This window comes from Cupressus sempervirens, chromosome 9, assembly GCF_028749045.1.
Source record: "Cupressus sempervirens isolate cs-2001-9-10 chromosome 9, ASM2874904v1, whole genome shotgun sequence".
Taxonomy (NCBI): Eukaryota; Viridiplantae; Streptophyta; class Pinopsida; order Cupressales; family Cupressaceae; genus Cupressus; species Cupressus sempervirens.
In genome coordinates this window covers 703,872,382-704,016,560 of record NC_143126.1, presented here as the reverse complement: position 1 = coordinate 704,016,560, position 144,179 = coordinate 703,872,382, and the positions used below count along the sequence as shown (strand labels likewise).

At 36.2% G+C, this 144,179-nt stretch overlaps 2 pseudogenes; both read left to right on the top strand.

The window, feature by feature from the left end:
• Positions 1 to 32,769: 32,769 nt before the first annotated feature.
• LOC149540668 (peroxidase 51-like) lies at positions 32,770 to 35,326 on the top strand (annotated as a pseudogene).
• Positions 35,327 to 42,595: 7,269 nt separating this feature from the next.
• On the top strand, positions 42,596 to 138,552 carry LOC149540667 (calmodulin-binding protein 60 D-like; annotated as a pseudogene).
• The last annotated feature ends 5,627 nt before the right edge of the window (positions 138,553 to 144,179 follow it).

Genomic DNA, 144,179 nt, shown 5'->3' with positions numbered 1-144,179 from the left:
AGGAATTTATTTTCAGCAGGGCAACTCAGTGATAAGGGTTGTGTAATTACTTTTAATGATAAAAATTAGAAGGTTTGAAAAGGTTCCCTTGTAGTAGCAAAATGTGTGAAAGTAGACACCTTATATCTTTGTACATGTCTTATTGTTCCTTCTACTTTGATTGTTTCAAAGAAAAATGAATGTTCAGTAACAGTTGCTACAGCTGAGTAGGGAGAACAAATAGTTGTCGTAGATTTTGATATACCACTACAACATAATAGACTTGGGCACATGAGTGAGAAATGTATGAAAGTAATTCATTCAAAGCAAGTTTTACCAAGTCTAGAATGTGTCAATATGAATTTCTATGAAAGTTGTGTGTATGGAATACAAAACAGAGTGAGTTTTGTGAAGATTGCGAAGGAAAATAAAAGTGAGAAATTAGAATTTGTGCATATAGATGTATGGGGACCAGCTTAGGTGTCTTCCCTTGGTGGCTCTCATTATTATGTTACATTTATTGATGATGCAACTAGAAAACTATGGGTTTATTTCCTTAGACATAAATTTGGTGTATTTCAAAATTTTAAGAAATGGAAATGCTTGGTTGAAAATAATATCGGTAGGAAATTAAAATGTCTAAAATCTAATAATGGTGGTGAGTATTGTAGTCATGAATTTGAAGATTATTGGTCCACTAATGGTATTTTTAAATAGAAAACTATTCCAAGAACTTCACAGGAAAATGGAGTGGTTGAACGCATGAACATGACTATAATGGAGAGTGCAAGGAGCATGAAGTTGCATGCAGGGTTTCCCTTACACATGTGGGTGGAGGCTATCAATACTATTGTATATTTTATTAATAGAGGTCCCTCTACTCCTTTGGATTGTGGTATTCTAGAGGAAGCATGGACTGGTAAGAAGGCAAGTTATTCTTTTCTCAAAGCCTTCGATTGTGAAGCATTTGCTCATATGGATTCTGAAAATAGAACCAAGTTGAAAGTTAAGTCAAAGAAATGTGTGTTTTTTGGATATGGCATTGATGAATTTGGTTATAGGCTTTTGGATTTTGAAAATCATAAAATTTTAAGAAATAAGGATGTCATATTCAATGAGAAAGTGTTGTACAAAGATCTATTGCAAAAACATGAGAAGAAAGAACATGATTATGTAGTGCTAGATGATACTCCAAAAGATGATGTTCCAGCAATTCCTCATGATGTGCAACAACTGTAACAAAAAATACCATATACACCAGTGAATGCTAGATAATCAACAAGGCTAAGTAGACCTTTTGAAATATTTTCTCCTTCTTTGTACTCTATTTTACTAATAGATGTTGGTGAACCTGAATGTTATGATAAATTTGTGTAGGTGGATACTAAGATTCAGTGGGAGTCTTCAATGAAAGACAAAATGGACTCTTTGCTAAAAAATAAGACTTGGGGTTTATGCAAGTTGCCTGTAGGTAAAAGGGATTTATAGAATAAATGAGTTTATAGGTTGAAAGAAGAGGATGGAGGTAAGAAAATATTTAAAGCCAGGTTAGTGGTAAAAGGATTTGCATCTAAAAAGACATTGATTTTTATGCGATATTCTCTCCTTTTGTTAAAATGACTTCTATTCGCACTATTTTAAGTATTGTGGCTACCAAAGATTGGCATTTGGAGCAGCTTGATGTTAAAACAAGCTTCCTTCATGGTGATTTGGATGAAGAGATATATATATGGCACAACCACAGGGATTTGAGGTCAAAGGTAATGAGAACTTAGTGTGCAGATTGAAGAAAAGTTCATATGGATTGAAGCAAGCACCTTGGCAATGGTATCTAAAATTTGACAGTTTTATACATGAGCATGGATATAGTAGGTGTCATTCAGATCATTGTGTTTACTTTAAGAGGTTGGATGATGACAACTACATTATTTTATGTTTATACATTGATGATATGCTTGCAGCTTGGTCTAACATGGATCACATTAAGGGGCTGAAATGCCGGTTAGCACATGCATTTGCTATGAAAGATTTGGGGGCAAAAAAAAAAATCCTTGGTATGAAGATTTGCAAAGATAGAAAGAGCAAGAAATTAACATTATCTCAAGCTGATTATATTGTGAAGGTGTTCAAACATTTCTCTATGGAGAATGCTATAGTTGTTAGCACACCTTTACTTGGTCATTTGAAGTTGACTAAGGAGATGTGTCCCAAGACACAAGAAGAGTAGGATAAGATGTCCAAGGTACCTTATGCTTCAGTTTTAGGAAGCTTGATGTATGCTATGGTATGTATTAGGCTAGATATTGCACATGCAGTGGGATTCGTTAGCAGGTATATGAGTCATCCAAGAATTGAGTATTGGAATGTAGTAAAATAGACTCTCAGATATCTAAGAGGAACATCTAGTAAGTGTTTGCACTTTGGGGCTCTACTACTTATTTATAGGGATATGTTGACTAAGATTTGGCCGAGAATATTGATACCAAGTAGAGTACTACAGGTTATGTATTTACTATTGGTCGGGTAGTTGTGAGCTAGGTTTCTAGGTTACAAAAAGTTAATGCTTTATCCACTACAGAGGCTGAGTATGTTGCTACTACAGAGGCAACTAAGGAGATGATATGTCTTTAGTTATTCTTGGAAGAATTGGGACACCCTTACAAGTATAATTATTTGTTTATAGATAGTTAGAGTGCCATTCATGTTGCAAAGAATTTAGTTCTACATTTAAAGACAAAACACATTCAGTTACGGTACCATTTCTTTCGGTCAATTTTGGATGATGGACAGTTAAAGCTAGACAAGATACATATAGATGACAATCTAACATATATGTTTACAAAGATAGTGACAAGGGAGAAGTTGAATTCCTTTTCAACTTCAGTTGGTCTTCTAGACTAGAACAGGAATAAAAGAACAACAAAGTCCATGGTGGTTTGATCCAGTGGGAGACCCATGTGGTAGCGGTATTGCTATAGGATTAGTCTCTAAGTGGGAGATTGTTGTCTAGTGTGGAGTCTTGTCAGTCCCCAAGTGGGAGATTGTTAGTTTGTGGTGACTAATCAAGGAAGTACTGACATACTTCATAAATTCCTTGGCTATTATTTATTTTCCAATTTATGGTTGACATGTTGTAACTAATTTTTAACTCTAAAATGGAAAAAAATACTTGTATAAAAGGGCTTAGGGTTAGGGATTTTTCATAATGTGTGATACAAAAATTTGTTCTTGTGGCTATATTGAGCTGTAAGGGATTACAAATTGTAATCAGGTTGTAATCACTAGATCATAATAATATTGGACTTGGGTAAGTGCACCAAGTTGAAGTGCCAAAAAGATGACACCCATTTTTTTCTAACTTTGAATAGCACATACGCACTTTTTAAAACCCCAAAATATCAAAAATGGGTTGCAAACCCACAACCCATTCATTTTTTCATGATTTTGCAACTTCCTCTCCTCACAGCGCATATGCGAATTCAGCAAATTGAAGATTTTTGCGACCCGCCTCGTCAATATGCCTCCTCATTGTCGAAGTTCAAGATCATGATCACATCATATGTTGTCTAGCCTTCTTTTTGCATTGTTTTATATGTTTTTGTATTGTTTTGTAGGTTTTTCTAAAATTTTCTTTTAATTTGTTTATTTATTTAGATTGCAATTGGTTTCTTATCAGGAAATGTGAATGATGAACTGAAAAATCCCCAACAAGATCAAAACCAAAACCCTCAACAAGATCCAAACCAAAACCCTCCACAACAAGAACAAGAAATTCTGCAACCTACACTGATTGGAAGACCTCCTCCTGGCACACAAAACAACATAATAAATGAAATAGAAAGAGACAAAAATGAATTAGAAGCACTGATTGGTAGGTTGAAAGCTTTTTGACAAACCAATCCAATGAGAACTCAATTGACATCCTCCCTTGAGTCCATTATGACCCACGTAGCTTCTGTTAGTGGTCAATTGGATATTTGGGAGGTTAAGAGGGATGAACAAAAAAGATATTATGCAAACAAATTATCATATCATGATGTAAAAAAAAAGATATACCAAAAGGTAGCATTTGTGCATTGTTTAGAAAGCTTGGTGAACAAAATACTATTAGAGAGACAACTAAATGGTTCGCCATCCATTGGTGCATACATGATGGTATTAGAAATAATTTTTGGGATAGATGGTGGATAGTTTCTGATGCCCCTCCCTGCAATAATCATGAGGTCCCAATGTATTTCTTAAGGAAATTGTATTGTGAGTTTGCCCTTGGGGAGATCCTCAATTATTTTGATATATTAAAATCTTAGGGTAGAGGTGGGGGGTCATCATTTGAGAGGTTGGGGGCACGTCGTGACCCTAATGTAGTTAGGGCACCTGTGGTCAAGCCACAAGGTGAGCATGAGACTATTCCTTCAGTTGTGAAGGAACATGTAGAGGCCAGCACTCTAGGGACTATTAATGCTTTGACGCAAACCCTAATTCATTGCACGAGTCCATTAGTTGAGGAGGAGCCTTCTTTGAGTCATGGTCACATGTGCACATCATGCAGATCCTTATGCACATTTGCCAGTCATGCTGGAGATGGTGCAGATGATGGGCTAGTCACTGATCAGTTCCTGAATGAGACATTTGGCATTGACACACAGGTAAATTAAAATTATATTAAACTAATTTGATCACATTTCATATGTATAGTTAATGACTAATTAATTAGCATGTATTGGCATTATTCAAAATTCAGGGTCAAAGTGTTGGCGACCCTAGTAGCCATCCCCTAACCCCATTTTTCATCCCGTCGACAAGTCCAGAGGTAGGTATCGATTTAATCATTTAAATTAACACATATATTTATTAAGTAATCATATGAAGGATTGACAAAAAAATTATGCATGTGCATCAGTTCTCTATAGGACCGTTGACATTCACTACAGACTCTAAGCCTATACATGATACGAGATTCATAAAGGTACATTTGTTTCATATTAATTTAATTAATTTGATTATATTTGTTTCATGTTTCATGTTACATGTAATGTGTATTGTATGACATGCAACTCTTGACATCTGAGACTCCTCCTAATCTTCGGCAATCCATCGATCATTGAGTGGCTACAACTATGGCTAGTTTAGAGCCATTGACTGAGGTATGAAAGAATTTTCTTGGTTTTAGTTGTTTTTTATAATAGTTAGTATCAAAATTTCTAATGCTATTTATAAGTGATTATATTGATTGAATTTTTGTAGGGTCTTGTTACACCTGATCGTCCACAAGCCTTTGAGGTGGACTTGCAGAGCGACTATTTGATGGCTGTAAGAAAATTATTAATTTTTTGTGTACATATATTTGATTTCAATGTATAATAACTATTGATTCATATCTAATTTTTTTGTATTAGCTCGAGTTAGAGAAGAGCCTCAACAAGAGGATGAGCGAGCATCTGAGGAAGACCCCATCATCCCCATCATCTCCCTGCACATGATGACTGAAGACCTGTAGAGATTTGTTTCCTTCTCCTCGTGGGAAGGAGAAGATATAGTTGATAGACACACATGTATAGGCATCATCGGACATATATGTTGGATTTTATGTCAATGGACATATTCAATATACATTTGATGTATGACATTTATTTGATGCATGACATTATTAGACTTATGACATTATTGGTTAATATATGATATGTTTGTTCATGTATGACATTATTGGTTATCATAATATATTATGTGTTTGTTAATGTATGACATTATTGGTTATCATTTTATATTATATGTTTGTTTATGTATGACATTATTGGTTATCATTATATATTATATGTTCCTTCATGTATGACATTATTGGTTAACATAATATATTATATGTTCGTTCATGTATGACATTATTGGTTATGTAATATATTATATGTTTGTTCATGTATGACATTATTGGTTATCATAATATATTATGAGGTTGCATGGGTACTTGTACCCACACCCTGGTACTCATACCCACGTACCCAAGTACCAGGTACACATATCCCAAGTACTAGTTACTCAGTGGAGAGCATCATAACTAAGGACCTTGATTGAGATTTCAATTTTTTTTTTCTTCAATTTTTTGTTTGTGTATCAGCTCATTGTATATCAAGCTTAATTCAATATCTAATCATTTCGAAACTTTGATAGAATATTGATTAACAATAAACTTTATCACTGTTCAAGCATAAATTTATCATATCGTCATATGATTTATGATCTTGTTCATGTTTAAAGTTTTCCTTCTTTGTTATTTGTTTATCAAGCTTAATTCAATACCTAATCAGTTTGAAACTTCGATATAATACTGATCAACAATAAAATTTATCAATGTTAAAGCCAAAAATTTATCATTTTCAATATGTCATTGTCATATGATTTATGATCTTCTTGTTCATGTTTAAAGCCTACCTTCTATGTTATGCATCTAAACATTTATCATAAATTATTATTACAAACATATAACAAATCTGAAACTGAAAATAATACATTACATTTGCAAACTTTAATACTATTCTTGATTTGAAAAATCATTTTCATGACTCATAAATTTAGGTTTTCTATAAATATAAAAGTATAATTAAAAATAAAATTTGACATACCCAAGCACCCCCGTCCCCTATTATAAAAAATAGTTGTACCTGTACCTATACCCATACCCATACCCATACCCATACCCATACCCTAAGTACCCTTGTCCCTATGCAACCTTGTATATTATATGTGGATCTTGGTGTTTTCTCTGCACCTATGTGGTCTATAGGATCTATTGCTACTTAGAACATCCCCTGACCTTGTCCAACCTCCTCACCAGGTTAACTGATCCAAACTTGCAGCATCACTCCCTTACTCTTCTAGGAATAGTATCCCTCCAAAGGTTTTATAGGTCTACTAGGGTGCCATAGCAATCCCCAGTCCAACCACGGTTTCCATGATGTCCCAAGGTATTATTGAAACACTTTTACTATGCTTGAATGGATAACAACAATGGGTTTGTACCTAATTTCAAGATTTCTTCACAAAAGGGCTACAAGGAGAGCCCCTAATTAGGCCTCCACCCAAATTTCTAGTGCCAATAGCTCCTTTGCCTTAGAGTTTTAACACCTCTGGACTTAATAAAAATTGATACATAGGACCCATGCTTAAGGATTTTTAGGGTCTCAGGGTACATATAGGACGTACAACAAAAATAGAAAAATTGAGGGTTTGGTAGTGTTTTCTTGGTTTCCTACTATCCCCACTTTTAAGACACCTTCCACACTTCATCAAGACTCCTCCTCCATAATTTATAACCTCCTCATACCCCTCTTCAATCCCTTAGAAGGGCAAGCCTTCATTCTTCAAGCTTTACTCTCGAGAGCTCTTTCTTTGCTGACAATCCCTAGTCGGGCATTGCCTAGCTCGCCTAGGGCTTGGTCAAAGAATTATTTGCACTCACTTTCAGGGCCCTTGATTGCATAATATAATACATTAGGGTATGTATCTTGAAATCTAGAAGACCATGGAATTTCCATGGCGAAGACAAGACTTATAGCCCTTTCATGATATACAACTCCAAAACTGGTAGCAGATAGGTATCTTTGAAGAAATTTACAAAACCTTTCAAAACTTGGTCACAAACTATAACTAATGCATGAAAAATGGAAAAAAAACAATAAGACAACTACAACATGCAAAAAAATTATAATAGGCATGTGATTTGCCTCCAAACAAGATTAAAAACCAATAAAATATGTGCTAAAACAGTCACAATCTGTTACATACTTTCCAACAATATGGATTCGTACAAGAAATGAGTTGCCAACCCTTGATTAGGGTTCCTCCAAGCATAAATAGGTTGCTCCTCAGGTTAGAGATAGGTTTTATGGCTTTTTCAAAGCTTCTTTACAAAGTACATGAAAATATTAAACCTATGTTGGAACTCAATATTGGTTTTCACGACAAGAAAGAAGATATTCTTAGTCAGTTAAATATTCTTGCTTGGCAGTCTAGGAGAACTCGAGAAGATTAGCATAGAGCTAGTAGAGTTCTTAGGGAGGAAGAAGATATAGATGATGTTCTTAGACAACTACAACAACAAAGATAAAGACAAAACCAAATAACCTCTAGAAACCAAGAATCCCAAATATCTTAGTTTGTGAACCATTGTTAGAAAAATTAGAGTTTGTATTCTCTAGACAATACAGTAGATCTCAAAAAAGGGAAGGTATCCTTGCTTCTCTATTTCAATAATTACAAGACCTTAACTTCTCACCAAACCTTTCAAGGTCTAGGAGAAAAGCAAAAAGTATACCTTCATCTCCTCTGAAGGAAACCCAGTCAACTCCCACCCTACTATTTGGAAAACTTAAACTTTATATGGAAAAAATCTTCCCCCTAAAGTCACTATGTCAACTCTAATTGGTGCAATGGATCAACCATGGGGAGCTTCCACCTCTTAAGTGCTAATCTAAACAACCTACCCAAAGGAGCTAAGGAAATCTTGCCCAAGTTCAATGGTAATTCCTATCGAGAGATGGTTGAAAATGTAGGAAATCCTTAAATGTTTGTTGACTCTGTAAGTTGTCATCTTGAATATAAATTTGATGTAAAAAAATAGGGCAATATCCTAGTAATGTTAGAATATCATTCATGCATTATTCCAACAAGAAGCCAACAGATCCTTAAGACTCAGGGCAATACATTGTGCCCAAAGTAGCTGAACGAAGGTAAACATCATTTTTGTCAAACTTTTGGTTCAAAGTTTCAAAGTTCAATGACTCCAAAATCTCATTTCCTAAAAAAATTCATACTTTTGTAAGTCATCCAAAAGTTAAAAAATCTCCCCTATGAGTGCCTTAGATCGAACTCTAACAAATTGGATAAATTGATTGAATATGTCATAGGTCATCAATTTCTGCCTAAAGTTGTTGATAAATAATTAACTAATGTTTTATCTTTAGAAATCGGTTAAAATTATGCAGTTCATTCCTCCATTGTTAAATTTGAGGCTAAATTTGGTTCATATGAAAAATATGTCTCATTAAATATGAAGCTCAAACCATATATTTCTATGTTCATACACAACTATAAGATCAATAATTGTATAGTTGACTATAGGGCCTCTGACAACACAATGCCTTGTATGTTTTGAAATCCTTAGATCCACCCCCTCCCCCCTAACTAAAATCTTTGGTAAATGGTCTTTTATGGATTATAAGAAGGCCCCCCTAGTACAACAAATAAAAAATGCTCAATTTGCATTAGCCACTCATCTAGGCAACACACTAAAGATAACTATTTTGGTTCCTAATAGCCTAGTTAGTAATGACATGTTGAGAAAGATTTTTTGTAGGGACCTAGGAGGAAAAGTTAAATTGGATTGGTCCCAAGATACTATACTAGTGGGTAACGAAATTGTGACACTCCAACCAAATGGAAAGTCTATGTACATTCCTTTCATTAGAAGATCCTCGAGCCCAAATTCTATGCACTAGGTGTTAAATTTCTAACTACATTATTTTAGGAGGGGAAGAGGTTGTTGAATCTAAACTTAATAATAAGGATTCCCTATAGGATATTGATTTTAATGGTATTTTTTCATCCAATAGTATAGGAGTTGGTGTAGTGTTGATATCACCACAAGGTGATAAATTCCCTTATTCTTTTAAACTAGAATAAAACAACACAAATACAACAATGGAGTACGAAGCCTTGTTGGTAGGAATTGTCGAGCCTTGTTGTTAGGGGAATATCAAATGTGAAAAACCCAAAGTTGAAGAAGTATCAAAATAGGGCATGGGATGAAGTAGAAATATTTGAGGATTACTTTATTACCATAAAAAAAACATGTTCAAAATGATGTGTATGCTCACCCCTTTACCTTCTATCACGAGTCTCCATCATTGGATGAGATGACATATCCAGTTTCCACAGTCAAAGATCACTGCCTTATGGCATTTAGTGACCCTTAGGGACATTTTAGTTCAGCATGCTTGAGAATATTTGAGCTCTCAACAGGATAGGACAAACTTAGGACTAGTGATTACCTAGCCACCTAGAGCTAACGAAATAGACAGTTCAATCCCACGAAAAACGGTGAGGGAGATTTGGTAGTTGGCAACTTTGTACTAGCCAACACTACAAGTTTCAACATCACCTAAGATGGCGTCACAAAATCAAAATGGAGTAATATCTCCAAAAAGTGAGAGATGTTATTGTAGGTCACCACAACACAGTCCTATAGGACCTAGAATTGCATCCATATCTCACATGAGCTCTGAGATATGCCATGTCAAAGATCGATGCCCTATGGCATTTAGTGACCCTTAGGGACGTTTCAATTTGGCATGTCCAAGAATGTTCGAGCACTCAATGGGAAGGGATGAGCTTGGGATTAGGGTTCACTCGGCCACCCAGAGCTAATAGAACAGACAGTTTGATCCCATGATGAACAATGAGGGAGATTCAGTAGTTGGCAAATTTGTACTGGTCAACACTACGAGTTTCAACATCACTCGAGATGGGGTCAAAAAATAAAAATAGAGTAAGATCTCCAAAAAGAAAGAGAGGTTATTGTAGGTCTTTGCAGCATGGTCCTATAGAACCTAGAATTGCATCCATGCGTCACACGAGCTCTGAGATATGCCCCATCAAAGATTGTTGCCCTATGGCATTTAGTGACCGTTAGGGATGTTTCAATTTTGCATGCCTGAGAATGTTTGAATTCTCAATGGGATAGGATGAGCTTGGGTCTAAGGTTTACTTGGCCACTTGGAGCTAATAGAATAGACAGTTTGATCCCATGACGAACAGTGAGGGAGATTTGGTAGTTGGCAACTTTGTACTAGTCAAAACTATGAGTTTCAACATCACTCGAGATGGCATTGCAAAATCAAAATAGAATAAGATATCCAAAAAGAGAGAGAGGTTATTATATTTCTCCACAACATGGTCCTATAGGACTTGGAATCGCATCCATATCTCACACGAGCTTCAAGATATGCCCCGTCAAAGATCGCTGCCCTATGGCATTTAGTGACCCTTAGGGATGTTTTGATTTGGTGCACCCGAGAATGTTTGAGCACTCAAAAAGATGGGATGAGATTGTGGCTAGGGTTTACCAAGACACCCAGAGCTAATGGAATATACAATTCAATCCCATGATGAACGGTGAGGGAGATTTGGCAGTTGGCAACTTTGTACTAGCCAAAACTACAAGTTTCAACATCACCCAAGATGGCATTGCAAAATAAAAATGGAGTAAGATCTCTAAAAAGTGAGAGATATTATTGTAGGTCTCTGCAACACGGTTCTATAGGACCTATAATCACATCCATATCTCACATGAGCTCCAAGATATGCCCCATCAAAGATCGTTGCCCTATGGCATTTAGTGACCCTTAGGGACGTTTCGGTTTGGCATGCCCAAGAATGTTTGAGCGCTCAATAGAATGGGATGAGCTTGGGGCTAGGCTTTACCTAGCCACCCAAAGCTAATAAAATAGACATTTCAATCCCATGATGAATGGTGATGGAGATTTGGTGGTTGACAACTTTGTACTGGCCAACACTATGAGTTTTAGCATCACCTGAGATGGCATCGCAAAATCAAAATGGAGCAAGATCTTCAAAAAGAGAGATTTTATTGTAGGTCTCCGCAACATAATCCTATAGGACCTAGAATTGCATCCATATCTCACATGAGCTCCGAGATATGCCCCATCAATGATTGTTACCCTATGGCATTTAGTGACCCTTAAGGACATTTTGATTCGGCGTGCCCAAGAATGTTTGAGTTCTCAATGGGACAAGACAAGCTTGGGGCTAGGATTTACCTAGCCACTTGGAGCTAACAAAATAGACAGTTCGATCCCACAATGAATGGTGAGGGAGATTTGGAAGTTGGCAACTTTGTACTGGCCAAAACTACGAGTTTCAGCATCACCCAAGATGGCGTTGCAAAATCAAAATAGAGTAAGATCTCTAAAAAGAAAGAGAGGTTATTATAGATCTCCACAACATGGTACTATAGGACCTATAATTACATCCATATATTTCATGAGCTCTGAGATATGCATCATCAAAGATTGCTACCCTATGGCATTTAGTGACCCTTAGGGATGTTTCGGTTTGGCATGCCCGAGAATGTTCGAGTGCTCAACAAGATAGGTTGAGCTTGGGGCTAGGGTTTACCTATCCACCCAGAGCTAATGGAATAAACAATTTGATCCCATGTTGAACAGTGAGGGAGATTTGGTAGTTGACAACTTTGTACTAGTCAACACTACAAGTTTTAACATCACCCAAGATGGCATCGCAAAATCAAAATGTAGTAAGATCTCCAAAAAGTGAGAGAGGTTATTGTAGGTCTCTGCAACACAGTTCTATAGGACCTAGAATTGCATCTATATCTTGTACAAGCTCTGAGATATGCTCCGTCAAAGATTGCTGCCCTATGGCATTTAATGACCCTTAGGGATATTTCGGTTTGGTGTGCTTGAGAATGTTCGAGCACTCAATGAGATGGGATGAGCTTGGGGCTAGGGTTTACCCGGCCACCTAGAGCTAATAGAATAGATAGTTCAATCTCATGATGAATGGTGAAGGAGATTTGGTAGTTGGCAACTTTGTACTAGCCAACATTACGAGTTTTAGCATCACTTGAGATGGCATCACAAAATCAAAACAGAGTAAGATCTCCAAAAAGAAAGATAATTTATTTTAGGTCTCCACAAAATGGTCCTATAGGACCTAGAATTGCATTCATAGCTCACATGAGCTTAGATATATGCTCCGTTAAAGATCATTGCCCTATGGCATTTAGTGACCCTTAGGGATGTTTTGATTTGGTGTGCCCAAGAACATTCGAGTGTTCAATGGGATAAAATGAGCTTGGGGCTAGGGTTTACCCAACCACCTAGAGCTAATAGAATAGACAATTCGATCCCATGACCCTTTTCCCACTAAGTTGCAAATTTGAGCAACTTTTACAACTTTCAACAATGCAACTTTGCACAAAAAGTGCAATTTTTACAATTTTCACTTGATTACACTTCTACAACTTGGAAAAGGTTCAAAAAAACTAAAATAAATTATTTCCAAATGCTCAACCCTTCACCAATTCCCAAACTCTTGCCATTCACAAATCAACACACTACAAGAGGTCAAATCCTTCATGGTACTTGACCTAGGGCTTGATTGGAAAAATCACAAAACACATCCTCTAGTCTTGAAATCCTAGAATCTTAAAAAGGACCCTATTAGCTACCATTTTCCAAGTGGGCATGAAATTTCAACCAAGGAAATTGCAGTTAAAGGCCCAATTTTGCTATGTGCACCAAAATGTTGTCCTAAAAATCTAGTTTCACTAAAAATGCAATAACTTGAGTTAGAGAACATGTAGAACAATGAGACTAGAAGAAAAAGAAATTTGATTCAAAGTTCTATCTCAAAAATCCATCACATTTGGTCTAAAAGTTCATACATTTTGTGCAACATGAAAACAACAGTAAAAATGACTCTAAAATTGAATTGAATTTCTTTGCAATTTCTTCCAATCCGTATATTAATGCCCTCCAGACCTCACAAATGAGGTTTATATATCTCCTATGTATATTTTAATGGTTAGAACCAATATTTTAATAGTTATAACCCTTTTCCCACTAAGTTGCAAATTTGAGCAACTTTCAACAATGCAACTTTGCACAAAAAGTGCAATTTTTACATTTTTCACTTGATTCAACTTCTACGACTTGGAAAAGGTTCCAACATACCTAAAAACAACTAAAAAAAACTAACTCCTATGATTTCTTGACCAAAAACATTAAAAATCCCAAAAAAATTTAATGAGCAACTTTTGCTTATAAATTACATAAAGTGCCTTAAGCATACAAAATGGTGTCTTTCTTTGACAACCATGGACTTCTCATCCAAGGGTTGTTTATTCGAGCCTAAGTAGGTGTAAAAACATGAAAACCAAAACATAAACCAAGTTGCAAGCACCTATCGGCTTATCAGTTTCAAATTTGGTATAACACCTAAATTGGAGGTTGATGCTTTTTCCTATTAGTATGATGACAAATCTACCATGGTTGTCTATCGTTCCATTAAATTATAGGAAATCTCATGATGTATTTGAAGAGGCCCTTTGATACCTTTGTATGTCTCTATGAACTTTGTAAAAACCACTAGATTGGGATAGTATCTAAGATCATGGAGGAAACATTGTGTCTACTAATCCTATTTATCATTATGATGGTGTATATTAGCATGTATATCTTCATAATATTGTGTATTTAGACTTGATGATCCATTTGCCTTGGTGCCCTGCACCAGTTTCCTTCAAGAAAAATGATGTAATCATCCCCTTTCTATTCTAATTGTAACTTGGGGATGGGTTACTAACATGTATCATATGTAATTATTCATACTAATGCAGGGAATAGTCAGAGGATGCATATGATTGGTGCAAAGTCTATAGCCTTAATCCACCAAAACCTTCTTAAGTGCCTAGTAGCACCCAAACCAATGCAAGATGCCAAAAAAGGTTTCTAGCCTTTACCCAATACTAACCTCTGTCTCTTCAAGTGGACTCCACTTATCCAAGGTCTTACCCTCTCCCTAGGGTTCTTAGCAAACTTGGGCCAAAATAAGGCTTTAGGGACACTAGCCCTCAACTAGGCCAAATAGGGTAAATTAGGAAAAATGCTTTCAGTGGTTCGAAAAAAGACTTTTTTTTGTCATACTTAGTCCTACCCCACTGGAATTAATCCACTTTTAGGGTTCCCACACCACCAATAGACCTATTTCCCAAATCTAGGCCTAGAAATCCTAGTAGGTCTATTTTTAGTTTTCCAAGGTTAACTCCCAAACTACCCAAAAAAATATGTCAAAAAAAACACCTTTTTGGATACCCGTTTCCAAAATCTTGAAGATTCCAAAGAATCATGGGCTGATCCTACTCTAGCATACCCAAACACCAACTAGGCTCATAGCCCTAATAGGCCTAATTAGGTTGGCTTTCCAAGGCAAGGGTCAAGAGATGGGGTCATAGAATCAGAAAAACCACTTGGGACTCTTCCTCACCATGCCAAAAATCCATTTCACCCTTCACCTAGGTCATTATAGCAAATTTGAGAGTTTTACACCAATTTCTCTTCAAAATCGGGCTGAACACATGATGATGTTCAGCCTAGGGTTGCAAGCAAAAATGGTAAACTGACTTTTTTGCCCTTGAAAATATGCCATATATAAGAATACACCCCTAGATTTCTTCCCACCAAATTGCATCAAGATCTCACTGTTGGATTGCAAGTTAGAGGGCCATAAGTGCAATCTAGTCATTTTATAGGCTTACCCAGGTAGCTCTCAGTAAAATAGTAATATCTTACACAAATGAATAGATTAGAACCTCAAACCAAATGAAAATGAAAGATAATTCAAATACCTATCCAACCATATCAAATTTTAACATGTTTCAATCTGTACACATTTGTACAATAGCAAAACACAAGAAAAATGGCAAAAAATCAGATTTTTATTGCTTCAAAAGACATCAAATCTGTACAACCATCACCCACTAAAGCCTGTATAGTCATATCATACATATATGCTTCCATTACAATGGTTATAACCACATATCAAATGGTGGTTTTAACGTACACTTGTTTTTTCAACAAAATTGCAAAGTTGTCGGCATTTTTGCAATTTTGCTTTGACAACTTTTACAATTTTTTGCAATTTTTGACATCTTAACTCCTAGACACCTAAAACTTAACCCAATGACCCTAAGGACCTTTATAACCTTCTAAGAAACATAAAAATCCTTTTTTACTTGAAAAATCACCTATATTACTCATTTTTTACCCCTTGGTTCAATTTGGCACTCTAGCTTACAATGGCACCTAGAGTCCAATTGACCTTACATCTTGGGTCTTATTACATAATTTTTCAACCTTATTCCTAATTAAAAACTATGATGACACATATCTATTTTCCTTGGTTCCCTACACCAATGATCAGCCAATTGGACAAGTTTGGAGTGCTTGGGTGCATGAAAATGCATTAAATTTGATGCCATAGGTATAACAGCAGGAGATCTGCCTAAAGGAGGCCATAGTTTTATGTAAAATAGTAAAATTAATCATCATAAACATGGTTTATTATCAACTAATAGGTCTTGAAAGTGATTTCTTGGTCATATTTGAAAAGGCCTTAGTTTTTGGCCTTGTTTGGTGAGGGTTTCATAAAAAGGACATATAGAGAGTTGATGGGTTCAATCCAATTGAAGAATCATTACTTTAGGACCATATTAAGATACTTTACCAAGTTTTATGGTTTGGAGATAATTATTCCATATAGTTCCTTTGTAAATGGAGGGGTTTTTATGCCTAAAAAGTGGCCCATAGTGTAACAGCAAAGACTTGGTCCAAAAAAACTATACCTCATATTTTGATATGTTATAGATAATCAAAATGGATATCCTAATCTTCAATTTATTTTCTTTATGTTATGGAAAAATGTGGCAAAACATGCAAGAGGACAACATTTGAGGGCTAATTGGGGCTTGTAGGCCTAGTAGGCTGCGATGATTGGTTTACCTTAGAGATAGGCTCTTGGTATTTGGTAACTAGTTATTTGGGGTGTATTAGGGTATTCAAAACAATTATATTACTAAGAAGTCTTTGGATAAGTCATTTACCTTATTTGGGAAACTTAAGCCTTAAGGTTGCATTCAGAAATAGATACCTTTAGGTAGATATTTCTTGATGTGTCTTCAAATTGTGCTAGACCTGTGAAAATATATTAAATATAAACATGATGGTAGTATAGGTATTACACCTTTGAGACTTCACATATATTTGTATCTTCCAAGGTTTCTTTGTCCCTCGTGAGATTGTTTGAAGACTACTTCTCACGTCACAATTTTTCCTGAATAAGTGTTTTTTGAAAAAGTTCTTTTTGTTATTGAACTCAAACATTTTCATATTTTCAAACATTACTTAATTAATCAAAATAGCAAGCTACAACTTTTAGGTCAAACTCTAGGGCATCTTGCACTTTCAATTTCTTTTTTCGAATGCAGTTCTGAGTTTGATTGCATAATTCATCATTATATAACCTGCCAATCTTCCAAACTATCACTTGTCTTCTATTGATTTATCACCATAGTTCACCATTAATATGCTTTCTAAGAATTCTAGTGCCTATCTTCTAGTGATTTATCATGTTGTTGTCATTTTTCACCTAGTTCACAGATAATCATTGAATGATAGTTGTTCCAAGCCTCTAAAACTTCAAACTTGTTCTTGGTTGGTTAGGTCAACCTATACTTGATGTTTCTAATTTTTGGTATATACTATTAATTTAGTGGGGTGTTCACTTTTCCATCTTTCTTAGCATAACTTTTATTGCTTTTTTAATCTTATTTTTGCTTGCTTCACAAGTTTTGTACATAGGGCATTTACCCATGACTTAAACACCTTTGGACAAGTTATCTTTTCTCTTTTTACATCATCACTTTGAAAAAGTGGAAATATTACTAACGTAGTTTCAAAATCAAGTATATTCTAGTTATCCTATTGAAATATTGTATCTTCTTTCATGCTGGTTACAACTAGATATAAGATTCGCCAAGGAAAGTGACCTAACGCTATATTTGACATATCAACTAAAAGAGAGTTAGAATTGTTGGGTTTTAATCCATTTTCTACTACCTTTAGTGAGTATACAATCTCTTTACCTAGATTTGAAAATAGTTTCTCATTGACATTATCTAGGGAGGAGCATGAAAAGAGGATCAAGAAACTCCTATCTAGGATGGTAGACAAATGGCTATAGCGTATAGAATGAGGAAAACAAGCCTATATGGAAGAAGCATGACAATTTTCTCAAGAATTTACCAATTAAATTTTTAGACATTGTTCACTTTCACCCCAATGGTCAAAACATACTAGACATGGTTCACAAGATAATGATCCAGATCTAGAAATCACTAAGGAAGAGATCTTACAATATCAAAAAGATAAATATTAACAAAGGCTCATGAAATTGAACTTGGATCAAGAAAAAGATAAATGCTTCATGCATTTATTCTCTCAAGGAGTAAAATTTTCACACAACCTCAATGTTGACAACTTGATTCAAAAGGAGGAACCTTCAACTTTAGAAGTTTTTTATGAAACAAATGGAAGAAATGAGGAAGGATATGTTACATATGAAAAATGAGCAAGAGAAATCTAAGCCATCTTTTTCACTTGAGTCTATATGTCTATTTCCTTTTGACAAATACTTATAAATGTATCCTTTTACTTGTAAGGTTGAATTTGTTAAGTATGAAAAATATGATGGTAGTGGAGATCCTCATGATCACATTAGGGATTTTTGTGCACTGAGTATGAAATTCTTACATGAACTCACTTATCTCACAAGCCTTTTTTTCTAGAAGTCTTAGCGGGCAAGGTATGGAATGGTTCACAAAATTCTCTCCTCCACTTATGTCATTTGATAAAATGGAAAAAGGTATTTCCAACATTATTCCTACAGTATTCAACATGCAATCACTATGCTAGACTTATGCAACATTAAACAACACCAAGGAAAATATTCTATTTCCTTTCTTCAATAATGGAGGAAACTTTATTCATGATATCCAAGGCAAATCCCTGAACCTGAAAAGATTGATATATTTATCAACAACCTTGTGTCTTAATTGTAGCATGAACTTAGGAAACAACTATTTTTCAATTCCTTACAAATTGAGGATGTTTTAGTTAAAAAGGGTGAACTCAATTGATAAAGGACAAAACCAACAACAACAATCAAAAGAACAATTATATAAAGGGTAAATTGTACTCATGGAACAAGAAAAAGAATGTGGTAAATTATGGTATAGTGGACACACCAAAACCTAAGGAGCCTAATGTGATCAAATTGACCAATGACATTCAAACTACAAAATAATATGCTTCTCCAAGAATATTGACTCAAACAAATCTAATGATTCTAGTAGAGGTAAACCATCATGGGTTTCCAAATCTAAGCACACCTGTACACCTCTAGGGGGCTCACTTGAATTGGTGTTGAATACTTTGATATTGAATAAGATCATTACACTACCATATAACTATAAACCTTATGAACCCAAGATTAAGTCTAAATTTTGGAATGACAATCACTATTGCATCTATGATAGGAATAAGGGTCATAAGACTAAAAATTATATGAAACTTAAATACCTCATTCAAGATCTCATTGATGATAAGAAAGTTTGGGTGGATGGACTCATGACTAATACTAATTATAAGGTTTTTAATGAACCCCTACCCAAGAATGAACAAGTAGAAAGTTCTAGGAAGAAAAATAGGATGCAAATATCAACTACATATGATTAAGCCAACTTGTGAGAACATAAACATGATTAGGTCTAAAGGGAAAAAGGAATGCTACAAATCAAACATGGATGAAGCACCTATGATTATCCTTAAGGGTGTGGATTCTTCCACACAATCACAACCTTACAATCTTGAGACTAAGAGTAAACAAACATAACAACATATGGTCATCCTTAAAGTATTTGACCCCCGAACCCATACATATGCTAAAAACTTGAATCTTGTGACTAGGAGTGAACCAAAGATCATACACTTTGGTCTTAATGCTTCCAAATAGACAACATCTAAAAAAATTATAAGATGGGTTTTATAAGTTTATGATTCAAAAATAAATTTGTTTTGGAGTTTATCTGAAATAATTACAGATGACAAAACAAATAAAAGATAAAAGCATGTTAGTCATAATATCATTATTGGTAACAATGTTCCAAATGCAAAGAATTATTTGTTTGAGCTTCTAGCAATGATCAAGTGGCTTATTGAATGGCTTGATGAGTCTTGGAAACTTCTCCCATTATATCCTTACTTTCGCCAGTTTAAAGTTTTTGGTTACATGCACACAATCATGACTTTACATCACAAAGCATTCACATTCTAACAATTTTCATGTTCTTTCATTACATTTTGATCTAAAAAAAAAATTCTAAACTTTCACTTATTCAAATGACTAATCTAAAAATGGATCCTATTACAGAATCTAATATAAATTCAAATAATGTATCTAGATTCTAAACAAATCAAAACATAAAATTTGTAATTTAAACTTATCTCATCACTTACACATAATAACAATACACACCTTGTCATGTGGACAGTCTTGGGGGAGAGGTTGCAACATTGTATTTGGATCCAATTGATCACTCTTTCTCTCTCTCCCTCTCTCCCTATTCAATCTAATGAACCAACTGGATCTGCTCTACATTTTAATGTCTCAAGTATTTCCTCATGGTCTGACTCGCAAAATTTCCAAAGAATCTTATTATGTGGTTTTCCACCATATTTTTTGAATTGGACATTTGATGTGACAACAAGGTTCAAATAATGAAGAATCTTTATCTCTATTTGTCAATCCTTGAATAACTGCAAGTTAGGGTTCTTCATTGAATATCGTCTAAGCCATGTGTTAGTTACAACCACTGCATCGATATGGTACTCTAAACCTTCACCATCTATAACCGAGTGATTCAATTTTTGTTTGTCTTGGACACAACACAAATAATAATCGGTCCCTTCTTCATTATCTTCAAGTGCAATAACAACAAAAACATGGCCTGCAGTGACAAATGTACAAAATGCGATCATTAATTCAGAAAATACTTAGGTAAAAGTTATAAAGTTACATATTGAAATTACAAAGATATATATATATATTACTAGGTTGCCCTAGATTAGACAAGCAGTCAAAGTCAATAGACGAGTCCATCTCTACCATTTCCAGTGCTTGTGGGGGATGATAGGTGTCAATTGGCACCAAAACTCGTATATCCCATTTGTCCACCCATTCAGTTAACTCACAGTCATCTCAATTTTCCTCTGCACATGATGGACAATAGCATGTCATTTTTTGTGTGTGGATACTCCATGAACTTGCATAACAGCTTCTAAAAGAGTGCAACTCACTAGATCCTTTTAGTGTGCAACAATCCTCATATGGTGCAATGTTAGTTTTATCTATCCACCAAAAAAATCTATGAACCATAGACTCACCTTCCTTACCTAGACCCATTGTAGTGTTACACCATTGGACGATGGATTTTGCATCTGTCAATATTGCTTCATCTTTGTACTTTAGTTCTTCACAAGCTAAGGCTCTTTTGATGCATGCGCCTACACCATCGTGCTCTCCCTTTCCATGAATAGCCTCTATGAAATTTCACATATATAAAATTCTACACAACCTATGCATCCTGCTCAACCAATAGAACATTCGTGCATTCTTGAATTAAGATGTGCAATTGTCTGACCAAATAATGTGTTGATGATATGTTATGCTCCTGTTAGCCAAATCTCCATAAAATAGTTAAAAACAACCATGTACAAACTCCATAGAATGTGATTGATCATCACTGATGTAAAAATGGTACTCCCTCAAAATCTTCCTGTCATCCTCTATACTTTTAGGTGAATGCATGAATGTTATGTGAACAAATATGGAAACCTATTGAGAAGTATAATACTTTGCTTGCACCTCATTTTGTGGTTGTAGTGTGTAGTTCTCTATGAAGTCTACAATTGAAACAATGGTATCCAATGGAAATATATCCTTGCACAACTCAAATTGAAAATCTAGCCATTGAGCTCTATGTGTATGCCTTGCATACTCGTAAATAGTCTTTTCACAAAAAATCTTCATGAATTCATACACTGGAATATTTTCAATGACTAAAAATCACATCTTTTACCCTATTTTTCAGCTTTTAGAGAATATGTCACTGTCTTCAATTTTCCATAATCTACTATTTCATTTCCAATTGCATGTGTACTATCCATATGTTCACAAGTTGATAAAAGTTGCAAAGAACCACAAAATAAGCATGTACCATCTAAGCATGATGTCTTGTAAAATTGTTGGTCGTCCCCTATTTCACATAAAATGTTGGATATGAATTCCCTTGAAGATCTTGGTGGCTCATTCATATCACACTCCTGCAAAACAAACTTAGAATACAAAAACACACATTTATGCCTTAAAACATCAAAATGGTTTAAAAATTCAATATGTATCCTACAACAAGAAGTTGTGCATGTGTGATTTATCTTCACATAAAAAGGTTTACTCATCTCAAAAAATCTTTGACTTATTTGAATTTGAGGATACATACCAATAAATTTTGTAAAAAATTGTGTTTGAGTTGAGTCCAAAAAATGTTTCGCATGTGGGTCACAATTTTGACTACCAATCCTCCTTCTTCCAACATCTTTTTGATTTGGGGAAACATGTGTGTTATTTTTCCAAAAATCTTTGATCAATGATTTCATAGCTTCACTAATTTCTTTATCCTTTTGTGGTATTCTACAATTAAATGTCCATAACTCATTTTTTATTGGATCTTCCAATCTCTCACACCTTAGCATGGCTCTTCTTACAGTGCCTCTACCAATTTTCAATATTTTGCTTGTCTTTCTCATGAGTCGAGCTTTTTCATTTGGGTACTTACTATTGTCGATGTAAGTACTCATCTTGTGATATTACTATCTTTGGTGTGTGATTTAGAACTCACTTTGTGATAAGCACTCATTAGATTCTTTATAATGATTTTTTCATTTGAATCATCCATCATTCTTAGCCCAAGAATCTTCATGATAGGCCTAAATTTCAAATTCCTTATTATTTCAACAAATAATTGGCATTGACCTATAATATTTAATTCTTCAAAGAATAATCTCCACATACGATTAACTTTTCTTTAACAAGTACGCTTGCTAATCTTGTCAGGCATTGATTTCAAAATGTTAGTATCAATATCAATCAAATATTTTGGTCTTCTAAAATGAATTCTAGAAGGTGTTATAATCTCTTCCATTCCCTCAACATTTTGAACATCAACATAAGGTTGAGTGTTTTGCGTACCTTGAACCAAAGATGATGTGCCTTAGCAATAAGATGCAAAAGATGGAATATCACCTACTTGATATGTTGATGTTGTGCCTTCAACATGACATGATGGAGTGTGTACATTGTCAGATCTACAAATTAGTGTCTCTTCAACATGAGAGGATGATATGACTCCAACATTAGAAGATGGTGTAGCTTCACAATTCAATTGTCTTCTTGAGCGTAACAATCTCATTCATCCTCTTTGTCTTTCCAATTCTTCCTCTTTTTTTCTTTGTATCAGTGGTTCTTGTTCCTCTTTGAAAGTCAATTGTTCATTATTGTTTTTCTATTTTCTTTGTTCACGTAGTAGTTTCATTTTATCTCTTTTAATTGTCAAATCTCTCTCCCTCTCTTCATTTGTTTGAGTTTTTGGTTTCTTCCTTGGCATGATGATGATTTCTGCATGTCAAATTATTCAAACATCTGAATTACTTACAATTTGTAAATTACAAATCATTCAAATACATATAAACATTACAATTATTTCAATGAATACACAATATATATCAAACAACTTGCCAAATTTCTAACCATTTACAAATAACAATTCATTCAAAAATACAAATTTCAATGAATTCACTATATATTAAACAAAATTTCAAATTATAATCAAATTTGTCTCTATATATCAACAAACAATATTTAAAAAGGACTGCACTAACCTTTTCTATAGAAAGAATATTCAAAAAGCCTTCAAATAGTGTATCCAATGATTGAATTTGGTGTTTTCTAGCTTCGAAAAGTCTTCAAATAGTGTTTGCTAACTTCCAACATCTTGAAACCTGTGTTTTATGTCGAAACAATAGAATGCACAATAGAAAAAAAGTAGAATATGGATCAAAAGGGACCCAAACTTTCTTTGTGACCCTTTTTTGGTAATTTCACATAGTGCATATGCACTATAGCACGTATGTACTATAAAGTGCGTACACACTATGTGAAAATACATCTCTCCCTATCCCACCATCCCCCATCCCCTACTCTCTCTCTCTCCCTACTCTCTCTCCTCTCCCATCCCCTACTCTCTCTCTCTCTCTCCCTCTCCTACTCCCTCTCCCATTCTCTCTCTCCCATCCCCTACTCTCTCACTCTCTATCCTCTCCCATCCCCTACTCTCTCTCACTCTCTCTCTCCTCTCCCATCCCCTACTCTTTCTTGCTCTCTCTCTCCTCTCCCATCCCCTACTCTCTCTCTCACTCTCTTTCATCTTCCATCCCCTACTCTCTCTCACTCTCCCTCTCCCACCACCTACTTTCTCTCATCCTCTCTCCTCTCCCATCCCCCACTCCCTCTGTCTCATACACTCCCACCCCCCCTCTCTCTCTCAAGCTACTCTCTCTCTCTCTCCCCTCTCCCATCCCCTACTCTCTCTCTCCTTACTCTTTCCCCTCTCCCATCCCCTACTCTCTCTCTCTCCCTACTCTCTCCGCTCTCCCATCCCCCACTCTCTCTCACCCTCTCTCCTCTCCCATCCCCTACTCTCTCTCTCTCTCTCTCACTCTCATCCCCCCTCTCTCTCCCTCTCCCACCACCTACTCTCTCTCTCTCATCCCCTACTCTCTCTCACTCTCCCTCTGCTACTCCCTCTCCCACTGCCTACTCTCTGTCTCTCTCTCACTCTCTCTTGCATCCCCTACTCTCTCTCTCTCTTAGGTCTCCCATCCCCTACTCTCTCTCACTCTCACTCTCCTCTCCCATCTCCTACTCTCCAGATCTCTCACACACACTCTCATTCCCCCTCTCTCTCCCTCTGCCACCACCTCTCACTCACTCTCACTCTCCTCTCCCATCTCCTACTCTCCAGATCTCTCACACACACTCCCACCCCCCCCTCTCTCTCTCAAGCTACTCTCTCTCCCCTCTCTCATCCCCTACTCTCTCTCTCCTTACTCTCTCCCCTCTCTCATCCCCTACTCTCTCTCTCTCCCTACTCTCTCTCCGCTCTCCCATCCCCTACTCTCTCTCACCCTCTCTCCTCTCCCATCCCCTACTCTCTCTCTCTCTCACTCTCATCCCCCCTCTCTCTCTCCCTCTCCCACCACCTACTCTCTCTCTCCCATCCCCTACTCTCTCTCGCTCTCCCTCTCCTACTCCCTCTCCCACTGCCTACTCTCTCTCTCTCACTCTCTCTTGCATCCCCTACTCTCTCTCTCTCTCTTAGGTCTCCCATCCCCTACTCTCTCTCACTCTCACTCTCCTCTCCCATCTCCTACTCTCCAGATCTCTCACACACACTCTCATTCCCCCTCTCTCTCCCTCTCCCACCACCTACTATCTCTCTCTCACTCACTCTCTCCCTCTCTACTCTCTCTCTCCCATCTCCTACTCTCACTCTCTCTCTCTCCCATTCCCTACTCTCTCTCACATTCTCCCATCCCCTACTCTCACACTCTCTCTCCCCCATCCCATACTCTCTCTCTGCCACCCCCCTACTCTCTCTCACTCTCACACTCTCTCCCATCCCCTACTCTCTCTATCTTACACACATTCCAATTCCCCCTCCCTCTCTCTCTCCCACTCCCTCTCCCACCACCTACTCTCTCTCCCGCATCCCCTACTCTCTCTCTCCCCTCTCCCATCCCCTACTCTCTCTCTTTCACAGACACACACTCCCATCCCCCCTCTCTCTCTCCCTCTCCCACTCCCACTCCCTCTCCCACCACCTACTCTCTCTCCCCTATCCCCTTCTCTCTCTCTCTCTCTCTCTCTCTCTCTCTCTCTCTCCCATCCCCTACTCTCTCTTCACACACCCACACACTCTCATCACCCCTCTCTCTCTCTTCTTCCATCCCCTACTCTCTAGATCTCTCACACACACTCCCATCCCCCCCTCTTTCTCCCTCTCCCACTCCCTCTCCCACCGCCTACTATCTCTCTCTCACTCTCTCCCTCTCTACTCTCTCTCTCCCATCCCCTACTCTCTCTCTACCACTCCTACTCTCTCACACACTCTCACACTCTCTCCCATCCCCTACTCTCTCTCTTACACACACTCACATCCCCCTCTCTCTCCCTCTCCCACTCCCTCTCCCATGGCCTACTCTCTCTCCCATCCCCCTCTCTCTCTCTCCTCTCCCATCTCCTACTTTGTCTCTCACTCGCTCTCCCTCTCCCACTCCCTCTCCACTTCCTTCTCTCTCTCTCTCTCTCTCTCTCTCTCTCTCTCTCTCTCTCTCTCTCTCTCTCTCTCTCTCCCTCTCTACTCTCTCTCTGCTACCCCTACTTTCTCTCACATTTTCACACTCTCTCCCATCCCCTACTCTTTCTCTCTTACACACATTTCCATCCCCCCTCTCTCTCCCTCTCCCACTCCCTCTCCACTACCTACTCTCTCTCCCATCCCCTACTCTCTCTCGGGCTACTCTCTCTCCCCCCTCTCCCATCCCCTACTCTCTCTCTTTCACACACATGCACTTGCATCCTCCTCTCTCTCACTTTCCCACTCTATCTCTCACTGCCTACTCTCTCTCTCTCTCCCCCCATCCCCTACTCTCAATCTCTCTCTCCCATCCCGCACTCTCTCTGTGCCACCCCTACTCTCTCTCTTATGCACATTCCCATTCCCCCCTCTCTCTCCCACTCCCTCTCCCATTGCCTACTCTCTCAAATCCCCTACTCTCTCTCTCCCCTCTCCCATCCCCTACTCTCTAAATCTCTCACACACACTCCCATCCCCCTCTCTCTCTTCCTCTCCTACTCCCTCTCCCACCACCTATTGTCTCTCTCTCACTCTCTCCCTCTTTACTCTCTCTCCCATCCCCTACTCTCTCTCTCTCTCTACCACCCCTACTCTCTCTCACACTCTGTCCTATCCCCTACTCTCTCTCTCTCTCTCTCTTACACACACTCCCATCCCCCTCTCTCTCCCTCTCCCACTCCCTATCCCACCACCTACTCTCTCTCTCTCTCTCTCTCTCTCTCTCTCTCTCTCTCCCTCTCTACTCTCTCTACCACCCCCTACTCTCTCTCACATTTTCACACTCTCTCCCATCCCCTACTCTCTCTCTCTCTCTCTCTCACACACACACACACACACACACACACACACACATTTCCATCCCCCCTCTCTCTCCCTCTCCCACTCCCTCTCCCATCACCTACACTCTCTCTCCCATCCCCTACTCTTTCTCTTTCACACACGCACTCACATCCTCCTCTCTCTCACTCTCCCTCTCCCACTCTATCTCCCACCACCTATTCTCTCTCTCTCTCTCTCTCTCTCTCTCTCTCTCTCTCTCTCTCTCTCTCTCTCTCTCTCTCTCATCTCTCCCATCCCCTACTCTCAATCTCTCTCTCCCATCCTGCACTCTCTCAGTGCTACCCCTACTCTCTCACACACTTCCTCTCTCCCATCCCCTACTCTCTCTCTTACACACACTCCCATCCCCCTCTCTCTCCCTCTCCCACTCCCTCTCCCACCGCCTACTCTCTCTCCCTTCCCCTAATCTCTCTCTATCTCTCTCTCCCATCTCCTATTCTCTCTCTTTCACACACACACACCCAACCCCCCTCTCTCCTCCCATCCCCTACTCTATCTCTCACTCACTCTCCCTCTCCCACCACCTACTCTCTCTCTCTCACTCTCTCTCTCACTCTCACTCTATCCCTCTCTACTCTCTCTCTGCCACCCCCTACCCTCTCTCACATTTTCACACTCATTTCCAATCCCCTACTCTCTCTCTCTCTCTCTCTCTCTCTCTCTCTCTCTCTCTCTCTCTCTCTCTTACACACATTTCCATCCTCACTTTCTCTCCCTCTCCCACTCCCTCTCCCACCACCTACTCTCTCTCTCCCATCCCCTACTCTCAATCTCTCTCCCATCCTGTACTCTCTCTTTGCCACCCCTACCCTCTGTCACACTTCCTCTCTCTCCCATCTTGTACTCTCTCTGTCACCCCTATTCTCTCACTTGCTCTCTCTCTCTCTCATCCCGTACTCTCTCTCTCCCCTCTCCCATCCCCTTCTCTCTCTCTCTCTCTCTCTCTCTCTCTCTCTCTCTCTCTCTCTCTCTCTCTCTCTCTCTCTCACACACACACACACACACACACACCCATCCCCCCCTCTCTCTCTCTCACTCTTGTTCTGCCTCTCTTCTTCCCTCTCTATGCACTATTTAGGTCTCAATAGTGCATGTGCACTAAAGTGCACACGTGCTATTTAGACCCAAATTTAAAAAGCTTTAAATTGTGTGTGTGCACTATAGCGCACACGTGCTATAGGATGTACGTGTTACTCAAACCTTTGCATTCTACCAAGCCTAAGGCTTGGTTTTTCCTTGGGGATCCAACCCAAAGGTTTGGAGTCTATAAACTGGTTTGAAAGATGTTTTGCAACAAACATACAAAAAATAATTGATTTTTCTTGTGTGCTCTCCTTCAAGATTCCCCGTGGTTGAGCATTGATAAGATCCGGTTACATGACATTGTAGGTCTCTTTGTTAGCTTTATAATCATATAATTTATTTTTAATTTGAACTACTTCAATCCTTTCATCTATAATTTCTTTTGAATGTATGTCCATTTTTTGTCAAAGACCAACATGTACTAATTGGGTTGTAGATTTTAGCTTGTTCATCAAATTTTGCAACTTAGTTTTTTAGAAACTAGACTCCATTCTACACACTTTCAAAAAAGAAGTTTTGATTTTAGATTAGTTTTCAATCATTTCTAGGGGGAGCACATAGATATTTCACATTTTTGGGATGTGTCTAGTTCAAAAATTCATTAAAAAAAATACACATTATAAAATTACTCAAAAAATCTAGGATAAACTACATAGTGTTAAGTAACTTTTGACCAGAGCAATTAAAGACTTTCAAAAAAAAAAGTTAAAATTTTTGGGGGGCCACACTTTGTACTGTGTTATGTTTTTTTGGAATAAACAGTACCACTTGTTGTGTCGCCCTTTTTTGAGGACCTAAAACTACACCATTTTGAAAAAAAATTAGTAGTTTAGAAACTAGATTCAAATGACTACTACTTTTGTTTTTGTCATATCTTAAAATTTTGAGCGTAACTATCTTCAATTTCTTGTTGAAGTTCAAAAATTGTTGATTTCAGAAAAACTGTGTCCACTTATACCCCCCTTTTGGCACCACAACTTGGTGCACTTACCCACTTGTTGTTTGGTGGACATAGCCCAATGATTGGGTGAACCATGTTAAATCTTGGTGTCTTGTGTTCTCTTTTGTGTGATCTATTATTTTCTGATATTGTTTATATTTGCATGTAATTATTATTTCTATCTGAGGTTTAATCCTAACAAGGGTTTGGCCCTCATTTTATTTAGTTGATTCAATCTAATCTTTATAGATGCCTTATCGTGTTATAATTAATGGTCACCAGTAGGATGCCTTTGGCCTATTTTAGTCCATTCGCTAGGGGTTTTCTTTAGCTCTACCACTTTATGTTATTGCAGTGGAAGGCTTTGGCTATTTGTTGGCTTCTTTCATTTTTTCAAGCCAAGTGAGGGGAATTACCCTACCCGAGTCACCTTGTCAACTTGTTAATGGGAATTTTTTCAATGACTCATTCCTCGTGTTGATTGAAAATCAAGAAAATGTACATAACACTCTTCAATGCCTTAACATGTATTTTTGGCTTCTAGGCTCAATCAAAGAAAAGCCCAATATTATAGGCAATCATTCCTTTGATGTCCTCCCTAGATTCTTTTGTGGTTGAAAATGGATTTAGCATGGTGAAGTATTCCACTTTTTGGGGATCCCTTTTTTATTTCAGGATTTGGTTATCAACCTCTAGAATGTCATGTTAGCTAAGAATGCAAAAAATATTGCATACTCAATTACCAAGCCCCTCTCTTTGGTTAGTAAATTCTAGATTTTCTCCAAGGTTCTCAATGCTACTCATGTGTATTACTCCTCATGTTGGATTTCTTCTAAAGCCTCTTATAAAAATTTAAAAGTTATGATATATACTTTGGGATACCGCTATAGAACATGATGGGTGTCATAGAGTGCTTAGGAATTATATTGCCTTCCTAGAGAGTCTAGAGGTCTTTGACTTATTTCAGCCTAGAAATAAGGATTGGCCTTGTGTGTCAAATGGGTGATAAGGGCCAACTCTAGCAATAAATCCTAGAATATTGTCCTCTGACATTACTTTATTAGGATATCTTGTTAATAGACCAACATGGAAGGGAATTGATTTCCAAACCCTCCTAATCATGAAATATGTTGTTCAAATGGAGGGAACTTTTTTTCCAAAAGCATTTGGCATGCCTAGGAATTTGTTGAGGTGTGACTCCTTTGGGACAAAGTAGGCTTTTGTGATGGCTTCAATTAACCAAATTAATATTTGGTGGTTGCATCTCATTCAAGTTCAAGGGCTTCCTCTATCTAAGATTCCCAGACTTCACGCTCTTCACTTTTACAAGCATGACATTTGTACTCCTAGTTACCTTTTCTCTTGGACAATCATTGTTAGGATTATTCAATAGAAATATAAAAAGTACATGCAAATATAACCAATAATGCAAAGGAACGAAGCACATATAAATATAATAAAAGACAAAAAGATTTAGCATGGTTAAGCACCCAATCTTGGGCTACATCCACCAATGAGAGAGTCCATTATTATTATCTAGTAATTCATCCTAATTACAATCTGCAAACCCTTGTAACTCAATATTGTTGCAAGAAGCTACTGAATCATCATATGAAAATCCCTAGCCCTAAGCCATATTATGCAAGACTTATGTCAATCACAAAATTAGGGTTAGAATGTGTTACCCAACATAAAAATAACTCCCAAAGCCTTTTACAATAATAAAGCCATTTTTGGCCTCGTGAGGCACTGCCGCTTGACCCCACCCTGTACCTAGGGTCGTCCCGTAGTACCCTGCAAGGGATGTCACCCCTTAAGCCCATCATGGGGGTGATGCCCCCAAACCCCCATAGAAAAAATGGGGGAAACCACGTTAATGGAAGTGGAAAAAAAAAAACCTATGATTCCGATTAGGCTCCGCATAACAACCACCACAAGCCTTCATGCCTAGGAAGATTTGTAGACCTAGTTTTGTCTTAAACTCTTGGACCAAGATACTTTCAATTAGGTATTGACTATGCCAATACATTTGATGTGTAAAATTGGTATCTATTTTTAGAAACCATGGTGGAAAGATCAGTGATGATTTCTGCATATACTCTTTTCCAATTAAAAACCTAGTCTAGGTTACTAATGGCTTTTTCCTCACCTACCTATATGACTCCTATCTTATATAGGTGACAACATTTGTAGTCTTCTTAGTCTAAATGGAAATAAAAGTTTTTTACTATTTGATTTGCTAATGTAGAACCTAAAATTGGTCATTTTGTCTGATGTGCTATTTTTCATTGTTCTTACACACCATTTTCCTAGGCCCCTCATCAACAATTTGATTGGGGAAGAGATATACCACATTACTACTCAATTTTGCCACATCGTGATGGTTCTACTTTTGGGTTGCCCTTTATTGGTGCAATTACATCTGCTCCTAGCAACTCAGGTAGGCTAGGCTCTAGTGAAGATATTAGGTAGCCAACCTCTTCCAAGTGACTCACTTGGCTTTCCCTGGCAATTTTTTCGACCAGGAAGGATAATGAAGAAAAAGAAAATGTTGAAGATAGGTGTTGTTGACCTTGTTGATGTATGAAGGAAGAAGGATGATCAAGTTCTGTCACCTTCTACTAGCAATGCTCTAGCAACCTAGTGGTTTTTTTTATTTTGAATTTTGTTTAAGGATTATATCCAAGTATCGATACTTTAGCTTTCTAAGCTTTGTCCATATGACCTCCTATAAAGTGACTTCATATCCTACTTTTTAATGTGAATTATGTATTTAAACTTTTGATATATATATATATATATATATATATATATATATATATATATATAATTTTAAAAAATCTAACTATATATAAAGTTATATCTTTTGTCATATAACACTCTTGAAATGACTTTTACAATAAATAGACAAATTTCCTCTAACAAGTTAATAATAACAACCACTTGATAAAAGAATAAACAAATATTAAACATCATATTAAAAATATTTTCTCAAAGTTGACAATTGATCAGATAGTAATAAATGCTAGAAATGTGAACATACAAATGGGCATTTCATTTATTTTGCCATAGAGCTGACAATTACTACCTTCATGGACATAAAAAAAATTGTTTAGTGTGCAGATGTAAATAAATGAACATGATTCAACACGTCTAACTTGTAGTACAAGCTGCCAACTAATATTTGTTATCAAACAACATCTTTGTTTAGCCAATGTGAAGTATTATAACATGGGACCTTGTTAATTACAATTGAATAGTAATGTTTTAGCAAGAAGCCGTTTGATCAATCAACGTGCATGCATGATATAAAACTTGTACTCAACATCACTCAACCTTCTTAATATCCATTGTTTTTATAAACTTGACTAGTCTCTTTGGATTACAACAGCAAAAGCATTGACTCCTACAAATCCATGCATGATATGGAACGTGGACACCTCATCTCTGCTCGTAAACAATTTTAGTACCATTTGGGTAAGCTTGTTATAATCAATAATTTTACCAAGTCAAGTCGTCCCTTCAAATCTCAGTTGTGGAAGCATCGATCCCTGCAACAAATTTCCATTAGTATATATATCATGCCAGGGATTTAAATGGGTAGAACCATTTTGTCTTGGGTCTAATAAAGCTTAACAGAGTGTATCACTGAGGCCTATGAGTTATAATTTGCCTTGGTGAGTCTAGAAAGAAGCCCTTTCTGGCCAGTTGTGAGCATTAACATAGCTTTTATGTAATGTTAACTATGGGTGGAAAGTTGAGCCTGATCTTGTTGGTATTGTTGGGAGTGTGCATTTGTGCATTTGTTCACTTAGTACTGATTTCTATGCCAATTCATGTCTCAATGTAGAGGCCATTGTAAAAGAAGCTGTTACTAGGAAATTCAATCAGACATTTGTGACTGTTCCTGCCACCCTGAGGCTTTTCTTCCATGACTGCTTCGTAGAGGTGCTAAGAAGTGATTTACATTTCTTCAAGTTTCAGTCAATTATAACGTGTTAAAATAACTTAGATTTTCAGTTTTTATATGATATGAATAGAATTCTTGCAGCTTGTAGGGAAAGAATTGAATAGTAGGGATTCAGAAGTTGAGCCTGTTTTAAATAGTCGTTAGAGCATTTCTTAATTTAGTGCCTAGTATTATTAATGTTAAAGCACTCATATGTGTAGCTTTAATTTGTTAGTGCTGATCATGAGTACTGATAATTGAATGAGATGTATTCCTTAGATCTAAAAAGTAACAACTCATGTGATGTCACACCACTACACTATTAAAACATGGCTGAATGGATAGCTATCAGTCTAACTTTCCTTAAGGTTATTTTGGAATCCACAACAAAAAGCATGCTGATGTGGCATCATATTTGATGACATGGACTTGAAACCTTAGTTATAAGTAGGGGACTTGCAAGGTAGACTGCTGAAAACAATACAAGTGATTTGAAATTTTGCCAAATAAGAATTTGAGAAACGTGAAATTAAAATGCTTAACTACTGAGTCCTCTCCCTTTAACAGCCCCCACTTTAAATCAGTGAAATAAAAGACATTTCTTATATTTTATTAATATTTTGTGCTATGGTACATGAAAGCCACCAATATAATAATGTGAAATGATTTATATTTTCTTTTTTCCGGTATGTAACAGGGATGTGATGCATCTGTGATTATCCAATCTACTGCAAACAATCAAGCAGAAAAGGACTTTGAAGACAACTTATCACTGGCTGGGGACGGTTTTGACACTGTGATAAAAGCAAAGGAAGCTGTAGAGGAGAAATGTCCCAATACTGTGTCTTGTGCTGACATCCTAGCCATTGCTACCAGAGATGTCATAAAGCTGGTAAGTAGTCCTCCTATATATGTACAAATTCAAAGGCTGGACTCTATATATAGTATACAGTTCTCCTCCCTGCCTCGTCATTCTCTCGCCACCATCCTCTAGCCGTCCCTCTACCATCCTGAAATTAAGGCCCATTGTCTCCCCATTCCGAAAACTTGTCCCTGCATCCTGCCGTCTTAATGCACCCCAGCACTGGTGTTAAACTGTATAATACAGAATTCAATTGAGCTTACTTAAAAAAGACTACCCAGAAGTGCCACTATACCATATAAAATCCAATTGAGCTTACTCAGAAAAGATTAAACTTAAAGCACCATTTCTTTGAAATAACCCTTTCTGAACTTTAGGTTTGTGTTGTGTTCAGGCTGGAGGACCAAAGTATAGTGTGGAGTTGGGAAGAAGAGATGGAACCATATCTCAAGCATCCAGAGTTGATGGAAACCTGCCCAAGCCTTCATTCAATCTGGACCAATTGGTTTCTCTCTTTTCCAGCAAGGGCTTATCTCTGACAGACATGATTGCTCTATCTGGTAACAAATCTTACCAACTTCTAAATAGTCTATTTTAGTTATTATTACAATACTGGATTCCCAAGTCATGTTTGAAGGGAAATGATAGTGAATTCTTTCTTGTGGGTATGACTGTGTAATAGTTTTCTATCATCAACATTTTGGATCACACTAAATGCTCTCTTGCATCCTGATGATGAGTCATATAGTATGATCTGAAACATCAATGATAAAAAACCATTACAGAATCATATTTAGAAGAAAGAATGCATTAATATAGATTGTGAAAATCTGATATTGCTAAAGAGAAATGGTAGCACTGGTGAAGTTCTGACTGGATGTTCCATGTAGGAAATGAAGAGACAATTCATACTCAATCCAACACATCAATTTTCATATGAGTCAGTTTTCTCACACTCAATAGAACACACCCATTCTTAGACATTATAAGTGAGATTACATTTTAGAAATAAGATTCATATATGGTAATAGAACCCTATAGATAGGCCTTGTTTTGAGCATGATTTACTAACCTTGGGTTTTCTTCTTGTTTTCAGGGGCTCACACAGTAGGGTTTTCTCACTGCAGCAAATTTTCAGAGAGAATATACAGCAACCCAATTGACCCTACACTGAATAGCACTTATGCCGAGCAACTGAAGGGCATGTGTCCCACCAATGTGGATCCCACCATTGCTATTAATATGGACCCTATAACACCTCTTAAATTTGACAATGTCTACTATGAAAATCTCAAGAATAAAAAGGGCCTTTTCACTTCTGATCAGGTGTTGTTCACTGACAAACGCTCACAAAGCACTGTGAAAATATATGCAAGGTACCCGTCTAGATTTAATGGAGGATTCATACAAGCTATGACAAAGCTAGGTCGAGTTGGTGTTAAGGTGGGGAATGAAGGAGAAATCAGAAAAGATTGTAGCCGCTTCAATTAGTGATCTTCATGTTTGGATTGCTCAAGTAATTTAGCAATAGAAATTGTGGTCTCTTAAATTTAAGGCTTCGGCAAATCAACGTTAGAGAGAGATTTTGGAAGGGAATGGTAGACTATGCATGGTCAAAGGAGAAATAAATGCATGGAGGGTAGTAGGAGAATGAGCTGCTTCTCCAGTCAGTTGTGTTCATTTTCAGCCAAAATAGAAGCAATAAAGATGGATGTATGTCTTTGTGTTCAATTATACAACTGTATGGGTTTCTTTTCACTTTTTTTATTTTCCATTTTTCTATATGGGAGTTTCCATCTTCAAATTAGATATTGTTATTAATGGGTTTCTTATAGTATTGAAGTCTTGCACTCAATTAGATTTGGTCTTTTGTGAGCACTTTAAGAACCATTCAACCTTGTCAATAAACAAAAGACATAATAGTAAAAAAAAGTCTAAATCTTTGATTTGATGTTGATGAATCCTTGATGATATTTATTAATTAACTGAAAATCTATATATGATACTAAATTATAATAAATTAATAGATATAATCAAAAGTGCACAAATGGTTGCTAACTCTCTAGAATAAAATCATTTGATACCACAAAATTATCTTTCTCAAACTTGTTATTATTTTTAGAATGTGGACTTCATTATTCACTTCATGAAGAGTGTTTGCTTTTATTTATTATATATGGGTAAAGTTTCAAGTGGAATTATGTGAAATTATTTTTATGTTTCTTTATTGATTTATTTTGAAAAATAAATAATATATATATGAAAACGGAAAACAATCTCTTTACATTTATGAATTTAAATAATTAGATATTTTACAATTTTTATAACTTGTCAAAGTTAAATGCAAATGATGAACAATTTAAGCTTTATAATTGAAGAATGTGTATTTAAATGATGAAATTGTGAAATATGTGTATTTTGGAATTTAAAAGTGTCTTGACAATTGAATATATAAGTAAAAACTTTGAAAAAAAAAACCTCTTATGATCTAAACCAAGTTTAGGGATCATTGATTTTGTCACTTATACAATATAAAAAGTTAACTATCTAATGCCTCATGGTAAAAATAGTGTATTTTCTAGTTTGCGGACCAATGAGATTTATCTATTTCCCAATTTGTCAAACCATGTAAGGACACCAACCAATGACTTTGATTGATGATTGGAGATAATAAACAAACACCTATAAATTGTTATTTTTATCCCTTTTATATGTTAATTTTGCATGTGGCATTAATCTCTCTTCTAAATGATCTAAATTGATCTAGATATCTCTTCATTCTGAGTTTGATGAAATGAATACAAAATTAGTTATTTTTACATAAGCACGTGACAATATGTAGATTGTTGATTATACATTTAAAGGATAAAGATGGTTGGTTAATTTTCCCTTTTTTTAATGAGGTAGCTTAATTTGACATTTATGAGGATGACCCTATGAACAATGAATTCATCAAATAGATCAATAAAATGGATCATTATGCATAGAAAATATATGAGAAGTACTCTATGGATTAGCACAAACAATTGACAAATAAGCCAAATGTATAAAGTGTTCTTATGTAGAGAAATAAGAAATGTTAATAAGCATGGGATCTTGTGTGGATGCTAAGATTAAGTAACAACTAGGTAAATAGGCTCACTTTACACAAGATTGTCTCATTCATCACCATGTATGAATGTTAAGATGTTACTTTAAAATAGATATAAAACTAAATGGGAAGAGGTGTCAACATACAATTTACATCATTACATTATATCCCAACTTTAAGGTGCATTTTAATCTTTAAAAAATCATACATTTCCAATTATGTAGTGATTGCAAGAACACATACATTTACTAAATTTATAGAAACAAAGTAATATGATATTGGGCTCTTATAAAGTAATGGAATTTACAAGATATTCATGTGTAGATTTGTCCCTTGTCAACTACTCTACATGAGGACTTGCAAAAGAGATGTAAAAAGTTTCATGAATAGCTTTTGTAACACAAGTAAGAATAAATATAGTTCAAATATTAGTGTCAACAATCAAAAGAATTTGTTCTAGTGTTGATAAATCTATGATTACATTGACCTTCTATTTGGTGCATGATTTTTGAATGTTAAGTAGTGATTTGCGTGAATCATGCGTTAAGTCCAATTGCGATAACTTTGTTTAGAATTTGATTATTTTTTTCCATTGTAATTAATGGTTTCAACGATGGTTATCATCTTGATAAGTTCATGCATTGATTTGTTATATAAGTCATGATGTATTGTAATAATCAATGTGAGAGCACAATGTAATCAAAAGATTTTTTATTCTTAGTAGCTCTGTTTCTTCTATTTATTTATTTTTGTAAGTTCTGCTCATATTTTTTCAACTAGATCTAATTATTCTATAGCTTACAACTATAGAAATTTTTACATGGTATTAGAGTTCAATTGCTAGGAAAGAGAGCATTTTTTTTGAGGAATTGATGATTTAAGCTTTCAAGAATGGAATTTTAAGCCTTTTTCTTTATCATGTCATTCAGTTATCTCAAACAAAAGCTGCCAATTCTTCTTAGACCCACAAGAAGAGGCTTACATTGAAATGTTACGACATCAAAGGTTGGACCCAATTCTACATCAAAAATAGGTCAAGGTCATGCTCTCTTCACATGGAACTTGCCTTTCTTTTCTCTCTAGTGATGCACTTTTTGTGGGTCTAGCATGCCTCTTAGTTGAAAATTTTCCTTTGCTTCCATAGTTGATCAGATTGATAGAGGATTTTCACATGTATTTTCAATCATCATCTTATTCTTGTACAGTTGAGTAGTATCGTTAGGGTCACTTGCACAAAATCATGTGTCAGTTACACATCCTTGAACGATAGATATTTTGCCTCTATTTTCTATCTGTACTTTGTTTGAGGGAGCTATTCTGATTATTATCTAATGTATGGGTATGTGCAGGATCATGGTGTCCCAAAAAGTGGCGATGTGAAAAAAATGGAGTTTGAAAATGTCTAAAAACGTTTCAAAATATGCTCTAACTTTTTTCCACCCATCCTGATACCAAAGCTAAAAAGTTAGGATCAAGCCTTTCGAGTATCCGATCAGTAATTAGGTATCCAATATAAAATCGAATGCCCAAAACCTATAACATAGATTTTTAAAAAAAATTGAGGGCTCTTTTTACATTACATTTTTTTTGGCTTGAGTGTTGACCTCCATTCAGGTATCAGATTTCGGAATGGGTATATGATAAGGGTAAGTTTTTTAAATTTATTTTTTATGTTTTGAATGAATATTATTATAAATTAGTTGTTTTTAATTTAATTTGTTAGAAATAAGGTTTTTTATAATAATTTTTTTTGAAATTTAGGTTGTTTTTAATAGAAATTATGTTTTGCAAATTAATAGGTATGACTGACCCAAATCATGATACTGAGGCATGAAACAATGTTCCTTGTATCCCTCCACCAAACGATCCAGTACCCCCTCAAAATTGTCCACCAAACAATCCCCTACCCCCTCAAAACCCTCCTTGAATTGAAGATTTGATATTTGAAAATCTCACTGAATTGAAGGTTTTACGAACCACATATAACACTATACCTGCATTGACTCCCATGTTATCCATGTTAAACACCATAGTGGATAATATTCAAACACTTACCAATGAACAAAATGTTGCTCTTTGCTAGCGTGACCAAATGCATGCCATGTTTGATGATGGGTTGGACTATGATGAGGTTGCGGCCCTAAATATAACTAAAGATGATATGGTTAGCCTTTTTGCAAACCCAAAAATTAGTAAACAAGTAGAATACACAAAGTCCAAACTATCAATTAAGTGGTGCACAAATGAGGCTATGTGTGTGAACTTTTGGGATCATTGGTGGATGGTTTTTGACATCCCTCCACACAAAAATTTAGAGGTGCCATTTTATTTCATTAGAAAGTCGTATGCCGAATTTGTGTTGGGCCTCAAGGTGAACTATTGGAGCATGAGGCCCAACATGGGTGTAGGAGGAGGAGCTTCTTAGGATAGACCCTTTGCCTAGTAGAAGAAAGTTGGCACTTTTGTACCCCAAACTGATGTCTTCCCCCCTCCTCCAATGCAGCATCCTGATATCATTGCAAAGGCTAGCTCTTAGACTATTAGAGCAATCCATAGATTGAGTAGCCTATTGATATCCTAGGCTAGGTCAGGGTTGCCTCCCCGTGTTGATGATGCTGGCACGAGTTCATCATCGACGAGCTCATCACATGTTTGTGTGCCCCATACTTGTGTAACATGCAAGAATATTTGTTTGGGTCCCATAGGTGATCTTTTTGAGTATCACTTTGTATTTGAGGAGGATAAACCAAATGCACATATGGAGGCTACACACCTAACATGAGAGAGGAGGGGCATGCATGGAATCCTTCTATGTCGATACGTGTATACATTTTTTTTGTTACGACATATGTGATTTAAAGTTAATCTTTATAATAGAGTAATTTTAATTTTTAAACCATACTGACTTATACATATATGTGATTTTTATTCATGTTTAGTTGATGACTGAGGAGGAGCTCAAACAGGTTGATAATGTCACGCTCTTGGCTATTTCATTTGGCCTTAAGAAATCTATGGTATATTATGTTGTGTTCTCATTATTTTTTCTATTTGATATTGGAGCATATATGGTTTCTAATCTTTCTTTTCTCTTGCAGGTATCACCTGTCAGTGGGGAGCAGAGTGTGGGGGATGAGGCACAACCCATTGACAAGGGAAAGGTAAATAGGTGATTAAATATTGATGCATTCTTGTAAAATGTTTGTGGTAATGAAATTTAATTACATTCTTTATTGTATAGGGCATGGCTACGGGTGATGATTCTAGGCAGATTCCACATTGCAGACCCTCTAGCATTTCCATTTGCAATGAGAGCCCCATCATATATATAAGTATCATTTATTTTTTATTTTCATAAATAAATTCAAAACTGATTTTTGTGATATTAACAAGAATTATTTTGTATCTCATAGGAAACACCTAGTGCTCAGGAGGTTGGGTGCTAGAGTTTTGTATCTTTGGCGATGCAGCCATTATATCCAAAGGAGGAGTCAACACAGGTGAGTTGTAGTTTGAATCCCTGATTATATGTTATAAATTTAGAATGCTATGAATTATAGTGTTATAGTTTAAGTTTTAGATTCATTTAACAAACATACTTGAACATACATAGGCCACAATCAACGAGGGTCAAGCATTTTCAAGGACACATGAGAGGACTCCTGACTAGCGCAGGAGGTCGATGAGAGAGGTATTTATGATGAAATCTTAATACTATAAATCTTCATTAAAAAAAAGATCATTATGCATTTGAGTAATTCAATGTTAGATACATAGAATCATATAAATTTAGTAGTCTAACTTTGGGTTTTCCTTTTTTGTTTATGTAGGAGGCATCTAATCCACCTAGTGCAGCGAAGAGGTTGCATTTTGATCATCCACCAGTAGCATAGGATAGTATAGTTGTCTAAGATGGAATATGCCACATTATATACAAAAACATTGATATTATACACATTCTGATAGCATGATCAGCCACATTTTGTATATGGATCTATGTATTTTGATATATATTTGTGTAATTTGTCTATGGATACATGAAATTTGATATATATTTGTGTAATTTGTCTATGGATACATGTATTTTGATATATATTATTGTCATTTATGTGCATAATGATATACATATTAATTTAGTATTGTATTGTTCAATTTATCATGGATCATGTGTATTATTCATGTTTATGGAATATCATTCATTTTGATCATGTTTGTTATATTCAATTCAAATGCAATAATTTGTGAATAACATTTCAACAACTTTTATTATCATATTTTGATGCAATATTTAATTTAAAATTCTATCATATATGTTTAATTTAAAATAATCTCTACAATCCTTTATGATGTCACTATGGTTTACTCACCCAAACGCACTTAGAGCACCTTGGAAATGAGATAGGTTATTGTAGGCCTCAACATGACCGTCTTGAAGCATTTGACATTTCATCGATAGCCCCCATGAGCTCTGAGTTATGGCCCTTGGAAGATCAACCTAAAAACACATTTAGAGCACCTTGGAGACTCTTTAGTACAAGGTGGTCGCAAACAATGGAGGCTCTCCATAGCCAAAAAAAGGGTATCACTAGGGTTCATCTGCCCATTCAGAGCTAATGGTGCTAACAATTCAATGTCAAGATTAGTGGTTTCAAAGTTACATTGTGATGCACTATGAACTGAGGCACACTACAAGTTTTGGCATCGAGCGAGATTGTCGTGCCGAAACCAAATAGAATGTGATCTCTCAAAAATGAGATGGGTTATTCTAGGCCTTGGCATGATCATCCTGTAGCATTTGACATTTCATTGATATTCCCCATGAGCTTCGAGTTATGATCCTCAAAAGATTGACCTCAAAATACACTTAGAGCACCTTGGAGACTCTTTGGTATGGGATGGTGGCGAACAATGGAGGCTCTCTGCGGTCGGAACAAGGGTGTCACTAGGGTTCACTCGCCCATTCGGAGTTAATGGTATTGATGATTTGATGCCAAGATCAACAGTTTCAAAGCTACACCGTGATGTGTAATACCCACCAATAGTTTACTTTTCCATTATATTTACCAAACTATTTTTATACCTATTTCATGCATGTCTTAGTTTCAAGGATATTATTTCATAACTTCGACTAGAGATATATCAATGATGATTACTTAGTTGACTATATTTCACATGTTGATTGATGATTATGATTACTACTGCATTAATGATTCTTGAATGGTTCTTAGTTAGTGTTGCTCATTTTTGCGCCCTGCCAATATTCAAATTTTAAATGCTTGCCCGCCCAACAACTAGTTCCCAGAAATATCAAAAAAATGTTGAAAAATCAAACCTTATGATTTGTTTCTACAAGCCCACAAGTTCACGATCGTTGGATCAATCTGAATCAACAGTTGGCGCTATGTCGCTTTTGAAAGTTGCACGATGTTTTGCATTAGCGACATAGCACCCTTCTGCCATGTATTAGGTGGGTCCCCCCTTTCCCTTGATTGGTTCTCTGGTGCTGAGTTTTGACAAATTGATGGTGGGCATTATGGCACTATCAAAAAATCCATGCTTCTCGTCGATAGGGACATAGCACCCAGTCAAAAAATGACCCTGTGGCGAAGTTCAGTTATCAGGTGGGTCCCAAGTATGCTCCGTTGGATACCAAGGATGAATTGTCAAACATGTCGAAAGTGATCAAACTTCTCAATGGCCAAGGTATGACTATGCAGAATGTGGGTCCTGTTTCCCTTGGCGGTCGCAAACGAGGACTTGTCAGACAGGTTGGTACATGGCCAGTTTCTATCAATTGGTACACTGAGAAGTCAGATCCATCTTGCTTGCTGTTAGATCTCAGAAAATCTATGGCTGGTGCTATCTCGCTATGGGGAGTTGCACATTGGATATCCATAGCAACATAATGCCTTGGCAACGTGTGGCACAGTTGACATCATGGGCCCACTTTCTCTCTCAGAGGGTATCAATCGATAGCTTGTCTTCCGTGGCAATTGTTAGATGAGTCAGAGTACAATGAAGGCATCTCATTGGCCCATCTAGCTTACCAGATATGCAGTTCTACAGATCTATGAGCACTATCGGATCTCCCTAGATCAAGGGCTGGAGCTTCCCCGCATTATGGAAGTGCAAGGAAATTTAAAAATGTGGGGAATCGATTTGGCGACACGTGTCCCAGGTGATGTCACGATAGATATTCTCAAAGGTTCAAAAAGTACAAGTTATGATCACGTCCGATGCAGGCAGATCAAAGGCTAGCACTTTCTCGCATTATCAAGATACAAGGAAGTTAAAAAATGCAGGAAAGTGGGTAGCCGCCATATGTTTCTGTGAGACCAATTTCTCTATGGGACGCCATGTATTGCCAAGCATGGTACGGATTATTGAGGTGGCACCAAGTGTGATGGGTCTAGGGCAAGAACAAGTGAAATACACGAAAGAGTTTCTCGATTGTTGATCTCGTGGAGATCAACAATCAGTGATTTTTGGCATTATGGAAGTGCAAGGAAATTAAAAAATGAAGGGAAGCGGGTGGAGGGCACGTGTCCCAGATGACATCATTTGCTCATCCTCTTCGTAGGAAGGTACTTAATGAGCCCTCACCATCTGATGTGATCTGATCAATAGTAGGCATTATCGTGCTATGAGAAGCTGTGAGGATGATACGTATAGCACCATAGCACCCTTGTGCCACGTGGATCAGTGGGGCCAAGATGCCAAGTTGTGCCAGGTGGTTTCCAAGTGGATTCATGGACCACAAACCTTATGGAGGCAAGCAAAGTAATATGGTGAGTCTTCACGATCGTCAGATCAAGAGAAATCCATGGCAGGCGCTATCTCGCTATGGGAAATTACTCGAAGGATACCCATAGTGACATAGCGCCTAGGTGACACATGTCCTTGCGGGCCCGACCAAGATTGATAGTTAAGGGTGTGGCAGTTATGTTGTAGCCATTGCAATCAGGATTTAGGAAGATGGTGCAGTTAGTTAGAGAAAGACATGGTCAACCATGGGGAGACTCTATTAGGTGGCAAAATGAAATAAAATAGTTGGTCCACATGGCTCATCCCGGTGCCAGGGTTATGTTGACCTGTTGATCATGCTGATTTACGAACCAAGAACTAGGAAAGTCGAGGGTTTCTTGTGCAATCTGATCTTCATGATCATTTCCAACCACAAGAAGTGAATGTGAAACCAAGAAGAACACTCTACCACCCCGATCTATCTATCTACCTAGTCAGAATAGCTTAATGGCACCATTTCTATCTTCTCAAGGCCCTGTTCCAACCAAGATCAAAAATCATTATGTCTAGATCTGCATCTAGATCAGGTTTTCCTATTATTGTTCCCTGCAAGACTTGATGGCAGTGGTTGCAGGATAGTTTTGCAGGGAAAATCTCAGTTATGCCTGCACTATAAAGGCAAATTTTGTAGATTTTTTTCAGGTCGGATCATTCTCTATTGTTCTTTATTGTTGCTCTACAATTCCAGTGTAAAATCCCCTGTGCCTCTGAACTGTATGATTTTTTCCTTATCTCCTTCAGCCATTGGTATGAAAGTGCAAGAATTCTTTGCCTCTTATTGGTGTTTTGTAGAGATCTATAATCTGCATGACTGTATCTCCTTGGCCTATGAATGATAATATAAGTGAATCTCTCTTCCTTGTGTCATTCATCTTGGTTTTCTTATCTGCATGTGATTATTTGATTAAAGAAAGTTTGAATGTGTATATCCTTAGTTTCATTCTAGTTCAATAGTGCATATTTGGGCAGAGATTGGTCTGAACACTCTATTTTGATGCATCACCTCTTTAGATTAGATTAGGTAGATTTTATTTTCATGCATTCTTTCTCCCTTTTCCTCTCCAAGAGTAGTTAGGTGCATCCTGATAGTAAGAGGAAGTCGGCTTTCTCCGGAGACTCAACCTCACAGTTCAAGTCCCATAGCTTGGAGGTTGTTTCCATGTTTCTCTAGGTTGTCCTCATGCATAGGCTTCTGAAAAGGGTGCAAACCTAAGTGACAAAATTCTTTGGCACGTCTGGTGGGACTAATATGAGGAGATTTCAAGATTAATACTGAAGAGATAGTATTGGCTTCAGTGTTCAAGCCTTCAAGAGGCTCATTCTTCAAAGTACTTGGCGACTCTAAGCTTCAAATTTATATCTGGTTCCAGACCAAAGTTATAGTGATTCATGCCCAGAGCTAAAACAAGGGCATCTTCTAGAGGTAAGTTTCAGTATCAAGTGCTTTCACTTTCAAACCCTAGAAGAAGGAGGACTAGAGTATCTTTATCACTAGTTAGGAGTGTAGTAGGAACAAATACCCCTGCAAGATCTAGCTCTACTCCTCTTGTTGTTAGATCTTAGCCTAGACTGCCATCAATACATATTAATAGATCACTTGTCTATATTGCATTTCCTAGAGCTCATAATTTTTCCACCTTTAATGGTGGAATCCCTCTTTTATTAGCCCAGTGACATGACATACCAGTAGCTGCCCTCAAAAGTATACCTGAGTTTACTGGTGAAACTTCTATCTCTCCCTCCGAACACATTCAAGAGGTTGCAAATGTCTGGAATATTCATGGTATTATAGAGGATGATGTTGTAGTTAGGCTCCTAGCCTCATCCTTGAAAGAAAAAGAACTACAATGGTATAGAGGTTTAGCTCATGGTTCTATAATAGATTGGGATGGATTAGGAGCAGGATTGTGCAAAAATTTTGAGGATAAAAGTGACTATTTTTCACTTTTAGAATAGTTGACCACTATAAAAAGAGCCCCCCATGAATGTATGAGTGATTTTAATTATAGATTTCAAAAGACATGGGATAGAATACCTACTTCAGTGAAGCCTACCCTTGGTAATGCCTTTTTGCATTACCTCAGAGCTTTTAACAGTGATATTGCCACTACAATCCAAACTATGGGAGGAGATACCTTGCCTAATGCTTATAACATAGCAATAAGGGAAAAATATATATTGATACAAGGAGGTAAGTTAGCTCCAAGGCCTCCTATGCCCTTCTTTCCTGATGTTCCAAATGATCAACCAACAATGGCTCCCCTTCCCACAACTTCTATATCTCAATCCCTTCTCCTAATCCCTCAAGCTTCCACATCTTCAAATGGGATAGATTAAATCAAATAGATGATGAAATCTCTGATGTAAAACATGGATAAAAGAGAAAAGAACCTACAGAAAAGTTTGCAAGATCAAGGGAAGAAGTTCCAAGATCAAGGGAAGAAGTTAGAAGATCAAGGAAAGAGGCTAGAGGATAATTTCTCTATGATTCAGAAAGTGAGCAACAAGGTGGTGACTTTAGAAAGATAGCAAGCTCAAGGTAGTAAGCCTCATCAATTGCAATATCAAGCTCCCAATAGTGGTAGGCCTCCAAATCCTAATCATTGGAACAATTCTTTTGATCAGAGTAGGTAGGGTGGCCATGCTTCAACCTCAAATGTAAACCAAAGTAGGGCCATAGTCCCTCAAAACAATATGGCTCAAGATCAGGATTTTTGTCCATCCTGCAACTACTCCTATGCCTATTTTATGTGTTAGAAGGCTAAATATTTTATGGCTTTGATAGTCCAAGAACCTGCAGCAAAACAATCATAAAAGGAGGACCAATTCAAAGATACCTCAGATATGCAAAGACAGGGTGATTGCTCTTTTATGAATCATCAGATGGAGGAGCATTGTAATGTAAACCAGGATTCCATTGCTCATAACACAATGAGAAAGAGAAGAGTTGTGGAAGATGCTATCCCTCCTCCTCCCAATTAGGCCTCAACTTCAAATGCAATATCTCATGAGCAAGCAACAAATAATCAATCAAGTACCTTTCAGCAGAAAATCATGGCAAAAAAGATACAGGTGATCCTCAGGTTGTTCCATCTCAACCTCATACAATTGCAGCTCCCAAGGCTTCTACCAAAACACCTACTATGACATTCAGTGTGGTAGAGAAAATGAAGAAGAAAAATGTGAATATCTCAATGTGGGATGTTGTTGCTACTATACCCATGCAAAAGAGGTTGTTGCAGCAAGAATTGGAAAGAATTGAACCAAAGGATCAGGCACCTAGTATGGAAAGTGCCACAAGCCTAGTACAACCCTCAAGGGATGTAGAAACAAGAAAAAATGTTAGACCTCCTCCATTTTATGTTTCTTTAATTATAGGGGGCAAACTAGTCCATAATTGCATGATTGATTCAGGGGCTAGCACTTCAGTGATGCCTAGTTGTGTTGTTGATGCTTTGGGAATGAAATATGAGCCCATTGTTAGGGATGTATTACAGTTGGATGGTAGTACTGTCAAGACTATAGGAATCCTTAAAAATGTTGAGATGGCCTTGCATGCATGCCCTAGTTGTATTGTAACCCAAAATATCTCTGTTGCTGAGGTCAAGCCATATTTTGCAATCTATCTGTCAAGAGACTTTACTGCCCAAATAGGTGGTTTTATCTTCTAATTGGTCATATATGTCCTTCAAGATGAGATATGGAGCCAATGCTTCAATTAGAGTAGAGCCTCAAGCCCTCCATCATACTGAATCTTACACCCCCAAACCCATTAACATGAATTTCCCTATCCTAGAGATGGATGAGAATGATATAGTGAATGAGCCCACCACTTCCCTAGCAGAGATACCTAATTTTTTCTTAGATGAATGGGCTAATGCATATCAATTTGACCCTATGTCCAAAACCCTTAAGATAGGTCTTAGTACATATTGTATATTGGAGAAAGATGCTCTAGTTCCCAATCTTGTGGGTACTAAAGAAGATGTAAGTGGGATATGGAGTATGTACTTTGATGGCTCAAGGAATAAGAATGGATCAAGGGCTAGTGTGATGTTGATTTCTCCTACACAATTAAGATATTATTTCTCCTTTAGGCTCCAATTTAGTTTCACTAACAATGTAGCCAAGTATGAATCCTTGATTCAATGTCTCCTACTTGCTCAAAAAAGAGAAATCCAAGCTTTAAGGGTGTATGGGGACAGTGAGTTGGTGGTTAATCAAGTGAGAAATTAGAGTACCACTAAGAATGGTTTGCTCAAGTCTTATAGACATAGAGTATGGGATTTTCTTGAAGGTTTTAATGCATTTAATATTCAAAGCATCCCTAGAAAGGATAACAGACATGTTGATAGAGTTGCAGCAATAGGTGCATCTTATGATGTGCCAGGGAATTTTGAGGAGGAGAAGAAGCAACAAATCAAAGTGGTAGTAAGGCCTACCATCCCTGATAACAATATCCATTAGCAAGTGTTTGATTTTGATGAGCAAATTGTCAGCTTCTTGCTGAATGAGGTAGAATTTTCAAAGAGAAATCAGTCAAGATTGTAGGATCAGTATGGTGACCAAATCATTCATCTTAGTTCCAACAAGCTGCTTAAGGGTCTCATTACTCTAGAGAGTGTTTTTAATCCTGATGACCAAGCAAGAGGCAGAGGTATGAACCTAGATACTGATGAAGATGATCAGATTCTAGTCATGGTTGTTGATGGAAAATCCTTGAACATGGGGAAGGTATGTTCTGAAATTGAATAAGAAAATTTTGTTCATCTATGTCAAGAATTTAATGATGTTTTTGCTTGGACATATGATGACTTAAAGGGCTTTGACCCAAGGTTATTTCAGCATACCATAGATTTAGTTGATGATGTAAAACTAGTAAGAAAAAAACAAAGGCCAGTGAATCCCAAGATTGAACCCCTAATGAGAAAGGAGCTATCCAAATTGATTGAGGCCAATATAGTTTTTCCCATCAAACACTCATCATGGGTAGCAAACCTTGTCCCTGTTAGGAAGAAGAATGGAGAAATTAGATTGTGTGTGGACTTTAGGGACCTTCACCAACCATCCTCTCCCTTCTATGGAGAAAATTTTGTCCAAGGATAGTGGTTCAAAGAGATTTTCATTTCTTGATGGATTCTCTAGTTACAATCAAGTACTGGTTAAAGATTCTGATAGGTACAAGACTACATTTACCACTAAATGGGGTACCTATGCTTATTGTAAGATGCCGTTTGGACTAACTAATGCAGGTGCTACCTTTCAAAAGGCAATGGAGATGGCTTTCAAGAATATGATTGAAAGGTTTGTATTAGTCTACCTTGATGATATCACTGTGTATTCAAAGGATGTAGATGATCATTTTGATCATCTCAGACAAGTATTCTTAAGGTGTAGAGAGTTTTGGGTTTCCCTTAACCCAATCAATTGTTTCTTTGCTAGTAATCAAGGAAAATTATTAGGACACATTGTATCTAAGGATGGTTTAACCATTGATCCAGAGAGAACAAGAGCAATACTTGCCCTCCCCCTTCCTAAACATAAGAAAGGGCTACAAAGTTTCCTTAGTAGGATAAATTTTGTGAGAATATTTATCCCTAACCTTGCTACATGGTGAAACCTCTTACAACTATGCTTAAGAAGGGTATGGTCTTTGCATGGACCAAGGAAGGGAAGGAAATTTTTGAAGAAATCAAGGCAGCCATGGCCTCAGCCCCTACTCTCATGAATCCAAATTTTTAGAAAGATTTCATTCTTTATACCTTAGGTGGTGAGTCAAGTATCTCTACTGTCTTGACTCAAACAAATGGCAAGAATGAAGAGCAGCCCATAGCTTTCTTTAGTGAAGGTCTTAAAGAGTATGAAGATAAGTATAGTTATGTTGAGAAGCAAGCCCTTGCAATCATTAGAGCTTTAAAGAAATTTAGACACCTCCTATCTCATAATAAGATTCATTTGTTAGTACCCCATGCCAGTGTGAAGGAGTACCTTTTAAGCAAGGATATTAGTGAGAAAAGATCTAGTTGGATTACAAGAGTGATGGAATATGATGTTGACATCCAGGTCACTAAGCTGGTAAGAGGGAGGGGGTTGTGTAAACAGATGTTATCATCTCAGGAACCTAATGAGGAGGTTGCTATGATACTGACAGAGAAACAAGAGGTGAGAAATGGTGACCCAAGGAATTGGATGGATGACATGAAGAGTTTCTTTTTAGGGAATGGATACCCTCAAGGATTAGATAGAACTAAAAGGAGACAGTATAGATTATAGTCAATACCTTATGTCATAATTGACAGTGTCCTTTTTAGAAAAGATTTTTATGGAGCCCTATTTAGATGCCTTGATATAGACCAAGCTGAAAGAATGATCAAAGAACTTCATGATGCTCCTGATGGCGGTCACTTCTTAGCTAGAATAACTACAATGAAGATCATGAGGGCTGGTTATTACTGGCCATCTCTGTTTCATGACTGTCATAAGTATCTGAGGAAGTGTGAAAAATGTGCCTTCTTCTCTAGCAAACAAAGACTTGGAGCTCTTCCCCTTCATCCTATCCAGGTGGATCAACCTTTTTCTCAATTGGGATTGGATTTCATAGGCCCTATCAATCCTTCTTCTAGTTCAGGTCACAAATGGATTTTAGGTTCTACAGATTACTTCACTAGATGGACAGAGGCAGTTGCATTGAAGGATGCCACTAAATTTTCAGTTGTTGAGTTCCTCGATGGAATTGTGACCAGGTTTGGTGCCCCTTCAACTATTATTTCAAATAATGCAAAGTCTTTTGTTGAAGCTCATATTTGTGCATGGGCAGTGGATCATAATATCTATTTGAGCACATCCTCAAATTACTATCCTCAGGGTAATGGTTTGGCTAAGTCCTCCAACAAGAACCTAATCAGGATCGTGAAAAGGACAATAGAAGATAACTAGAGGTGTTGGCATAAAAAGCTGAGGACAACACTATGGGCTGACAGGATAACACCTAAAAGATCAATAGGAAATTCACTATTTGTGCTGGTATATGGTAGAGAAGCAAGGCTTCAAATTTTATTGGAGTTTCCAACCTTGGAGTTATCTCATTAGTTGGAACTAATTGAAGATGATTCCATGACAGTGAGAGTGGCAAAACTGATGGAACTAGAAGAGAAAAGGAATCAGGCCATGTAGACCCTAGAGACACACAAGCAGTAGGTCAAAAAGAGTTTTGACAAAAGGGCTAGGGTCAGGATCTTCAGGGAGGGAGATTTGGTTTTGAAATGGGATGCAGATAGGGAAAAACTAGGAAGACATTCAAAATTTGACACACTATGGAGTGGTCCCTACCTAATTGAAAGTTGTAAACAAGCCAATGCTTTCTAGTTGAGCAGGCCTGATGGTGAAATTGTGTCTATCCCAGTCAATGGGATCTATCTTAAGCCATGTTTCTGACAGGGTTTGAGATTCCATGTACATAGTTAGCTTAGTTTTTGTTCTAGTTGTTTCTAGTTTTCCAAGAAGTGCACGAGCATAGGATTGTCTTTGTGAGACAGCAAGTTTTGAAATTTTGAAGGTTGCAGGAGGGGCTTCGTCTCTGGTTCCAGTTGCAGAGACAAAGTTTTTTAGTGTTTTATTATCTCAAAGGTAGGGTTAGGGTTTCATAGTACATTGATTCATATTTTTCATGACTCTATAGCCCAATAGATACTTTAGGCCACTGGTCTTATGCATAGCAGGCTAGCATCCCATGTGAGTCGCCAGAAATGTTGCTCATTTTTGTGCCTTGCCAATATTCAAATTTTAAATGTTTGCCTGCCCAATGACTAGTTCCCAAAGTTAATATTATTTTAAACACCCCAAAAATATCAAAAAATTGTTGAAAAATAAAACCTTATGATTTATTACTGCGAGCTTGCAAGTTCATGATTGTTGGATCAATCTGAATCAATGGTTGGCGCTATGTCACTTTTGAAAGTTGCATGATATTTTGCGTTAGCGACATAGTGCCCTTCTATCGCATGTTAGGTGGGTCCCCCCTTTCCCTTGATTGTTTCTTTAGCGTCGAGTTTTGACAGATCGACGGTGGGCGCTATGGCGCTATTGAAAAATCCATGCTTCTCGTCGATAGCAACATAGCACCCAGTCAGAAAATGACCCTGTAAAAAAGTTCAGTTGTCAAGTGCGTCCCAAGTATGCTCTATTGGATACTAGGGATGAATTTTCAGACACATCAGTAGTGATCAAACTTCTCATTGGCCAAGGTATGACTATGCAGAATGTGGGTCCTGTTTCCCTTAGCGGCCACAAATGAGGACTTGTCAGACAGGTTGGTACATGGCCAATTTCTATCGGTTGGTACACTAAGGAGTCAAATCCATCTTTCTCGCTATTAAATCTCAAAAAATCTATGGCTAGCACTATCTCACTATGGGGAGTTGCACGTTGGATATCCATAGCAACATAACGCCTCAGTGATGCATGGCACAGTTGATGTCATGGGCCCACTTTCTCAAAGGGTATCAATCGATAGCTTGTCTTCCATGGTAGTTGTCAGATGAGTCAGAGTACAATGAAGGCATCTCATTGGCCCATCTAGCTTACCAAATATGTAGTTCTACAAATCTCTGAGCACCATTGAATCTCCCCAGATCAAGGGTTGGTGCTTCTTCACATTATGGAAGTGCAAAGAAATTTAAAAATGTAGGGAAGTGGTTTGGAAACATGTGTCCCAGGTGATGTCATGGAAGATATTCTCAAAGGTTCAGAAAGTACAAGTTATGATCACTGTCTGATGCAGGTAGATCAAAGGCTGGTGCTTTCTTGCATTATCAAGATACGAGGAAGTTAAAAAAATGTGAGAAAGCAGGTAGCCACCACATGTTTCTGTGGGACTAGTTTCTCTATGGGACACCATGTGTTGCCAGGCATGGTATGGATTGCTGAGATGGCACCAGGTGTGATGGGTCTGGTGCAAGAACAAGCGCAGTACATGAAAGAGTTTCTCGATTGTTGATCTTGTGGAGATCAACGATCAGCACTTTCCTGCATTATGGAAGTGCAAGGAATTAAAAAATACAGGGAAGAAGGTGGAGGGCACGTGTCCCAGATGACATCATTTTCTCACCCTCTTCGTAGGAAGGTACTTGATGAGCCCTCACTGTCCGATGCAATCTAATCGACGGTAGGCACTATCGTGCTATGAGAATTTGGGAGGATGATACGTATAGTGCCATAGCGCCCTTGTGCCACGTTGATCAGTGGGGCTAGGACACCAGGTTATGCCAAGTGGATTTGTGGACCAAAAACCTTATGGAGGCAAGCACACTAATACGGCGAGTCTTCACAATCGTCGAATCAAGGGAAATCCACGGCAAGTGCTATCTCCCTATGGGAAATTGCTCAAAGGATACCCATAGCGACATAGCACTTAGGTGACACATGTCCTTACAGGCCCAACCAAGATTGATAGTTAAGGGGGTGGCAGTTATGTTGTAGCCATCGCGGTCAGGATTTAAGAAGATGGTGCAGTTAGTTAGAGAAAGACATGGTTAACCATGGGGAGACTCTGCTAGGTGGCAAAATGAAATAAACTAGTTGGTCCACGTGGCTCATCCCGGTGCTAGGGTTATCTTGACCTACTGATCATGCTGATTTATGAACCAGGAACTAGGGAATTCAAGGGTTTCTTGTGCGATCTGATCTTCATGATCATTTCCAACCACCAGAAGTGAATGTGAAACCAAGAAGAACACTCTACCACCCTGATCTATCTATCTACCTAGTCAGAATAGCTTAATGGCACTATTTCTATCTTCTCAAGGCCTTGTTCCAACCAAGATCAAAAATCATTGCATTTGGATCCACATCCAGATTAGGTTTTCCCATGATTGTTCCCTGCAGGACTTGACGGCGATTGTTGCAGGATAGTTCTGGAGGGAAAATCTTAGTTATGCCTACACTATAAAGGCAAATTTTGTAGATTTTGTTTAGGTTGGATTATTCTCTATTGTTCTCTGTTGTTGTTCTACAATTCCAGTGTAAAATCCCTTGTACCTCTAAACTGTATGATTTTTTCCTTATTTCCTTTAGCCATTGGTGTCAAAGTGCAAGAATTCTTTGCTTCTTAATGGTGTTTTGTAGAGATCTATAATCTGCATGATTGTATCTCCTTGGCCTATGAATGGTAATATAAGTGAATCTCTCTTCCTTGTGTCATTCATCTTGGTTTTCTAATCTACATGTGATTATTTGATTAAAGCAAGTCTAAATGTGTATATCCTTAGTTTCATTCTAGTTCAATAGTGCATATATGGGCAGAGATTGGTCTGAACACTCTATTTTGGTGCATCACCTTTTTAGATTAGATTAGTTAGATTTGTTTTTCATGCATTCTTTCTCTCTTTTCCTCTTCAAGAGTAGTTAGGTGCATCTTGATAGTAAGAGGAAGTCAGCCTTCTCTAGAGACTTAACCTCACAGTTCAAGTCCCATAGCTTGGAAGTTGTTTCCATGTTTCACTAGGTTGTCCTCATGCATAGGCTTTGGACAAGGGTGCAAACCTAAGTGACAACAGTTAGTAATTATGATTATTTTCTAGATGATATCAAATTATGTGTATTATATATTCACAATGATTAATTTTCCATATTTGAATATGTGATGATTTGTAGTCAAGACTTGTAATTATTATAGTACTTACCCCATACTTGCATGTGGATAGTGTTCGTGTTTGTTTTACTTTTCTATTAGGTGTGTCTAATGTGGTTAAGGGAGGGAGTCGTAGTCACTTGCTAGTTGGGATCTGCATGATGTACCACTCTCAGTCATTGCTTGTTTAGTTTAGACATATTTATATACATGTACATGCTCTCCTTTTATGCAGAATGTAGGTACTAGGCATCGACTTCCCTGAATTGCCAGGATGAGCGTGCCCTATCACAATAACTCAATAGCAAGAATGGAGAGATAATATTCAGGTCCAATCCTAGTCATAGCCTAAATACTTCTCTTGCAAGGAGGATTCGTAACTGACTTTCCACCTTTTTTAAAACCCATGAGTTTATCTTTGTCTGTGTTGTTTGATTTTGAGTTTCGATCTATTTTGGTAATGTTGCTTTTATGTGAATTTGGCTATCTGATTTATTTAGTAAATGATTTAATTATTATATTTGGGTTAATCATATAATTAAATCTTATTTGATTAAAAAGAAAATACTAAAGCATGAGAATATTTAATTAATTAAAAATGTACTTAAGTTTAAAAGATTTAATTTAAAAGTCTAATTTGAGAAGTTGGACAAAAAGAGAATTAAAATATTAAAGATTTAATATTGCTTTATTATAATTATTTATTTAATAATAATTAAATTAGAGTTGCATTTAAACAATGAGTTTTGATTATTATTATTAATTTAAATAATAATCTATGCTTTAATTAATACTTGCACTGTTTAATAAACTGAAAGAAAATAAAATATAAAAGAATGAAATTTAAAGATAAAGTTATAGTTCTAATTGTGGTGTAGTTATATTTATTTAATTTAATTATAATTACTTAGGAGTTTTATTTTAATAATAAACTCTAAATAATGTTATTAATTAAATTAATAAATATATCATTAAAAACGCTTTGAAAATTAATTAAAGAGAGGAAGCTAATTATTTAAATTAAGACATTTTGTAATTAAATATCTAAAAGAGTTGTGCATGAAAAGGAAAAAGGTAATAAAGTAATAAACTGTAATTGATCAGTGAGTTCTCTCTCATGATTGCACAATCAGAGCCCCAATTTAGGGGAGAATTATTTATCAGAGATCTAGAGCTCATTTTGCAATTACACACAGGTTTTGGGAGCGAAAATTCAGAATTGGATCAAAAGAATTGTTGGAAGATTCTGAGGGTTTGGATTTGCATGCATTCAGATATTGTCTCATATTTTAGTTGTAGTTTTGAGGTAGGGTTTGAAAACCTATTGTAGAATTTTATTGAAAGATATGTCTACTTCGTGTCTTCCTAGGTGTTTGCATGTTGCTTATTAATTTACTATATTGACTGTTGAATAAAGAATTATGTTGTAGATTTTGAAAAAAAAAAACTTATTAATCAAAAAAACTTGACTGAGGAAAACTATAGAAAAATATTGTGACTTTATTCTTTTATACCCCTTTTTAATATAGAGAAAATTCTATTACAGAAAATTGGAAGAAAATAACAAATTGAACAGTTAGGTTTCAGCTTTAATTTTGTCATTAGAATTGTATGATTATCATGAATTTTCTAAATATAAATAAATATTATTCTTATATCTAAAAGAATTTAATTGCAAAATTTATTAGTAAAATGAAAAAGATTAATTGAGAGGAAAACATATTGTAATTAAACTTATGCATGCATGTGAAAACAAATATGCTAAATATAGAAAGCTAAATATAGTATGGTTGCATGTGAAAACAAATATGCTAAAAATATAAAGCTAAAGTATAATAGGGTTGCATGTGAAAACAAATATGCTAAAAATAGAAAACTAAGTATAGTATGCTTGCATGATTTGAGAGATGAAAGACATGCAAAAATACTAATTGCATGTTTATTTTTATTTTAATACAATAATTTAATTTAGTTTTCAGATTTATTTATATAAAAAATAATAATCATAATTTATTATTTTCTAAAATTAAATAAATATTATTCCTTTAGTTAAAGTGAATGTTAGTATTAGTGATTATTTAAGTTTAATTTAACTCTTAGTTGCATATAAATGGTTTTATATTTATCAATGCAAGAGGGAAGCTAATAAATAAATATTTATAATTTTATTATATTTTAAGGGAAGTTGTAGTGGAGTTCACTTTGTAATCATTTGGTTAATAACTATTTGACTTTATGAGAGAAATTATAAATAATTAAATTAAATATATAATTTTATCTCTAGTTGCACTATGAATTAAAGAAAAAGTAAATGTTAATATTGGACTCAAATAGAAGTCATATTAATATTTTAGAAATTGAAATTGATATCAATATTTAAATCTATTAATATATATTTATGTTATTAATTAAATCATTTAAGATTTAATATTATTTAAATTAATAACATGATAATAATGCATGATATTTTATATGCACAAAAAGTTTGGATATTTAAATACTTATGGTTTTAAATAAGTGTATTAGCATAACAATTTATATTAACATGTCTATTCTTACTTTATTTCGAAACACATCCTTATGATCCAAACTAAACAACAAAAACTGGTGGAATCAAATCATATCGCTGAAAACTATGTGTTTTCTAATATTCTATTTATAGTCTTGTGATGTTTATTTTCATGATGGTTTTTCTTTGTGAGCTATATAGTTGGCCAAGTTAGGATGTGAACTAGAGGCGGTTATTGAGATTTTCTTTAATGATTATTTGATTGGATGTCATGATGATATTTATGATTTTAATTGAGATTTATATTTTATGAGCTTTATGCTATTGAGCATTTATGAGAACTTGGACTTTGAGAACCAATATTATTTTCAAGTTGTCTGTTAAGGAATTGAATTCGATCAATATTACTTTTTGTGGTATGGGACACTATTGTGGTTTGTGATTTTTGGAAAGGTTGTCTAGGTGCATGTCTACGGGAGTGGCTTGCAATGGGGGTCGGGGCCCAAAGTGGTTGCCAAGGTAACTCATTGTAAGTTGTGTAACAAGTGATAATATAGTAATTAAAATATCTTGTCTAGCCCTTTTCCTTGATATACATTAAAAGGATAAGTTAGAGATTTTTCCTCATCCATGCCTTGAGTGCTTGTATAAACTAAGGATGATATGGAGATGATACCTTAAGAGATATGACTAGTTTCCTCATCATCATGAGAGGGTATTCTGGTTTCGCATAGAGTCACTAGGGGGTTGGGGTCTTGAGAGACTGCCAAGGGAACCTTAGAGATGGCTCATGTGATGACACTCCATAGTATGTAACCTGAGTCTCCTTCATTTTTTGTTAATATTTTTCTCTAGTGGTGTATTTGTTGGTTATTAATTTTGATGGTGTATTTATTGTGAGTTGTCAGTCATTGATTGGATGTCATTTATTATTGATAGTTGACTTTTATTAATGAATGATCAGCTATTCAATGGTGGTTTTTTTATTGTTGGAGTTAGTAATTGGTGGTTTATTTATATTGATGACAGTTGTTATCTATTAGTCATTGTGCTTGTGAGACTTGAAATGATTTTGAGGTGGTTGTATATTTTTGGTCTTGGTATTTGTATGTTGACTTGGTATGAGATGTTAGTATTAGAACAAGTGTCCTTTTGATTTTTGTTATTGATTCTTCTTGAGTAGTTTGTGTTACCCTTGAGGTAGTTTTGGCTATTAGAATTTCTTTCCTAGGATTATTTTATGATTTGATTATTTGTGTGTGGATCGTACATTGTTTCTCCTGAACGGTGGAAGCAGGATCCCGATTAGGTGACCATGCAATCGAGAGGTAGTGTATTCTTACCATTTGGGTCCCCCTTAGATTGATAGATGTTGGATGCTCCTCGATACAATGGTACCATTATCATTCTTCCTCTTATCTTGAAGACTTATATTCATTTGATGTATCTATGTATCATGTGTTTTGAGATCTTATGAGATACTGTATTGTATATTGATGTACTTGTATCTATTTTCACCTACCTTATGACGTGCAGTGGATGTTATTCATTAGATGTGCTTTTATATTATTAGTTGTACTTATGTATTTGCTTATATAATTATGTATGTGTTTATTCATTTTATGATTATGGACATTGTAATAGAGACTTAAACTTATTACTAATTTCTTAAATGTGACTCAACGTGAAGGAACCCTTGAGGAATTGAAATTGTATTTGTAATTGATAACGTGTTCTTGATGTGTATGTATATATTGCTTCTGCATTATTATTACTTTGATGTTGTTTAAACTTTTAAAAAAATAGTTCAGTTAACTTTGTAACATATTAGGTTTGTTTCTTTTGGGTTCTCGTGCGGGGCATTACATGATGCACCTATGAATTGAGGCACACTGTGAGTTTTGGCATCAAGTGAGATCGTTGTGTCAAATCCAAATAGAATGTGATCTATAAAAATTGAGATAGGTTATTTTAAGCCTCCGTATGACCATCCTATAGCATTCAACACTTCATCAATAGCCCTCACGATCTCTGAGTTATGACCCTCAAAAGATTGACCTCAAAATGCACTTAGAGCACCTTGGAGACTCTTCAATACAGAGTGGTCGCTAACAATGGAGGCTCTTCGTGGCTAGAATAAGGGTGTCACTAGGGTTCACCTACCCATTTGGAGCTAATGGCACTAACAATTTGATGCCAAGATTAGTGGTTTCAAAGTTACACTGTGATGTACCTATGAACTAAGGCACACTGTGAGTTTTGGCATCAAGCGAGATTGTTGTGCCGAATCCAAACAGAATGTGATCTCTCAAAAATGAGATAGGTTATTTTAGGTCTTGACATGATCATCCTATATCATTTTACATTTCATCGATATCTCTCATGATTTTTGAGTTACGACCCTCGAAAGATCAACTTCAAAATGCACTTAGAGCTCCTTGGACACTCTTTGATACGGGGTGGTCACGAACGATGGAGGCTCTCTGTGGCTAGAAAAAGGGTGTCACTAGGGTTCACCTACCCATCTGGAGCTAATGGTGCTAATTATTTGATGCCAAGATCAGTGGTTTCAAATTTACGCTATGATGCACCTATGAACTAAGGCACACTACAAGTTTTGGCATCAAGCAAAATCGCTATGCTAAATCCAAACGGAATGTGATCTCTCAAAAATGAGATAGGTTATTTTAGGCCTCAGCATCAATGTCCTATATCATTCAACATTTCATTGATAGCCATCACGAGCTCTGAGTTACAACCCTTAGAAGATCAACCTTGAAATGCACTTAAAGCACCTTAGAGACTCTTCAATACGAGGTGGCTATGAATGATGGAAGCTCTTCACATCCAAAACAAGGGTGTCACTAGGGTTCACCTACCCATCTAAAGCTAATGGCACTAAAAATTCAAAGCCAAGATTAATGGTTTCAAAGTTACGTGATGCACCTATGAATTGAGTCACACTACGAGTTTTGGCATCGAGTAAGATTGTTGTATTGAATCCAAACAAAATGTGATCTCTCAAAAATGAGATAGGTTATTTTAGGATTCAACATGACCATCTTTTATCATTTTACATTTCATTTATAGCCCTCATGAGCTTCGAGTTGTGACCGTCAAAAGATCGACCTCAAAATGTACTTAGACCACCTTGGAGACTCTTCGGTATGGGGTGGCTGCGAATGATGGAGGATCTCCATGGCTGGAAAAAGGGTATCGCTAGGGTTCACATGCCCATTTGAAGATAATAGAACTGAAAATTTGATGCCAAGATCAGTGGTTTCAAAGTTACTATGTGATGTTGTTGGAATTACAAAGGGAAAGAGTAAACTTCTGAGATGGGGGGTGAATCAATAGTTTAACCTTGGACCCATAAAACTTTCACCATTCATTCATTACATGCATAAGAAATCTAAAATAACATATAAATCATATGCATTTAAATCACATAACCATGTAAGCATTCACACACATAACACCATATATGATTACCTAGAAACTCTCCAAGTAAGAAGGTAAAACTGGGGTGGGGATGACACTCACAAATCTTCACTACTGCAGTAATAAAGTGTATCTAATGAAGGTTACAATGATTTGACCATGAAACATGATCTACCCTGTGAAAGGTATGCCTTGTTAAAGGCTTACAAAGACTGTTAGGTCTCACCTTGTTAGAGGATTTCAACACCCTATTAGAAGTGTGCCTAGTTAGAGGGCTTCAACTTACAACTAAGTAAGCACCCTATTAAAGGATTTTATACAACCTATTAGGACTACTTTGTTAAGAGATTTAATTGAAATCACCTATTAAAATGTTTCAGCATAGATCCTGTGGTTGGCACTTTCTTGCCTAATAACAAATCGCCTCTAAACAATAATCTTATTGATCCTTCATGATCAGATGTCTCAATTATGGATCCTTTTCTATCTTTTGTTCTTCTCAAACTAATTCTACAATTCACTCTATAACTTCTAAGTCACCTTGAATGCTCTGCAAACTATCTTGTTTGCTCCTTCAAATTCTTCCACATTCACTCTCTGCTATCATCATTAAGAGTTTAGGGCTTCATCCTCCTTAAGAAGACTTAGGTGGCTTAGGGTTAGGTATGAATATACTACTTGTGTACACTAATATGTTAGCAAGAAACACTAATCTATTGAAAGACAAAAGTATTAACCAACAAGATCAATATAAACTTTTAGAGAGACTAAAGAGGAACCCCTAATTAGGAATGTGAGACAAATGAATGGACTCTCCCAATAGAAATTAGCTCTTTGCTTGGTAGATGAGTCTAAGTAAAGGATTGGTATGTATGCTCAAATGGCTTCAAGTTTTCTTCAATGGTGGGGATGGGTAATGGCAATTTGGTAGCTTTGTGAGCTCTCAATTTGGCATTATAGGGGTATGATTAAGGGCTTTCTTTCTCAAACTAGCATTATAACTTTAGCTCAAGGATTGTGATAAAATGGCTTGGAAGGGGATCTAATTTATAGGCAAAGGGCTTGAGGGATTGAGGGTCAAGATGAAAGGATGGATGAAAGCTTATGAAGGGCTCAGATTGCATGAGAGGAGAGCACATGGATTGTGCTTCCTTACAACCAATCAAGGAGTGACACATGTCACAAACTGAGTGGATGGAGTAAAGGGCAAGGATGTGTCAACAAATGAGGCTCAAGGCATTAAATGGCCCTCATAATGGCTTGTAAGAGATTTTAAGAGCATGTAAGAGCATTGAAGGCTTTGTGGTTGGGATAAAGTTTTATGGTTGGAACATTGAGAAAATATGATAGCAAGTAATACTAATCTATTCAAGAACAAAAGCATTAACTAGCATAAAAATCATAACATATGAGATAGACAAAGTGAAACCCTCAAATGAGAATATGAACCATGGAATGGCTCTCCCAATGAGGATGGTCACTTGATTTAAGGATGATTCTATTATGTAGATTTGGGATATATGCTCAAGTTTCAAAATAGCTTTAATGGATTTGGGATTTTTGGTGTGGATGATGGCTTTGATATGGATTTGGCTTCTCAAACTAGAATTATAACTTTAGCTCAAGGATTGCGATTAAAATGGCTTGGGAGGGGATCTAATTTATAGGCCAAGGGCTCGAGGGATAGAGGGTTAAGATGCAAGGAGAGATGAAAGCTTTAGGGAGGGCTAGGATGCACTCAAAGGGGAGCACATGGATTGTGATTTTTTAGCACCAATCAGGGAGTGACACATGTCACAGGGTGAGTGGATGGAGGAAAGGGCAAGGATGAGTCAAAAAAGGAGGCTCAAGGCCTTAAATGGCCCTCATAATGGCTTGTAAGAGAGTTTAAGAGCATGTAAGAGCATTGAAGGCTTTGTGGTTGGGATAAAGTTTTATGGTTGGGATATTTTGAGGGAGGAGACTTTGGTTTGGCTTAGGAAAGTCTTAAGCTTACTTAGGAAATGTGACAAGATTAGGGGGGGGATTAGGCTTGGGTTAGGATTAGATTAAGGATGTTAGAGATGTGCAAGTGGATGGCATTCATGAGGGTGGGTGAGTTAGTGGCTAAGCTAGGTTAGTATGGGTGGATGGGGTGGATTAGGCTAAATGGAGGATTTAGGATAGGTTAGGGGCTATTAGATTTGAGGGTTTTATTTATTAAAGTGATTTTAATAAATTTAGAATTTGGAATTAGATAGGAGAATAGGATTAATTGATAAATAATGGGTTATTTGATTTATCAATTAGGACTATAGATGATTAATTAAATTAATCAGCTAGGGGATGGCAAAGGCTTAAATAAATAGGAATTTAATTAATGATGCCTTTAGAGATAGCTAAATAGGATTACCAAAGTGGTGTAATCAGATTTAGGTGTCTATATTTTGCCCCTCTTTGACATAGTCTTGAGACAATACTATTTCAAGGAAGTTCGAACAGAGACGACACGAGGAAGATGTTTTAGCAACAAAGTTGCCCCAGTCTTGGATAAGAAGAGGAGAGACTAGACTTAGAGATGCCCCCTCAAGAAGGCAATAGGGAGAGAAAATGAGGCTCGAAAACTTTTTGAAAAATATAAGAATTTGGGATAAGCAAGGAGACTCAGATTGGCAAAGAGAAGGGGCTGAATTAGCTCAAACTCTCACTATGGGAGAATGATAAAGGAGAATCAGATGCACAAAAGGAAGCAAGCTTAAGACATTCCAAGATTGGGGGGAGGATGAAGGAGTGGAGCACTATAAAAAGGAATCTAGGATAGGGAGAAGGATGAGGGGATTATAAAGATGATGCAATAGGATTTCAAAGAGTCAGATTAGCGAAAGATGGGTTTCAGAGATCCCTAAGACTAGGATTGTGGATCTCGAAAGATGAGGCTTGGTGAATTGATTTGATGGGTGGATCCTGAAGACTAAGATTGTGGATCCCTAAAGCTAAGAGTGATGATTGATTCTAAGAGATATGGTTGCACAAGCTAGGGTAGGAGAGACGGATGCAAGATATGGATGGGGGATAATGGAGATGAAGGGAATCCATTGAAGCTTTTTGAGCAAGGGGATACTTCAAAGAGAAGTACCACCATGTAGTTGAGCACTATATTTGCTATAGGATTGTTGGTTAATTGCCAAGGTTACCAAGAACATCAAGGCCATGTCACCAATCATCCAAAGGACTGACAGACTAACTTGAAACAAACACACAAGGATTGCCTCAATATCACACATTAAACCCAGAGGAAATAGCGTGGAACTGACACTGGGTAACCCACAAAAAAAGAAACAAACAAAAGACTTGATCAAGACCTTATGCTCAAATTTCCCCATTTGTAGTATACCATGATATGGAAGATCATGGCAACCTTGAGGAGGGAACAAAAGGGTTTCTTGGAAAAGATACTTCAAGACCCAAAGGGAAGATTCCAAATCAAAAGAAAGCAAAAATCAAAAAGAGAACCATTTTCCAATGAGAGGGGTAGGATGAGGTACTAACAGACCAAGATCAGACATGAGGAAAGTGATATCCTACAAGGATCTATTAGAGAGCACCTAAGCTGATGGATCTGGATGAGTGATGCATCTAGCAAGCTGAACTAAGAAAGATAACACTTTGATGACAGGAGATCTAGCTAAAGAATGCATTGGAATAGCTAACCAAGATTTGTGTGATGTGTGCAAGATGCTGATCAAGGATGAACTAACACAAAAGCTGGATAGATACAATGGTAATAAGCTAAAGAGGATGTACAAGCTGACAGACCAAGACATGTTACAAATGTACAAGGTTGTTCATGTTTATGTTTTGTGAGATGGAAATGTTTGTGAAGGGTGGGATGTCTTTAATAGTTAATAGGTGGATAGGTAGATGGTTTGCGAAAAGCTTAAGGGAAAATGGGGTTCTTTGTGTGCATGTGATAGGATAAAAACTAGGATACAAGCTTTGGTATATAATACAAGCTGGAATAATGCACAAGATTTGGACAATATTTGGATATACAAGCTATGATACAAGGGATGATACCAGATTTACAAGCTAGGGTAGAAGATTTACAAGCTGAGGTACAAGATTTACAAGTTGTACAGGAGGTATTTACAAGCTTCATTAGATTTTGGATATTTGGTTGGAACACCAAGAGAACAAGCAGGTGTTTTATGGGATGGTGAGTGAATGGATGAGGGATAGGATAGTGATAGATAATGGATTAGTCTTAGTACACAAGGCACCTGAATTACTAGGTTTTCACCAAGGTACCTATCCAAGGTGCTTGAATTGCCAAGTTTTCACCATTGGACAATTTTTTCTCTTTACTATTTTTTTTATATTTTTTAAAGGCTAGGTATACCAAGGATCTTCAAGCATAAAAATTCTTGAGATGAATGATGTTAGTAGGATCATTCAAGAGTTCTCCTTCTGGTGTAGATAGCTGATAAACTCTAGAGCCAAAGGATGCAGTGACAACATAAGGACCAAGCTAGGTAGGTTCAAACTTGCCTTTCTTTTCTCCATCTACTTGGACTTTCATGTTTTCTGTGAGGACCATGTCACTCGACTGAAAGTGTCGTGGAAGAACCTTCTTGTTGAAATTCCTTTTGAGATGAGTTTGATAGACTGTGAGATGATCATAGGCTTGTTGTCACTTCTTGTCTGAGAGATCTAGTTGGGTGAGCCGAGCTACTCTATATTCTTCATCTGATATTTGCCCTCGTAAAGATATGCGCAAGGAGGGAAGTTCAACCTCTATAGGTAGTACCGCTTTGGCACCATAAACTAGGGAGTATGGAGTTGTGCCTGTGGATGTACGTAAGGAGGTTCAATAGGCCCATAGGGCTGGATTTATTTGTAGGTGCCAATCGCAACCGAAATCATTGACAACTTTCTTGAGGATTTTGAGGAGGGTTTTGTTAGTTGCCTCTCCCTGGCCGTTACCTTGTGGGAAATATGGGCTAGAAAAGTGGTGATGGATGCGGAGGGAAGTGCATAATTCTTCCATGTTGAGATTTTCAAAGTTGCCTCTGTGGTCAGTGAAGATGGTGGATGGGATGCCGAAGCGGCAAACAATGTGGTACAAGATGAACTTGGAGACCTGAACTCCTGTAGCTGAGACTATGGGGACCGCTTTCACCCATTTAGTGAAATAGTCTATAGCTATTATTATCCATTTATGTCCATCAGATGAGAGAGGTGTGATAGTTCCAACTAGATCAAGGCCCCAATCAAGCGAAAGGCCAAGGTGGTGTAATAGGTTGTAGATCTTGTGCTGGAGCATGCACAAGATTTGTGTGTTTCTGACATGGGAGACATTTTCTAACAAAGTCACAGGAGTCTTCTTCAATGGTAGGCCAATAGTAGCTTGCTCTAAGGATTTTTCATGCCAGGACAATACCACTCATGTGAGCACCACAAAGTTTAGAGTGTACTTCTTTTAACACCATCGCAGCCTCATTTTGGTCTAAACACCTAGAGAGAGTATTGTGATAACCCCGATGATATAGGGTATTGGCTATGATGACATATCAGGATGATTTTTGGATGAGGTTCTAGCATTGGGTTAGTGTGAGGTGAGGGGATATGATACCATCTTTAAGGGAAGCATGGATTTCATTGTACCAAGGGGATTAGGGACCAAGCAAGATACAAACATAGTTTGAGTCATCATTCGCATAGGCAGCTGTGAGGAGCTGCTTGACTAAAAACTCATACTGCGTAGCTGCTTGGGGAATTTCCAAGAGTGAGCCAATAGTAGCCATAGCATCTGCTGCTTTGTTTTGCATTCGAGGCACTTGTGTAAACTGAAGCTTTGTAAAATGCTAGGTTAGTTGATCAACTAGCTCGTTGTAGGGTAATAGCTTTTTATCTTTGGTTTGATATTCATTTAAGGCTTGCTTGATGATGAGCTAAGAATCGCCAAAGATTTGTAACTTAGTGATGTTCCATTTTGCAACTATCTTTAATCTTGCTATGAGAGCCTCATATTCAGCTATATTGTTGGTGCTAGGGAATTGTAGCTTGAAGGCTTTTGGAATGTAATCTCCTTGAGGTGTGACCAACAATATTCTTGCCCCTGATCCATGAGATGTGTATGAGCCATCAAAATAAAGTTTCCATGGGGGATGTTCTTCAATTAGATAGATATGCTCATCTGGAAATTCTATGATCAAAGGATATGTATCTACTAGAGGCGCATCAGCTAGGTGATCTGCTATAGCTTGCCCTTTGATTGCCTTTCTGTCCACATACTGGATGTCAAATTCGCTAAGGAGCATAACCCATTTGGCCAAACGGCCTATAAGTGTTGTTCTAGAGAACATATACTTGAGAGGGTCAATCTTGGAGACTAGTTGGATGGTATGACTTAGCATGTAGTGGCGAAGCTTTTGAGTGGAGAAAAAAACTACCAAACAAGCTTTTTCCATAGGAGTATAATTGAGTTTATAACCAACTAGGGTTCTACTGATGTAGTAGATGGATCTTTCTCTATCGTAGTCATCAAGCTATGCTAGAAGTGCCCCTAGAGCAGTAGGCATTTCTGATATGTACAAGATCAAGGGACAACCAAGAATTGGTGGAACCAAGATAGGGGGATTGATGAGATACTACTTGAGATGATCGAAATTGCATTGACATAAAGGATCCCACTTGAAGTTTTCATCCTTATTTAGTAAATGTGCAAATGGCGTACACTTATCTGCAAGCTGGGAGATGAAGCGTCAGACGGATTGAAGCTTTCCTTGAAGAGTGTGAAGTTGTCGTAGTGTTTGGGGAGGAGGCATGTCTAAGATAGCCTTGACCTTCTTGGGGTCAATCTCTATACCTCATTTAGAAACTATAAAGCCTAGAAGCTTGCCAGATGTGACCCCAAAGACACACTTCTTGGGATTCAGCATGAGATAATATTTGGCTAAGCTATCAAAGACTTTCTCAAGGTTAGCACGATGATCCATGAAGGTATGAGATTTGGCCAAGATATCATCCACATAATCCTCCAAAATGCTATGAATGAGATCATGAAAAATGGTTGTCATAGCTCTTTGATAGGTAGCCCCTGCATTCTTTAGGCCAAAAGGCATCATGTTGTAGCAAAAGGTTCCCCAAGGGGTAGTGAATGTTGTCCTATGCTGATCCTCTTCTGCAATCTTGATTTGATTATACCCAGAAAATCCATCCATGAGGGACAAAATTTCATGTTCAGCTGTAAGGTCTACAATCATATCTATGTTGGGCAAGGGAAAATCATCTTTTGGACAAGCTTTGTTAAGATCTTTGAAATTAGTGCAGATTCTGATGTCACCGAAAAGGCTTAGTGACGGGGACCATGTTGGAGATCCACTCTAAGTAGTTGATAGGTCGGATAACCTTAGCATCTAACATTCTTTCTAATTCAACTTTGACCAGTAATGCCACCTTGGGGTGCATTTTTCTAAGCTTTTGTCTGACGGGCTTGATCTTTGGATCAACTGCAAGATGATGAACTACAAGTTTTGGATCCAGCCCTAGCATGTCCTTATATGACCATGCAAATTGAACAATGTTCTCTCGTAAGACCTCAAAGAGGAGATCAGCTTGGTCTTGCGATAGGGATGTAGCAATGTGAACAAGTCTGGGGATCCCTGAAAAACTGATGTTGACTTCTCTAGTATCCTCAATTAGAATAGAAGACACCTCTGGTCGATTATCTTGAGGAGGCAATGCTAAATCCTCATGTTCTACTTGTGGCTTTGGATTTTCTTGCTGAGGGGTTCTCTTCACTGCCTTGGCTAGTCTTGGATTCACCTTAGTTCCAGTTTTGGGTGTATCGGAACTAGGTTGGGGATTTTCTCCAAAATATGCTTTTGGATCCAACTTGTAGATATATGTTGAGTCTGGCTTTGTTTGTTTGTGAGGTGTTTCAGCTCCCATGAATCTCAAAAGAACTTCCTCTGATGTGAACTCATCAATGTGTATGATGCTTGGTTGGTCCCAATCTATGAGATGTGGATGGGCGAGTGGTAGGTCAATGAAATGGATGGATATTTCTTGGAGAACAGAGTCTCCAAGGAAGATTTGGTCTGGGATATTGTCATACGCTCTCTTTTCAATTTCCTTAGGAATGTCTTTGATTTCAACAAGGTTGCGGTGAATGTTTGAAAAAGCATGACCATTCTCATTGGTGCCCCCAGTTGTGGGTATGCCAAAGCTGAGACCTGACTTTGATTCCCACTTGTGTGCATCGATGGGGCACTGCATGCCTCTTTCTTCTGGTCCTAGACCACCACCTTGATAGTTCCTTTTGTCAGTGATGAGCTTATGTTCTTGGGGATAGTTCTGGCTAAAGTGATCAAGATGTGCTTGATTTCTTGGAGGTGCATCCTTATGTAACTAATTGCTGATATCTGGAGTGAGCTCCTCATGAAGAGGGATTTTTGAGGATACAAAGGTTGTTGGGCCAAACGGTTTGTATCGAGGAGGTGCAATCTCCTTAGCTTTGTGATATGGCAGTCATCCATGGGCGTGTGGATCAAGTGGGAGTACCCCAACAGCAAATGCATCTAACAGACTATACTCTCCACAGCCTTTGTTATTGATCTTCATGGTAGATAGGATGGAGGCAAGGATGATTTCTGGGTCATTACAAGTGTGGGATGAGCTAGCAATGGCTGTGCCAATATCAATTCCAGGGCAATGGTTTGTATATGAAGCTTCAACCGCATTGCAGTAAGCAAAGGGTTCTGGATCGGCACGGATGGTTACCTCAGTGCCTTGATGCAAAAATTTGACACACTGATGGTAAGTGGATGGAACGGCTTTCATGGCATGAATCCATGGGCGATTGAGGAGGATGTTAAATGGTAGGTTTAGATCAATAACATGGCAGAGTGTTTCTTGGATGACTAGCCCAACCTTGATTGGCAAAAAAATAGTTCCTTCTGTGGTTCTTTCCAAGTTGTCATAAGCTTTGATGGTGATAACCTCACTGATGATATCTACCTTAGTATACCCAGCTTGTTGTATGAATTTTAGGGTACAAATATTCAAGGCTGATCCATTATCTATCATTACTCTTTTTACAGCAAAATTGGATACCATTATGGCTATGCAAAGCAGAAGGGTGTGATCTGGCTCGACCACGGGTATGTCAGTGGGTTTGAATGATAGGGAAAATGAGGAGGATAGGTGTCCAATGAGATTACGAAAATCAGTAGTGTTGATATCTAAAGGGACATAGGATTCTATGAGAGCACTGTCAAGGATGTTCTTGTACACAGGACTAGTGCAGAGGAGGTCTAAAATGAAGATTTGGGTTGGCATGTTCCCAAGGTGTTCCAAGATATTGTATTGGCTTTTGGATGGAGCTGATGATATTGCTGGGGTTGATAGTGCTGATGGGACTGGTGGGGCTGTGATGTTTAGTCATGTTCTTCTGGTGGTGACTGTACACTCATTATTTGAGCCTTGGATATTGATAACATTGACAGAAGGCTCTTTTTCAGATATACAACTGATAAGGCTACCATAGTCTATGTAGGGTGAAGTGTGGTCATTTTTCTTCCCATGTTGTTGGTTTGGCTGGCAGTTGTTGGTATTGTTGGTCTTGGTTTGGATAGGTTCTTTTCTAGGATTTTTCTTGTTGTGAGGAGGAAAAGCATTTTGATAGATCTGTAAGCCTGCATTGGGAGAGGTTTGGGCACCAACGGTGATTTCTTTCTAATCAATGAGGTCCTGTACATAATCTTTCAGTTTCATGCATCTGAAGGTGTTGTGACCTTTTACCCTATGAAATTTACAGTACTCATTGTCTTTGTACCATGTAGCTTTGGATTGGCTTGGGTCAATTTGCTAGGTAGGAGGAAATTTGATGAGGTTTTCCTTAGTCAATTTCTCAAAAATGACATCCAATGGCTCACCAAGGGGTGTATAGTTTCTACATATAGGTTGGAACTTAGGCTTTGGTCTTGTAGCTACATTGATGGCATTAGCTTGATTGCTAGACCATTGAAAGTTGGGTCTTGGATTGTGGTTTTGATAGCTTTGGTGATTCTGCTATTGGTAGTTGATAGCTTGTTGATTGTTTGGTTGATACGGTGGGTTGGACTGATTTTGGGAAGGACCAACAATATTGACATGTCTCGTATCGGTAACCCCAGTTGTTGCAACATGCTTTTTTTTGTTCCAATACCTAGACTTGTCATTGGAATGTGATTGCTTTTGGTTGGCCTCCTTGTAAATCTTGACCACACCATCTTTAATGAGTCCTTTCTCAAGGATCATTCCTTTCTCTTTGATATCTTTGTAGGTCTGCAAATAGTTCATGGTCATGTGGTGAGCCAAGCTAGGATGGGCACTATCAATAAACATTTTCACCAAATGGTGTTCTGGCAAGGTGCAAAATATGCAGGTGGTAAGGGTTTGCCATCTTTGTAGATATTCGAGAAGGCTTTCTCCACCTTTTTTCTTAGTGTGGACAAGATCAACTACTAATAGCTCTGTTTCGAGAAGATGGGCATATTGGGCTACAAATGCCCCAAACAATTCAGGAAAGTTTTTAATTGTACCATATGGAATTCTATAAAACCATTCAAAAGTTGGTCCGGCCAAGCTTTTGGGAAAGAGATGCAAGAGGAAGACATCACCATATGCCACTTCTTGGCAGTGCATGTAAAATTCTTTGATATGTGTGACAGGGTCTCCTTTTCCTTTGAATTTGTCAAACTTGGGTATCTCAAAGTGTTTGGGAAATGGTGTCATGGTAATGGCTCTGTCAAATGGGTAAGGACACACATTCTCAAACTTGAAGGTTTTTGGATCATTTCCCTCTTGGATGCTCTTCAAAGTTGTCTTCATGGCTTCCCATTCTAAATTGATAGGTGATGGCTGGGGTGCCCCCAATGTTGGAATGCCCTGAGGTAGGTATGTGCTAGATGGGGCAATGGAACACAGATGGCTTTGAGGTATGGGCTGGTAGGGATTGTACATAGCTTGGGCAATTGAATGGTGGATGATGGGTTGCTGAGGTGGAGGGGGCACATATTGTTGCATGTGTTGCGAGGCTTGCTACTGGTATGGGATTTGGGATAGGGATTGAGGGATGTAGGCTGGCTTTGGGATAAATGGATTGCTTTGTGGAGGTAAGGTATAAGATGGTTGTGAAGCTTGGGGAAAGGATCGGGGAGCTTGTGGAACTTTACTTTGGATTTGAGGAGTTTGACCAATATATGTGGGTTGTGCCCCCATTTGGGAAGGTATTTGCATGGCAAAAGAGGCCAAGTAATTGGTGTTTGGTGGTGGTGGATTTCCTCCTAGAAATGGCATAGAAAAATAGTTAGTAATAGGAGGTAATGGATTAGTTGGTGGTGGAGGTGGTGGGAATTGAAAGCTTGGAAATGGAACTGATGGGGTTTGATAGCTTGGTGGCTAGATTTGAAAGCTTGGTAGAGTGGTGGCAGGAGGTTGGGTCACTTGAGAGCTTGGCAGAACATTGGTAGTAGCTTATGGGGTTTAATAGCTTTGTGGAGTGAGGGCAATAGCTTGTGGATTTTTGGCTGATGGTACTAAGCTCCAAGGACCTAGTGGAAATGATGGAATTGTGCTCTGAGCTAAGGTAAACAAGCTGGGGGTGATGAAAGGGTGATTACTTGGCCCCATGGGTGGCATCCCAGTTGTATATTGCTGAGGTTGGCCAAAGATACTAGCACTGATTTGGGAGATGGGTGGATTTGGAAGGCTAGGTTGAAGAGCAGCAGCAACAATAGTGAACAAAGTGAATGATGAGGTGTTTTGGGCGAATGGGGTTTGGGATGGAGTGGTATGGACCAATGGTGGAGTGGTGGTGGTTGGATTGGTTTGCGGAAGGGAGATTTCAACTTGAGTGGAGGCTGGTATGTTTGGGTCTGTTGGATCATATGGGGTGGGTTGAGGCTCTTCTTTTGGCACATATTAAGGATAATTTGAATCATAAGAGCCTATGGGTGGTGGGAGTTGTCAAAACAACTAGTGAGATGGATCTGATAAGGGAGGAGGTCTTCCAAAGTCGAAGGCTCCTATGTTGTCCCTTCAAAAGTTAGCCATGATTGTTTCTTTATTCTTGTCTATAATGGCATTCACCAATACTAAATTTCTTGAATGGTTCATGAAAGCTTCAATGTCAGTAGGTGATGGTATAGTGTTCTTTGGGCTAAAGTATGGTTGAGTGCTTGAGGGGAGCGATGTGGTTTGATCCAAATGATAGGGCTCCATTGTTCCCTTCTTCTTCTTAGCTAAGCGAGTGACGGGTGGCATGAAAATGCATAATGTTCCTAGAAATGAGATGCAATAATGCTGATGGATGCAAAAGGGGAAGGCTTTTCTATGAAAATTATTTCCTAGGTTGAGGCAAAGCTATATGATAAACCTAAGGAGGATTGGGTTGGGGATTCTAACTTCAAAGATATGTTGCCAAAGAATGAAAGGTCTACTTTCCTATGTGCAAGCTTGGTGGTGATTGTGTCAACTTTAAGGATAGACTGATGATGCTTTAGGAAAAACATGAGATTGACCACTTGTGGATCCCAACCTTTGGCTCAAGGTGATGAGGGATAACAAGTGAGAAAGCTAGATTACCCTAGACAAAGCTTTGTCAAAGGGATAACCTCGGTGAGGCTGGTGGATTTGCAAGATGGTAGGAATGGAAAACCCTTGACAAGGCGACAATAATTTTGAAGGCTTGGATGTGAAAATTAGGCTTTTGGGATGCTAGCTATGTTTGATTGGATTGGTTTGGTTCTAAAGCAAAGATCTAAATGAGATGGATGAGCTAAAATGCTTAATGGGATAACCTAGAATGGCTAGCTTTCCTACAAAGATGACTCTAAAGTGAAACTTACGCAAGAAGATGTGGAGAAACAAGGGGGCCTAATCATAGAAATCATACCTAGTTGGTAAGACATACGCAGGGTTAACTCCTGGATGCTTGCTAAATCTGATAGTGCGATCTAACCAAGCATCTTGATAGGTTTTGTCAGCAGCTTTGTCTTCTACTTTGTGGAGTTTGGAAAATTGAGGGCTTGGTGTTAATTCCTTTCTCTTGGCTGAAATTTCTTGGTATGCTTGAGAGGGCTTGAGTTTGGCTTTGTGAAACTTCTATTTGGGTTTGGGTTGTTCTGACATAAATTCTTGAATCTATTTGGCTTTGAGAGATCGTGGTTGTTTTTCTTCAACGTGTTCAACTTTTGAAATAGGTAGTGACTACGCTAAGTGTGCCCTAAGCTAGGATTGACCAAGTTTTGTAAACATTCATTCAACAAGTAAAAGATCAAGCAATAGATAGGAACAACTAGATAGAAGTTTTTGATTCTCAGAATGTGATACTTGCACCACGGAGTGTGTATGTTCTAAAAATGTTTTGATCAGTCACTTCAAACACATTAACATCCTAGATGGTTTTCTACAAGGCTGACAATTGGTTTAGCTAGGGAGTCCTTGATATACCCAAGGTACGTGAGGCCCAAATCTATAGATGAAACCAAAATAATGTCACGCAGTCAAGAGGAGCAGTAACCCACTTCTCCTCTTTCACTTCTCAAGGGTATAAAGTTCCTTGAGGCTTAGCCCGAGTGAAAAAATCTTGATTCCAAGAGAGGTGTCTTTGGATTCACCTCTCGATCTTTATACTCTGTTGAAATGCTAGAGTTGAGGTCGTCCAAAGGGGTGATGAAATCACCAAGCAGGCCTCCTAAAACTTAAACAAGATTTTGGATCCTAATCTTATGCACCCAAGATGGCCTCGAAAGATGACAAGGGGAGATAAGACTTGGATGATCTTGAGCTAAAAGACAGAATTCTTTTCCAACTGACGTTTAAGTTTTCTAATCTAGACCTTGCAAACACACATGTTTAGGATGCAAATGTTCAATTCCAACTTGAAGTGTTAACAAAAGTAAAATTGATCGAAGAATAAATACACCAAGAAGATTTAGGGTCAACAAAAGTAAACTCACGTGCCCAGAGGCACTCCACATGAAGTAGTGATTGATTTTTCTTTAAGGCATTCAAGATTGAGTGTGAGTTTGTTTTAAGCCCAAAACAAAGATGTGTGAAATTCGATTTCAAGCGTGCACCCAAAGGCCCTCCACGTCAAAATTTGTTCAATTTTTTATGCCCAAATGAAGTGTTAGCGAGACTAATGTGCATTCAAAGAATTTTCTAACTTAGAAAAACTAATAAAAACACAAGTGGAGTTTGATTTTTGTGGAGCACTTAACACCCTGTTAGGTAGACCCATCCCCATATATGGCGCTGAGATTGCAACCAATGGTTAGAATGATGGGTGATTAAAGGAGGTGAGTCCAACAAAAAACTCATTCAAAGCATCTTTATTTGGTTTTTATAACTTAGAAAGTTTCTAAAATGTGGATTCTTTTTATGCCCCAAATGATGAAGTGTGAGATATTGTAATAATTAATTGACCTTTTGCATTCAAGATTGTGTTTGTTGTTTTAAGCATGAATTCCAAGAAAAAGTTGATTTTAATCCATGGCATTCGAGAGTGATTTGAGCGACATTCATTCAATGAAAGATGTGTTTAAACATGCAAGTTCATTATAAGAAAAACCTGCAAAAAACATGATAAGGTTTGTTGCTTCAACCTGCAATGCGACAAAAAGCAATTTGATTAGTCACCCAAAATCTTTCAAAATGAAAGCTTAACTATGGGGAAAAAAAAAATTAACTTTTTTTTGTTCTTTTTGATATGCGTAAAAATGCTTAGAATGGTCTATATCCTACGGAACCACTAAAAGTCAAATTTTGAATTATAGTTTCTTTTTCTTTTTCTTTTTTTAATAAGATAAATATGATTATGATTATGATGTGATAATAAGCATAAAGATATGATGAGAAAACCTGCAGAAAATTAGTTAGAATAAAAACATGCACTAAAAAATGTTAAAAAAATTGAACCAAGCAGATATTAGAGCGAACCTGCAGGTTAAGAACGCGTTCTCGCAGTCGCGAGAATGTGGCAAATGTGAAGTAAAGTTTTGGTCAGAAAGGCAAGGCGATCCCGCTGGAGTTCCTGTTTGTGGGAATGAAAATCCCGCCACGAATTTGGATCGCAGGAATGACAAGAAAGACTGGTGAAAACTTAAAATAAAAAACCAAGGAGCTCATTTTGAACAGAGCGATCCTGCTGGTTTGTGTTTTTTACAACGTTCCTGCAATGCGGGAATGATAGTTTTGCAAGAAAATTAATGATTATAGATGAAAAGAATATAGTTCGCATTCTCACAAGTGGGAATGATAATCTCATTGTTCTCAAGCACATTCTCGCAAGCGGGAATGACAATCTCGCTGGAGGATTAGACAATGGGGATGCAGAGCCAAGTGCAGGATACGTGATGGGGGCTAATTTGTGATGACTATCAAACTCACTGTCGCGGATGCGCATTCCCGTCGAAGAATAGCCGCATTCCCATGATCACGAAATCGCGTTCCTGGGGTCACGGGGATGCAAAAAAAAAGTTTTTTCTTAGGTTTGACTAGGTCAAAATTGATTATAGGGTTGTATGCGTGTTCCTGCGGCAGTCAATAGTACCCTACAACCAAAAACCACAAGATAAAGACACAAAATTTAAAGCACAAAACATTAGTTTCCCATGGTTAGTAAAAATATGAAAAAGTATGTGAAACTAACAAAATGGAGATTAAAATGACCCTTGCGGGTTCCCAACAGTCATGTCAAAATGTATATGAGAAAATATGATAGCAAGTAATACTAATCTATTCAAGAACAAAAGCATTAACTAGCATAAAAATCATAACATATGAGATAGACAAAGTGAAACCCTCAAATGAGAATATGAGCCATAGAATGGCTCTCCCAATGAGGATGGTCACTTGATTTAGGGATGAGTCTATTATGTAGATTTGGGATATATGCTCAAGTTTCAAAATAGCTTTAATGGATTTGGGATTTTTTGTGTCGATGATGGCTTTGATATGAATTTGGCTTCTCAAACTAACACTATAACTTTAGCTCAAGGATTATGATTAAAATGGCTTGGGAGGGGATCTAATTTATAGGCCAAGGGCTTGAGGGATGGAGGGTTAAGATGCAAAGAGAGATGAAAGCTTTAGGGAGGGCTAGGATGCACTCAAAGGGGAGCACATGGATTGTGCTTGTTTAGCACCAATCAGGGAGTGACACATGTCACAAGGTGAGTGGATGGAGGAAAGGGCAAGGATGAGTCAACAAAGGAGGCTCAAGGCCTTAAATGGCCCTCATAATGGCTTGTAAGAGATTTTAAGAGCATCTAAGAGCATTGAAGGCTTTGTGGTTGGGATATTTTGAGGAAGGAGACTTTGGTTTGGCTTAGGAAAGTCTTAAGCTTACTTAGAGAATGTGACAAGGTTAGGGGGGGGGGATTAAGCTTGGGTTAGGATTAGATTAAGGATGTTAGAGATGTGCAAGTGGATGGCATTCATGAGGGTGGGTGAGTTAGTGGCTAAGCTAGGTTAGTATGGATGGATGGGGTGGATTAGGCTAAATGGAGGATTTAGGATAGGTTAGGGGCTATTAGATTTGAGGGTTTTATTTATTAAAGTGATTTTAATATATTTGGGATTTGGAATTAGATAGGAGAATAGGATTAATTGATAAATAATGGGTTATTTGATTTATCAATTAGGACTATAAATGATTAATTAAATTAATTAGCTAGGGGATGGCAAAGGATTAAATAAATAGGAATTTAATTAATAATGCCTTTAGAGATAGTTAAATAGGATTACCAAAGCAGTGTAATCAGATTTAGGTGTCTACAATACTGAGATTCATCTATTTTTGTCGATTAAACCTTCTCATTTTTTGATTGGTTGCATGTAATTTCATAGGGAATCCAAATAGAGATTTGTCCTTATCTCCACAATATTGAAATATAATCTTAAGTCAGCTCAAAAATGGTTTACATAGTTGTTTGTGCCATTACAAACAAATTTGTTAGAACTATGTCACCAGGCATATGAAGTTTTTGATGCTCGACATGCACTATTTTGTATATTGTGACTTGACACCCGGATTACTTAGCATCCACTATTTAGTTGGCTCTTGAATCACTCAGCATGGTCTATTTACTCGGCACTTGAGTGACTCAACACATGAGTGACTCGAGACTCATTGCAACTCGACATAGTCTAATTATTACATGTTGTGCTCTATATGTATTACTAGTTTGGCATGAACTAAGTAAATGGCTTAAGTGTGTTGACACTCACTTGTCAAAACCAATCTGAGATCAATAGATGCACCTATGAACTGAGGCACACTACAAGTTTTGGCATCGAGAAAGATCATTGTTTCAAATCCAAACAAAATGTGATCTCTCAAAAATGAGATAGATTATTTTAGGCCGCGGCATAATTGTCCTATAGCATTTGACATTTCATCGATAGCCCTCACAAGCTCTGAGTTATGACCCTCGAAAGATCGACCTTGAAATTCACTTAGAGCACCTTAGAGACTCTTCAGTACGAGGTGGCCATGAATGATGGAGGCTCTCCATGATTGGAACAAGGGTGTCACTAGGATTCACCACCTATCTGGAGCTAATTGCATTGATGATTTGATGCCAATATTAGGGGTTTCAAAGTTACACTATGATGCACCTATGAATTGAGGCACACTGTGAGTTTTGACATTGAGCAAGATTGTTGTGCCGAATCTAAACAGAATATGATCTCTCAAACATAAGATAGGTTATTTTAAGCCTTGGCATGACCATCTTGTATCATTAAATGTTTCATTGATAGCCCTCATGAGCTCCAAGTTATGACCCTTGGAAGATCAACCTCAAAATGCACCTTGGAGACTCTTCAATATGGGGTGGCTATGAACGATGGATGCTCTCTGCTGCTAGAACAAGGGTGTCACTAGGGTTCACCCACCCATCCATAGCTAATGGTATCGATGATTCAATGCCAAAATTAGCTGTTTCAAAATTATGCTATGATGCACCTATGAACTGAGGCACACTACGAATTTTGGCATCAAGCGAGATCATTGTGCTAAATCTAAACAGAATGTGATCTCTCAAAAATGAGATAGGTTGTTTTAGGCCTTGGCATGAATATCATATAACATTCAATGTTTCATTAATAGCCCTCACAAGCTCTAAGTTACAAACCTCAGAAGATCAACTTCAAAACGCACTTAGAGAACCTTGGAGACTTTTCGATACGGGGTGGCTATGAATGATGGAGGCCCTCTACAGCTGGAACAAGTGTTTCACTGGGGTTAGTGTTAAGTAAAAACTTTATTTTTTACCTCTCTCAAGTTTTTTTCATTGGGAATAGTGCAAGTTCAGTGTTAGTATGTATTTAAATCATCATTTTTTAGGTCCCTCCACATAAATTGCATTAAGTAAAATCATCTGTGTTTCATACATTAAATCAATAAGTTTACATTTACAATATCTCAAGTGTTTCATCATTATTATATCAATACAAAATTACCAAAAATCATAGTGTTAAAAATAGTAGTGTCAAAAATAGAATAGATTTTTCTTCATTCTACTCCTTATTTAGTTATTTATCTTCATGCATGGCTATTCTTCATTATGTACCTACATTCCAATATCATAAAAATTATTAGTAGCTTATTGTATTAAACAAGATAATAATTGGTTCATTGAATCATTATGAACAAAATAACATAAGAAGTAAATATACTTAGTCGAGTGTTCTTGTAGGGTCCTCTCTCTATTTTAGGGTCTCCAATAGGGCTTCATGATCAGCATTAGTAAGAGTAAAAAGTTATTTTACTTTTGGTCTTCCTTGATGCTTCAACACCTTCATATTTGTTGCTATAATAAGATGTGAATATATGAGAATTTTTTTGTGCTTATAATAGTCTTCAAATGTTAAAATTTCATTCCTTCTAAGCATGTATGTTCGTAGCCATGTTCCAACAACAACCACTGAACCAGTAGGATATGTGAATCCATCATCATCTATGATCAGTTGTGCAAGCTTTTGTTTATCTCTTACACAACGTGCTAACCAAGAATTTTATTTCTCATCATTTCTCTATGGTGCAACCAATGCAAAGACATGTTGTGGCTGAAGAAGATTTTATAGATGGTTATGCTCAAGTGAACTTTCCATGTTATCATTTCTAATAGAGGGTATGACAGAAAATGGAGTAAGATAATGTGGAGCCCACGTCCACTCACTCACTCGACTCACAGTGATCCCAATCACACTATAAACAACTAGGACAAAAGCAAGCTAATTGTCATTTCCAAATGGTCCATGTACTAGAATCAAAGCTCCAGAATGAATGCATTTTTTATGAGTCTCTCACTGTAGCACAATCTGATCTATCACCTATGGACCCTTCCTCAACCAACCAAAAGAACCTACTACTAAATCAAGAATCCCTCCTATAATAATGTTGAACTACATCAATCAACAATGCTATGAGCATCAAGAAGCTCTGCTCCTAAAATCTTCAATTTCTTCTTAACTAGAGCTCTCTTCACACATGCCCCTGCTCCATCATATTCCCGTTTCCCATGGTTGAACTCAAAAAAATTCTAAATATGAGGCACCCCCATCTCTACATGCATCCTACACAACCAATAAAATATGCGAGCATTCTTGAATTGACCTATGCAATTATCTAACCAAATGATATGTCTATCCATAGCAATGTCATGCTTCTATAAGAAATCAAAATAATCCTTGAAATAGTGTTGCACAAACTCATGAGAGTGAGATCTATCATCACTCATATAAAAATGGTACTCTCTAATAATCTTTCAATTATTTTTTGCACTATCAAGGGCATGTCTATATGTTATGTGGGAAAAAATAACACTCTAAATGGATTTGTAATACTAAGATTGTATCTCATTTTGAGGTTGCAATGTGTAGTTATTAGCAAAGTCAACTAATATAATACTGCCAATGGGAAAAGTCTCCTTACATATTCTAAATTGTTGATCCAACTACTGAGACCTGTGACTATGTCTTGCATACTTGTAGAAAAGATTTATCTTAAAATCTAAAATAAAACTAGCCACACTAATTTCTTTTGCAACCAATTCACATCTAGAGCCCTCACCCCCACTCTTCAATGTGTATTTCACCTTTTCATTTACCATTTTTTTTTTACTATTGTATTCCCAAGATCTTATTCGCACCCCTCATGAAAAAATGTGTCAAACTTGGATAAGCCACCACATTCTGAATACTTCTCATTTAAGCAAGCATTTCTATAAAAGAAACAAACATCAACTCTATGACATAAAAATTGATCTAGCAAGTCTCTTGATGTTTTTGGAAGCCCACTAGCACCACAATTCTCCAACATTTCTTTACTATGCAAAGTAGAATGGATGGAGCATAATAGTTCATGGTGTATAGAAAACTCGACATGATATTTGCAACAACATATATTTTGAATTTTAAGTGGCACACAATAAAATGGCTTCAAAGATTCAAAAGCACTTTTGTGATATATGCAATCTTGGATGACTCCTCTAAATTATTTGAACAACATAGTTTGACTTACCTCCAAATAATGTTTAGGATGTGGCATGCGGTCTCTGATGCCAATTCTCAACTTTAACATGTCTTTAGCATTGGGTGATACTCTTATGCTAGAGTGCCAAAACTATGTAATTTCTTCATTCACATCATTGCATAGCTTCTTATCAAAATGTGGAAGTCTCCCAACAAAAGCTTACATTTCATTTTGAAGAGGATCATCAATACTCTCTCTTCTAGTACAATTTAGGTTCAAGTCAATACAAGTTTGTCTCATATATCTACCCAATCTCAAATAATGACTTACCAAAGAGGTTGCAATAACCCTTCGAGTAGTTATCTTATCTTTCTCCTTGCTATTTTTCCCAATGCTATTGAGAGCACTGAAAGGATTCTTCACAATAATGGCATTTCTTTCCAATTTTTTATTGACATGAATCTTCAATTCAAAAAGCATAGGTCTCATCTTTTGCATCTTTAATAAGTTCATAAAAAGCTGACATTGCTCCACCAATGTCTCGTTGTTGAAAAACATCTTATATAGTCTTGAAGCCCATAACCAAATGGTTCTTTCTAATTTTTTCCCTTCCAAATTGGTAATAATTGTTTCATCAATTTCAATTATCTATTTTAGTGTTATAGAACCTTCATGTCGATTATAATTAGGAGATATGTAACATTCTTGTGCATTGTCATTTTTGACATGGTCAATCATGCAAATTACATTATCAATTGGTTTATTTTCATTCCCCAACTATACATATTGATTATCTGAGTCTATGATTTCACCTTCGATTAATACATTGTCAACTTGACTCACATTTAACATACCTTGTCTCTTCCTTGAGTGATTTGCCTTGTCCCTTTCCCTATATGTTGCAATGTCTTCATTTGATACCTTCTTTTTGTGTTCAACCTTTTGGCAACTACTACTCCCCATTTAGAAAATAATATCAGACACCTATTCATACATTATAGAACCTTTTTTGATCGTATAGGCCTCAAGAAATCATTTTTCTCCAAATCCATGAAAATGGCCCCCAAAAAAAGTGATTATCGAGTCTGCAGTGATAGAGAATATTTTGGAAAAAGCATGCCATTATTTTAGGTACCCGATCCCATATCGGGTATTCGATCCCAAATCGAATACACTATATGATATAGGGTATCTGAAATGGATGCCCAAATTTTGGAGGCAAGTCAAAATTTGGAAAGTGTGGGTAATGTGAACAAATTTATACAAATGTTATTATATATTAGTATTTTATTAAATATAATATTTGTATATAATTATTATTATTATTATTAATACTATGATTTTTACTATTATTATGACCTATAAATATAATATATTAATATATATATATATGATTATTATATTATATTATTATGATTTTTACTATTATTATTTAGTAGACGAGAGAAAATTGATATTTAGGAAAAGCATTTCGAATTTACAAAATTGTACTGTTGAATTTTAAAATAGATTATCATTGCAAATGCTCCATTTTTTAACAGTTATATATGGGCATTGATGACAAGTCCAATGAATAAGAATTTCAATGTGAATTATTCTAAATGAGATTAGGCATTGGAAATCTCATGTCCATATTAATTGTTCGAAAAATGTTATCTGTAATTTGTAATTGATTTGGACTGACTCAAATAGTGGATTAGAAATTGATTTCAAATGAGGTGTAATGGTGGATCCTATTGTGTTGTCATTTTGCATGATGCTCAACAACAGGAATCCTTTCAAACTCCTCTCTTAAAAAGCTAATTTGAGGATCAACTCCAAGGTTCTGAGTGATCTTACAGCCACCTAGAATCCACTTAGTTGAAGATAAATGTGAATGTTCATGAGGAGGCCTTTGTTGGTTCTGAAACAAGTCAAATAAGATGTATGATCCACTTATTGTCTCAAAAAGAATAACCACACAAAAAGGAATCTTTTTTTGTATTTTTTTGTTTTTATGATGAATGCAATCTAACAATGCAACTATATAACTCCCTATGTTAACTAAGGGGTTAGTAAAGCAAAGAAAAAAGGTAGGGAAACAAGACATTTAAGAAAACAACATGAAAAGTAAATCCTAATGGACATAAGCCACGAAAATAACATGTTTGCAAGTTAAGATTTTGAAAAGATCGATAGGTAATCAATGAAAATAGTAGTAACGCTTCCTTAATTCCATTGATGCAATCATCAATGGGAATTCAGTAACCATAAGATGTTTCACTTTTCATCCAATTGCAAGGCCACGAAAAGTGTGCTCATGTGAGACGAAAAGTTATGCAGGAACAATATGATGATCTCTTCTCAAACTAAGTACATCAGTGGAATTTGTAGACCTGTAGAAAACACTAGAATTAAAAGATCACACAACCAAAATAACATAAAAAAATTGTTGACTCAATTACATCCCATGAACATACATCCACAAAATATAACACATTTAGTCAAGAATCACTACACTCCAAATGTGAGTGCCAACAGCATATATTATTGCATCAGAATAATGGCAACCTGAAATACATATTACATTCTTGAATTTATAAGAAATCTTCTCCTCAATTTGTGTTGAGAGTGAGAGATATCTTTATGCAATAATATGTTTCTAAACTAATAAAACAAATCTAATTATGTACAAACTAAGTCTCCAACTTGTGCTTAGTAGGACTCCATCCATATTTATATCATTAAATGGATGCATGAACCTTTACATGTCTTAAAACAAAGAAAATATGAAGAAAATAAGAAAGAGAGAGACATTATTTGATGTAGAAGTGTCTAGAAGTGCCAATAATAGAAGCTCCATCTTCACTAGGCGTTTGTCAAAGTTAAATTGTTGTCAGAATGTGTTTTCGATGCATGGAAAGCTCTAATTTTAGAACTAGTAGTTAACTATCAGTGCACCTTTGAATTCCTCAAAATATTCTAGAACACTACTGAAAAGGTGCACCTGGCACACCAGCACACCTCAAAAGTAGGTTCCAAAAATTGCAAAATTTTGCTAAGTGTCAAAATTGAAACTCCAGCTTTTGGGTTTTGTTCCTCTTTATACCAAGGCTATGTCTAGGTATTTCCCCTTGAATTTCTCAATGATATTAGTGACTTGGGTTGCATCTAGCAAATCTAAGGCTTCATATTTGACTTTAACCTTCTGCCTATAGTTTCTAACCTTGATATGAGTCTCCACAAAATCTCCTAATTTCACATCCACATCTAATAATGCCTCCTTTGTTCTACATGCTTGCCTAATGTCATCATCATTGGTAGCTTCCTCAAAAAATTTACAGAATTTCTCTTCTACTACCTCTACTAGTATTAAATTCTCCCATGCATCTTCCTCAAAAATGTCTAAACATGCATCACTATAATGCTTTTTAGCTTCCAAATTTTGCTCTTTGGCTTGATCCTTGAGCCTATGAATCTTTGCATTAATGTCTCCATTACTTTATTACCATCTGTAATCTTTTCAATTCAATCATCAATCTTGTCTAACTCCTTAGGTGTATATACCTCCATCAGCATCTGATACCTTTGGCCTTTAATTGCCTGTAATGCCTACAAATCCTTCCCCTAGGTATGTATCTCATCCATCAAACCAAAATCTGGATTCAAAATGGCTGCTAGCCTATCCACATTCTCCTACATGATGTGTAATAGCTTTAGATTTCCTTGAATGATCTGTACACCTTTTTCCTCAAAACTTTCTCTCCACTGCTGACAAGCACTCAAAAATGGATCTAATTGGCTCATACCCCTATCACTTCTCTTGAGTGTTGTGTTCAAGGTTTGTAGGATCTAGGTGACCAACAACTTCATTTAGATATCCTTTTAAGATTTCATTTTGTCTTCAAAGTGTTATGAACTCCACCCCATCCTATTCTAAGCTCATGAATACCTCTTTTATTCTTGTTGTAACCATCAGCTTAGCAGTATCCAAGGTAGGTTTCCCAAGCATAACCTCCCTAATCTAATAATCTTGTGGAGTCAATTCTTCAACATTTGAATGTAGAGGAGGGAAAGCTACATGAGCAAATAGGTCTTGGTTTTGATCACTCATGAAAAAGGCTAATGCCCATGCATCCTTTGGAGGTGATTCAGGCTTCCTTAGGACTGTGAACAATTCCATCCTATCCTCCTCCTCTATGGTGAATTGTTGCTTCATATTTCTTATTACTTCTTTCATCAACCACCTTGGGATATGCTCCAATAGATATTTTCTTTTTGAGGATGAAGGAGACTTCTTTGCTATGCCCTTTCTCTTATCTCCCCTTTCTGGAGTCCTCTCCTTTTGTACAAGGTCTATATCAAGAGTCACTATGTTTGTAGAGTCCATAGTCCTTACCTCAATTTCTTGAGAAGTTTGCTAAGGTTTTTCACTTATCTGCCCTTCTTTTGACACTTCCTCGGTAGATGCTTATTGTGGCTCTTCCCCTTGCCCTATCTGAACCTATTCTTCTTCAGTGCTTGGAGGTGGAGGGGTAGTTGATCCCTTGTCTACACAAAATGTGACTTGCACTAAGGATGATGTAGCTACCTTAGGTCCTTGTGGCTTGGGTGGCACCTTACTCCAATCCTCCTATTGAGGTTGATTGGTTGGAGTATCTCTTATCTTATTCCTGACCAATTCAGTACTTATAGGCATGAAATCAAAATTTGACATCTAAAAGACATCAGTGCCCTCCACATCCTTCTCATCTATCCACTTTTGCATTTCATCTTTTGATGTTGTAGTCTGAATGGGTTGCTCAGGGATAGATGGTGGTGTGATTGTAAAGCTTCTTCTCCTTTTTGACTCTATAGCTCTTGTGAGATGAGTCCTCTAGTTCAAAGGTATATTGTCCTCTTTGTCCTCATCATCTTCTTCTACTTCTTCTAGAATAGGCTTAGGGACTGATGGGAAAGGAATCATTTTCCTAATGATCCTTTGTCTCCTCTTTACCGGAGTCTTGATTTTTCTCTTCTTCGGCATGGAGGGGGAAGCTTGTCCTTCTTATGAAGGCACTTCTTATATTTCAATCTCAGCTCCTCCTTGGCCTTGTTCAATTGGTGGCACTTGAGGATTATCTTGAGCTTGCGTGCCTTCCACATTCTCTAGCCCTTATACATTTTCTTCTCCCTGATGTGGAGGTGCCTGAATTGCTTCTTCTTCTAGCTTGTTTTTTGGGGAGAAGTCATCTTCCTCTTTCCTTTACCTTTACCTTTTTGAGCCCTTTAATACCTAACCTAGTCTATCAAGTTGGTGTATCATCTCGAGTCTCACTAGCAATTGGGTTGTAAATGTAGGCACTGTGACCTTAGCTCCTCAACCTTTAGCTGGGGGGCCTTGAGCATGAAAGACTACAGTTTAAGGAATTGGATCAAGTTTGAAAGGTCTCTTTATCCAATCCTTTTTCAATTTAATGATGTGGCTCACCCTATGATTAATGTCTGAGTTCTCTTCTTTGTCAGTCTCAGCATTCATTATAGGTCTATCACCAATATTGTCCCTATTAAACAATGGATCAAGTAGATCCTTTGTATCTTGTTGCACAATCTTCAATGGGATCTTCATCTTTAAAGCCCTTTCTACCAGATATAAAGTCATCCTACAATAATTCCTTATTTAGATATCATAGTCATCCACTACATTCATCCAGTGATCCTCAATCACATCCTCATGCTATAATGTCTTACCAGCTAGATGTTGCACCCTTCCAATGTTATCAAAGTAGGGTCGTGGAGAATTATAATCTTCTAGAGGATATTGATCCCATTCACACTCAAAAGATGGAATGTCTTGTCTCTAATCCACACTAAATGGTCCTATTGCAATAGGCCATGCCCATGTTACTTTGTGTTGTCTCCTTACTCTGTCGTATGCAGACAAGAGTTGTTGAGCAATATTTAAGAGTATAAGCCTATCACTTGGATATCTTGGGATCTTCTTAGGATTGATAGTTGTATCCACTACCCTCAAATATGTGAATGTTTGGTATTGGATTTAATAGGCTCCAACCTCTAAAATCTTTGTACCTACCTCTTCTAACATCCTATTCACATAATCTCCTTCAATGAACTAGATTATTGTGAATATGAAAGCATCATTTACAATCCTAAATTCCTTTCTTTTCTTTGAAAGCCTCTTCTTTACTACCTAAGGATATACAATGTAGGGCCATGTGTTTGGATCCTGCATGCTACCCTTCTTATAGAGCCCTGGATAATCTATCACCCTTGCAACTAATAAGTACACCAAGTATGATGTCATGTAAAAAAATTTGTTATTCTTCATCACCACAAACTGCTCACCCAAGTTCTCACTAAGAATAGAAGACCAATCAATTGGCATCTCTACTATTTTGATCATCTCAATAAAATGCACCAAAAAAATGTTCAGGTATCTAGCTGTCGGCAAACCCATAACTCTACTAAAGAGTATGATTAAATATCCAATATCTTCCTTCATATATCTTTGTGTCATATCCACTTTACCTACTTTTTTCCCTAGAGGAGTCTTCTCAATGAGGTATGAAGACTAGATGATCTTAGAAGCTTCATCAATATGTTCCTTGTACCATCTCTCCATTTTTTGATAGGTTAATATAATGAATTGATCTACCCATAGAAGATGGAACACCTTCTCAATTTTCTTGGGTCAAAGATCTAGGATGATCTCTCCAGTTATGCTCTTCACAATCCTTTCTTCAAGAACATAATTCTCTACTAATGTCATAATTAACTATGAAGATTGCAGTAACATCAGATGTGATGCTACATTGACAAGTCCTAATTGGATCAACATAGAAATCAATAGAGACCTTTCTATTGGTTTATTACATAGTGTTAGGAATGTGCCCAAATCAGTGTGACCTAGTTTGGTATCTCAGATCTCTGAATGATCATCCTAAAATCATGATTTGGTCAGAACACCTTGAAACTTGAATACTATGGGTTTTCATGCCATCTTTGTTGCAATGGACAATGATGAAGAAGCCATTGAATTTGCACAAAAGCCACATCCATTAGCCTGAATTCAAAGAAAAGATGATTAAATCAAACCCTAAAAATGACACAAACAAAACCCTAGAAACCTAACAAATAAAAGGACCTAAAAAACTTGATTTTATGACCCTAGAGTACAAAAAATAATGCACACCTCTGAGGTGCACTTGGTGCGCATTTACCTTGTTAAAACTTCTAACACCTATGGTGTACAATAGCACACCTCATGGGGTGAATTGATGTGCACCTTATATAAACTTGGCATAACAAACATTTAAAAAGGTGCTTTAAGGTGTGTAGCAATGCACCTAATTAGGTGCACTACTATGCACCTTAGTTTGGTGATATGTTTTTTTCTTTTAAGGTTTTGTTGAATGTTTTTAATGGTTTTTTCAATGAAAAGGGTGTACAATAGAGCACCTAATTAGGTGCACTACTGCACACCTTAAATGGGGTTCTAATGTTTGCTTAAATGTTTGTGCAGGAGGAATGAAGATAGGGCACGCCTTGACTAGTGTGCAAGTGTGGTGCAACAGCTTAGAGATGGGAGGAATAAAGATGGGAAGCAAAAGAGGGCCCTAAGTTTTATAGTCTGTGGGACCCCTAGCACCGTTGGTGTTGCGCAGGTGCACAGCTGTGCATCACCAAAAGGGGGGGAATGTCTCACTTTTAGTACTTTGGTGCACTAGCACACTTGTTGAGGTGTGTTGGTGCATCTTTTTATTTTTCAAAAGACTTATCTTCCTCAGAATTTGGATTTTTGAGATCTATTTTTTGAATTCAGACCCAGATTTGACTAGAAATACTAGGCAAAAATCCTAAAAGGACTTAGACCCTAGACTAGGGTTCCAGAAAGCCAAAAAAATAAAGTAGGGGGTCCCTATCTCTAGGTGAAATGGGGCGTGCATTGTGAAACCACAACAAATCCAGTATCCATTTGCATTGGAGTTGCAAAGGATTTAAATGTTTTGGTTGATTAGAAATGTATGGTGAGTGGGTGTCATGAGAGGATGTTTCATTTTTGAAGCCCGAGGACCTCGTCATCTTGGAAGAGAAGAATGAGGCCACTTGCATCTGTGTGAGCTCTCAAACCATCTGTCATAAATGGTCTTGAACATGGCAGATAGTGACTCACCTTGGTCCTAAAGATTGGCTTCTCTCCTCCTATAAATACCTCATTTATGTAATTTTTCTCCAACCCCAAGTTCAAGCTTATTATCTCCAGCAGTCTCTCTACAAGTTTGCAATTTCTTGTTGAAATTCCTCCATGGTTTCCTTGCATATAAAAAAAAACCAATTAATTAGGTTCTCAAAACACCTATAGATTGTAATTTTATGTACTCTTATGAAATTTAAATGTGAAACTCTAATGATTTCTAGGAATGTGATATCGGATTTCTACAATCTATAATATTCTATTTATGCTTCTAGGTGTGTGTGTGTGTGTTTTTTTTAACATCAAAAATTTTGGGATCATACTCAATGATCTATCCTTATGATAAGAGAGCTAAGAATGATCTACATTATTAGTTTTGTTATCCTGATGATGGATCATTGAATACGATCCCAAATGTTTTGACACTAAAAAATCATACACAATCTTACCTAGAAGCATAAATAAAATGTTATTTTATGTCCTCTCACTTTTCTCATAATCTCTAAAAATTTATTAAAATGAAGAACAAAAATGTACTTGAAATAGTAAGGCTATTGTGGCTAGGAACTTGTCTTTGGCAGGTTGCTAATCATGAAAATGTCTTCCCAATCAACATCACTAATCTTTTGTGATTCTGTAGGAATTATGCCCATCTATTCATCCAGTATCAGATTGTTCAATTTTTTTATCATGGGAGACTTGTTGAAGCTTTTTTCCTTGTTGAGCTTGTATTCCTCTTTGCACAATTTCTTTACAGGATCCATCAGACTATGAATTATGCCATGGTTCAAAAGCTGAGAAATCCAAAAATGCCATGGTTGAACATTTTGAATGCATTGAAAGGGGTCATAGGTTAATCTATGACCCCTTTCCACATATTTCATGACAACATATGTCCCTAGGGGCCCTAGGGCCCCTAGGGACCTATTTGGTTGTTTCAAATGCACCAAAAGGGGTCATACGATAACCTATGACCCCTTTTGATGCATTTCATGATGTAACATATGTCCCTAAGGGCCCTAGGACCCCTAGAGATGTCGAAAGGGGTCATAGGTTAACCTATGACGTCTAGAGACATCGAAATGGGTCATATGTTAATCTATGACCCCTTTCGACGCATTACATGACAACATATGTCCCTAGGGGCCCTAGGACCCCTAGGGACCTATTTGGTTGTTTTGAATGTGTCGAAAGGGGTCATATGATAATCTATGACCTCTTTTGACACATTTCATGACAACATATGTCTCTAGGGGTCCTAGGACCCCTAGGGACCCATTTGGTTGGTTTGAATGCGTCAAAAGGGGTCATAAGTTAACCTATGACCCCTTTCGATGCATTTCATGACAATATTATATTTAATAAAAATAATCATATATATTACTATATATAATAATACTATAATATTACTATATATAATAATAATCATCATAATCATAATCATATATAATAATAATAGTTAATAGTCATAATCATAATCTATGTAATAATAATAGTTAATAATAATAGTGCCCACACTTCCCCAAATTTGGTTTCCCTCCAAAATTTGGGTGGTTTCCCTCCAATATTTCAAAAATTTAGGTTGGGCTATGAATGCTTGAAATAATTTTGGTCGCCACTTTTCAAGTACCCAATTTCATATCAGGTATTTGATTTGGTATCGAATACTCGATTTGAAATCAGGTACCTGATTACGCTTAGTATTTACGAAACCTATTTGGTCAACTCAAAAAATGTGTTTAAGAAAGGTTTCACTGACATTCAAACTTCTAGTAGCCATTTGACAATATTATTTTCATCAAAATTTAGTGAAACAAAAAGAGTTTTTTTATAAAACTCTCAAGATTCCATTGATATAATTGCTATCAAATTTTGAGTTCGATAAGTATTTATTAGTTAATTTGTAATGAAGATGACTATAAAGTGTCGATTGACATATTGTTTGCAAAATAGCTATAACTTTCAAACAATATAACATTTTTTAAATCCAAAAGTTGCGTCACATTCTATGCTTCATCTAGTATAAGGAAAGAAAATGGTAAAGTTTTCAATTAGTTAAGGTGGTCAGACATGGGAGATTTTTTAATTCTGGAAAAGTTATAGTAGAAAATTCATATTTAATTATTTATTTGGAATAAAAATACCCAAAAATATGCATCACATCCAAGCATGAGTCTACTTTTAAAATCTATAATTATATTAAAAAATATTACCATTTGATTTTGATTAAGGTGGTCAAACATACACGTACTTTTTATTTTTGCCCTAAAAATTTTATAGTACTGCATTAAAATCCAAACTTTTGACCAATCAAACAATTTTTTCTCCAAATAAGGCCTAGTAGTATAGAAACTACATTCAATTTTCTATAGATTATTTTCTTACAAATTTTTGATATAAAGTCCAAAACCACTTTAAAATTATGTGTCAAGTTGACATAACCCTAATTTTCTTGTTTTTCACTACCACTTAAGGCCATAATTTGGTTGACCATGATCCTACACATAACCATATCTTCAATTTGATCAATAGATGTATTGCCTTTTTTTTCCATCTATTCATTGTTTGATTAGTATCATTGGAGGCACTCATGCAGATTAATCTTGATCATCATCATAGTTTCAAAGAAGATTCTTCATTCAACACCTTGGTGATTATGATTTGACATATGGCCATAATATTTTTCATGTTATAGAATAATTTCTCTTTGTAGATCTCAACTAAGTTTTCCCTCTCTCCTCCTTTCCTCATTAGCTTTTATTCTCCTTAGTTATAATTAAGTGGGGGTGTTAGTGTTAATAATTCTAACATTACTTTGACCTTTTGTTTAGTGCATGATTTATGGATGCTAAGCAGTGATTTGTACAAATCATGTGTTAAATCCAACTACGAACTTTGTTTAATATTAGATTTTATTTCCATCATAATTAATAGTTTTAATGATGGTTATCATTTTTCTAAGTTCATGCATTGATTTATTATATAAGTCATGATGTATTGTAATAATCAATGTGAGAGCACAATGTAATAAATAGATTTTTTTCTGAGCAGTTTTGTTTCTTCTATTTATTTATTTTTGTAAGTTTTGCTCATTTTTTCTCAACTAGATCTAATTGTTCTATAGCTTATAGCTATAGAAAATTTTACAGAAACTTCTCGCTCAAAGACTTTAAAGTTTTTGGCTTGCACATAGTGGTTGACAATACTAGATGGGGCCTTGCCACTCCACCTCTAGACCCTCTCCCCGATGTGATTGTCACACATTCTAGAGGCCCTGATATGGAGATACCAAGCATTCAAAATGGGAGTTTTTTGATCCTCCCTTTTTGGTGATGATAGTGCTCATGACAGAGTAGATAATGAAGAGCATGCACATCAAAAAGAAATATCTAAATCATATTACTAGAAAAGGGCACTAGTTAATGGGAATCAAGGACAAATAATCCCTAATTTAACCCCAAAATACTTATAGACTAAGGAAGAAACTAAAATTAATCTTTTAAACTCAATGGTAGATTATATATTGTCATTATTGAATAACACACTAGATGGAAAATTTACTCATTCATACCAATGATTGATATGGTAAGAAGATGGGCAAGGACAAGAAGGAAACTAGAGGGAAATATGACCTCAAGTGTATGTTTGAAGGCCTTTACTCGATTAAATAAATTATTGAGGAGAAATTATTAGCGATTCCTGATGGTTCTTGGGCATATAGAAAATAATACATGTTCCTTTATATGTGGAAACTAGGGTTTGAGCTTACTATTGATCTCAACAAAACTACACCCCATGCGGGTTTGAATCTTAAGACTTCCACTATAAATATGCAATATTTTTTTAATGAATTGGAAGCATTTTTGGGCATTATATAACTACATACAATGTTTCAAAGGCAATATTTAGTTTATTATTTGCTCAATATTTTGTTAATATGTCAATCAATTCACCCTGACAAATTTAATTATGTTGCAATCAAAACTAGGTAAATGGACTCGGGTTCTTATTTATGCAAATGATATTGCTTACTATTAAAGATACTCCAAACTAGGGCTGATATTTTAGATTGCAAAGCTCCTCAAAGAAAACAAAAAAAAATGTTTAAAGAAAAATGTACTTCCCCTCTGTAGTTGTTAAGGAAAAGAAAAGTGATGGAGAAGTTACGTAGGATGAGACTGGTGAATATCCACATATATGGAATTTTAAAACTAATGGAAAGTCTAAATCAAACTATAGCCTAAAATGAGGTGCAAAAGTCCCCTGAAAAGTTGGCCAAGTTAGTGGAAGAGGAGCTCAAGTCCCTTGAAAAGACACTCTAGTTGGAGGCAAGGGATATATTTTCTACTCCAAATATAAGAAAACTAAAGGAGAGACTTCAACTACTCTTGGTAGTTGCTTCATATTGGAAAGGATTGAACCTTACCCTTTGAAGAAAGAAACCTTATCTTCTGAATTAAGTATCCTTTCATATCTCTAGGTGTGACTAGGGTTGAACCTCCCCTTTTGAATAAGAATGGATAACCCCAAAAAAGAAAAATTAGTGCCAAAGATATTTATTTTTGCATAAAAATTACCATTGAGACCCATCAAAAAGGCACTCAAGACAATAAGAGGTAGCAAGATAAATCGCTATTGGGAAGCAAAGAACCCCTTGATGCAACATCCAAAAGTAATAAAATAAATTCCTCTCACAAAATATGATGGGTTTGAGTAGTCCTTAGAAATAATATGCACAAAGGAACCATATATTTGAAATTAAGGCTTGGATTCTTTTACTTCCATAAGTTAGAATGATTGTAGACATTTTTTCCATTATCAATTGTCAATTTTTTATAGGATCCTCCTACCTCATTGCTGATGTTATTGGTGCTTGGGGGTGGTCAACATTTGAGATCCCTAAAAACTAAAAGGGAATCTAGTTTCATATTTGCCAGATTTTTTATTTGTCAATTGTAACTTTGTGAACTACTCTTGGCTTGTAATCAATGTGCATGCTCCTAAGATTCACTTAAGGTGCAAGCAGGTTTGGGAGGAGATCATTACTATGATTCTTGATGATTAAGGTTCCTCCTAGATGGTTGAAAGAGATTTTAACTCAATCCTATTCCCTTCTAAGAATATGGGAGGAGTGAAGAACTACTGTGATAACATGTTTGTCTTGGCATACTTCATCAATAGAGAATGCCTCTTTGACATTGAGATGGCAAGTCAATATTTCACTTGGTCTAACTACAAGACAGAGAAAATGCTTATTTGTATTATAACTAGTAGATTATTTTTTAATCCAGATAGGACATTAGTTATAATTCCATAATCGAGGCCTCCCAACAATGTTTTCATATCATAATCTTGTGCTTCTCCAATAGATTGGCATAATTATTATGATACCTCTTTCATTTTTCTATGATATTATTTGGGTCTAGCACCTAAATTTCAAGATGTACCATTCTAAATAGATGACATTCATAAGTTGATTTTCTATTAGGCCCTATTTTGGTGATTTCAAGATTGTATATCCATTATAATTGATCCTAGCTACCTATCTCCATTTAATCCCATATGTTTCTCATAATCTTGATACCTTGTTGAACTTCAACACTTTTTCCTAGAAACATAATGCCAACTATGTCATGTTCCTATATGATGTGGCCCAAATGAATTGGGGCCATGTGTCAATGCTTTGTAGCTCAATTTTGAATCTAAAAGCATTTGATAGATATAAAAAAACCCTATCTTTCTTCATTTAAGTAACAAGGACCAAGATTTCAAGAGCATTCCCAATGTCTTCAAACATCCAAGTCCTCAAGCCATTCTTCTCTTTTATCATCAAACTTTATGGAAAACTACAACATTCATGGTGCAATGTCTTGCCTTTCATGTTTTCCTTTGGATTTTTTTAAGTGGAGTAAAATCACTACAACATTTAGGGTCAATTTGGGACACCAATTTGTGACAAAAAAGGCATTTCAAAGTGAATTTGTTATTTTTTTAAAGTACCCCCAACACCATCGATATTACGACGACGCCACTGATATTGAGACAAAGTTGAGAATAAATTTTCTTTTTCTAAATAAGCACTCATTTGAATGTCTTTGATGTAAATCACTCCCTAGCCTCACGTGAAAACCAAAAGCACCACAAACAAATCAATATCAACCCAATTTGGATGCATGAAAAAATTATAGGAATGTATTTATGATTTTTTTCATTTTTGCAACAATACATTCATAAGTTTAGTCAAGAGAATGGAAGGGAAACTAAAATTCATTAATTTTTTATTGATTGTGAATTAAAAATTATGTCCCTAACTATTTTTTCAAATGATTCAGTCATTTAGGATGCAAGAGTGAATATATATTTTGTATCTTGTTATGTCCTTGTGATGGACATCTGTACGGTGATATTTCTCATCATGCTCTTGTGATCTACATCACTACGATGATCTTGTTCAATGGAGAAGGAAGAAAGGGAAAAGTAAAAGGAAGAGCATTGTGTGTATAATCCCACATAGCCATTTGATCTTGAATGTTGAGTGTCTATACGGAGTACTCCAAAATCATCCATTTCATATCTTCATCTCTTGTCATTCCCTTGTGGTGTACATCTCTGTAGTGATATTTTTAGTGGAGAAGGGAGAAAGGGAAAGTAAAAAGGAAGGGTCTTGTTGGCTTATAATCCCACACATACATTTTATCTAGAATGATGATATGTGCATATTGAATGTTGAGTGTCTATACGAAGTACTCCAAAACCATTTGTTTTGTACCTTCATCTATACACAATATCTTTCTAGTTTCATTTTACTCACCTCCCCATTTCATTTCATATGACCATCTGAAAATTGTGTCAATATAAGCACTCCATTAAACCATAGTTTTTCAATTAATTCATTTATTCATTTAGGATTCAAAAAAGAATATATATTTTGTGTTAGAACCATAATCAAACTAATTTTCATTTTGTTATTTTTTTAAAGTGATACATGCCTAAAATATTTAAGATATTGTATTTAATTCTTCTGTAGTACATTTGAAAAGTATTAGTCACATTTATATCGGGCAAATGCAAAGTTTACATGGAGTTTTTCTTATTCTTTTAATACTTGCTAGATGAGATAGTTGAAAGGTTTTATGGAGTATGTTGGAGAAGTGGTCTGCAATCTATTCTAAGGGATATGTTCAAGGTGGACCTTTTTTTCCCTTGCTAAAGTCTCTTGGTCTTATTGACATTTAGTAAATGTGATAAGATAGAATAAGTATGCTTTATTTTCCTACAATTAGAAATGTTGAGACTCAATTATCCATTTGATAATAATAAATCAAAACATGGTAAATAATGAATAGAGAACCCTAACCACAATGAAATCAAAATATAGTAAATAATGAAAATGTTACCCTAACTATGGTTTGATAGATAAATATAAGTTAAAAACAATCACATGAGTCACAAAATAGGGAAAAAATAACTTTGATTTAAGAAATAAAACCCCAAAAAAGACTATTACCAAATGTGTTTAGAGTAACATAGTATGTAATGTATGTTGATCCCTGATTCATGTTGTCTATTAGTGTCAAACACTTAGTCATTCACAAGGTAGGGTTGTTCTTTCATCACTGTGACCGATCCATCCTATATAGGTCGAGTCATGTATTGAAGACTTGTATGTATTTCAAGATATGTGTCGAGCACTAGTTACTATTGAGCAAGCCAAAGGTCATTGAGTACTCTGATGATTTTCAAGTTTATCAAGGACAATATTTGAAGCCAAGTGATACAAAAGTTGAGTGATTTATTAAATGTTGAGAAAATTTAAGGCCGAGGGGCAACATTATGAAATAGTTTACCCTGAGCATTAGTATGGTACAAGAATTGAGTAACACAGTTTCAAATATTAGTTTGGAATTGCACAAACTTTAAGCTAAACCATTTTTATCGAGTTGGAAGCTTGTTTTATAGATTGAGGAGGTAATCAAGGAGCTAAGTACGCATCAAATGGAGAATCATTAATCTCTATATAAGGAAATCCACCAATCAAAAAATTGCAAGGACTAAGTGGAAAAAGAAATGAATTTAGATTGTTGATTGGGATGTAGAATGTTCACCTAAACAACTATTTAAGGAGGGTCTATGACCTAGTTTATGTGTGTGAGTGTGTGTGGATAAAGAGTTTGGTTGCATGCAAAGTTTTAGAGGTGAGTAAAAGTGTTAAAGTCATAAGAGACCGAGTAGTTTTGTGAATAGTTTTGTGTAGAGATAAAGAATATCAATCATAGTAAGGTGATATTGCATTGCATAGAGGAGATTTGGTATGAGTATTATAGTGCAAACCAAATGATTGTGTACTAAACATTCTAACAAGTGTTTTAGGGTTTAAATCTCTTAACATCGTAGCTTTAATGATCTTTTGTAGATCTCCAAACATAGTACTCACTTAGTTGTGATGTAAAAATCATTTAATCAAGTTAGAACCTAATATTTCTTTTATCCTTTGATAGGGAAGACCCCTCATAGGGTAGATCATCAGAAGTGATCAAACATGTTAGCCTTAATAGGCACAACTTTATTATTGTAGTAGTGAAGTTTTTGTGGTTGTCATCCCCACCATAGTTTTACCTCCACCTTGGAGGGTTTCTCTATTACCAAGTATGAGTGTTAATGTGTTATGTGTTTTCGAGTTTTTAATTCATGTAGTTAGAAGGTAGATCTGACATTGTGTTGATGTGAATGATTACTTTGATATGAGTTTAAAGTTCAAATAAGATTTTATGTGAAGATATCAAATATGTTTGAAGTGTGAAAAGTTTTATAGATCCCAATTCACCCCCCTCCCCTTCTTAGTATATCACTTTACCTATTAGATTTCCAACAATGTACTTATTAAAGAGTGATGGCTTTTACACAGCATATAATTCAAACTAGGATTAAAACATAAAATAAAAAATAGATTGAAAATAATGAATGAAGGCATAACTTAATCAAATTCAAATCAAACTTGGTGTCTCATGAACATTTTCTTTCATAGTCTTATTTGGAAATTAAACCAAAAGACACATGTATCTTTGAAATGAAAGTGTTATCTCTAAAAGTTGTGCCTTAACTGAATCCTAAAATTTAGTCACTTCAAGTAACATGAAATCACTCTTGAGGTAGTGAGTGTACCAAAAGTAGTAGTGAATCTCTAGGTTTTAGGTTGGTTCCTTATGATGCTTCACCTATTTGTATTTCAGACATAAGTTTAAACTTGGGGGAAAAGGGATAAAGGGATTACTTGCATGAAAGTTAATGTTGAAAAGTAAAATGAATGAACTTAAGGTGATACACCAAACATTAAGATGAAAATACTATTGAGAAGACATAGGGGAGCTTTCATGAATGATTAAGAGTGGCACAATATTGATCTCAAGACATATTCATACCTAAATATTCCACGAGAAGGAAAAACTTTAGAGAAGATGCTAAAGGGAATGATTGTTGGAATTATGTTGTATTTGTCATTAGTGACAACACTTATTCAATTCTAAATTCTTACCGAGCTCATCACTCAATCTACAGTATATACTAAGCATTCAATGGTTACCTTGTAAGTTCAGCATTTATGCAGTTCACACCTAGTATTTCTAAAGCTATCAAGTGAATGTGCAATTCAACAATGTTTACCAAGCTTATAGTATTCACTAAAAAAATAATGATTACTGAGCTTCACAATATCTATCGAGTTATCATTTTGCATGACATGAAGTTAGTTTCTACCAAGCGATGAATGTGTAGTGTTTACCAAGTGAAGCAAGGTAAACTCAGTGTGCAGTATCTACTATGTGACACTACATCTACTGAGTCACTAGTGGTCACTGAGTTCAGAACTACTTCAAGTGATTAGTATGGACCGAGCCTTCTACTTCTACCGAGTGCATGATGATGTCATGTAATGTAGTGGATGTCAAGTATCAGAAGGTCACTAAGTCAGTTCAGTGAACTCGAGTTATTTACTATTGGGCCGACTTTGTAATGTGTTGTTCACTTGTGTTTTGGCCGACCTTGCAATTTTGTAAATTTCAAAGGTATATATGTAAGGTGTATTATAAGACATCATTTGTATGAAGTAATAGAGAAGTAATGTGAAGTATTTTGACAAGTACATGCGAAGGATTATCTGTAGCAGTTCAAGGAATACAGAAAGGTCAATACAGAGGTAGAAAAGTTATATCCATCACATAAGGTGATCAATGCATAAAGGATCTTATCAGCAATTAGTTTTAAGTAGATCCAATGCTTCATCTTAACAGGTGAATCAGTTTCTAAATCCTCTAATAAGGCAGACTTAACAGTCTTTGTATAAATCTCTTAACCTAGTGCATACTTCACTGTATGTTTGTAAATCCTCTAACAAGGTGGATCTAGTAGTCCTTTGTGCTTCTAATAGGGCAGATCACCATAAGTGGTCAATGTAAGCCTTAATAGGCCAACTTTTTGCTGTAGTAGTGAAGTTTTGTGGGTATCATCCCCACCCAAGTTTTACTTTCTATTCAGAAGGTTTCTGGGTCACCAAAATATTGTGTTCTTTTGTGTGATGAATGTTTTATCTTTCAGTATCAATGTATGTAGTAGCATAGATTGCTTTGTGATAAAAGAAAGAATTTTAAAAGTTATTGATTCAGCCCTCCCCTCTCAGTAACTTGTCATATCTTGAATATTTCCAACAATGGTAGCATTCATAGTTTAACAAAACTTTAAAGAAATCAAAAGTGTCACAACTTGCAACCTATATGAAGATTTTGAACCTCACTTGTAGATAAGGACTGGGACAAAACTCAGGAATTCAAAAGATAAATCACAAGAGATATATTAGACCAATGACTTATACAACAAAATGAACACAATAATGGTCTTGAACTATTCCTTTACTTAAGCTTCTAAGGTCATTCAACAATATTACATTCAGTAGTTACAAATAATATATAGAAAAGTGTGAAGGACTCCTAAGAGATCATGACAAGATCACTTCTTTTGCAAAAAATTGGAACCCCTAAAACATATTTACAACCGCCTTCTATAGAGTTCAACTATAACTCTAAATATTACATTGAGTTCAAATGCCAACCAAGTAGAGTTGAAAATGCAGGTGAGAGTAGTAACTATGGATCAAAAAGAAGATCTAATCAGATGTGCATCCCCATGTAGGCAATCTATCCTTTACATACAAATATAGTCTCTAAAGAGACAAAAATGGTAGCCATAAGAGCTATGGATGGTAGATGGATCACCATGGCAGCAGAGGGATGGAATTTTCATTAATCAGGCATGGACAACACCTAAAGTAGCTGTAAAAAATCACAAGATCAACTCACCATTAAATAGTTGCTTCTCTTAGTGTTTTTGAGATGCCAAATCAGCCAAAATAAATTTCAAAAGAAGTCAACTATCTATCTTTGACATGTGGCCCAATACCCTCAAAGTTTTTTTCCACCTTGTCAATCTTCCTTTATGTTGATTGTTGATTGCTCGTTCATGGCTTAAAAAGTAAAAATACTAATAGCAAATGAATCCATGTGAAGATGCAATGGTTGCCCTCAACTATCACATTTCCTCATTCATAAGCTCACAATGGTTTATCTTGTTGGACTAACCACCAATGTTCCCCTTTGAGATTCATGACATGGCTTAAATATCTCCTATGTTCTATAAGTCTAGTGGCTATATTGGGCATTAACAGGTCAAATCTCATGTTGGTTTTGACTAATGAGTGTTTACACACTTATATCATTTACTTAGTTCATGCCAAACAAGTAATACATGTCGAGCACAACATTTATAGAATAGAGCATGTTGAGTTCATAGTGAGTGTTGAGTCACTCATGTGTCGAGTCACTCAAGTACCAAGCATATAGTGTATGTTGAGTGATTTAGGAGTTGAATAAGCAGTACATGCCACATGATACATGTCAAGTCATAGTATAGAAGTTAGTATACATCGAGCATCAGAGACTTCAAATGCCAAGTGAAACAATTTTGTCATAGTTGTTTGTAAGGGCACAAACTACTATGTAAACTATTTTTTAGCCGACTTAAAGATGAATTGTGATATTTTAGAGATAAGGAAAAATCTTAAGTTGGATTCGCAAAGTAATTACATGCAACCAATCAAAAAAAGGGAAGGATTAAGCAGAAAAATGGATGAATCGTAGTTGTTGATTCATACCAAACCCTAACTCACCTATATCTTCTTAAGGAGGAAAAACCCTAAACTATTTAGAGTGCATGGAAGGTGAATGAAGGAGAGTATAAAGAATTTTTCATGCACAAACAGAACATTCATGGTGACTACATTCATGGTGACTAAGGAGTTATGGTTTGAGATTGCATTATAGAATTAGTTAAAGGAGAATAGAAGAATAGAATAGCATATAGGAGACAGACATCTTATCAAGAAGGATTGAGAATACATCAATTTTGAGGTGATCTATCATCAAGCAATCAAGTGCTAACCGCAAGATCATTGCTAAATCATTCTAGCGGGTGAATCAATTAAATCTCTTAACAAAGTAGTCCTAATAGGCTGTATCAAAATCCTCTAATAAGGTGCTTACTTAATTGTGAGTTAAAGTCCTTTACCAAGGAACACTTCTAACAGGATGTTGAAATCCTTTAGCAGGGTGAGACCTAACAATCTTTGTAAGCCTTTAACAGGGTAGACCTTTCACAAGGTAGAGCATGTCTCATGATCAAAACATTGTAACCTTCATAGGATAACTTTATTACTATAGTGAAGATTTGTGGGTGTCATCCCCACCCCAGTTTTACCTTCTCATTAGAGAGTTTTTGGGTAATCATATATGGTTTCATACATGTGTGAATGTTTACTTGCTTACATGATTTAGATGTATATGATTTATATGTTATTTCAATTTAATTTTTGAATGCATGAGATGGATGTGTAGTGAAAGTTTTATGGGTCAAAGTTTAAACTACTGATTCACCTCCCTCCCCCCTCAAAAGTTTACCTTTCCTATTGTAATTCCAACAATTGGTATCAAAGCCAGGTTCTCTAAAAGTGAAGCTTTGTAGCTTTGAAGAAAAATCTTGAAATGGAAGTCTACAAGTTGGGAAAGACTATTGAGAATTAGGAGATTGAAATACATCTCATTCTACATCAACTGAATCAATCAAGAGAAGATTTAAAGAAATCTTTAAAGAGAAGGAAGGAAATTTCTATTGAGGAGAATGATGCACAATATAGAGAGATAGACACTACTAAGCTATTTGTTGATGGAGACTCAAATGAATTTGATGCAGTAGTTGTAGATCTGATGAAAAAGAATAGAGCCCAAGTAGAGGAAATCATAAATCTCAAGTTAGAGCAAGAATCACAAGCCATACTACTATGTGAGTAGACTGAATAGAAGAAGAAAGCTATGGAAGACAAAGCCATTATTGAAGAAGAAGAAAAGAGTCTTAGCGAATAGACTGGAGGAGAAATCATTAGGGCTAAGCAAAATTTCCAACATGCAATTGGATACATTGAGCCAAATTATGAATGCTAACTATGAGCTGAATGTCAAGGGCATTGAGATAAGAACATTGAACTTGTAGAATGAGCAATTGCAAAGTCACCTAAAAAGGGAAAAGGAGTTTTCTAAAAGTTTCAATAAACCAAGTGAATCCATCAAATACTTTGAGCAATTATTGAGATCCCCTAGACCTAACAATGACACATCTGGATCAGGATACACAAGTACTAAAGAAAGAGAGTCATCCAAAAGTGTTGGAGAAAGGAGAAACAAAGGTAAGAACTCCAAACCTACTTGTCATAATTGTGGTAAGAAAGGACATACTGCTAATGTGTGCAGAAGTAGAACTACAAATCAGAATGTCAAGCATAAGAGCATGGTTCACTATCATAAGTGCAACAAACAAGGTCATCAGGCACATGAATGCGAAACCAAGACCATGCACACACAAAGATTTGAAGGATATTGTTATAACTATCAAAAGTATGGACATAGAGCTTTTAAGTGTAGATCCAAACCCATGTGGTCATCAAATAGGAAATCAAAAGTAAGGAACAATGGCAACTCTTATAACTAGGATTATAATACAACATATAGCTGCCATTATTTTCAAGACTATGGACATGTTTTTGAGAATTGTATCAGGACACACTTCAGAGGTGACTACAAAAGGTGGTTGATTCAAACCACATGTTTTAGTTGTTTGAAGATTCGTCACATCAATAGATATTACCCAACAAGGTCAAAGGCACCAAGTTGTGAGTTTGATAAAGGATAAGGCAAGGTAGATGTTGAAAATGTCAGAAATGTAATGAAGAAGACATGGAAGAATAAAAATGATTGCAACACATCAAATGAAGAAGGGATCACTTCACCCAATAGGTCAAGTGATCACTGTAAGAATTCTCCTTAGGGAAAAATCACCCAAGACCAAGAAGTTCAACAACTAGCACAAAATAGACCAATAGAGTATGATTAGAATAACAATATCAAATTCAATTGATATATTGATGTACCAGTACACTAGAAGTGCTTGTATATAAAGGCCTCTAGAATGACTACGAGTTAGCAATATGATAAACCTTACAACTAGGCACATGTCCACCAAGAGTGGATTATCCTCCATTGAGCAGAGAAGTTAGTGCAATGATGAGAGGATAAGCTTACATAGGTGTGTCACATAAAATTATGTTGTAGACACCATGTGCTAAAATAGGGTTGCTAACTCTTGTGTTGTCAACATGACAACTCATTTGAGTACGCATACTTCTAGGTGTCTAATCTAATAAATAATTAAATAATGCATTAACCTAAGTAAACTTAAGTAAATTGTAAATAATAATTATTTACACTAACACCCCCCCTTAAGTGCAACGTATGGGAATGCACTTAAGCTCACAAAACTGATGCTGAAATGCATAATGGGTCCTGGCTACTAGGCCATGTTAGGTACCGAAGTAGAAATCCAATGAAATACAATGCAATCTCTCTAACAATGGAGAAAGAGGGAAAACCTCATCGGAAAAAACCTCCCCCAAAAAGAGAGATAAGTGCAATAAAGAAAGATGAATGTATGGATGGAGTAATCAAGACCCCCCCATTATGACATACACCAAGTATATATAATAGAGAATCCCTCCATGAAGTCCCCCCCCCCTTAGTGAAGGATCTTGTGATATGAGTGCTTGAAGACAAAAGAAAATCCAATGCTAACAAACGACATTTCTCCCTTTGGGAAGAAGATACACCAGGTATAGGTGCAAGTATGCTTCCCACTGTGGATAGGAAGATGGAAGAGGGATCCATATGTAGTGTGCTATGGATGTTGCCTCTGAAGTCTAGTCATATGTCGACAAGTCCTTGATGAATGTAGATGCCAAAAACCAATTTGGTGGATGCCACAAATAAGGTGGCAAACAAGGTAACATGTCTATGTATGAAACTGAATCAACCTCCAAAGATAATGAAGCATGCTGATAGGAAGATATGAGAAGAGAAGCAATGTCGCCTCCCCTCAATGATGAATGCACACCCATGAAAGAAGCTCCTTGATGACTGAATAAGTTGCACCATGAAAGCTAAATAATGTTCCTCCTTGTGGGAAGAAATGGTGCCATAGGTGTAGTAGAGAATGCTCCCTAACTAGTAGAAATAATCCATAGAAGATGTGATGTTTGAGGAAACTAGAATACAATTTCCAAAGATTGATGTGTCTCCTCTGAAGTGAAAGAGTTCTCCTCCAACTACTGTAAAGAAATGTCCACGATCAAGTCAATCTTGAAAGAAAGCCTTCAAGTGGTTGAGGGTCAAAGTGTGCCCTCGCAACAAGTGAAGAAGAAGTCTCCTCAACAAAGAGAAGATTGATGTCATCAATGATGTCTCCCACATATTCAATGTGAAACTCCACAAACAGCCTTGCAATGTCTAGAAGGAAGTCATCCCATGAAGCTAAAGTTGGAAGACATGGTAATTCCTGCTACACTGAATCAGAAGCATCTATGGCTAGAACTAGATGAGTAGAAGCAACAGGAGTATCAAGAGGTGGGATCTCAACTAGAGTTGTAGGTACCATAACTGGAGTGACTGGTGGTAGAATGTCCTCTAGAAATGGAGGATCTGTAGGATCTCCATATGCTTTCCAAAGAGCCATCCAAATGTCATAAGGATCATTGAACTTGTCAATAATTTTAAAGCACTCAACATTGAAATTGAAATAAATGAGGTCCTTAATTATTTTGATATGTATATGATCATCAGAGGGTAGCTCTTTGGAACATAGAAAGGGAAATACTTCCTTATGCTCTCTTTTTAGATGATCAATGATTAAGGCACTCCATTTTTGATAGTTTTTTTTTGTCAACCTCGGTCTAACACCAAACTGACATGTGAAACAAAACTCCATGAGATCAATAAATGTATGCACTCCCTAAAATGAAAAATAATCAATCAACCCCCTCTAATGTATGATTTTTGCACTTTATACTTAGTGCATTTACAATAGGCACCTTGCTAATTTAGGGTGTAAGTGGACTTCTAATTTTGATAGTTACAACAAAAAATATGAAGCTATATCAGACTCAACAAGATAAGACACAAAACCTCTCAAGGATCTAATTAATTATAAGTGCCAATAGGCCAAAATGAGACCAATTTCTAAAAGTACTATGTCTACTGAGAGTTACTCCAAACTGATACCAAATCTGGAAAGTAGACAAAAAAATCATGCACTCTCAAAAAAAAATATCACCTGAATATGTGTCCAGATGAGCCCAAACTAAGCCTTTGAAGTTGCGAAAATTGGGATTTGTGAGTTGTAGAAAAATTCAAGAAAAAAGATCTCAAACAACTTGCACCAATGTGTAGATCACAAAATTCTACTCCAAAAAAAAAAAAAATGAGTCCATATGACGAAGATATCATTGTTTGAAAATCACCTCTTTAATTATTTTTCCTAAATCATTGTCATTGCACCTCCAAAAATCAATTGACTCTAGATTTCACCTTAGATGTCTGATTTTGATGAAACAAAAGTTGATTTGGGAGTTTTTTTGACCTTCTAAATATGATGTCAATATCTAATTGTAGATTTGAAAATCAATTGCACAAATCTAAAGAGATCAGACCAATTTTTCAAATCGGACCTTTGGGTTCCAATTTGCAAGAAAAATTTGTGTCAATTTTGACTATGGCCTAGGATATGTGAATTTATAGTCAAAATTCACTGAATCGAAACTCTAGATGCAATGGTGAGTATTGCTTTAGCTTTGGACACTCCCAACTGCAAAATGTCAGATCTGAATCGGTGGCCCTCTGAGAGGTGAAGCAAGAATGGTCTCAATGGCTATGAAATGATGCTCCTATGGCTCTAATACCATGTAAGAATTTTCCTTAGGGAAAAATAATGCCAAGATCAAGAAGCACAAGACTAGCACAATATGGACCAAATAATATATGATCAATTATCAATTTATGAATTATCGAATGGTTTGATATCCAAAGATAGTCAAATATTCATTCTCATATTGTTATAATCATACATTATTTGGTACATATTGTGCTAGTCTTGTGCTTCTTGATCTTGGCATTATTTTTCCCTAAGGCAAATTCTTACAATCACACCTCATCAAACTAAGAAATTGAGAGGTATGTGGGACTAATATTAAAAGTTATATCTTTCATCAGTTCTAAACGATTTAATACTTAAAATATTACATTATCATAAATAAAGATGCAACATGTTATTAGGAATCCAAGTAAATTTTTTAAGTTTTTCACTTGTTTCCTAGCATGAAAAGTTTCCTATATGTGCCAAGTGAAAGGCTAATTGATGCCAAGCTCATAATGGTTGTCGAGTGAATAAAATGTTAATGGAAGCCGAGTGAATCTAAAATTGGTTGATGTTGAGCTTACAGCTGTGTAAGCACTCAACATTGATTGCAAGATTTCAAAAGGGTATTTGATTGATTTCAACTCATTTTTCATCATTTCAAAATTGAGAAAGAGCAAGGAGAGAAAGAGGCAATCAGAAAATTTATCCAAAGTGATTGCAGAAGATTTGTGTAGCAATTTGACACCATTTCATCAGATCTTGCAAGGTATTTACCAAGTGTTGATCTACAATGTTTATATTTTTGTAAACCCTAGTTTCGCATAAATGGCATATAGTTCAAAGAATGTAAAGGGTGAGGAGTGTTGGTATTATGATTTTTTTTTCATTAGTAACAACACTTACTCAATTATGTATGCTTAACGAGCATCAAGTGATTACCGTGTAAGCTTAGCAATTTAGCAGTTTACATAGAGAAAATAGTGGCTACTGAGCAAATTCAGACAATGTGAAGTCCAGCAGTGTCTACCAAATTTCTCAGTATCTACCATGCTTCATAGTGTCTATCAAGCAGATAATTTGTGTCATGAAGATTCAGTGCAAACTGAGCAATGAAAGATACAGTGCAAATCGAGCTTCACAATGTCTACTAAGTAGTAAGTGCAAACCAAGCAATGAAAGATTTAGTGTTTACCGAGTGAAGCAAGGTAAACTCAGTATATAGTATCTATCGATTGACACTACATCTACCAAGTCACTAGTGGTTACCGAGTTCAAAACTACATCAAGTGATTAGTATGGACTGAGCCTTCACTTCTACCAAGTGCATGATGATGCTGAGTAATGTAGTGGACACCGAGTATCAAAAGGTCACCGAGTTAGTTCAGTGAACCCAAGTTATTTACTATTGAGCTGACTCTATAATGTATTTGTTTACTTGTATTTTGGCCGACCTTGTAATTTTTTAAGTTTGAAAGGTATATATGTAAGATGTATGATATCAAAAAAAATCAAGAGTGGATGTATGATGCATGGAATAAGAAGGAATTGTGAAGTAAGGTGAAGTATATGCGAAAGATCATCAGCAGAAGTTCAAGGTACATAGCAAGGTCAATTCAGAGACTAAAAAGTTATATCCATCACATGAGGTGATCAGTGCATAAGGGATCTTATCAGCAATCAGTTGAAGCAAATCCTCTGCTTCATCCTAACAAGTGAATTAGATTTTCTAAATCCTTTAACAACTTAGACTTAACAGTCTTTGTACAAATCTCCTAACATAGTGCATACTTAATTGTATGTTTTCAAATCTTCTAACAAGGTGGACCTAGCAGTCCTTTGTGTTCCTAATAGGGAAGATTGCCAAAAGTGGTCAATGTAAGCCTTAACTAGCCAACTCTATACTGCAGTATTGAATTTTTGTGGGTATCATCCCCACCCCAATTTTACTTTCTATTTGGAAGGTTTCTGGGTCACCAAATATTGTGTTCACTTGTGTAATGATTATTTCATGTTTCAAAATTTATGCATGTAGTAGTATAGATGGATGTGTGGTAAATTAATAAAAAGTTTTAAGGTTATTGATTCACCCCTCCCCTCTCAGTAACCTATCATATCCTAAATATTTCCAACAATTGGTATCAGAGCTTTGTGGTTCTCAGGATAAAAGTTTAGCAGCTTGAGCAAAGATCTAAGGATAGATGGAGATATTCAGACTTGACAAGGAAATTGAAAATGAAAAGCTTAATCTAGAAATGGCCATGGCTCAACTCAAAGAAGTAAAGGAGCATCTTTCTTAATCCCTGAAGAGAAGGAAGGAAATTGCAAGGCAAATGAATGACCATCAGTATGTTGAAGAAAATATTGAAGACATTTTACCATCAAGTAGCTCAGATGAAGCTAATGAGGCAATCAAGGAACTCCTAGCTAAGAATGGCTCTTTGTAGGAAGAAGTAAGAAAACTTAAAAGAGAACAAGAAAACCAATCAATCAGGCTATGTGAAGTCTTGGAACAAAGCCAATAGTGGCATGTTGTGATGGTTAAGTTGTTGCATTTTTATCCTTACCATCAAGGTTCAAATCTAATGGGGATGAGGTCCCCCATTTGTGGCCTCACTGGTTCATAGCTCCAGGTCAAAGCATTTACCCCTCTTTAAAAAAATTTAAAAAAAAGTTTTAGAACAAACAAACAAATTGGAAAATGAGACAAATGAAAGGATCAATGCAAATCAAAGTCTTATCAATCAACTATCCAATGAAAATGAAGAAATCATGAATCTGAGATCTGAAAATGAAAGCCTAAGGATTGATTTAATCACTGAAAGACAAATCAGTGAAAGTTTGGAAAATGACCTAAAAGTTGAGAAGAAAATCAATGAGAGAATGATGAAGTCCCAAGAAGATATGAATCAATTAAATCAACAAAATGAGAAGAATCTTCATAGACAAAAAGTTAAAGCAAGACTTGGATATAATGAAGAAGGTGAATTGTCCAAACAAGGTGCCCAAAGGAATCAAAGACCTACTTGCAATCACTGTGGTAAGTTAGGTCATACATCAAAAAAATGTTGGAGCAATGAAAAAGCAAAATTCAATGGAAAATGCTACAACTACAATCAGCATGGTCACAAAGCTAATAAATGCAAAGAAAAACCAAAATTTGAAGGAAAATGTCACAAATGCAAGAAGCATGGTCACAAGGCATTCCAATGCAGATCCAAATCATTCAATCCAGCTGAACAACTTGTTAAGGCAATATTTGGATGGGACTATAACACCTGGTGTAGATGTCATTATTGTGGAGAATATGGACACATTGGCAAAGACTACTCAAGGCATCACTTGAGAAAAAGAGATACAACAATAAGATGTTATACATGCACTGAACTCGGTCATATAGCCAAAAATTGCATGAATATAGAAAGAATTGAAGATGAAAAGAAAGCTAAAGCTTATAACATTCAGAAGCAGATGAGACAACAGTGGATTCCTAAATCTACTGAGTAGAACAGTTCAAATGATGGCCATGTCACTCAAGAAGTGGGTGACTCCACCATTTCCAATTAGATTCATAAAGGAAGATCGTGAACTATATCATCAAGTTATATCTAGAACTGTTCCAAATGAAAAAGAGCAAATGATCCAATCAGTATTGTAGATACATCGAGATCATAAAAAAGTTATCTTTCATTGAGTGCATTAGACTCTACTAAGAAAAGTAGTTAAAGACCTTACCGAGCAAGGTCGAGAGTAAAAGAAATTTTTTTCATCTACCAAGTTGATACTCATGGTGAATTAGGTTAGTGGATGACAATCTTTCATGCACTATGACAACATGGTACCTAGCATTAATGGCAAACTCTTCATCAAAATGGTCGAAATTCAACTTCATTTTCATTGTATTCTTAGAGCTAAAAGATTTCCAAGTGCATTCAAGCAACTTCAAAGCGATTTCGAGAAAATTTGCAGTTAACAAATTTGTTTGAAGATTTAAATCACTTATCAAGCAACAATAGCTTTTGCAAGCACAAGCAAAATGTGGATCAAAAATTTTGGTCAAGGGCGTAGAATGGAAAGCATCGAACTTTAAGTTGGTTCCCACAGTTGTAGAGGCACTAGACCCTAATGGTGCACAATCACAGATACCACAAAAGGTACTTTTAATCAATGATATCCGAACTCATTTCAAATGTTCTATTCAAGAAATAGGAACCCTAGAAATGGATAGTGCATTCGAAGAAATGTGTGTTAGTGGCTCTCTGAAAACTGAACATAAACATCTAGAGACTAAAGGGTTGACCCACATCTCTCACATGCCCAAAAGCTTCCAAATAAAATGGATCAGATGTATCCTTAGTCATGTTCACAATGGTTAGCTATGGCTGGAACAACTCGTACTAATCACTTAGAAGATGATTCATAAGATTACTAGCCTTCCCATACGCAACAAAGCCAAATCTACAAAAACCCTAGGTCAGGATGAACTTCAGAAGAAAACCCTAGCTGAGTGGGATGGTAGAGGCTTAAAAGTTAGCATAGTTACTGCCGTTGAACTTAGATATGGAATTCATGTGATAGCTCACAAGATCTATAGTTCAAGTTGATTGAACAGTGTGTCATGTGAGGCTATAGACCTGGCATTTAAGGTTGTGAAGAAGAATTTGGAGTATGACTTGCCTAAGCTATTGCTAAGGCAACTGAACAAGAACATGGATAGCATCAGATCATCCAAGAATAACCCCTATAAATTTAGTTCTTTGTTGACATGTTTATTCTTTTATGTACAAAAATTCTTTCCCTCCAAAGGTTCTATGGTATGGAGAAAGGATGTCCCCATTTTATATCAGATTAATGAATTTATTGCGGAAATGGGTGTCAATTTTGACAGCATAATGGACAACTATTTTGAGGACTTCAAGGAGAGAATGAACAACAGGTTCAAAATCCCTCCTAAACTTATTGAAGATTACAAAAATGATGTTTGTTTTATGGTTGATTGTGACAGAGTATATATTCAAGTAGTTAGGCCTTGAGTTGCATGGGTAAAACCTCTACCTTATGAGGTAAACATTGTTGAAACTAGGGATATTATTGAAGCACTGGTAAATAAACCAGTAGATCCCAAGCAACCAATATTTGGAACCTATGATGAGGCAAAAGCTAGAATAGAATTGGAGATCAAACTTCCCCAAGCAATCAACAAAGGTAAAAGGAAGGTTGCTAAGTTGAAAACTGCTACTGAGCCCTTAATGATTACCGAGGCAAAAGGAGAGGATGAAGAAGAGGAGCAAGAACCAAAAAATGATGAGGAAGAATCAAAGGAAGAGGTAGAGCTAGTCAAAAAGAAGGGAAAGGTAATCATTACCAAGCCACCTAAAGCCTCCACAGTTGTTTTTACCAGAAGAGGCAAAGGTAAGTGTAAAGATGAAGTAGTATTCAGCAAGCCCCAATTTACCTTCCAAGAGAGGTTGAAATAAATGGAAGAGGGAGCTAGCATCACAAATTTCAAAGCATTGAAATTTGAAACAAGGATTGATGCAGAGAAAATGTAGATTGAGGAACTGGTACTTAATAAGATGGAAAAATGGAAATACTCCCCAGACCAGCTTGCCCCTCAAATCTCCAAAGAGTTGTTGGCAAGATTGCAACCAAGGTGGGAGTCAATGACCCAAATAGCCAAGGACATATATGAGAAATCCTTGAAGAATCTTCTATCGAATCTTACTGAGGTAGAAATAAAGGTAGCAATGAAGAACAACGAAGGCAAAATGATGATTAGATTTCACACATGTTTGATTCTAATTAAGGATATTAAGCATGTTGTAAGAGATGCAACAAACATGTGGAAGAACATCTATCATCTGCAAAAGCCCAGTAATGATCCAGTGATAATCAAGGATGATGATGGCACCAGTAGTGATGAAGGAGATGACAATGCTCCAAGTGCTAGTGATGATCAGGCACTAAGGTCTAATGATGAAGAAAAAGGGGAAGAAGCTAAAGAGGAAGACAAGGAGGAAGAAGCAGATGATCCAATGAAGATTGTAGCACAAGTCATAGCTTCCCTTCCTCACTCTCCACCTAAGACTGCAACATCATCAGGGTTGGAGATAGCTTCAATAGGATTGACTACATTCACATTAGAAACATTATCTACTCCTACTACCTCACAGCTCTGAGCATCATCTATGGAAGTAACCATTACTTCATCTACCGAGCTACAGCCTTCTTCATCAACACCCGAACAATCAGTCACTACAGCATCAACTATTTCAACATCCTATGTTGCATGTACAGTAAGTTCTACAATTTTGTCTACTCCAATTATGAATATTATGGTCTGTACACTACCTTTTGTACATCATTTTTGGGAAGCACACCAATTTTGGATTCAGCTGGTACTTCTCTCAACTTTCCTCTAGCTGCACCAATTCAAGTATTTTTTGCCAATCCATCTATGTCAACTATTGTCTCTGATTCCAAATCCAAGGAAGCAAGCACAGAAGTAAAACCAAAAACTCCTCTAAAACTTCTGCTTACTGGAAAACAAATTGATGAAGATATAGATTTGGATACAGAAATTGTTATTCCAAAGATAGACTTGGACAATGCCTCAGCCAATGAGATGAGAATGGTCAGTCAGCTTCTAGAGCAGAAGGCAAGATAGAAGGAACTCATAGAAGAAAGAGATAGAGAATATACTATAATAGAAAATGCCAAAAACATAATTATTGAAGCTATTGGTGTTAATTTTGATTCATCTCAACACATTTTGTTGCAATTAGAAGAGGTTGTAAATAAGTTCAATGAGGACACCTCTGGGCAAGAGAAACTCATTGAAAAGGCAGAAAAGAAATTTGACAATAAGGTGCTTGAGCACATTGCTTAGCACATTGCAATAAAGCAGGTTGAACTATCTTCAATTTTGAGCAATCTTGAGCAAGCATTTACAAATGTAACATCACTTTTTGGAAAGCTCTGTGATGTTACCGAGTACATCAAAGAGGTCAAAGAAAAATTAAATAAGATAGATGTGGAAATGAAGGATAGTGCTCAAATTTTGTAGCTTGACCATAGTTCAAGCTCATCCCATCACACAAATGTGAATTTTTTGTCCAAAATGCAGGTAGAGTTACTCAAGGAAGAAGCCAGAATCTGGTCTACACTGATTGACATTCAAAATATGATTCTCCCAGTCATGGATCAAATGTAGAAACACATTGTCTACTCAAAATCATTGATTCATGACAGAAACTTTTCAATAGCAGATCATATTATTGAACTTTTTGCAGAAGTTCAAGTGTCTCTCTCCACCTGCAAGATTTTACAAGACAATTGGGATAAGACATTGTCTCTTATTCTCAAGGTACACTCAAATTTTCTCTCACGTTTTGGTGTCTCAATTTAAAATTATGGTATATACATTCTTTGGCATTATTGTCAAAAAGGGGGAGATGAGATTGTTGGCAACGGGAGATAAGATTGTTGACATTGGGAATATGAGATGAATAAGGAATAAGAGAGACATTGTAAAGATAAAAGCTATGCATACCATATGTATGGGAGAGACATGTAAGATATGTATATAGCATATTTACAAAGATCAATTTTGTTAAATCAAAATGTCAATTTTGATTCATAAGTGTTTTTGTCACTAATGCCAAAGGGCGAGATTGTTGGTATTATGATTTTTTTTTCATTAGTAACAACACTTACTCAATTCTTTATGCTTAACGAGTATCAAGTGATTACTGTGTAAGCTTAGCAGTTCAGCAGTTTACACCGAGCAGACAGTGGCTACTGAGAAAATTTAGATAATGTGAAGTCCAGTAGTGTCTACCGAGTTTCTTAGTATCTACCGTGCTTCACAATGTCTACCGAGCAGATAATTTGTGTCATAAAGATTCAGTGCAAACTGAGCGATGAAGGATACAGTGCAAACTGAGCGATGAAAGATTTAGTGTTTACCAAGTGAAGCAAGGTAAACTCAATATATAGTATCTACCGAGTGACACTACATCTACTGAGTCACCAGTGGTTACTGAGTTCAAAACTACATTGAGCAAGCTTTCACTTCTACTGTGTGCATGACGATGCCAAGTAATGCAGTGGACGTCGAGTATTAGAAGGTCATCGAGTCAGTTCTGTGAACTTGAGTTATTTACTATTAGGCTGACTTTGTAATGTATTTGTTTACTTGTATTTTGGTCGACCTTGTAATTTTGTAAGTTTGAAAGTTATACATGTAAGATGTATTGTATGATATCAGAAAAAATCAAGAGTGAATGTATGATGCATGGAATAAGAAGGAATTGTGAAGTAATGTGAAATATATGCAAAAGATCATCAACAGCAGTTCAAGGTACACAGCAAGGTCAATTCAGAGACTGAAAAAGTTATATCCATCACAGGAGGTGATCAGTGCATAAGGGATCTTATCAACAATCAGTTGCAAGTAGATCCTCTACTTCATCCTAACAAGTGAATCAGATTTTCTAAATCCTTTAACAAGGTAGACTTAACAATTTTTGTACAAATCTCCTAACACAGTGCATACTTCATTATATGTTTGCAAATCCTCTAACAAGGTGGACCTAGCAGTCCTTTGTGATCCTAACAGGGAAGATCACCAAAAGTGGTCAATGTAAGCCTTAACTGGTCAACTTTATACTACAGTATTGAAGTTTTGTGGGTATCATCCCCACCCCAGTTTTACTTTCTATTTGGAAGGTTTTTGGGTCACCAAATATTGTGTTCACTTTTGTAATGATTGTTTTATTTTTCAGAATTTATGCATGCAATAGTATAGATGGATGTGTGGTAAATTAATAAAAAAATTTAAGGTTATTGATTCACCCCTCCCCTCTTAGTAACCTATCATAGCCTAAATATTTCCAACAAAGGAGGTTTTGAATGTTCATCTAGTTAGTAATGAAGTTAAGCAACCTATATTCAAGGCCATTCCTGATATTTCCTACAAACAAGACCCCTGTGGTGCATTGTCCATGATACCACCGAATGTTTTAATGGTATACAATGTTAGCAAATGTTATAACTATAAAATTGGAAGCATTGTGATATGGAGATTAGGCAAGCATATGACAGATTGTGTGATAATGGTGTCTTGAAGGAAGAATACAAAATTATAGAGAAGAAAGGGTTAACACAAGCCCTAGATTTCCTAAATGTATTCAAAACATAATGGATTAGGATAGTATTAAGCAGGATACATGATGGTTCACTATGGCTAGATAATGGACCTATCAAGATAACCAAAAGGATAATCCATAGGGTTACAAGATATCCAACCCTAGATTGGCCTAAGACATTAAGGAGTGACTCAAAAGAGGTCATTGAAAAGAATATAGGAGCCATGTGGAACAAAAGAGGAATGACTATTGACACCATTACTGATCTATTGATAGACTTTATAGTAAGGGTTATTTCACACAAATTCTACCAATCCAGCATATTAAATAGTGTGCCCTATATTGTAGTGGATGTTGGTTATAAAATTGTTAAGAAAGATCACACATATGATCTTGGAGATTTACAATTACAACAATTGATGGAGAACCTAGGAGCAATAAGAAAGACAAAGAGTGCATAATGCAAATTTGGGTCTATCCTAATATGTATATTCTTTTATGTTCAAAACACTTTTCCTACATTTGGCACGAGTGGTTGGAAAAAAAATAAGTTAGTGGTAGTGTAGATTGGCGAGTTCATTGAACAATTAGGCGAGAACTTTGAATCTATGATGACTAGATACTTTAAAGACTTTAAGCAATCAATAGAGAAAAGATTGAGAATTCCAGTGTCCCTAGTAGAAAAGCATTATGACAATATTTGTTTTATAGTGGATACTGACTATACATTTCTTCAAGCTACTACACCAAGGGTAAGATGGTTGAGACCCTTAGGATATGAAATAAATGTTGATGAAGCCTTTGTAGCTATTACAACTTTACTAGCAGAAGAGGTAGACAAAAATGCCAAGGCATTTGGAAATTGTGAATTGGAAAAATCTAAAATCATAATGGAACTCAAGAAAACCTTTGTCATTAAGAAGAAAGATAAGTTGGTGAAGAAGTTGAAAGCAAAATTTGGTGAAGGTGTCAAGCAGGAGTAAGAAGAGGATGAAGATGAAGAAGACTCTCAGGCACAAGCACCACTAGCTTTAACATGAGGAATGGGAGAAGATCAAGAAGAGGAGACAGAAGTTACTGTAGATGCTTAAAATCATCCCAAACACTATATTAATTTATTTAATATTTCCTTTGACATTATAGTTATTTATTTATTTATTTATTATATTTGTCATATTCTTCTACTTATTTAACTAAATAGGTCCACTTTCTTAAGGTATCTAAATTTAATTTAAATACTTCCATCCCTAATGTGTTAAATTTATGATCCTCCATAAATCCCCTTGTTAAATAAATCTTATTTATTTAATTCCTCCATTCTATTAATTTCTCTAAACCTATGATTAAATTAAATCCTATTTAATTTAATCTTAAACCTAGCCTAGAACCTAGGCTACAACCATCACTTTCATCCTTCTAAGCCTATCCACTACTTAATCTCACTTAATTACCCTAAACCCCTTTTTATTTCTAAGTGTGTGCTCACACATATGTGAGTAACCCTCACACCTCTCATGCTTTTCACACCTCTTACACCTTTGTCCCCCACTCCTTCCTTCAAGATTTTAATGTTGACCACTTGCATGGCTTGCCTACATGTCTCCCTTGTGGCACCTATATAGAGGCCACATAGATGCCACCTCGCCAAGGCCTCTCTCAAGCCTATACATAGAGCCCTTGTCTCAAACATTATCCATCTTCTTCATATGTATTGTTATCATGCTAGTTTGTCATTTGATCTTTTTAGTGATTTTCTTTAGAGTTGCATTGTTACTAACCATTTGGTAGTTGATAGATTTTATCTCATTCGGCATTGTTAGATTAGTTTCTTTCTTGCATCCACCTCCATATCCTTTGAATACTCTCAAACATTGTTTCTTCCATATCCATTATTTGAAGTATTCTCCACTCATTTAGCATAGTTTCGTCATCACATTTGCATTTCATATCAAAGAGATTCACATAGTTGTGTTTGAGAGAGCACATCAACATCCCTCCAATCTAAAACACACCAACAAGGCCTCTTATGGGTGCTTTTGTTGAGTTGTTTGAGGTTTCATGAGGACTTACTTCTTGGTTGCATTGAGTTGCAAAACTCAAGCATATTTTTAGTTGTGTCTTGTCTTATTTTGCATCTTTTGATATACACATGTTCAACTAATGTGTGCTTGTTTGCTCTTGTTTCCAACAGGTTAAGTTTTCTTGCATACATTTTGGCATGCTCGGTGGGACCCATGTCCCTATTTTCCTTTCAAAAATTTGTCAAAAAAATCATAACTTTTCACCAAAACCCGTGCACTGTTGCCTACGCTAGATGTAGCATCATCTACATTCTGTTGTCTCTATAGATTAGTGCATGTACAAATCAGCATCTCTGCCTTACTACATTAAGCCCATCTACTCTACATTAAAACCTAGTTTTGGCATCTATGCTATTTAATCTATCATCTGCATGGTGGGCAGGTCCGAACTTGCTAAAAAACTCAATTTTCATCTGTATTGTATACTCTATTGTCTTTGTTGTGGGCGGATTCCAAATTCACTATAAAACCAAATTGTCATCTGCATGGTATACTTTGTCATTTGTGACCCATAGTTCTGTCATCTATGATCATTGTTTCATTGTCTGCATGGTGTGCTAAAAACTTTTATAATCTGCATGTTTTAGCATCTACGTACCTGTTTTGTCGTCTGCACTGACAAAGTTTTCATGTGCCTACAAACTGTACACCCTGCACTTTATCCTCTGCACATTTTAATGTCTACGTAATTCTATCATCTACACCTATTATTTCTCATCTGTACATTTTTGGTAGATTTATTAAGTTTTAAACATGTTATTCACTGACTGGTTGTTTTGCAGGGATTTCTAACAAATTTAAATTGTAGAAAGCAGACCTTGGAAGACTTAAAAACAAACTCATTGTGATTTTTATTACTTAAAAAATTGTGGTGATTTTCATCACTTGTAGGATTAAAGGGTTAATGAACTTGTATGCAATAACCACTTGTCTTTGAATGTATGTTGCAAGTTAATATCTAAAATTCAAACACACTCTTGAATGCTCTAAGGTCAAACATTACATCCAATCTTGAATGCCTTAAGGAATATTTACTCACATTTCATTGGAATGTATGTCTAGATAACAAACACACTCGTGAATGCCTTAAGAAAATTGACATGCTTTCATTGGAATGAATGTTTAGTATAGCAAACTCAATCTTGAATGCCTTAAGGAAATTGACATGCTTTTATTGGAATGAATGTTTATGATAGCAAACACACTCTTGAATGTCTAAGGTTAATGAAGCTTGCTATGAAACATTTAGATTTGATGCTTAAAATGAATGTTTATGATAGCAAACACACTCTTGAATGTCTAAGGTTAATGAAGCTTGCTATGAAACATTTAGATTTGATGCTTAAAATGAATTCACTCAATCTTGAATGACTTAAAGAAAATTAGTTTCATTTTCAACAATTTTCTTATATGCACATTCGATTTACTTTTTGTTGACGAATCCTCACTGTTTATTTATCTTGACGACTTTTTCAAGTTGGAAAGAATAATGCATGCTTAAGCACGAGTGTCTTCAAGAGTATATTATAAAACTTAAAGCTTCATTGGGAAAGAAAAAATGTCTTTTAACCCCAAGGCCACTTACATATTCTCTCCTATCATGCCTTTGGGTGATCTTGAGTGCACAAGAAATAAGTGGTCTTGTTTTCTTTTTTAAGAGGCCTGCTTGGGGATTTCATCACCCCTTGGGATGACCACAACTCAAGTGTTTTGACGAAGTATAAGAATCAAGAGTTGAATCAAAAGACACCTCTCCTGGAAGTAAAATTTGTCACTCTTGGCTAAGCCCCAAAGAACTTTATACCTTTGGGAAGTAAAGGAAAAATTTTGAGTTACCGTCTCCCCCCAGCTGTGTGGTATTATTTTCTTTCATCTATAGATTTGGGCCTCACATACCTTGCATATATTGAGGACACCCTCTAGATAATCCTTGTACATCCTGGTGGCAGCCTTATTAGGATTGTTGATGTATTTTGTGTGCTTGATTGTTTAAAAATTCAAAATCAAAACCAAACATCAAACAAGTGCAAAAATGAGTGAAATTGTGAGCTAAACTTTCAATGAGTGAAATAGTGGTAAGTGGGTCCTCTTGACTCATGGTTATTTTCAAGAATTCTATATTGGTCTAGCATTTGAAATTGGTGGAGTCTAGTTACAGTTTGTGCTTGAAACTAGGTTTTTTTTTGTTCCTGCCATGACCGATAAAGTCAAACATAAGAAGGTGAAATTGTCCAAACCATTTGCCTACAAGGAAAGTAAAAACCTAGCACACAGTGATAAACAATTTTGATATGCTATCAAAGACATCCAAAAAGAAGAAGTTAAAGAAGACTGTTATGATAGAATTGAGTACAATGCTAAACTTCCAAATTGGTCTACCTTCCCTAGAGTGAACCTAAGATTTTTGTTCCCAGAGTTAGTCGTATACGTGACCATAACACCTTCATTTTCCACATCAAACCCATTTTTCCAAATTTCTAGTCTTCCAATTGCAAATTTCCTCCAGAGATCTTGATCATTCGAACCTGAAGACTTTGGCATAAGAACACTTTTTGAGATCACAACACTAGACCTTTTATCCACAAGAAAACATCTATCACTCATTTGGGATCACATGTCCATCTCTAAATAGCAGGTAGTCAATTTGGTGTCCTATCTTGCCTAAAGATCACTTGACCATCTTTGGTAGGAGAAAGATACTTTTAGCCTATAATCACACTTTATTTGCTAAATCAAGGTCTTTTGTTTACATTTAGATTATTGGCCCCTTTCATCATGTAAGGTTCAGTAGTTCTCCCTCACATTCCTCTCTTTCTTCCACAATCTTCCATCCATTGGTTTGGTCACTATTGTATGGTACATACATGATTCAATAGATTCACATTTAAACCCATGTCTCGTTTGTTGGAATCAGTAAGGTAAAAAGAGATGGAGAATCCTTTTCCTCCATTACCAACTTCATTGGGGGATGCATTTCCCTCTAGTTTTAACTTTGGCATACCTAGCTTAACATCCACACAAGAACCAGAAGATCATTTCCACAACACAACTCTGGGAAATCATGACAAAGAAGTATACCAAGAGGAAGACCCTATTGACAACAACAATATCCCTAATGATGTTCGAATATTCCTTGCAGATCCATACAATGTGGAAATGATGGAAAAATCTATTAGGGAAAACAAGACTGAGATCTTCCTAAACTTGGTTAAAGATGGTGTTAATTTCCCTATGTGTTTTGATGAGAGCACCTTGTTTAGACAGATTACGAAGGGTGGTGCTCCTGTATTGCCAAACACAACCCAAGCATCTAGCAAAGGACCCACAGTGACAACTAGTGTTATATCTACATCAAGTGGCACCAAACAATTGGCATTCCAGTTAAGTGTGGAACATATCCAATAAATCATTAGTGTTATGCCCAACACTACTAATGCTAGTCTTCTACAGTCAACCATGACAGGTCCAACTTAAAAATGCTTAAACATTGGGCAAGTGCCTACTCAACAGATGGAAACTCCAACATAACCAATGTATTCCTCATATTTGCAAATTCCAACCAGTATGGTGAAAACATCTGTGCCAATTCCAACAATTGCATATCAATACATTGGCTAAAGTGGAGTTCTTCCACCACCTCACAATATGTATGGGACTCTTTACAACTTGGGAGGTGGACTTATGAATTCCCAATAGTCACAAGTACAACCAAACCAAGATTTAGCCCAACAGTTGCATGAACTTAGAAACTTGGTCCATACCATGAGCAACAAAGGGGTGAAGGATTTCTCTTTTGAGGAATTTTGTCCCTTTCCATTTGATAGATCCATTAACATGATACCATTCCCACCAAACTTTGAGATTCCTAAATTTGACAAATACACTAAAGAAACATGTCCTATTACACATCTCAAGGAATTCTCAGTTTTGTGTCAAGAAGTAGCCTATAGTGAGGATTATCTTAAGAGGCTCTTCACATGAAATCTTGGAGGCCCCACACTAGAGTGGCTAATGAACTTACCCAAGGGTTCCAATACCTCGTTCAATGATTTAACGGGGAAGTTTGTAGCACAATACTCTTACAACATTGAACATCATGCCTCACTAAGTGATTTGTGTAACACACAACAATGAAACGGTGAAACATTTGCCAACTTTCTACAATGGTGGAGGCATCTTGCTAATTGCATGCCCTATAAAATTGAGGATTCCCACCTTGTGGATATATTTATCAAAAATTTGATACCAGAAATGTCTTTCCACATGAAGATGGCTAGTCTTGAAGACTTTGCTACATTAGTCAAGAGAGGAAAGAACATTGAAAATGGACTTTTAGACAAAGGTACCATTAAACATTATAGCTCATCATCCTCAAACAATGACACAAACAACAATAGTAAACCCAAATTTTGGTCCAAAAACAAAGGTGTCACACATGATGGTGTCACTGATGTTAAAAGTGTACAAAACCTACAAGCTAGAAACAAACAACAACAACAACTATCATAACTAGAACAACAACAATTCAAACCATGACAATCAAAATCAAAACAATCAGCAATCTCACAACCAAGCACAATTTTTTCCTCGCAACAACAACAATACCAACAGCAATTACAACTGTGACTATGATTGCAACAGGAAGTTCACTAACTTTTGTGAACCCTTGGAAGCCATATTCCAAAAACTAGTGGATCACAATTTGATGGTATTTCCCAACACACAACCCTTTGATTAAAATCAACCCAAATCAAAATGGTATAAGGAAAATGAATATTGCAAATACCACTGCATCAAAGGACATGACACAAACAAGTGTATAAAACTCAAAGTCTTCATTCAAAATCTTGTCGATGATGGAGAAATTGAGGTAGAAGGAGGACCATCCTCTAAAAATGCTAAACTGAAAATATTTCAAAAGCTATTTCCATACCACAACAATGACAATAACAACAATGGAAACAACAACACGAATAATGTAAATCAAGCTTCCACATCAAATGCATTACACTATGACTATTCTACTAACCACATATCAGGATTTGACTCCTTGTGTGGTAAAATAGAAACCAACAATATATGTGGTTTTGACTCCATGTGTGGTCACATTGAAGAGGTAGACACTCATGTGAATACCCTTGTCCTACAAGCAGTTGATTATGATGCAACCACTCGACAGGGAAGAATTAATTTGCAAGCTGCCACTCCCAACCCCACTAATTCATCAATTCCACATGCACTTACTATGGCATCCACTTCACAAAGGCCTGCTTCTCACTATGATGTGTTGTCCTGGGAGTTAGGTAAGACTCATACACAAATATCCATTCTAGAGCTCCTAACAACGTCACCCATCCACAAAGAGATTTTGGAGACTACTCTTTTAGAGTCTCATGTTCTTGAAAACATTAATGCCTCCCAATTCACTACCATGATTGGAAACTTGGCTGCATAATAACACCTTGTCATCACAGACAAAGATTTCCAAGGTCCTAACCAACACCACATTTTTTGCTCCACATTGAAGTCCTTATACAATGACATAAGATAAAAAGAGTCCTCATAGATAATGAATCCAGTTTGAACCTTTGTACATTGAAGATGATTCATTTCTTGGGACTTCCATAGGACCTCCTAGATATTAATAAAACCATAACAATCAAAGCATATGATGAAAGAGAAAGAGAATCAAAAGGGGTTATTATGTTACTGCTAAAGGTCGGGCGAGCTATCATAAATACTGAATGCCATGTCCTAGACTTGGATTTTCTTATAACATTTTTCTTGGTTAACCATCGATACACACATTCAAAGCAGTACCATCTGCATATCATCAATGCTTGAAATTTTCTCACCAAAGAAGAGAAGTGACAATTCCAGGTGATCCTTTGCCTTTTTCCTTTTTTTAAAGATTTGAAGGTGCACCAACAAATTTTTGTCCAATTAGTGAGTTTGCTAAGGTTATACCTAAACCTCTTGCCATAATGGAATCACCTTCTACAACAGTGCTAGAATTATCCAATAATGATTCCAATTCCCACAAAGAAAAAGAAAAGGTAGAAGATGCTAAGGTCAATACTATAGGGAAGAAGGTTAGTTTTGCTAATTTAGGAATGGGAGAGTGTAATTTTGAAAATTCCTTATGTGTTGGACAACTACCACTCTCCCCTTGTTCCTTTGGAAAACATTCACAATTACCACCTTCTACAAATAAGGATACTATGCAAGTTAACAAAACAACATTTGAACATTGGGGTTCACTTAGTGATGAACATATGGAATCTAATATCCTAGATTGGCTATATTTTGATGGAAAAGATGAACCTGTGGAATTACCCAAAGATAAGTATGTTAAGGCCCCTCCCATCATCAAAAACATGGGATATCATGGTACCGGTCTTGGACCTAAAGAAGATGGAATTAGACAACCCCTTGAAGTTAATAGCTATCCTAAAGGACGTGGTTTGGGCTCCATTAAACCCAAGGTGTACTTTGCTAACAACTATTGTATGGTTGACCCTGATTTTGAGACTAAAGAGGAGGAATTCTTCAAAGTATCCTTCCAATATATTGAGGATGACCTAGATAACCATGTTTGTGCCATTACCATAGCCGACCTTTCATCCATCAACCTACCTCTCACCAACCCTAACATGATAGATTGGGACCTTCAGGACACACCGCCAACTCTCAATATCTGTAACTCTGACGAAGTAGTGATGGCACTCTTTAGCCTTAAGAATCTCTAGGATTATGAATGTGAGATCAAATTAAATGAGGAAGCCTAATTTGGTAGCCAAGCCAACTCTCTTAGTTGCAAAAGTGAAAAATAAAATAAAAATGGAAAAATAAAAGAAACATCCTCTAGTGAAAACTCTTTTAGGGCACTTTTGGATGAAGAAAAAGATAAAATAAAGGATGCATCTTCTAGTCAAAACCTCCTAGAGGTGCTAGAAGAGGGAGAAGTTGACTTTCCATTTAGATCTTTACCACCAAAAATGTCATCTATCTTGAATGAGGACACAATTCCAATCAACTTGGGTATAGAGGATAATACACAAATCACCTACATTGCAGCTACCTTAAGTCCTGAAGAACAAAAGGCAATGACTAAATTCTTGAAAAACTGTAAAGTCAATTTTGCATGGACATACAAGGACATGCCTGGTTTAGACACATATTTGGTTGTGCATCACTTAACAGTAGATCCCAAGATTAAACCTGTGAAGCAAAAGTTGCACAAGATGCATCCTAAAGTAGCACTTTTAGTCAAAGCAAAATTGCAGAAAATGTTAGAGGCAAAGTTTGTCCACCCTATTGATTATCCTGAGTGGGTCTCCAACATTGTTCCTATAGGAAAAGCATCTGGGGGCATCCATGTTTGTTCATATTTTCAAGATTTAAATCTCACATGTCCTAAGGATGATTTTCCACTTCCTAACATTGACATCATAATGGGTTTGACTGTCGGACATGAGATGTTGTCTTTAATGGATGGTTTCTCTGGTTATAACCAAATCAAAATTATAGAAGAAGATCAACATAAAATGGCATTTACTACCCCATGGAGAACCTTTTGTTATCAAGTCATGCCTTTTGGCTTGAAGAATGCCGGTGCCACTTAACAACGCGCAATGACTACAATATTCCATGATCTTCTACATGTCATAGTGGAGGACTATGTTGATGACATCCTAGGAAAATCAAAGACACATGATTCCCACATTGCTATGCTCAGCACCATTTTTGAAAGGTTGGAGAAATATAAAGTGTGCTTTAATCCAAAGAAATGTGTTTTTGGGGTCAAATCAAGCAAGTTGTTAGGCTACATTGTGTCAAGAAGAGGTATTGAGGTAGATCCTGCCAAAGTGAAAGCCATCATGGAAATGCCTCCACCTGCCACATTAAAACAACTCTGCATTTTTCAAGGCAAATTACAATCCATCATATAGTTTGTGTCTGAATTATCAAATAAGGTTCACCCACAACAACATTTGCTTTGAAAAGACACTAAGTTTCAATGGGATTGCCTATGTTAGAAAGCATTTGAGCAATTTAAAGTCTACTTGGCTAATCCACCAATTTTAGTTCCTCCAATTGTAGGCAGACCATTGATCCTATATATTTCTACTACTTTAGTTGCCTTAGGCACTTTTTTGGCACAACTAGATGACAAAGGAAATGAGCAAGCCATATACTATCTGAGTTGAACACTAGTTGGCTATGAGTTGAACTACACTACTATTGAGCGAGCTTGTTTGGTTGTAGTCTTTTGCACACAGAAACTACACCATTATATGCTTAATCATACTACACATCTCATTGTCAAGATAGATCCACTCAAATATTTTCTATCAAAAGCCTTCCTCATTGGTCAAGCTACAAAATAGGTCTTAATTTTAAGTGAATTCAACATCGTCTATAAGGATCACAAGGCCATTAAGGGACAAGTAATTGCAGACCAGCTTGATGAATCTCCTCTTCAAGGTGACCATCCCATTATAGCAGATTTTTTGGATGACACCATTATGACTGTTACCCCTAGTACACCATGGAAGCGATTTTTTGATGGTTCCTTCACACAAAAGTGATCGGGGGCAAAAATTTTGTTTGTTACACTGCAAGGAGACCTCATTCCTAAGTCTTATAAAATTTCATTCCCTTGCACAAACAATATAGCTAAGTATGAAGGATTAGTCACAGGGTTGTGTCAAGCTATCAGATGGAATATCAAAAACCTTTTTGTCTTTGGTGATTCTCAATTGGTCATTAAATAAGTTATAGATGAATACCAAACCAAGGATGAAAAGTTGTTGCCTTATCATAGGATTATTGAAGATCTTAAACAACACTTCATAGACATAGTCTTTTATCAGATACCAAGGACTAATAACAAAGCAATGGATGCTATGTCCACCATTGCTTCAATGAATGCCATGCCTGAATATAGTCCTAATGTGAGTTTCTTGTTGAGAATCTATTTACTCTTGCTTATGAGAAAACTAATTCAAAGCTGGTGTGTGAGATTCTTGGTCCTAAATATCCATGGTACGCCCACATTTTCACTTACCTTTGTCACAAAACCATTCCCATAACCCTCACCCCTAATCAAAGCAAAACCTTCATCTGTTGCACTACCCGATATACTATCCTAAGTGATACACTTTTCTAAAAACACTTTGATGGAACCCGCCTCCAATGTCTCAGTTCAGATGAAGCCAAAACAACGTTAGAAGAAGTCCACCAAGGAATTTGTGGTGCCCATTCCAATGGCCTTATGTTAGCAAAAAAGCTCCTAAGAACAGATTACTATTGGCCTACTATGGAAGTGGATGCTTATCATTTTGTGAAGAGATGTATTCCTTATCAGCAGCATGATGATTTGATACACACCCTCGACCAAGACCTTCAACCTACCATCACCCCATGGCCTTTTTCTCGTCAAGGATTTGATCTTGTTGGTCACACTACTGCATTTGACCTCATTTTTCTACCAAAATTTTCAACCATCAACTAAAAAATATTAGGTTGGTCAGAATGTAGAAGGCAAAAATTTCTTTTTTTCACATTTTAGCCCCGTGTTGGTCAAAATTTTGACCAACACATGTAGGTCAGAATGTGTTGGTCAAAATTTCGACCAACAAGGGGCTAAAATGTGAAAAACAAAAACATTTCCTATTTGTTGTTTTTCATGTGTGCAAGATCATTTCCATTATGTTGGAGTTGGAGTTGGAAACTTGATACGCTTCCCCTATTTCTACCCTAGCTTGCTCATGGTTGGAGTTGGAAACTTGATATTCTGAAGAGGATGCTGCTCGGTGCAAAAAGGTTTGAACCATGGAGGGTTAGAGTAGGGGCATTATCTTGGATCAGAGTGGATCTAAAACCCAATTAATTAGGTTTGGAGGCATTGATTAAATCCATCAACATTTTGTTTGTTTTCTCTTTAAATATACCTTGTTCGGTGTCTCCTCCTACTATAATTCACTTTATAAATTCATGAGGGGATTACATCCAATATCCTGAATTAATCTTAAATCAAGTCTCTTGTAATTGCTGGAAGGAGTATAATTTTAGTTCTCTAGGAGGAATCGACAACACTGTGACCTATTCACAATGGGTGTTTGGGATACTTTTTTGAATTGGCTTCACAGGTAAGTGCTTCTAATGGTACTATTAATTTTAGGGTTGCATTCTGTTGTTTTCCAAATTACATTTCATAGAATTTTAAAAATAGTCGAGTACCCAATTTTTAGATTGCAAATATAATAGACGTAGATTGATTTCTCAGTAGATGGACTATCATGATCTTAGGTTTTGACTCATTTTATTATTATATGATTATATTTTTTGTCCAGTACTTGTAATTTTTAATTTTTAATTATTTTTACGTTTCTGATATTAGAGAGGGTGTTATATAGGAGGGAAGATTGCACAAGTTTTTCCTCATGTATTATGGATATTTTGTGACTAAATTTTCAATGCTAAAATAAAATTTATTTCAAATAAAATTTTGGCTACTTTCCAGAGTAAACATGGCATGGATAATTTCAATAGGGCCAATTATTTCATTTCCTAGATTGTGGTTTTCCCTCATTTGGATAATTGTTTAATCTAGGGGGTCTTTTCAAATTTCTTACTATTTCTTTCTCTAAAATAAAACTTAGGGGTTGAATATGTTTTGTCAAACTAAAATAGCTAGCTATATTTGCATTTCATAGTTCAAGAACTAAAAGCTATTATACGGTCGCTTTTATTGAATAACATATTGTTTGCAAGCACTACATGTCATTTTGGAAAACTAAAGAAATTTGAGCAACTTTGGACAATATATTTTGGAATGTATTACAACTTGACAGATGTTTAAGGAATAAGAAAAGGGTTGGAATCATCTAATTGGAAAAGTCACAAAAATATTAATTTTTTCCTTACTTGTGTATTGTAAACTTCATTTTCTCTTGAACTTTCATTTAAGTTCCACTTGTGAAAGTTACTACAGCTGGAATATGTTTTGATCCTATTTTTCTTTGTACAAATATTAGGTGAGAGATTGACAACTCTTGTAAACCAATGCAAGAAACTTAATGAAATGCCTAAAATAGAAATTTATTGGATGACATGTTTTTGTGGGAAGTAGATCCTATTAAAATGTGAGGTTTCGAGTAGGGGGCATTATCTTGGAGTTCCAACATATTATCTTCAGGAAGCAGGGATCGAAACATTCTTCAACATGATATTCGTGCTCAAGATGACTTTGTCAACAAGCTTATAGGCCATAAGTCAGAGGTAAACCTATAATATTGACAAAGTGACTAGAGATTTGCTTGTATATATAAATCTCCATTTATTATGGCATTTAAGTTCCAATCACATTATTTACAAATGAAAATTGAGTCATGGCCTACTTTTATATTGGTTCATAGTTATGTGGGCTGAAATGGTCATATGATAATCAGGAGCTTGCATCAGGTGGAAATGATAATCAGGTTAAATGTTTTTTTCCTTGCAACAAAATATTACTGATGTGGTTGACACATTGTTTAGGTTGACAAAATATTGATGATAACCATTGCAAAGACAACTTGTTTCTAAAATCCAAACTTTTAACTCATACCATATCAGCAAAACAGATTCAGGGCTACCATCTTCAAAAGTACATGTTTACAAAAAGGAATTCATAGGCTTTTGTGTTTATAGTTATACCACCTAAATGAATCCTCTTGGGTTAAATCTACCACTATGGGCAGCTCATTAACCCCACCCTCCACATACACCCATCCTCTGATGTAAGTTATTTGGATGTTTGTGCACTCTATGATCTAGAATCAAGATTATTCGAAGAGATGGTTGTGCTAAGTGTATGGCTTTTGTATCAAACCTAAACCATATTTTGCCTTGTGTTGATTGAGAGATGAATTGTCATTACTAGAAACTATTACCTATAAAATGAAATATGGCAAAGACATTGTCAAATATTATGGAAGTTAAAAGTCATTTTCTGGCTATGTAGTTCAAAACAACATGATAAAATTAGTTTAAGAAATGAAAACTCAAATTCTTATACAAGAAAAGAATTGAAAAATATGGAGGATTGTATTTTTCTCTGTCTTGTGAGTGACTACATCAAAAAATAGAATATAAAATTGCAAGCTAGTATCTAAATTCTACAAAAATGGCATGAACATTATGGCTAATAAAAGAGGGTAGAGTTTGCTGGAAAATATCAAGTTTGTAGATGTTATTTTCATATTCAAAGAGCATTCTAGATCTTAGGATAGTGATTAAAAATTTGGATGTTTTTATCTACCCTCTATATTGAAAAAGTACCTTTATAATGATCCAACGAGATGATTCTATGTTTTACCAGTATGCCAAGACCTGAACAACATTCTCTCTACTTTTGAGGATAGTCTACTTGTAATGTATATCCTTTATTTCATTAAAAGAATTTTAAAAAATGGGTTATCAGGTTTTATTGCTTTACCATTCCTTATTATTATCTGTGATGTTAAATACTGGGCCATTGAGGCACCATCTGAACAACTTGATATGGGAGCTCCTATTTGTTTTGAGACTAAACTTAAAATATTTTTAAGTAATGAAAGTTAACCATATTTTATTTCTTACCATTTTCTTTACCAATGGTCTAAGGCCTAATGCTTACATGAATCGATTGTGGTTGAATAATTGGTATTGTAACAGTTTTGGTTATTGTGGGTGTAAGATGACAATTATTACTATAACTGTACATTTAATTCTATCTAGAGACTAATTATCATCTATGGTGGAAGGTTAATATTCTTAAGAGTATGTTGGTGGAAGGCTAAATAATTAGAAAATGCTTCACTAAACCATTATGTAGATAATAGTCATATTATTTCCATGTATTAAAATACATTGTTCATTAAAGACTTTACTTCTGTTGTTTTTTCATCTTGATTGGTCACTTCATCACACTCAAGTTGATCTTTGCAAAGGTGTTCTGTCAAATGGTTAGCATGATTGGCTCATATCTTTTCTTATATCTTACATTGTAAACATTTCATTCCACTTTAAACAAAAAGGCATGGATGAGTATTGGTCAACAATAACCATGAGTTTGTTATCTTTCAATTTAGGTAGATGCTTGAGAGTAATGGACAGTAACATTGGGTTTGAGAAGTATGCAATATTAAAATCTTGAGAATTTCCACATATTTTCATTTTGAAACATAATATTTGGGACCAATTGTGTGTTCTTTGTTGTTTACATAACAAATATTGTGAATTTAAGTTATAATTGAAGAAGTCTAGCTCGGGGTGATGGGTTTTTTCAGTACTATTTTGAGTCTTATTGGATTTGGATTTGGCATTCCAACTGGGTTGTTCATTGGATATTTCATGTTCATATATTTTTAGGCAAATGATGTGAAGGTGGGTGCCTGATTGAGTGTTTTTTGAATGTATTCATTTTAGATATTTATACAAATTTCCATGGATGTCATGTTGATTTGGGTATTCACTAGCATTGCTTATTATCCATTTATAGCTAAAGATGGATGTAGTGTTGATTTGGGTATATGTAATGCTTGTTTCTTATTCATTGATATCTAGAGTTCTAGCACAGTCAATTGCCCTATTTATTTTGGTTGTTGGATCTTCAATTTGTGTGTACAAGCATATATGTCAATTGCTCTGTTCATTTCTCGTGTTTGAATTTTTAGTTAAGTGTAATTGTAAGGCGGCAAGATTATTGTGTATATGCATGGGTACATGTATATGTGCATCGATTTTGGTTTTTAAAAGGATTACTCCTCGTATATACAAGTCATTTGTACTATTAATTTGAGTGTTTGAATTTTCAGCATGTATGTCTATGTTTTGATTTTTAATTTTTATGTGTGTGCAAATAGGTCCAATTATTGTGTGTACATGTATATGGATGTATCCATAGACTTGGGGTATTTGTAAGGATTTTTCCTTGTATCATTTGATGTTATGGCAGTCGGTTGGCTTGTTTCTTTAGGTATTTAAATTCATAGACTTCATGAAATTATTTTTACTCTACTAATTTGATTAATTGATTGGTTATTGATATATGCATGTGTGTGGGAACTATTGTGTGTGGGAAATATAGGTATTTGACATTCTAGTTTCAATGTATATATATTCTTGATGCATTTATTTTATTGGTAATTGTAACATACTGGTTGCTGATATATGTATCAATGGGATGATTATTATCTCAATAGGTTGCTAACAGGTTGATTGTGTTGATTTGGATTCCATTAGGATTGTCCTTATCCCTTGATATTTGATGTTGTGGTAGACCATGCAATTTATTGTTTAATAAGTATGAGATATTTTCCATAGTAAGTCAAATTTGTGATTTTGCTATCAGGATTTAACTGTGTAGTTTTTGAGTCAAACTCATTGACCTATGTTTCATGAGTAGTGATTCACACAGTTCCATCTCTTGTGAGAATAAATGGAACACTTAGCACTCATTGGATCTAGGTGATGCTCATAGAGGTGAACCACTGGGACTTCTAAGAGGTCACCCATCCTAGTACTTCTCCAGCTTGATCGTGCTTAACTATAGAGGTTCCTCAATGAGTTTGACTCAAAAACTATACAGTTAAATCTTGATAGCAATATCACAATCTATTGTTTGTTAACTTTGGTCTTTAAATTCTTAATGTGCACATAAATTTTTATAAAGATGTGTGCATTATGCATGCATCAATAAGGATTGTGTCTCTTCTCTTGATATCAAAATTATAGCCAAGTGAATGTATAATTTGGTACTTGTATTCTAGTCTTGGTGTACTTATCTTATTGGACATTTTAGTTTTTCTATTGCTGATATATAGACGTGTGGTGGTTATTTTATTTGAAGGTTGATGACTAGGGCATGTTTTCATTTTGGGTTTCCTTTGGGATTGTCCTCATCCCTTGATTTTTGATGTTCTGCCAAAACTGATAGGCTTGTCAATTTTGGAAATGTTATCCTTGATGTGCTTCTATATACATAGAAATATGTGTGCATGCATCAATACATAGATAGATCATGAATTTAGGTTTTTGTACGAATCCTTCCTCATTCCCAAATATTTCAATTCTTGGCAACATCAAGTGGCTCGTAGTTTGGCTATTAGCATTCTTAGTTGTGGTTTACTTGTTACAACTATGTTGGTCATTATCAATATGTGTACATACATTATGATTTATTTTTTTGAGTTGATACATGGACATGCACATAATTTTGGGTTCCTTTAAGGACATGGACACTATGTTGCAAATGTCAGCACTCTATCTCCTATCTGTTAGATACCTAGATGAAGGTTACTTGGGAAAGACTATCTCACCAATGTCAAAGTTGTAAGTACTTGGGCCTTAGTGCATGTTCAGTGCAAAATCCTATGTTTTGAAGAAAAAGGCAAACAATTTGGATGAGAAAGTCTGTTAAGCACCATAGGGGAAATGAGACTCATTACCTTCAAAACAATAAGCTGAATAGAATAGAAAAGCTAGATGTCATAGATCGTAAGTCATGTATAATGTTTCAGACATTGATCACCTCCAAAGCCCTAATTTGTAAATATTAAAGAGCGAATGAAATGAAATGAAATTTGCAAAACTATATCCCAAATTAGCGAGGTTGCTTGTATATTTGTAGTGATGTTTTCCCAATGGGATTCATAATGGGCACACAGTATTGGGTATTACCTATTGAAATAGAATTATGGATGGTATTTCTAAATAAAAGTTGGGTGACAAAGGCCGCAGCAGGGGAGTAGTGCCCTGTACAGTATGGTCTGGCTAGTGTGATGAACTATCTGTCTGCATTTCAAAACTCTTGTTATTTTCCTCAGAGATTATGAGTAGAGGAGAATTTAATTCCTACATATTGTGAACAATATTCATGTCATCACCAATTGTTGGAGACTTCTATTTATTTTGGAATATTTCAATGATCCAATGTTGTGTATGAACCTCACACAAAAAGGAGTAATCATCAAGCTATGAGGAATGAGCTATCAAGTGATTTTGTTTGGTGAAAGAGGTGTGTTCTTTATATCGTGAAGAAATAGTGGGCAGGGTAGGCTGCATATTGTTGATGTGAGTTTTATTCAAAACAATCATCTCTTAAATAAGGTCACTTCTTATGTTATTCTTGCAAAGTAAGATCAATAAATGTCTTCAAGGTTCCTTCAATTGTGGATTTTCACTCAGTTTAATTATCTCATATGTTGGTTATTTGGTATTTTTTCTATTTCTCCTCATACTGCTGAAAATTTAATGTGGAGTGACATTTGTTCCTAAGGTTGCTATTCTATTTATTGCAATAGGTTTTGAATGAGGGATCATGATAGGTTACCTCAAAGTAATCCTCACACTAAGCACAACAGTGGATATATCATACCCCTTGGCTTAAGTGCTAGTCACAGTGGACATCTATCATGGGTAGTCTACCTTGTAGGATACTTGTCCTTGCCCTCCCTATTCAGGTCACCTTAATCAAATCAATAGGGTTTTGATGAGAGAGCATGATAGGTTGGCCCAATAAATCCTCATATTAATCCCAAGAGCAAAGACGCACCCTCTTGAGCCAAGTGGTAGACACATTGGACATCCATCATTTGGTCATCTACCTAGGGATTCTTGTTTATGCCCTCTTATTTAGGTCACCTTATTCAGTTTTGGTATTCAATCTTTAGGGTTTGAACAAGGGAGCATGATAGGTTGGCCCAAAGAAATCCTCAAATTAAACCCAAGAGTGAACACTCTTTCTTGGCTCCAAGTGACACAAATGTTGAACATCTAGCACAAGGTGTTCTACCTAGTAGGGTGCTTGTGTCTGCCCTCCCTATTCATGTCTCCTTATCATCCTCTTATGAGTTATGATTTCTCCAACAATCAATCATTTTAGAGGTTGGAAAGGAAATTGCAATAGGGGGTCCGAAATTCCTTCTATCTAAGCTCAAGAGCCAACACTCACCCTCCTGGCCCCAAGTGGCAGGCACATTGCACATCCATCATGGGGTGGTCTACTTAGAGGTCATTCTTGTATCGTGTTAGTCCAATCATTAGTTTTTTTGAGTATTGTGTAATATCTTTGCTCTGTGTATGAGCAGCTATCATGCTCTATCTAAGTTTCATGCATTTATAGTAGTGTCACATTCTATATATTTGTTTATTGTGATTTCTTAGCAGCAATACTCTGTTGTTTATTATTAACTCTGATAAATGAGTGATCATTGAGTAGTGAATACATTGTAAGGGAGCAGAGATTTTGTAATTTGTCTTGCAATGATAAAAAATGATCTAACTTTTGGTGGGATCAGTTGTTTCCCACAGTAAGGAGGGTTTTGTCCAGGATAATTTTTGTGTGTTCTCTGTTCTCCTATTGAGAGTTTTTATTTCTTTGTTGCTATAATATATTCTAGTTCGAAAACTTAAAACAAGTGAGTGCAGCAGGCACCAACATAAGAAAATGCATTAACAACTACATACATCCATTGCTAAAAAGAAAAAAGAAAAAACTAAAAATTAATCTTAGGTATAAATGTAGGGCCATTACCACAATCAACTATTTCTTCTAATAAGGTCCCATCCAATCCATTGTACACATCAATAATTTTCAACTTTTTTCTCAAAAAGCCAAAACACCTATTGTTAGGGGTTACTTGATTGACTGATATTTGGCAGTGAGCAATAGGACAATCACAAGTCAGGTCAAGACATATCAACCAATCTCATAACTAACCTAGATCTGATCACCTACATCTAGGCTGGTCTTCTTTGAACACATACCAATTCTAAATATTATAGCAAAGGTCAAGGAATCAACTTTTTATCTAAAAAGGAAAATTATACTATTTATAGGCAAGAGTCAAGATCAGGACCTGCTTAGCTGATTGCATGTGGACACATTTTTTTAATGAAGCACAGATGACCCCACTCTGGGATCTCCCCAAGTTTCAGGATGTCCCATAGGCACCCCCTACCCTCAGAATGTCTCTATAATGGGGATGCCCCAAAGATGCTAGGGACACATCTGTGATCTTAATCAAGCATGAATTAATAAGGAAATGTAAGGAAATCAAAGAGTACAACACTACAAGAAGAGACATTTACATCCTAGAGAAGTCCACTTTGGGTGAACATTCCAACAAACTGATTGTGAGAAAAATTTCATTTAAAGTACCTTGAGTTGAAAATTACTATTGGTCTAAGTGAGTTCTTGAAGAGTAATTGGGACTCACCTAGACTCAAAGAGATCTAGAACTAAGTGTGGAAATGAATATAATGTGCTATCATGGGAGCTTTGGTTTGAATGACAGGCCAAGAACTGTAAAGGCTAGGGGAAAGATTAATAAATGAGCAGTTAGGCACTGAAGTGAGAACTATAAAAACAATGTTTGAAGTTTTATCATGTGATAATTTTTCTTAAGATCAGAGAGGTCCAATGTACTATGCATGATTGAGCTATCCTCCTATTCTATGTCTAAGCTAGACTAGTTCACTAAGTTGATAACTTCCACTTAGTATCATAAAGAATGGTACTATTGACTAATATATAAATAGGAGGGCAACACATGGCTTAGCAGTAACAATTATATATGCCACTTGGGAAAATTCTAGCTAGGTTCCTCTGTATTTTCATTTCCTAGGAATGGTGTTGCAACTGCTGTCATAATAGATGCTATCAGATTTGGGAGTTAGGTTTGGAGAGGATTTACATTGTTGCATTACCACCACATTTTCTACAGGTAATAACTAAGCTTATGATGGAGTTGTATTAGCTAGAAATGAGAGCTGATGTTGTTATGAGATCCTTGGTCTCCCATTTTCTCCTAGAACAAAGGGAGTAGGCTAAGATCAATACAATAATTTAGTTAGATATTGTTCAATACAAGAGATCTTGTAAATTATTCCATGTTAATGTTTTTCAGGTGCTTTGTGTATCATGCTTAGAAACTCATGATACAACTAATATTTAAAGCTTGTCCAAAGGCCAAATAGTTACTATCTATTTCAATTGATTAGAGAAAATGGAGTTCCAAATTTCCTCAGTAATTTGTGTTTTTTTTTTACTGATTTTGCAATTATTGATGCACTTTTTGTTTTGTTGAATTATTATGGTACATATATTTTCATTATTATTTTGTTCATTTGGGCTGACATTTACCATGTCTATTAATTAAATGCAAGGCTTCTCCAAAACTCATAGAAGGTCCTGATTGAAGAAACCTGCAACTACATTTCAAGACAAGATTATCACTCCCTCTTTTCATAGGTGCAAGGGTAGAGGGAGAGCAGAGTGTTGTATTCATGTTGTTTTGTTGGACGCAGACACAAATTGGGTTGTTACATCAGGGCCTAAGGCATTTGCAAAATTAGATATTATAGTCTTGGAAGGAGACTATAACAATGAAGATGAAGATGATTGGACACAAGAGGATTTTGAGAGTCATGAAGTCAAGGAGCGGTATGGGAAGAGGCCTTTACTAAATGGTGATTTGCAAATTAAATTGAAGGAAGGTGTTGGTACTATTGGAGAATTGATCTTTACTGATAATTCAAGTTGAATAAGGCGCAGGAAGTTCAAACTTAGATTAAAAGTTGCATCAGGTTACTATGAAGGCATCCATATTCATGAGGCTAAAACAGAAGCCTTCAATGTTAAAGATCATAGGGGTGAATGTGAGTTATTTGCCTTCAATTTTTTCTTTTTTGCTTAGATTACATAGAGTAAATAAAAAATTCTTTTAATCTCTGATGGTTAATATTGAGGGGTAGCTAGTTAGATAAAAGTTGGTAGGCATTAATTGGAATCTTTTTTTCATTAATTGATTTAAATTTTGGTTTGCTCTTAGTGTATAAGAAACACTATCCCCCAGCATTAAGTGATGATGTATGGAGATTAAATAAAATTGGAAAAGATGGAGCATTTCAAAAGAAACTAAATAAAGCAGGTATTTTCACGGTTGAAGACTTTTTGAGGCTTGTTGTCAAAGATCCTCAAAAGTTACAAAATGTAAGTTCTTGATTTGTCAAGTTAGATGTGAATGTCATTTGAATATTTGCTCTTGCTATAGCTGATATTTTTTGGATTTGATGTAGATATTTGGAAGTAGTATGTCAAACAAGATGTGGGAGAGTACAATAGAGCATGCAAAAACTTGTGTCCTTAGTGGAAAATTGTATGTCTACTACATTGATGAGACACAAAATGTTGGGGTTATCTTCAATAATGTCTATGAACTGAGTGGTCTTATTTCAAATCAACAATATTATCTAGCTGAATCACTCTCTGATTCTAAGAAGGTATCTTTATTTGCACATTGAAGCATGTTTTATGCATGGACATTGAATAGAATGTACTTATGATGATGTCATATGTTGTTGTGGCAGGTTTCTGTTGATGCATTAGTGAAGAAAGCATATGATAACTGGTTGTCTGTTGTAGAATATGATGGGAAGGCATTGCTTAATCTAAAGTCAAACAAGAAAGGTAGTAGTTCTTGCCAAGAATCTTCCTTACCCACCATACAATATGCTAATGCTTATAGCCAACAAGCTTCAAGGAGTTCTGAACCAGTTGGGATGCAACTTTCTCAAGCTTCAGCTAATGCTGGGTTGATTGGAGGTGGTACGTCAACAAAACCGATGACATAGATGAAGCGATATAATTTTTTATACATTGAAATTTAGAATTTACACATACTAGTTCATAAGTTTTCTAAATTTTTTTATCTGCTAAAATGTCTTGAGATTTGGTAGGTGTCTCAACAAATTCTGGTTTCAATGAGAGATCAGTTGCAATATATGGAGGTCAACCTTTACAAATGACAACCACCAACCAACTTTCTTATGGCAACATTTCTTACAATCCACCAAACTAGGTAGCATTACAAAAACCACCACATCAAAATGCCCTTTCATCAATAGATTCCTTGGTGCGTCTTGCACTAAGGCCTCCACAGTTGACAACCTCCTCACCATTCTTCTAGTATTATTGAATTGTACTTTTTAATACCATCTCAATTATGCTAAGCAATCTGCAATCTAGATAGTTGTATGTTTTGTTTACCCACAGTAATAACTTATTTTGAATGTTACAACTTGTTCAGATGGATTGGGAGCAAGTGAATCTACTTCTGATGTTTGCAAAAATGTGAGGAGTGATGATCATGTAGCTAATGGATTTTCTATTTATGAGATGGTAATCTAAAATGGTCTAATTTCATAATTATGTTGATTAATATGTGTCACATACTTATTTTTTGTAAGAGCTTTCCCACAGGTGGCTTATTAAGCACGTACTTTCTTAATTGGTTTCTAGGAGCCATGCACAAACACAAACAAAGAAAACCAATATAAGGTAGAGGCACCTGGAAGAGAACCTGTGTGAAATCCCAGCACGGGGAACATGCCATTTATGGAGTTACCGTCTATCATCAGAAAATTTCTTCCCACGGCTAAAATAAAATTATTGGAACATCAATACAATGTGTACAAGGTAGATCATTGTTTATCAGAGTTTATGTTGTCATTGAGGTAGTGTTATAGTTTCAAGAGAAAATGCGCATAAGACTAGATCTATACACTGCTTATAATTGTTAGGCAGGAAGATTTAGCAAAGATACATTCATAAGGAGGGTGAGGATAGTTGCCACTGATAAGTTGCTGATTGAAGTTATTCGAAACTTAAAAGATCAAGTATTTTAGTTTTAAGCTTAATTTGATATGGGTTTATTGGTTGCATTGAGTTATTCTCCTTGAAATCTTGTGGAAGTTGATTTATCTAACAATTTATTGCTTCTTTCCAACAATACTTCAGAAGTGATGTGCATGAGATTGAAACATGAGAAGGCTTTTCATCATTTGACAAATTTCACTATTTTCCAACATGCTTTGCTTAGGTACTAAAATTGAATGTAGAGTCTGCTCTCAAAGTCCTCAATTTTGCAATATACCATAAAAAACTAATAGATATGGAGAAAGGGAGCAAGGAAGACAACGAGAAATCAATAGGAAACATCATGCTGATGGTGATTCTACCAATGGGAGACATGATGATAATAATGATGATAATGATGATGGTGATCATCCAGATGGGTTAGGAAATAGAGGAAGTTATTATTTTTTGTCACTTTTGCTATCTTTCATTGTAAAATCTGATGAAGCAGAGAAGCAACAGAAGATATGGATATTGACTCAACAACTGTGCCAACTATGATTGACATTTCATCTGAAAGGTCTCTTGTTTTGACCTATTCTACCAACATTTTTCATTTATTTTTTCGATGTCTACAATTGCAAACTAAGATTGTTGGACTGCATAAAAAATCATGTTGATTTAATCTGCTCTTAGACAAAACTTGATAATTCCTATTCCTAAAATAGTTTTCCTTTCATATAAGGATTTTCAGTTTTGTACACCTGAAAGTAAAATAGAACTATTATGCATTATGGATTTTCTTGTATTTTTGAATCTGATATTGTTGTTGCTTCTTATTGGGACAATATGCATTTCCTGCAATATTGGCCTACCATTAGACGACATTTCATGGAAGCAGTCAATTAAACAGTTCAAACACCTTACCTATGATTCCACATTTTGCATGTATGTCTACCAAGGTAGTTGCAATTTAAACAAATATATTCTCTCAATATATCTATTTTGTGCATATCCAGCAACCATGGCTTTTGATGACCACATTACGTTCAGGCATCCTGTCAAACAATTCACATGACTTATCTATGCTTCCATTTTGCAAGCATGTCTCCCAAGGAAAATGCTACTACTTCATCTACACTGTCTAAAAAAATCCTTTATGCTTTGATGGATGCCTATAGCTTATCCCAAATCTCTCATTCAGTAGTTATGAGATGATCAATCAAGAGGAAATAATTGAGAGCTTAGAGTGACACAATTTTTAGATGATCATATGAAATGAAATGGGTGTGCGATTAGAAAGAAACTAGAAAGACATTGTGTATAGTTGTAGGCATGAAATGGATGGTTTTGGAGCACTCAGCATTCAGTACATATCATCATTCGAGATCAAATGGGTGTGTAGGATTATAGACATAGTGAATAATAAAGGAGGGAATTGAACCCACCCTAAGGCTCACACTTGTTGAGGTCCACTTCAGCAATGGCCCTTCCTATGAAATTGTTGTCTAAAACCTTTCTAATGAGATAATGTGTTATGAGCTCTTCATCAATGGGATGGAATGTGAATCTAGGAGGTAGTTGTGCATTACCCATATCATGACTGTAACTAAAGTTAAGAGCCTCTATTATTGAATTCTCTTCCCTATCTCTTTTGCTTATGGGTGATAGGGAAGAGAATTCAATAATAGAGGCTCTTAACTTTAGTTACAGTCATGATATGGGTGATGCACAACTACCTCCTAATTCACATTCCATCCCACTGATGAAGAGCTCATAACACATTATCTCATTAGAAAGCTTTTAGATAGCAATTTCAAAGGAAGGGCCATTGTTGAAGTGGACCTCAACAAGTGTGAGCCTCAAAAAAAATTTGACCAATGCTTGCAGTTTTCTACCAAGCATCAGTCAAAATTTTGACTAATGCTTGCAGTTTTCTACCAAGGATTGGTCAAAATTTTGACCAATGCTTGGCAGTTTTCCACCAAGCATTGTTTAAAATTTTGACCAATGTTGTGCAGTTTCCTACCAGCATTGGTCAAAATTTTGACCAATGCTTGGCAGATATCGTGCCAACAACTTTAAATGTTTTTTACCAACATATTGGTCAAAATTTTGACACGAAATTTTTTGACCAATTGGTTGGAAGAATTTGGTCAAAAACTAGGTCAAAATTTTGACCAATAATGGTCAAAAAATGACCTCAAATGTACTAGTGTCAAGTATATCCAAATTCTACAAATGGCCACAAGTACATTATTGTTGCCACTAAGTACTTCATACAGTGGGTCGAGGCTATCCCATTAACCTACACCACCTAAAAATATATTTCAAAGTTCATCTTGAACTACATTATCTGTCATTTCGGTATACCTTAGGACATCATGACTGATAATGGAACACCTTTCAAAAATTAGGAAGTTGCCACATTGTGTAGGAAATTTAGAATCACCCAACTTTTTTCCACCAAATACTACCCCCAAAGCAATGGCCGAGCTAAAGCTACTAATAAAACCATTTTGAAAATCCCAAAGAAAACTATTGATGCAACTAGCCATGACTAGCACCTCCAAATTGCTCCCACCCTTTGGGCCTATCGCACCTCCATCTGTACCCCCACAAAATCCACTCCATTTCCCCTTGTTTATGGTTCTGAAGTTGTCTTACCCATCAAAATTGAGCTCCCTTCCCTCAGAATCTCTCTCAAGAATTTGATGTCTGAAGAAGAATACCAAGTTGCTCACTTGCAAGAGCTGCAACTCCTCGATGAGAGACACCTCAATATCCTAAACCACCTCCACATGTATCAAAATTGCCTTTAGCTTCAGTTTCATAAAAAAGTCAAGCCACATGAATTTGAGGTGGGTGACTTAGTTTTACAACATAACATGAGGAATCTCCAGAACTGTGAAAAGCAAGGAAATTTTGAAGCTAATTGGCTTGGTCTATTTATCATTAGAGCCAAATATGGTTTTGGGGCATATTAGATTGCCATTGTAGAGGGAGATCTACTCCCTGAGCTTGTCAATATACAACATCTCAATCGGTTGTATGCTTGAGTCTTGTGGTTCCTGTATAGTGTTGTTATAGTCCCCCAAAAATACAAAAAAAAAATCAGAAAAATCCAAAAAAAAAATCATAAAATATTCTTGAAAAAAAATATTAAAAAGAAGAAAAAGCTCCAGAAAAAAGCATTTTGGTCCATTATCTATAAGGCTCACTTCACCCAATTCCACCATTTCATCTTCCTATTTGTGCAAAGTCCTATCTAGATTACACTTTTCATGCATCCAATAAAAAAGACCTCTTGTCTGCGAGGCTTCATTTCACTCCCATTTTTTCAAAGACCTCTAGTCCATGAGGAATTTTCCCATCAAGTGCTTGTTCAAATCCCATTACACTAAGTTTTTCCCACAATAGTGACCATAACAGGACTTAAACAAAATCACCTTTGAGACTTAATGATCTGGAAAACTTATTCTTTTCATAGCCCTTACCAACAAACAATTTGCAATAACTAACCTCAAATGAAACACAATTTCATAGGATGGATCCTTCCTATACATGGCAGTATGATATTCACCTCTAGACCTTAAGATTCTTGGTAGGAACTATGGACTGAATGACTACTTGGTCATGAGGTCTCTTTTTGGTTGATTTCATTTTGTGTGTTAGTGTAAGCCTTTTATGATGTGCCTTGATCTTACATATTTTGGTTGTACCTAAATCTCTCTCATTGACTACATGTGTTATTTGTGGTATGATCTATTTTTGAGGCTTTACTACATATGTGTCAGTTTCAGGTTATGTTTATGCATTGCACAATGGGAGCAATGGGTTAGTACACTTGCCACCAAAGATCCCTTAAAAGACTTTGGGTGTACCTAGACCTCTCTAAGGCATATACAATGTTTGTTCCATTGTGACTATGCAAGCTACACCTATTGTTCTAAAGTATCTAGTCCACACAAAGGAGCCTTCACATTTATGCTTCTATAGCATATAATGCATAAACTCTTTTGCAAAATCAAACTAAGGTGTGCTCTTTCATGTAAAAACAATTGAATCTCTTGGTATTATGTAGTTAGGGTTCATGTAGTATAGGGTTTCATTGAGCCCTGCTTGAGAGAAAGGTTCTATTTATTTCCCCCCTCCTGTGCTACACTACTTGGCTCTTACAAGTGAGGAGTTTCGACATATGTCCATTCATTAGGTTCATTCATGTTACATTTTCATTTTAGGTTCAAGATCATTTCACTTTGAATTTATTAGTTACTAACATTTTAGGATACATTAATTGTCATCTTTTATTAGGCATTTTATTCATTATTAGATTATATCATTAGTTCATTACATGCATCCATTCTAAACATCACCATATCTAGTGACATATACATCATAAAAATAAAAAAACATCTCACAATACATATAGTGCATCCATACATGTAAAATAACACAATGCATACATCTCATAGTCACCAAAAAACTTGCATCATACACATGTTAGGCATCATATATAACTCATAGGCAACATCACATCACACACATCCTGTATCAAAAATGTTAGTATCCACATCATAGATATCATATGCATAAATCATAAGCATACATGTACACATAGGCCCATAAAATCATGTCATATATATATATATATATATATATATATATGTATATATATATATATATATATATATATATATGTATATATATATATATATATATATATATATATATATATATATATATATATATATATATATATACATATATATATATATATATATATATATATATATATATATATATATATAAACAAATAAATGTATGTATAGTCCATATACAGAAATCATGTAGTATCATCATTTACATATGCATCATCAAAAACTAGTTGCATCTGCATCTCTATCAAAACTGCTCATTGTACAAAATCTAGAAGATGGCTATGAGGACCTAGCCCCC